This window comes from Pseudophryne corroboree, unplaced genomic scaffold (assembly GCF_028390025.1).
Source record: "Pseudophryne corroboree isolate aPseCor3 unplaced genomic scaffold, aPseCor3.hap2 scaffold_480, whole genome shotgun sequence".
Taxonomy (NCBI): domain Eukaryota; kingdom Metazoa; phylum Chordata; class Amphibia; order Anura; family Myobatrachidae; genus Pseudophryne; species Pseudophryne corroboree.
In genome coordinates this window covers 381,221-501,231 of record NW_026970092.1, presented here as the reverse complement: position 1 = coordinate 501,231, position 120,011 = coordinate 381,221, and the positions used below count along the sequence as shown (strand labels likewise).

General features: G+C 44.9%; 68 non-coding genes and 7 pseudogenes across 68 annotated transcripts; 4 read left to right on the top strand and 71 right to left on the bottom strand.

Moving 5' to 3' along the window:
- Positions 1-58,147: 58,147 nt before the first annotated feature.
- On the bottom strand, positions 58,148-58,311 carry LOC135028596 (U1 spliceosomal RNA). The gene has a single exon (XR_010224853.1). It is a non-coding gene; the product is annotated as a U1 spliceosomal RNA (small nuclear RNA).
- A 674-nt stretch (positions 58,312-58,985) lies between these two features.
- On the bottom strand, positions 58,986-59,148 carry LOC135028645 (U1 spliceosomal RNA). Its single transcript, XR_010224895.1, has one exon. It is a non-coding gene; the product is annotated as a U1 spliceosomal RNA (small nuclear RNA).
- A 152-nt stretch (positions 59,149-59,300) lies between these two features.
- Positions 59,301-59,464, bottom strand: LOC135028604 (U1 spliceosomal RNA). Its single transcript, XR_010224861.1, has one exon. It is a non-coding gene; the product is annotated as a U1 spliceosomal RNA (small nuclear RNA).
- A 695-nt stretch (positions 59,465-60,159) lies between these two features.
- On the bottom strand, positions 60,160-60,301 carry LOC135028680 (U1 spliceosomal RNA; annotated as a pseudogene).
- A 152-nt stretch (positions 60,302-60,453) lies between these two features.
- On the bottom strand, positions 60,454-60,617 carry LOC135028561 (U1 spliceosomal RNA). The gene has a single exon (XR_010224821.1). It is a non-coding gene; the product is annotated as a U1 spliceosomal RNA (small nuclear RNA).
- Positions 60,618-61,288: 671 nt separating this feature from the next.
- On the bottom strand, positions 61,289-61,452 carry LOC135028686 (U1 spliceosomal RNA). The gene has a single exon (XR_010224928.1). It is a non-coding gene; the product is annotated as a U1 spliceosomal RNA (small nuclear RNA).
- Positions 61,453-61,604: 152 nt separating this feature from the next.
- Positions 61,605-61,768, bottom strand: LOC135028782 (U1 spliceosomal RNA). The gene has a single exon (XR_010225013.1). It is a non-coding gene; the product is annotated as a U1 spliceosomal RNA (small nuclear RNA).
- A 671-nt stretch (positions 61,769-62,439) lies between these two features.
- On the bottom strand, positions 62,440-62,602 carry LOC135028665 (U1 spliceosomal RNA). Its single transcript, XR_010224914.1, has one exon. It is a non-coding gene; the product is annotated as a U1 spliceosomal RNA (small nuclear RNA).
- A 153-nt stretch (positions 62,603-62,755) lies between these two features.
- On the bottom strand, positions 62,756-62,919 carry LOC135028602 (U1 spliceosomal RNA). The gene has a single exon (XR_010224859.1). It is a non-coding gene; the product is annotated as a U1 spliceosomal RNA (small nuclear RNA).
- Positions 62,920-63,591: 672 nt separating this feature from the next.
- LOC135028697 (U1 spliceosomal RNA) lies at positions 63,592-63,754 on the bottom strand. Its single transcript, XR_010224938.1, has one exon. It is a non-coding gene; the product is annotated as a U1 spliceosomal RNA (small nuclear RNA).
- Positions 63,755-63,906: 152 nt separating this feature from the next.
- LOC135028768 (U1 spliceosomal RNA) lies at positions 63,907-64,070 on the bottom strand. The gene has a single exon (XR_010225001.1). It is a non-coding gene; the product is annotated as a U1 spliceosomal RNA (small nuclear RNA).
- Positions 64,071-64,741: 671 nt separating this feature from the next.
- LOC135028705 (U1 spliceosomal RNA) lies at positions 64,742-64,904 on the bottom strand. The gene has a single exon (XR_010224946.1). It is a non-coding gene; the product is annotated as a U1 spliceosomal RNA (small nuclear RNA).
- A 152-nt stretch (positions 64,905-65,056) lies between these two features.
- Positions 65,057-65,220, bottom strand: LOC135028760 (U1 spliceosomal RNA). The gene has a single exon (XR_010224993.1). It is a non-coding gene; the product is annotated as a U1 spliceosomal RNA (small nuclear RNA).
- Positions 65,221-65,835: 615 nt separating this feature from the next.
- LOC135028664 (U1 spliceosomal RNA) lies at positions 65,836-65,998 on the bottom strand. Its single transcript, XR_010224913.1, has one exon. It is a non-coding gene; the product is annotated as a U1 spliceosomal RNA (small nuclear RNA).
- A 152-nt stretch (positions 65,999-66,150) lies between these two features.
- Positions 66,151-66,314, bottom strand: LOC135028601 (U1 spliceosomal RNA). Its single transcript, XR_010224858.1, has one exon. It is a non-coding gene; the product is annotated as a U1 spliceosomal RNA (small nuclear RNA).
- A 672-nt stretch (positions 66,315-66,986) lies between these two features.
- LOC135028694 (U1 spliceosomal RNA) lies at positions 66,987-67,149 on the bottom strand. Its single transcript, XR_010224935.1, has one exon. It is a non-coding gene; the product is annotated as a U1 spliceosomal RNA (small nuclear RNA).
- A 152-nt stretch (positions 67,150-67,301) lies between these two features.
- LOC135028767 (U1 spliceosomal RNA) lies at positions 67,302-67,465 on the bottom strand. The gene has a single exon (XR_010225000.1). It is a non-coding gene; the product is annotated as a U1 spliceosomal RNA (small nuclear RNA).
- A 671-nt stretch (positions 67,466-68,136) lies between these two features.
- On the bottom strand, positions 68,137-68,299 carry LOC135028676 (U1 spliceosomal RNA). Its single transcript, XR_010224924.1, has one exon. It is a non-coding gene; the product is annotated as a U1 spliceosomal RNA (small nuclear RNA).
- Positions 68,300-68,451: 152 nt separating this feature from the next.
- On the bottom strand, positions 68,452-68,615 carry LOC135028754 (U1 spliceosomal RNA). The gene has a single exon (XR_010224987.1). It is a non-coding gene; the product is annotated as a U1 spliceosomal RNA (small nuclear RNA).
- Positions 68,616-69,230: 615 nt separating this feature from the next.
- On the bottom strand, positions 69,231-69,393 carry LOC135028663 (U1 spliceosomal RNA). Its single transcript, XR_010224912.1, has one exon. It is a non-coding gene; the product is annotated as a U1 spliceosomal RNA (small nuclear RNA).
- A 152-nt stretch (positions 69,394-69,545) lies between these two features.
- On the bottom strand, positions 69,546-69,709 carry LOC135028600 (U1 spliceosomal RNA). Its single transcript, XR_010224857.1, has one exon. It is a non-coding gene; the product is annotated as a U1 spliceosomal RNA (small nuclear RNA).
- A 672-nt stretch (positions 69,710-70,381) lies between these two features.
- LOC135028693 (U1 spliceosomal RNA) lies at positions 70,382-70,544 on the bottom strand. Its single transcript, XR_010224934.1, has one exon. It is a non-coding gene; the product is annotated as a U1 spliceosomal RNA (small nuclear RNA).
- Positions 70,545-70,696: 152 nt separating this feature from the next.
- LOC135028560 (U1 spliceosomal RNA) lies at positions 70,697-70,860 on the bottom strand. The gene has a single exon (XR_010224820.1). It is a non-coding gene; the product is annotated as a U1 spliceosomal RNA (small nuclear RNA).
- Positions 70,861-71,531: 671 nt separating this feature from the next.
- Positions 71,532-71,694, bottom strand: LOC135028675 (U1 spliceosomal RNA). Its single transcript, XR_010224923.1, has one exon. It is a non-coding gene; the product is annotated as a U1 spliceosomal RNA (small nuclear RNA).
- Positions 71,695-71,846: 152 nt separating this feature from the next.
- LOC135028788 (U1 spliceosomal RNA) lies at positions 71,847-72,010 on the bottom strand. The gene has a single exon (XR_010225019.1). It is a non-coding gene; the product is annotated as a U1 spliceosomal RNA (small nuclear RNA).
- Positions 72,011-72,684: 674 nt separating this feature from the next.
- Positions 72,685-72,847, bottom strand: LOC135028616 (U1 spliceosomal RNA). Its single transcript, XR_010224873.1, has one exon. It is a non-coding gene; the product is annotated as a U1 spliceosomal RNA (small nuclear RNA).
- A 152-nt stretch (positions 72,848-72,999) lies between these two features.
- Positions 73,000-73,163, bottom strand: LOC135028587 (U1 spliceosomal RNA). The gene has a single exon (XR_010224845.1). It is a non-coding gene; the product is annotated as a U1 spliceosomal RNA (small nuclear RNA).
- A 674-nt stretch (positions 73,164-73,837) lies between these two features.
- Positions 73,838-74,000, bottom strand: LOC135028644 (U1 spliceosomal RNA). The gene has a single exon (XR_010224894.1). It is a non-coding gene; the product is annotated as a U1 spliceosomal RNA (small nuclear RNA).
- Positions 74,001-74,152: 152 nt separating this feature from the next.
- LOC135028597 (U1 spliceosomal RNA) lies at positions 74,153-74,316 on the bottom strand. The gene has a single exon (XR_010224854.1). It is a non-coding gene; the product is annotated as a U1 spliceosomal RNA (small nuclear RNA).
- Positions 74,317-74,990: 674 nt separating this feature from the next.
- Positions 74,991-75,153, bottom strand: LOC135028625 (U1 spliceosomal RNA). The gene has a single exon (XR_010224880.1). It is a non-coding gene; the product is annotated as a U1 spliceosomal RNA (small nuclear RNA).
- Positions 75,154-75,305: 152 nt separating this feature from the next.
- LOC135028595 (U1 spliceosomal RNA) lies at positions 75,306-75,469 on the bottom strand. The gene has a single exon (XR_010224852.1). It is a non-coding gene; the product is annotated as a U1 spliceosomal RNA (small nuclear RNA).
- A 674-nt stretch (positions 75,470-76,143) lies between these two features.
- Positions 76,144-76,306, bottom strand: LOC135028643 (U1 spliceosomal RNA). Its single transcript, XR_010224893.1, has one exon. It is a non-coding gene; the product is annotated as a U1 spliceosomal RNA (small nuclear RNA).
- Positions 76,307-76,458: 152 nt separating this feature from the next.
- Positions 76,459-76,622, bottom strand: LOC135028606 (U1 spliceosomal RNA). Its single transcript, XR_010224863.1, has one exon. It is a non-coding gene; the product is annotated as a U1 spliceosomal RNA (small nuclear RNA).
- Positions 76,623-77,293: 671 nt separating this feature from the next.
- On the bottom strand, positions 77,294-77,456 carry LOC135028656 (U1 spliceosomal RNA). The gene has a single exon (XR_010224905.1). It is a non-coding gene; the product is annotated as a U1 spliceosomal RNA (small nuclear RNA).
- Positions 77,457-77,608: 152 nt separating this feature from the next.
- On the bottom strand, positions 77,609-77,772 carry LOC135028708 (U1 spliceosomal RNA). Its single transcript, XR_010224948.1, has one exon. It is a non-coding gene; the product is annotated as a U1 spliceosomal RNA (small nuclear RNA).
- A 671-nt stretch (positions 77,773-78,443) lies between these two features.
- On the bottom strand, positions 78,444-78,606 carry LOC135028655 (U1 spliceosomal RNA). Its single transcript, XR_010224904.1, has one exon. It is a non-coding gene; the product is annotated as a U1 spliceosomal RNA (small nuclear RNA).
- Positions 78,607-78,758: 152 nt separating this feature from the next.
- On the bottom strand, positions 78,759-78,922 carry LOC135028603 (U1 spliceosomal RNA). Its single transcript, XR_010224860.1, has one exon. It is a non-coding gene; the product is annotated as a U1 spliceosomal RNA (small nuclear RNA).
- Positions 78,923-79,616: 694 nt separating this feature from the next.
- LOC135028678 (U1 spliceosomal RNA) lies at positions 79,617-79,758 on the bottom strand (annotated as a pseudogene).
- Positions 79,759-79,910: 152 nt separating this feature from the next.
- On the bottom strand, positions 79,911-80,074 carry LOC135028672 (U1 spliceosomal RNA). Its single transcript, XR_010224920.1, has one exon. It is a non-coding gene; the product is annotated as a U1 spliceosomal RNA (small nuclear RNA).
- Positions 80,075-80,757: 683 nt separating this feature from the next.
- Positions 80,758-80,909, bottom strand: LOC135028647 (U1 spliceosomal RNA; annotated as a pseudogene).
- Positions 80,910-81,061: 152 nt separating this feature from the next.
- Positions 81,062-81,224, bottom strand: LOC135028614 (U1 spliceosomal RNA). The gene has a single exon (XR_010224871.1). It is a non-coding gene; the product is annotated as a U1 spliceosomal RNA (small nuclear RNA).
- Positions 81,225-81,895: 671 nt separating this feature from the next.
- Positions 81,896-82,058, bottom strand: LOC135028635 (U1 spliceosomal RNA). Its single transcript, XR_010224890.1, has one exon. It is a non-coding gene; the product is annotated as a U1 spliceosomal RNA (small nuclear RNA).
- A 152-nt stretch (positions 82,059-82,210) lies between these two features.
- Positions 82,211-82,374, bottom strand: LOC135028555 (U1 spliceosomal RNA). The gene has a single exon (XR_010224815.1). It is a non-coding gene; the product is annotated as a U1 spliceosomal RNA (small nuclear RNA).
- Positions 82,375-83,045: 671 nt separating this feature from the next.
- LOC135028662 (U1 spliceosomal RNA) lies at positions 83,046-83,208 on the bottom strand. Its single transcript, XR_010224911.1, has one exon. It is a non-coding gene; the product is annotated as a U1 spliceosomal RNA (small nuclear RNA).
- Positions 83,209-83,361: 153 nt separating this feature from the next.
- LOC135028610 (U1 spliceosomal RNA) lies at positions 83,362-83,525 on the bottom strand. The gene has a single exon (XR_010224867.1). It is a non-coding gene; the product is annotated as a U1 spliceosomal RNA (small nuclear RNA).
- A 671-nt stretch (positions 83,526-84,196) lies between these two features.
- Positions 84,197-84,359, bottom strand: LOC135028654 (U1 spliceosomal RNA). Its single transcript, XR_010224903.1, has one exon. It is a non-coding gene; the product is annotated as a U1 spliceosomal RNA (small nuclear RNA).
- A 152-nt stretch (positions 84,360-84,511) lies between these two features.
- LOC135028696 (U1 spliceosomal RNA) lies at positions 84,512-84,675 on the bottom strand. The gene has a single exon (XR_010224937.1). It is a non-coding gene; the product is annotated as a U1 spliceosomal RNA (small nuclear RNA).
- A 671-nt stretch (positions 84,676-85,346) lies between these two features.
- On the bottom strand, positions 85,347-85,509 carry LOC135028653 (U1 spliceosomal RNA). Its single transcript, XR_010224902.1, has one exon. It is a non-coding gene; the product is annotated as a U1 spliceosomal RNA (small nuclear RNA).
- Positions 85,510-85,661: 152 nt separating this feature from the next.
- Positions 85,662-85,825, bottom strand: LOC135028585 (U1 spliceosomal RNA). Its single transcript, XR_010224844.1, has one exon. It is a non-coding gene; the product is annotated as a U1 spliceosomal RNA (small nuclear RNA).
- Positions 85,826-86,519: 694 nt separating this feature from the next.
- On the bottom strand, positions 86,520-86,661 carry LOC135028677 (U1 spliceosomal RNA; annotated as a pseudogene).
- A 152-nt stretch (positions 86,662-86,813) lies between these two features.
- On the bottom strand, positions 86,814-86,977 carry LOC135028660 (U1 spliceosomal RNA). Its single transcript, XR_010224909.1, has one exon. It is a non-coding gene; the product is annotated as a U1 spliceosomal RNA (small nuclear RNA).
- Positions 86,978-87,660: 683 nt separating this feature from the next.
- Positions 87,661-87,812, bottom strand: LOC135028683 (U1 spliceosomal RNA; annotated as a pseudogene).
- Positions 87,813-87,964: 152 nt separating this feature from the next.
- Positions 87,965-88,127, bottom strand: LOC135028779 (U1 spliceosomal RNA). The gene has a single exon (XR_010225011.1). It is a non-coding gene; the product is annotated as a U1 spliceosomal RNA (small nuclear RNA).
- A 671-nt stretch (positions 88,128-88,798) lies between these two features.
- Positions 88,799-88,961, bottom strand: LOC135028634 (U1 spliceosomal RNA). The gene has a single exon (XR_010224889.1). It is a non-coding gene; the product is annotated as a U1 spliceosomal RNA (small nuclear RNA).
- A 152-nt stretch (positions 88,962-89,113) lies between these two features.
- LOC135028581 (U1 spliceosomal RNA) lies at positions 89,114-89,277 on the bottom strand. Its single transcript, XR_010224840.1, has one exon. It is a non-coding gene; the product is annotated as a U1 spliceosomal RNA (small nuclear RNA).
- Positions 89,278-89,948: 671 nt separating this feature from the next.
- Positions 89,949-90,111, bottom strand: LOC135028661 (U1 spliceosomal RNA). Its single transcript, XR_010224910.1, has one exon. It is a non-coding gene; the product is annotated as a U1 spliceosomal RNA (small nuclear RNA).
- Positions 90,112-90,264: 153 nt separating this feature from the next.
- On the bottom strand, positions 90,265-90,428 carry LOC135028609 (U1 spliceosomal RNA). The gene has a single exon (XR_010224866.1). It is a non-coding gene; the product is annotated as a U1 spliceosomal RNA (small nuclear RNA).
- A 672-nt stretch (positions 90,429-91,100) lies between these two features.
- Positions 91,101-91,263, bottom strand: LOC135028692 (U1 spliceosomal RNA). The gene has a single exon (XR_010224933.1). It is a non-coding gene; the product is annotated as a U1 spliceosomal RNA (small nuclear RNA).
- Positions 91,264-91,415: 152 nt separating this feature from the next.
- LOC135028766 (U1 spliceosomal RNA) lies at positions 91,416-91,579 on the bottom strand. Its single transcript, XR_010224999.1, has one exon. It is a non-coding gene; the product is annotated as a U1 spliceosomal RNA (small nuclear RNA).
- A 698-nt stretch (positions 91,580-92,277) lies between these two features.
- LOC135028682 (U1 spliceosomal RNA) lies at positions 92,278-92,413 on the bottom strand (annotated as a pseudogene).
- A 152-nt stretch (positions 92,414-92,565) lies between these two features.
- LOC135028553 (U1 spliceosomal RNA) lies at positions 92,566-92,729 on the bottom strand. Its single transcript, XR_010224814.1, has one exon. It is a non-coding gene; the product is annotated as a U1 spliceosomal RNA (small nuclear RNA).
- A 615-nt stretch (positions 92,730-93,344) lies between these two features.
- Positions 93,345-93,507, bottom strand: LOC135028691 (U1 spliceosomal RNA). The gene has a single exon (XR_010224932.1). It is a non-coding gene; the product is annotated as a U1 spliceosomal RNA (small nuclear RNA).
- A 152-nt stretch (positions 93,508-93,659) lies between these two features.
- On the bottom strand, positions 93,660-93,823 carry LOC135028765 (U1 spliceosomal RNA). The gene has a single exon (XR_010224998.1). It is a non-coding gene; the product is annotated as a U1 spliceosomal RNA (small nuclear RNA).
- A 688-nt stretch (positions 93,824-94,511) lies between these two features.
- LOC135028681 (U1 spliceosomal RNA) lies at positions 94,512-94,647 on the bottom strand (annotated as a pseudogene).
- A 152-nt stretch (positions 94,648-94,799) lies between these two features.
- On the bottom strand, positions 94,800-94,963 carry LOC135028552 (U1 spliceosomal RNA). Its single transcript, XR_010224813.1, has one exon. It is a non-coding gene; the product is annotated as a U1 spliceosomal RNA (small nuclear RNA).
- Positions 94,964-95,578: 615 nt separating this feature from the next.
- On the bottom strand, positions 95,579-95,741 carry LOC135028689 (U1 spliceosomal RNA). The gene has a single exon (XR_010224931.1). It is a non-coding gene; the product is annotated as a U1 spliceosomal RNA (small nuclear RNA).
- Positions 95,742-95,893: 152 nt separating this feature from the next.
- LOC135028764 (U1 spliceosomal RNA) lies at positions 95,894-96,057 on the bottom strand. Its single transcript, XR_010224997.1, has one exon. It is a non-coding gene; the product is annotated as a U1 spliceosomal RNA (small nuclear RNA).
- Positions 96,058-96,718: 661 nt separating this feature from the next.
- Positions 96,719-96,881, bottom strand: LOC135028707 (U1 spliceosomal RNA). The gene has a single exon (XR_010224947.1). It is a non-coding gene; the product is annotated as a U1 spliceosomal RNA (small nuclear RNA).
- A 152-nt stretch (positions 96,882-97,033) lies between these two features.
- Positions 97,034-97,197, bottom strand: LOC135028551 (U1 spliceosomal RNA). Its single transcript, XR_010224812.1, has one exon. It is a non-coding gene; the product is annotated as a U1 spliceosomal RNA (small nuclear RNA).
- Positions 97,198-97,868: 671 nt separating this feature from the next.
- LOC135028703 (U1 spliceosomal RNA) lies at positions 97,869-98,031 on the bottom strand. Its single transcript, XR_010224944.1, has one exon. It is a non-coding gene; the product is annotated as a U1 spliceosomal RNA (small nuclear RNA).
- Positions 98,032-98,175: 144 nt separating this feature from the next.
- Positions 98,176-98,291, top strand: LOC135028727 (U5 spliceosomal RNA). Its single transcript, XR_010224961.1, has one exon. It is a non-coding gene; the product is annotated as a U5 spliceosomal RNA (small nuclear RNA).
- A 270-nt stretch (positions 98,292-98,561) lies between these two features.
- On the top strand, positions 98,562-98,677 carry LOC135028726 (U5 spliceosomal RNA). Its single transcript, XR_010224960.1, has one exon. It is a non-coding gene; the product is annotated as a U5 spliceosomal RNA (small nuclear RNA).
- A 286-nt stretch (positions 98,678-98,963) lies between these two features.
- LOC135028730 (U5 spliceosomal RNA) lies at positions 98,964-99,079 on the top strand. The gene has a single exon (XR_010224963.1). It is a non-coding gene; the product is annotated as a U5 spliceosomal RNA (small nuclear RNA).
- A 274-nt stretch (positions 99,080-99,353) lies between these two features.
- Positions 99,354-99,469, top strand: LOC135028739 (U5 spliceosomal RNA). The gene has a single exon (XR_010224972.1). It is a non-coding gene; the product is annotated as a U5 spliceosomal RNA (small nuclear RNA).
- Positions 99,470-118,037: 18,568 nt separating this feature from the next.
- Positions 118,038-118,111, bottom strand: TRNAN-AUU (transfer RNA asparagine (anticodon AUU)). The gene has a single exon. It is a non-coding gene; the product is annotated as a tRNA-Asn (tRNA).
- Positions 118,112-120,011: the final 1,900 nt, after the last annotated feature.

The following is a 120,011-nucleotide window of genomic DNA, read 5'->3' as shown; positions in this document are numbered from 1 at the left end:
AAACGAAGGACACTAGAAAGAAAATTTTAAAGCCTCCTGTTAGGCCATCATCTACACGACATAGCCCTGAATTTTCCAATGCGCAGCTCTTTGCAAAAGAGAGATATTTGCAAGGAAAAGCTGTCTTGTACCATTGCATTTTTCTCCCAAACGAAGGACACTAGAAAGAACATTTTAAAGCCTCCTGTTAGGCCATCATCTACACGACATAGCCCTGAATTTTCCAATGCGCAGCTCTTTGCAAAAGAGAGATATTGGCAAGGAAAAGCTGTCTTGTACCTTTGCATTTTTCTCCCAAACGAAGGTCACTAGAAAGAAAATTTTAAAGCCTCCTGTTAGGCCATCAACTACACGACATAGCCCTGAATTTTCCAATGCGCAGCTCTTTGCAAAAGAGAGATATTGGCAAGGAAAAGCTGTCTTGTACCATTGCATTTTTCTCCCAAACGAAGGACACTAGAAAGAACATTTTAAAGCCTCCTGTTAGGCCATCATCTACACGACATAGCCCTGAATTTTCCAATGCGCAGCTCTTTGCAAAAGAGAGATATTGGCAAGGAAAAGCTGTCTTGTACCTTTGCATTTTTCTCCCAAACGAAGGTCACTAGAAAGAAAATTTTAAAGCCTCCTGTTAGGCCATCATCTACACGACATAGCCCTGAATTTTCCAATGCGTAGCTCTTTGCAAAAGAGAGATATTGGCAAGGAAAAGCTGTCTTGTACCTTTGCATTTTTCTCCCAAACGAAGGCCACTAGAAAGAAAATTTTAAAGCCTCCTGTTAGGCCATCATCTACACGACATAGCCCTGAATTTTCCAATGCGTAGCTCTTTGCAAAAGAGAGATATTGGCAAGGAAAAGCTGTCTTGTACCTTTGCATTTTTCTCCCAAACGAAGGACACTAGAAAGAAAATTTTAAAGCCTCCTGTTAGGCCATCATCTACACGACATAGCCCTGAATTTTCCAATGCGCAGCTCTTTGCAAAAGAGAGATATTGGCAAGGAAAAGCTGTCTTGTACCATTGCATTTTTCTCCCAAACGAAGGACACTAGAAAGAAAATTTTAAAGCCTCCTGTTAGGCCATCATCTACACGACATAGCCCTGAATTTTCCAATGCGTAGCTCTTTGCAAAAGAGAGATATTGGCAAGGAAAAGCTGTCTTGTACCTTTGCATTTTTCTCCCAAACGAAGGACACTAGAAAGAAAATTTTAAAGCCTCCTGTTAGGACATCATCTACACGACATAGCCCTGAATTTTCCAACCCGTAGCTCTTTGCAAAAGAGAGATATTGGCAAGGAAAAGCTGTCTTGTACCTTTGCATTTTTCTCCCAAACGAAGGACACTAGAAAGAAAATTTTAAAGCCTCCTGTTAGGCCATCATCTACACGACATAGCCCTGAATTTTCCAATGCGCAGCTCTTGGCAAGGAAAAGCTGTCTTGTACCATTGCATTTTTCTCCCAAACGAAGGACACTAGAAAGAAAATTTTAAAGCCTCCTGTTAGTGCTTCATCTACACGTTATAGCCCAGAATTTTCCAATGCCTATCTCTTTGCAAAAGAGAGATATCGGCAAGGAAAAGCTGTATTGTACCTTTGCATTTTTCTCCTAAAAGAAGGACACTAGAATGAAAATTTTAAAGCCTCCTATTAGTGCTTCATCTACACGTTATAGCCCTGAATTTTCCAATGCCTATCTCTTTGCAAAAGAGAGATATCGGCAAGGAAAAGCTGTATTGTACCTTTGCATTTTTCTCCCAAACGAAGGACACTAGAATGAAAATTTTAAAGCCTCCTGTTAGTGCTTCATCTACACGTTATAGCCCAGAATTTTCCAATGCCTATCTCTTTGCAAAAGAGAGATATCGGCAAGGAAAAGCTATATTGTACCTTTGCATTTTTCTCCCAAACGAAAGACACTAGAATGAAAATTTTAAAGCCTCCTGTTAGTGCTTCATCTACACGTTATAGCCCTGAATTTTTCAATGCCTATCTCTTTGCAAAAGAGAGATATTGGCAAGGAAAAGCTGTATTGTACCTTTGCATTTTTCTCCCAAACGAAGGACACTAGAATGAAAATTTTAAAGCCTCCTGTTAGTGCTTCATCTACACGTTATAGCCCTGAATTTTTCAATGCCTATCTCTTTGCAAAAGAGAGATATTGGCAAGGAAAAGCTGTATTGTACCTTTGCATTTTTCTCCCAAACGAAGGACACTAGAATGAAAAATTTTAAGCCTCCTGTTAGTGCTTCATCTACACGTTATAGCCCTGAATTTTCCAATGCCTATCTCTTTGCAAAAGAGAGATATCGGCAAGGAAAAGCTGTATTGTACCTTTGCATTTTTCTCCCGAACGAAAGACACTAGAATGAAAATTGTAAAGCCTCCTGTTAGTGCTTCATCTACACGTTATAGCCCTGCATTTTCCAATGCCTAGCTCTTTGCAAAAGAGAGATATTGGCAAGGAAAAGCTGTATTGTACCTTTGCATTTTTCTCCCAAACGAAAGACACTAGAATGAAAATTTTAAAGCCTCCTGTTAGTGCTTCATCTACACGTTATAGCCCTGAATTTTCCAATGCTTATCTCTTTGCAAAAGAGAGATATCGGCAAGGAAAAGCTGTCTTGTACCATTGCATTTTTCTCCCAAACGAAGGACACTAGAAAGAACATTTTAAAGCCTCCTGTTAGGCCATCATCTACACGACATAGCCCTGAATTTTCCAATGCGCAGCTCTTTGCAAAAGAGAGATATTGGCAAGGAAAAGCTGTCTTGTACCTTTGCATTTTTCTCCCAAACGAAGGTCACTAGAAAGAAAATTTTAAAGCCTCCTGTTAGGCCATCATCTACACGACATAGCCCTGAATTTTCCAATGCGCAGCTCTTTGCAAAAGAGAGATATTGGCAAGGAAAAGCTGTCTTGTACCTTTGCATTTTTCTCCCAAACGAAGGACACTAGAAAGAAAATTTTAAAGCCTCCTGTTAGGCCATCATCTACACGACATAACCCTGAATTTTCCAATGCGCAGCTCTTTGCAAAAGAGAGATATTGGCAAGGAAAAGCTGTCTTGTTCCATTGCATTTTTCTCCCAAACGAAGGACACTAGAAAGAACATTTTAAAGCCTCCTGTTAGGCCATCATCTACACGACATAGCCCTGAATTTTCCAATGCGCAGCTCTTTGCAAAAGAGAGATATTGGCAAGGAAAAGCTGTCTTGTACCTTTGCATTTTTCTCCCAAACGAAGGTCACTAGAAAGAAAATTTTAAAGCCTCCTGTTAGGCCATCATCTACACGACATAGCCCTGAATTTTCCAATGCGCAGCTCTTTGCAAAAGAGAGATATTGGCAAGGAAAAGCTGTCTTGTACCTTTGCATTTTTCTACCAAACGAAGGTCACTAGAAAGAAAATTTTAAAGCCTCCTGTTAGGCCATCATCTACACGACATAGCCCTGAATTTTCCAATGCGTAGCTCTTTGCAAAAGAGAGATATTGGCAAGGAAAAGCTGTCTTGTACCTTTGCATTTTTCTCCCAAACGAAGGACACTAGAAAGAAAATTTTAAAGCCTCCTGTTAGGCCATCATCTACACGACATAGCCCTGAATTTTCCAATGCGCAGCTCTTTGCAAAAGAGAGATATTGGCAAGGAAAAGCTGTCTTGTACCATTGCATTTTTCTCCCAAACGAAGGGCACTAGAAAGAAAATTTTAAAGCCTCCTGTTAGGCCATCATCTACACGACATAGCCCTGAATTTTCCAATGCGCAGCTCTTTGCAAAAGAGAGATATTGGCAAGGAAAAGCTGTCTTGTACCATTGCATTTTTCTCCCAAACGAAGGGCACTAGAACGAAAATTTTAAAGCCTCCTGTTAGGCCATCATCTACACGACATAGCCCTGAATTTTCCAATGCGCAGCTCTTTGCAAAAGAGAGATATTGGCAAGGAAAAGCTGTCTTGTACCTTTGCATTTTTCTCCCAAACGAAGGTCACTAGAAAGAAAATTTTAAAGCCTCCTGTTAGGCCATCATCTACACGACATAGCCCTGAATTTTCCAATGCGCAGCTCTTTGCAAAAGAGAGATATTGGCAAGGAAAAGCTGTCTTGTACCATTGCATTTTTCTCCCAAACGAAGGACACTAGAAAGAAAATTTTAAAGCCTCCTGTTAGGCCATCATCTACACGACATAGCCATGAATTTTCCAATGCGCAGCTCTTTGCAAAAGAGAGATATTGGCAAGGAAAAGCTGTCTTGTACCTTTGCATTTTTCTCCCAAACGAAGGACACTAGAAAGAAAATTTTAAAGCCTCCTGTTAGGCCATCATCTACACGACATAGCCCTGAATTTTCCAATGCGCAGCTCTTTGCAAAAGAGAGATATTGGCAAGGAAAAGCTGTCTTGTACCATTGCATTTTTCTCCCAAACGAAGGACACTAGAAAGAAAATTTTAAAGCCTCCTTTTAGGCCATCATCTACACGACATAGCCCTGAATTTTCCAATGCGCAGCTCTTTGCAAAAGAGAGATATTGGCAAGGAAAAGCTGTCTTGTACCATTGCATTTTTCTCCCAAACGAAGGACACTAGAAAGAAAATTTTAAAGCCTCCTGTTAGGCCATCATCTACACGACATAGCCCTGAATTTTCCAATGCGCAGCTCTTTGCAAAAGAGAGATATTGGCAAGGAAAAGCTGTCTTGTACCATTGCATTTTTCTCCCAAACGAAGGACACTAGAAAGAACATTTTAAAGCCTCCTGTTAGGCCATCATCTACACGACATAGCCCTGAATTTTCCAATGCGCAGCTCTTTGCAAAAGAGAGATATTGGCAAGGAAAAGCTGTCTTGTACCTTTGCATTTTTCTCCCAAACGAAGGACACTAGAAAGAAAATTTTAAAGCCTACTGTTAGGCCATCATCTACACGATATAGCCCTGAATTTTCCAATGCGCAGCTCTTTGCAAAAGAGAGATATTGGCAAGGAAAAGCTGTCTTGTACCTTTGCATTTTTCTCCCAAACGAAGGTCACTAGAAAGAAAATTTTAAAGCCTCCTGTTAGGCCATCATCTACACGACATAGCCCTGAATTTTCCAATGCGCAGCTCTTTGCAAAAGAGAGATATTGGCAAGGAAAAGCTGTCTTGTACCATTGCATTTTTCTCCCAAACGAAGGACACTAGAAAGAATATTTTAAAGCCTCCTGTTAGGCCATCATCTACACGACATAGCCCTGAATTTTCCAATGCGCAGCTCTTTGCAAAAGAGAGATATTGGCAAGGAAAAGCTGTCTTGTACCTTTGCATTTTTCTACCAAACGAAGGTCACTAGAAAGAAAATTTTAAAGCCTCCTGTTAGGCCATCATCTACACGACATAGCCCTGAATTTTCCAATGCGTAGCTCTTTGCAAAAGAGAGATATTGGCAAGGAAAAGCTGTCTTGTACCTTTGCATTTTTCTCCCAAACGAAGGACACTAGAAAGATAATGTTAAAGCCTCCTTTAGGCCATCATCTACACGACATAGCCCTGAATTTTCCAATGCGCAGCTCTTTGCAAAAGAGAGATATTGGCAAGGAAAAGCTGTCTTGTACCATTGCATTTTTCTCCCAAACGAAGGGCACTAGAAAGAAAATTTTAAAGCCTCCTGTTAGGCCATCATCTACACGACATAGCCCTGAATTTTCCAATGCGCAGCTCTTTGCAAAAGAGAGATATTGGCAAGGAAAAGCTGTCTTGTACCTTTGCATTTTTCTCCCAAACGAAGGTCACTAGAAAGAAAATTTTAAAGCCTCCTGTTAGGTCATCATCTACACGACATAGCCCTGAATTTTCCAATGCGCAGCTCTTTGCAAAAGAGAGATATTGGCAAGGAAAAGCTGTCTTGTACCTTTGCATTTTTCTCCCAAACGAAGGTCACTAGAAAGAAAATTTTAAAGCCTCCTGTTAGGCCATCATCTACACGACATAGCCCTGAATTTTCCAATGCGCAGCTCTTTGCAAAAGAGAGATATTGGCAAGGAAAAGCTGTCTTGTACCATTGCATTTTTCTCCCAAACGAAGGACACTAGAAAGAAAATTTTAAAGCCTCCTGTTAGGCCATCATCTACACGACATAGCCCTAAATTTTCCAATGCGCAGCTCTTTGCAAAAGAGAGATATTGGCAAGGAAAAGCTGTCTTGTACCTTTGCATTTTTCTCCCAAACGAAGGTCACTAGAAAGAAAATTTTAAAGCCTCCTGTTAGGCCATCATCTACACGACATAGCCCTGAATTTTCCAATGCGCAGCTCTTTGCAAAAGAGAGATATTGGCAAGGAAAAGCTGTCTTGTACCATTGCATTTTTCTCCCAAACGAAGGGCACTAGAAAGAAAATTTTAAAGCCTCCTGTTAGGCCATCATCTACACGACATAGCCCTGAATTTTCCAATGCGCAGCTCTTTGCAAAAGAGAGATATTGGCAAGGAAAAGCTGTCTTGTACCTTTGCATTTTTCTCCCAAACGAAGGACACTAGAAAGAAAATTTTAAAGCCTCCTGTTAGGCCATCATCTACACGACATAGCCCTGAATTTTCCAATGCGCAGCTCTTTGCAAAAGAGAGATATTGGCAAGGAAAAGCTGTCTTGTACCATAGCATTTTTCTCCCAAACGAAGGACACTAGAAAGAAAATTTTAAAGCCTCCTTTTAGGCCATCATCTACACGACATAGCCCTGAATTTTCCAATGCGCAGCTCTTTGCAAAAGAGAGATATTGGCAAGGAAAAGCTGTCTTGTACCATTGCATTTTTCTCCCAAACGAAGGACACTAGAAAGAAAATTTTAAAGCCTCCTGTTAGGCCATCATCTACACGACATAGCCCTGAATTTTCCAATGCGCAGCTCTTTGCAAAAGAGAGATATTGGCAAGGAAAAGCTGTCTTGTACCATTGCATTTTTCTCCCAAACGAAGGACACTAGAAAGAACATTTTAAAGCCTCCTGTTAGGCCATCATCTACACGACATAGCCCTGAATTTTCCAATGCGCAGCTCTTTGCAAAAGAGAGATATTGGCAAGGAAAAGCTGTCTTGTACCTTTGCATTTTTCTCCCAAACGAAGGACACTAGAAAGAAAATTTTAAAGCCTACTGTTAGGCCATCATCTACACGACATAGCCCTGAATTTTCCAATGCGCAGCTCTTTGCAAAAGAGAGATATTGGCAAGGAAAAGCTGTCTTGTACCTTTGCATTTTTCTCCCAAACGAAGGTCACTAGAAAGAAAATTTTAAAGCCTCCTGTTAGGCCATCATCTACACGACATAGCCCTGAATTTTCCAATGCGCAGCTCTTTGCAAAAGAGAGATATTGGCAAGGAAAAGCTGTCTTGTACCATTGCATTTTTCTCCCAAACGAAGGACACTAGAAAGAATATTTTAAAGCCTCCTGTTAGGCCATCATCTACACGACATAGCCCTGAATTTTCCAATGCGCAGCTCTTTGCAAAAGAGAGATATTGGCAAGGAAAAGCTGTCTTGTACCTTTGCATTTTTCTACCAAACGAAGGTCACTAGAAAGAAAATTTTAAAGCCTCCTGTTAGGCCATCATCTACACGACATAGCCCTGAATTTTCCAATGCGTAGCTCTTTGCAAAAGAGAGATATTGGCAAGGAAAAGCTGTCTTGTACCTTTGCATTTTTCTCCCAAACGAAGGACACTAGAAAGAAAATTTTAAAGCCTCCTGTTAGGCCATCATCTACACGACATAGCCCTGAATTTTCCAATGCGCAGCTCTTTGCAAAAGAGAGATATTGGCAAGGAAAAGCTGTCTTGTACCATTGCATTTTTCTCCCAAACGAAGGGCACTAGAAAGAAAATTTTAAAGCCTCCTGTTAGGCCATCATCTACACGACATAGCCCTGAATTTTCCAATGCGTAGCTCTTTGCAAAAGAGAGATATTGGCAAGGAAAAGCTGTCTTGTACCTTTGCATTTTTCTCCCAAACGAAGGTCACTAGAAAGAAAATTTTAAAGCCTCCTGTTAGGCCATCATCTACACGACATAGCCCTGAATTTTCCAATGCGCAGCTCTTTGCAAAAGAGAGATATTGGCAAGGAAAAGCTGTCTTGTACCTTTGCATTTTTCTCCCAAACGAAGGTCACTAGAAAGAAAATTTTAAAGCCTCCTGTTAGGCCATCATCTACACGACATAGCCCTGAATTTTCCAATGCGCAGCTCTTTGCAAAAGAGAGATATTGGCAAGGAAAAGCTGTCTTGTACCTTTGCATTTTTCTCCCAAACGAAGGACACTAGAAAGAAAATTTTAAAGCCTCCTGTTAGGCCATCATCTACACGACATAGCCCTAAATTTTCCAATGCGCAGCTCTTTGCAAAAGAGAGATATTGGCAAGGAAAAGCTGTCTTGTACCTTTGCATTTTTCTCCCAAACGAAGGTCACTAGAAAGAAAATTTTAAAGCCTCCTGTTAGGCCATCATCTACACGACATAGCCCTGAATTTTCCAATGCGCAGCTCTTTGCAAAAGAGAGATATTGGCAAGGAAAAGCTGTCTTGTACCATTGCATTTTTCTCCCAAACGAAGGGCACTAGAAAGAAAATTTTAAAGCCTCCTGTTAGGCCATCATCTACACGACATAGCCCTGAATTTTCCAATGCGCAGCTCTTTGCAAAAGAGAGATATTGGCAAGGAAAAGCTGTCTTGTACCTTTGCATTTTTCTCCCAAACGAAGGTCACTAGAAAGAAAATTTTAAAGCCTCCTGTTAGGCCATCATCTACACGACATAGCCCTGAATTTTCCAATGCGCAGCTCTTTGCAAAAGAGAGATATTGGCAAGGAAAAGCTGTCTTGTACCATTGCATTTTTCTCCCAAACGAAGGACACTAGAAAGAAAATTTTAAAGCCTCCTGTTAGGCCATCATCTACACGACATAGCCCTGAATTTTCCAATGCGCAGCTCTTTGCAAAAGAGAGATATTGGCAAGGAAAAGCTGTCTTGTACCATTGCATTTTTCTCCCAAACGAAGGACACTAGAAAGAACATTTTAAAGCCTCCTGTTAGGCCATCATCTACACGACATAGCCCTGAATTTTCCAATGCGCAGCTCTTTGCAAAAGAGAGATATTGGCAAGGAAAAGCTGTCTTGTACCTTTGCATTTTTCTCCCAAACGAAGGTCACTAGAAAGAAAATTTTAAAGCCTCCTGTTAGGCCATCATCTACACGACATAGCCCTGAATTTTCCAATGCGTAGCTCTTTGCAAAAGAGAGATATTGGCAAGGAAAAGCTGTCTTGTACCTTTGCATTTTTCTCCCAAACGAAGGACACTAGAAAGAAAATTTTAAAGCCTCCTGTTAGGCCATCATCTACACGACATAGCCCTGAATTTTCCAATGCGCAGCTCTTTGCAAAAGAGAGATATTGGCAAGGAAAAGCTGTCTTGTACCATTGCATTTTTCTCCCAAACGAAGGACACTAGAAAGAAAATTTTAAAGCCTCCTGTTAGGCCATCATCTACACGACATAGCCCTGAATTTTCCAATGCGCAGCTCTTTGCAAAAGAGAGATATTGGCAAGGAAAAGCTGTCTTGTACCATTGCATTTTTCTCCCAAACGAAGGGCACTAGAACGAAAATTTTAAAGCCTCCTGTTAGGCCATCATCTACACGACATAGCCCTGAATTTTCCAATGCGCAGCTCTTTGCAAAAGAGAGATATTGGCAAGGAAAAGCTGTCTTGTACCTTTGCATTTTTCTCCCAAACGAAGGTCACTAGAAAGAAAATTTTAAAGCCTCCTGTTAGGCCATCATCTACACGACATAGCCCTGAATTTTCCAATGCGCAGCTCTTTGCAAAAGAGAGATATTGGCAAGGAAAAGCTGTCTTGTACCATTGCATTTTTCTCCCAAACAAAGGACACTAGAAAGAAAATTTTAAAGCCTCCTGTTAGGCCATCATCTACACGACATAGCCCTGAATTTTCCAATGCGCAGCTCTTTGCAAAAGAGAGATATTGGCAAGGAAAAGCTGTCTTGTACCTTTGCATTTTTCTCCCAAACGAAGGACACTAGAAAGAAAATTTTAAAGCCTCCTGTTAGGCCATCATCTACACGACATAGCCCTGAATTTTCCAATGCGCAGCTCTTTGCAAAAGAGAGATATTGGCAAGGAAAAGCTGTCTTGTACCATTGCATTTTTCTCCCAAACGAAGGACACTAGAAAGAAAATTTTAAAGCCTCCTTTTAGGCCATCATCTACACGACATAGCCCTGAATTTTCCAATGCGCAGCTCTTTGCAAAAGAGAGATATTGGCAAGGAAAAGCTGTCTTGTACCATTGCATTTTTCTCCCAAACGAAGGACACTAGAAAGAAAATTTTAAAGCCTCCTGTTAGGCCATCATCTACACGACATAGCCCTGAATTTTCCAATGCGCAGCTCTTTGCAAAAGAGAGATATTGGCAAGGAAAAGCTGTCTTGTACCATTGCATTTTTCTCCCAAACGAAGGACACTAGAAAGAACATTTTAAAGCCTTCTGTTAGGCCATCATCTACACGACATAGCCCTGAATTTTCCAATGCGCAGCTCTTTGCAAAAGAGAGATATTGGCAAGGAAAAGCTGTCTTGTACCTTTGCATTTTTCTCCCAAACGAAGGACACTAGAAAGAAAATTTTAAAGCCTACTGTTAGGCCATCATCTACACGACATAGCCCTGAATTTTCCAATGCGCAGCTCTTTGCAAAAGAGAGATATTGGCAAGGAAAAGCTGTCTTGTACCATTGCATTTTTCTCCCAAACGAAGGGCACTAGAAAGAAAATTTTAAAGCCTCCTGTTAGGCCATCATCTACACGACATAGCCCTGAATTTTCCAATGCGCAGCTCTTTGCAAAAGAGAGATATTGGCAAGGAAAAGCTGTCTTGTACCATTGCATTTTTCTCCCAAACGAAGGACACTAGAAAGAATATTTTAAAGCCTCCTGTTAGGCCATCATCTACACGACATAGCCCTGAATTTTCCAATGCGCAGCTCTTTGCAAAAGAGAGATATTGGCAAGGAAAAGCTGTCTTGTACCTTTGCATTTTTCTACCAAACGAAGGTCACTAGAAAGAAAATTTTAAAGCCTCCTGTTAGGCCATCATCTATACGACATAGCCCTGAATTTTCCAATGCGTAGCTCTTTGCAAAAGAGAGATATTGGCAAGGAAAAGCTGTCTTGTACCTTTGCATTTTTCTCCCAAACGAAGGACACTAGAAAGAAAATTTTAAAGCCTCCTGTTAGGCCATCATCTACACGACATAGCCCTGAATTTTCCAATGCGCAGCTCTTTGCAAAAGAGAGATATTGGCAAGGAAAAGCTGTCTTGTACCATTGCATTTTTCTCCCAAACGAAGGGCACTAGAAAGAAAATTTTAAAGCCTCCTGTTAGGCCATCATCTACACGACATAGCCCTGAATTTTCCAATGCGCAGCTCTTTGCAAAAGAGAGATATTGGCAAGGAAAAGCTGTCTTGTACCATTGCATTTTTCTCCCAAACGAAGGGCACTAGAACGAAAATTTTAAAGCCTCCTGTTAGGCCATCATCTACACGACATAGCCCTGAATTTTCCAATGCGCAGCTCTTTGCAAAAGAGAGATATTGGCAAGGAAAAGCTGTCTTGTACCTTTGCATTTTTCTCCCAAACGAAGGTCACTAGAAAGAAAATTTTAAAGCCTCCTGTTAGGCCATCATCTACACGACATAGCCCTGAATTTTCCAATGCGCAGCTCTTTGCAAAAGAGAGATATTGGCAAGGAAAAGCTGTCTTGTACCATTGCATTTTTCTCCCAAACGAAGGACACTAGAAAGAAAATTTTAAAGCCTCCTGTTAGGCCATCATCTACACGACATAGCCCTGAATTTTCCAATGCGCAGCTCTTTGCAAAAGAGAGATATTGGCAAGGAAAAGCTGTCTTGTACCTTTGCATTTTTCTCCCAAACGAAGGACACTAGAAAGAAAATTTTAAAGCCTCCTGTTAGGCCATCATCTACACGACATAGCCCTGAATTTTCCAATGCGCAGCTCTTTGCAAAAGAGAGATATTGGCAAGGAAAAGCTGTCTTGTACCATTGCATTTTTCTCCCAAACGAAGGACACTAGAAAGAAAATTTTAAAGCCTCCTTTTAGGCCATCATCTACACGACATAGCCCTGAATTTTCCAATGCGCAGCTCTTTGCAAAAGAGAGATATTGGCAAGGAAAAGCTGTTTTGTACCATTGCATTTTTCTCCCAAACGAAGGACACTAGAAAGAAAATTTTAAAGCCTCCTGTTAGGCCATCATCTACACGACATAGCCCTGAATTTTCCAATGCGCAGCTCTTTGCAAAAGAGAGATATTGGCAAGGAAAAGCTGTCTTGTACCATTGCATTTTTCTCCCAAACGAAGGACACTAGAAAGAACATTTTAAAGCTTTCTGTTAGGCCATCATCTACACGACATAGCCCTGAATTTTCCAATGCGCAGCTCTTTGCAAAAGAGAGATATTGGCAAGGAAAAGCTGTCTTGTACCTTTGCATTTTTCTCCCAAACGAAGGACACTAGAAAGAAAATTTTAAAGCCTACTGTGAGGCCATCATCTACACGACATAGCCCTGAATTTTCCAATGCGCAGCTCTTTGCAAAAGAGAGATATTGGCAAGGAAAAGCTGTCTTGTACCTTTGCATTTTTCTCCCAAACGAAGGTCACTAGAAAGAAAATTTTAAAGCCTCCTGTTAGGCCATCATCTACACGACATAGCCCTGAATTTTCCAATGCGCAGCTCTTTGCAAAAGAGAGATATTGGCAAGGAAAAGCTGTCTTGTACCATTGCATTTTTCTCCCAAACGAAGGACACTAGAAAGAATATTTTAAAGCCTCCTGTTAGGCCATCATCTACACGACATAGCCCTGAATTTTCCAATGCGCAGCTCTTTGCAAAAGAGAGATATTGGCAAGGAAAAGCTGTCTTGTACCTTTGCATTTTTCTACCAAACGAAGGTCACTAGAAAGAAAATTTTAAAGCATCCTGTTAGGCCATCATCTACACGACATAGCCCTGAATTTTCCAATGCGTAGCTCTTTGCAAAAGAGAGATATTGGCAAGGAAAAGCTGTCTTGTACCTTTGCATTTTTCTCCCAAACGAAGGACACTAGAAAGAAAATTTTAAAGCCTCCTGTTAGGCCATCATCTACACGACATAGCCCTGAATTTTCCAATGCGCAGCTCTTTGCAAAAGAGAGATATTGGCAAGGAAAAGCTGTCTTGTACCATTGCATTTTTCTCCCAAACGAAGGGCACTAGAAAGAAAATTTTAAAGCCTCCTGTTAGGCCATCATCTACACGACATAGCCCTGAATTTTCCAATGCGCAGCTCTTTGCAAAAGAGAGATATTGGCAAGGAAAAGCTGTCTTGTACCTTTGCATTTTTCTCCCAAACGAAGGTCACTAGAAAGAAAATTTTAAAGCCTTCTGTTAGGCCATCATCTACACGACATAGCCCTGAATTTTCCAATGCGCAGCTCTTTGCAAAAGAGAGATATTGGCAAGGAAAAGCTGTCTTGTACCATTGCATTTTTCTCCCAAACGAAGGACACTAGAAAGAAAATTTTAAAGCCTCCTGTTAGGCCATCATCTACACGACATAGCCCTAAATTTTCCAATGCGCAGCTCTTTGCAAAAGAGAGATATTGGCAAGGAAAAGCTGTCTTGTACCTTTGCATTTTTCTCCCAAACGAAGGTCACTAGAAAGAAAATTTTAAAGCCTCCTGTTAGGCCATCATCTACACGACATAGCCCTGAATTTTCCAATGCGCAGCTCTTTGCAAAAGAGAGATATTGGCAAGGAAAAGCTGTCTTGTACCATTGCATTTTTCTCCCAAACGAAGGGCACTAGAAAGAAAATTTTAAAGCCTCCTGTTAGGCCATCATCTACACGACATAGCCCTGAATTTTCCAATGCGCAGCTCTTTGCAAAAGAGAGATATTGGCAAGGAAAAGCTGTCTTGTACCTTTGCATTTTTCTCCCAAACGAAGGACACTAGAAAGAAAATTTTAAAGCCTCCTGTTAGGCCATCATCTACACGACATAGCCCTGAATTTTCCAATGCGCAGCTCTTTGCAAAAGAGAGATATTGGCAAGGAAAAGCTGTCTTGTACCATTGCATTTTTCTCCCAAACGAAGGACACTAGAAAGAAAATTTTAAAGCCTCCTTTTAGGCCATCATCTACACGACATAGCCCTGAATTTTCCAATGCGCAGCTCTTTGCAAAAGAGAGATATTGGCAAGGAAAAGCTGTCTTGTACCATTGCATTTTTCTCCCAAACGAAGGACACTAGAAAGAAAATTTTAAAGCCTCCTGTTAGGCCATCATCTACACGACATAGCCCTGAATTTTCCAATGCGCAGCTCTTTGCAAAAGAGAGATATTGGCAAGGAAAAGCTGTCTTGTACCATTGCATTTTTCTCCCAAACGAAGGACACTAGAAAGAACATTTTAAAGCCTCCTGTTAGGCCATCATCTACACGACATAGCCCTGAATTTTCCAATGCGCAGCTCTTTGCAAAAGAGAGATATTGGCAAGGAAAAGCTGTCTTGTACCTTTGCATTTTTCTCCCAAACGAAGGACACTAGAAAGAAAATTATAAAGCCTACTGTTAGGCCATCATCTACACGACATAGCCCTGAATTTTCCAATGCGCAGCTCTTTGCAAAAGAGAGATATTGGCAAGGAAAAGCTGTCTTGTACCATTGCATTTTTCTCCCAAACGAAGGACACTAGAAAGAACATTTTAAAGCCTCCTGTTAGGCCATCATCTACACGACATAGCCCTGAATTTTCCAATGCGCAGCTCTTTGCAAAAGAGAGATATTGGCAAGGAAAAGCTGTCTTGTACCTTTGCATTTTTCTACCAAACGAAGGTCACTAGAAAGAAAATTTTAAAGCCTCCTGTTAGGCCATCATCTACACGACATAGCCCTGAATTTTCCAATGCGTAGCTCTTTGCAAAAGAGAGATATTGGCAAGGAAAAGCTGTCTTGTACCTTTGCATTTTTCTCCCAAACGAAGGACACTAGAAAGAAAATTTTAAAGCCTCCTGTTAGGCCATCATCTACACGACATAGCCCTGAATTTTCCAATGCGCAGCTCTTTGCAAAAGAGAGATATTGGCAAGGAAAAGCTGTCTTGTACCATTGCATTTTTCTCCCAAACGAAGGGCACTAGAAAGAAAATTTTAAAGCCTCCTGTTAGGCCATCATCTACACGACATAGCCCTGAATTTTCCAATGCGCAGCTCTTTGCAAAAGAGAGATATTGGCAAGGAAAAGCTGTCTTGTACCTTTGCATTTTTCTCCCAAACGAAGGTCACTAGAAAGAAAATTTTAAAGCCTCCTGTTAGGCCATCATCTACACGACATAGCCCTGAATTTTCCAATGCGCAGCTCTTTGCAAAAGAGAGATATTGGCAAGGAAAAGCTGTCTTGTACCTTTGCATTTTTCTCCCAAACGAAGGTCACTAGAAAGAAAATTTTAAAGCCTCCTGTTAGGCCATCATCTACACGACATAGCCCTGAATTTTCCAATGCGCAGCTCTTTGCAAAAGAGAGATATTGGCAAGGAAAAGCTGTCTTGTACCATTGCATTTTTCTCCCAAACGAAGGACACTAGAAAGAAAATTTTAAAGCCTCCTGTTAGGCCATCATCTACACGACATAGCCCTAAATTTTCCAATGCGCAGCTCTTTGCAAAAGAGAGATATTGGCAAGGAAAAGCTGTCTTGTACCTTTGCATTTTTCTCCCAAACGAAGGTCACTAGAAAGAAAATTTTAAAGCCTCCTGTTAGGCCATCATCTACACGACATAGCCCTGAATTTTCCAATGCGCAGCTCTTTGCAAAAGAGAGATATTGGCAAGGAAAAGCTGTCTTGTACCATTGCATTTTTCTCCCAAACGAAGGGCACTAGAAAGAAAATTTTAAAGCCTCCTGTTAGGCCATCATCTACACGACATAGCCCTGAATTTTCCAATGCGTAGCTCTTTGCAAAAGAGAGATATTGGCAAGGAAAAGCTGTCTTGTATCTTTGCATTTTTCTCCCAAACGAAGGACACTAGAAAGAAAATTATAAAGCCTACTGTTAGGCCATCATCTACACGACATAGCCCTGAATTTTCCAATGCGCAGCTCTTTGCAAAAGAGAGATATTGGCAAGGAAAAGCTGTCTTGTACCATTGCATTTTTCTCCCAAACGAAGGACACTAGAAAGAACATTTTAAAGCCTCCTGTTAGGCCATCATCTACACGACATAGCCCTGAATTTTCCAATGCGCAGCTCTTTGCAAAAGAGAGATATTGGCAAGGAAAAGCTGTCTTGTACCTTTGCATTTTTCTACCAAACGAAGGTCACTAGAAAGAAAATTTTAAAGCCTCCTGTTAGGCCATCATCTACACGACATAGCCCTGAATTTTCCAATGCGTAGCTCTTTGCAAAAGAGAGATATTGGCAAGGAAAAGCTGTCTTGTACCTTTGCATTTTTCTCCCAAACGAAGGACACTAGAAAGAAAATTTTAAAGCCTCCTGTTAGGCCATCATCTACACGACATAGCCCTGAATTTTCCAATGCGCAGCTCTTTGCAAAAGAGAGATATTGGCAAGGAAAAGCTGTCTTGTACCATTGCATTTTTCTCCCAAACGAAGGGCACTAGAAAGAAAATTTTAAAGCCTCCTGTTAGGCCATCATCTACACGACATAGCCCTGAATTTTCCAATGCGCAGCTCTTTGCAAAAGAGAGATATTGGCAAGGAAAAGCTGTCTTGTACCTTTGCATTTTTCTCCCAAACGAAGGTCACTAGAAAGAAAATTTTAAAGCCTCCTGTTAGGCCATCATCTACACGACATAGCCCTGAATTTTCCAATGCGCAGCTCTTTGCAAAAGAGAGATATTGGCAAGGAAAAGCTGTCTTGTACCTTTGCATTTTTCTCCCAAACGAAGGTCACTAGAAAGAAAATTTTAAAGCCTCCTGTTAGGCCATCATCTACACGACATAGCCCTGAATTTTCCAATGCGCAGCTCTTTGCAAAAGAGAGATATTGGCAAGGAAAAGCTGTCTTGTACCATTGCATTTTTCTCCCAAACGAAGGACACTAGAAAGAAAATTTTAAAGCCTCCTGTTAGGCCATCATCTACACGACATAGCCCTAAATTTTCCAATGCGCAGCTCTTTGCAAAAGAGAGATATTGGCAAGGAAAAGCTGTCTTGTACCTTTGCATTTTTCTCCCAAACGAAGGTCACTAGAAAGAAAATTTTAAAGCCTCCTGTTAGGCCATCATCTACACGACATAGCCCTGAATTTTCCAATGCGCAGCTCTTTGCAAAAGAGAGATATTGGCAAGGAAAAGCTGTCTTGTACCATTGCATTTTTCTCCCAAACGAAGGGCACTAGAAAGAAAATTTTAAAGCCTCCTGTTAGGCCATCATCTACACGACATAGCCCTGAATTTTCCAATGCGCAGCTCTTTGCAAAAGAGAGATATTGGCAAGGAAAAGCTGTCTTGTACCATTGCATTTTTCTCCCAAACGAAGGACACTAGAAAGAACATTTTAAAGCCTCCTGTTAGGCCATCATCTACACGACATAGCCCTGAATTTTCCAATGCGCAGCTCTTTGCAAAAGAGAGATATTGGCAAGGAAAAGCTGTCTTGTACCTTTGCATTTTTCTCCCAAACGAAGGACACTAGAAAGAAAATTTTAAAGCCTACTGTTAGGCCATCATCTACACGACATAGCCCTGAATTTTCCAATGCGCAGCTCTTTGCAAAAGAGAGATATTGGCAAGGAAAAGCGGTCTTGTACCTTTGCATTTTTCTCCCAAACGAAGGTCACTAGAAAGAAAATTTTAAAGCCTCCTGTTAGGCCATCATCTACACGACATAGCCCTGAATTTTCCAATGCGCAGCTCTTTGCAAAAGAGAGATATTGGCAAGGAAAAGCTGTCTTGTACCATTGCATTTTTCTCCCAAACGAAGGGCACTAGAAAGAAAATTTTAAAGCCTCCTGTTAGGCCATCATCTACACGACATAGCCCTGAATTTTCCAATGCGCAGCTCTTTGCAAAAGAGAGATATTGGCAAGGAAAAGCTGTCTTGTACCTTTGCATTTTTCTCCCAAACGAAGGTCACTAGAAAGAAAATTTTAAAGCCTCCTGTTAGGCCATCATCTACACGACATAGCCCTGAATTTTCCAATGCGCAGCTCTTTGCAAAAGAGAGATATTGGCAAGGAAAAGCTGTCTTGTACCTTTGCATTTTTCTCCCAAACGAAGGTCACTAGAAAGAAAATTTTAAAGCCTCCTGTTAGGCCATCATCTACACGACATAGCCCTGAATTTTCCAATGCGCAGCTCTTTGCAAAAGAGAAATATTGGCAAGGAAAAGCTGTCTTGTACCATTGCATTTTTCTCCCAAACGAAGGACACTAGAAAGAAAATTTTAAAGCCTCCTGTTAGGCCATCATCTACACGACATAGCCCTAAATTTTCCAATGCGCAGCTCTTTGCAAAAGAGAGATATTGGCAAGGAAAAGCTGTCTTGTACCTTTGCATTTTTCTCCCAAACGAAGGTCACTAGAAAGAAAATTTTAAAGCCTCCTGTTAGGCCATCATCTACACGACATAGCCCTGAATTTTCCAATGCGCAGCTCTTTGCAAAAGAGAGATATTGGCAAGGAAAAGCTGTCTTGTACCATTGCGTTTTTCTCCCAAACGATGGACACTAGAAAGAAAATTTTAAAGCCTCCTGTTAGGCCATCATCTACACGACATAGCCCTGAATTTTCCAATGCGCAGCTCTTTGCAAAAGAGAGATATTGGCAAGGAAAAGCTGTCTTGTACCTTTGCATTTTTCTCCCAAACGAAGGTCACTAGAAAGAAAATTTTAAAGCCTCCTGTTAGGCCATCATCTACACGACATAGCCCTGAATTTTCCAATGCGCAGCTCTTTGCAAAAGAGAGATATTGGCAAGGAAAAGCTGTCTTGTACCTTTGCATTTTTCTCCCAAACGAAGGTCACTAGAAAGAAAATTTTAAAGCCTCCTGTTAGGCCATCATCTACACGACATAGCCCTGAATTTTCCAATGCGCAGCTCTTTGCAAAAGAGAGATATTGGCAAGGAAAAGCTGTCTTGTACCATTGCATTTTTCTCCCAAACGAAGGACACTAGAAAGAAAATTTTAAAGCCTCCTGTTAGGCCATCATCTACACGACATAGCCCTAAATTTTCCAATGCGCAGCTCTTTGCAAAAGAGAGATATTGGCAAGGAAAAGCTGTCTTGTACCTTTGCATTTTTCTCCCAAACGAAGGTCACTAGAAAGAAAATTTTAAAGCCTCCTGTTAGGCCATCATCTACACGACATAGCCCTGAATTTTCCAATGCGCAGCTCTTTGCAAAAGAGAGATATTGGCAAGGAAAAGCTGTCTTGTACCTTTGCATTTTTCTCCCAAACGAAGGTCACTAGAAAGAAAATTTTAAAGCCTCCTGTTAGGCCATCATCTACACGACATAGCCCTGAATTTTCCAATGCGCAGCTCTTTGCAAAAGAGAGATATTGGCAAGGAAAAGCTGTCTTGTACCATTGCATTTTTCTCCCAAACGAAGGGCACTAGAAAGAAAATTTTAAAGCCTCCTGTTAGGCCATCATCTACACGACATAGCCCTGAATTTTCCAATGCGCAGCTCTTTGCAAAAGAGAGATATTGGCAAGGAAAAGCTGTCTTGTACCTTTGCATTTTTCTCCCAAACGAAGGTCACTAGAAAGAAAATTTTAAAGCCTCCTGTTAGGCCATCATCTACACGACATAGCCCTGAATTTTCCAATGCGCAGCTCTTTGCAAAAGAGAGATATTGGCAAGGAAAAGCTGTCTTGTACCATTGCATTTTTCTCCCAAACGAAGGACACTAGAAAGAAAATTTTAAAGCCTCCTGTTAGGCCATCATCTACACGACATAGCCCTGAATTTTCCAATGCGCAGCTCTTTGCAAAAGAGAGATATTGGCAAGGAAAAGCTGTCTTGTACCATTGCATTTTTCTCCCAAACGAAGGACACTAGAAAGAACATTTTAAAGCCTCCTGTTAGGCCATCATCTACACGACATAGCCCTGAATTTTCCAATGCGCAGCTCTTTGCAAAAGAGAGATATTGGCAAGGAAAAGCTGTCTTGTACCTTTGCATTTTTCTCCCAAACGAAGGTCACTAGAAAGAAAATTTTAAAGCCTCCTGTTAGGCCATCATCTACACGACATAGCCCTGAATTTTCCAATGCGCAGCTCTTTGCAAAAGAGAGATATTGGCAAGGAAAAGCTGTCTTGTACCATTGCATTTTTCTCCCAAACGAAGGACACTAGAAAGAAAATTTTAAAGCCTCCTGTTAGGCCATCATCTACACGACATAGCCCTGAATTTTCCAATGCGCAGCTCTTTGCAAAAGAGAGATATTGGCAAGGAAAAGCTGTCTTGTACCTTTGCATTTTTCTCCCAAACGAAGGACACTAGAAAGAAAATTTTAAAGCCTACTGTTAGGCCATCATCTACACGACATAGCCCTGAATTTTCCAATGCGCAGCTCTTTGCAAAAGAGAGATATTGGCAAGGAAAAGCTGTCTTGTACCTTTGCATTTTTCTCCCAAACGAAGGACACTAGAAAGAAAATTTTAAAGCCTACTGTTAGGCCATCATCTACACGACATAGCCCTGAATTTTCCAATGCGCAGCTCTTTGCAAAAGAGAGATATTGGCAAGGAAAAGCTGTCTTGTACCTTTGCATTTTTCTCCCAAACGAAGGTCACTAGAAAGAAAATTTTAAAGCCTCCTGTTAGGCCATCATCTACACGACATAGCCCTGAATTTTCCAATGCGCAGCTCTTTGCAAAAGAGAGATATTGGCAAGGAAAAGCTGTCTTGTACCATTGCATTTTTCTCCCAAACGAAGGACACTAGAAAGAATATTTTAAAGCCTCCTGTTAGGCCATCATCTACACGACATAGCCCTGAATTTTCCAATGCGCAGCTCTTTGCAAAAGAGAGATATTGGCAAGGAAAAGCTGTCTTGTACCTTTGCATTTTTCTACCAAACGAAGGTCACTAGAAAGAAAATTTTAAAGCCTCCTGTTAGGCCATCATCTACACGACATAGCCCTGAATTTTCCAATGCGTAGCTCTTTGCAAAAGAGAGATATTGGCAAGGAAAAGCTGTCTTGTACCTTTGCATTTTTCTCCCAAACGAAGGACACTAGAAAGAAAATTTTAAAGCCTCCTGTTAGGCCATCATCTACACGACATAGCCCTGAATTTTCCAATGCGCAGCTCTTTGCAAAAGAGAGATATTGGCAAGGAAAAGCTGTCTTGTACCATTGCATTTTTCTCCCAAACGAAGGGCACTAGAAAGAAAATTTTAAAGCCTCCTGTTAGGCCATCATCTACACGACATAGCCCTGAATTTTCCAATGCGCAGCTCTTTGCAAAAGAGAGATATTGGCAAGGAAAAGCTGTCTTGTACCTTTGCATTTTTCTCCCAAACGAAGGTCACTAGAAAGAAAATTTTAAAGCCTCCTGTTAGGCCATCATCTACACGACATAGCCCTGAATTTTCCAATGCGCAGCTCTTTGCAAAAGAGAGATATTGGCAAGGAAAAGCTGTCTTGTACCTTTGCATTTTTCTCCCAAACGAAGGTCACTAGAAAGAAAATTTTAAAGCCTCCTGTTAGGCCATCATCTACACGACATAGCCCTGAATTTTCCAATGCGCAGCTCTTTGCAAAAGAGAAATATTGGCAAGGAAAAGCTGTCTTGTACCATTGCATTTTTCTCCCAAACGAAGGACACTAGAAAGAAAATTTTAAAGCCTCCTGTTAGGCCATCATCTACACGACATAGCCCTAAATTTTCCAATGCGCAGCTCTTTGCAAAAGAGAGATATTGGCAAGGAAAAGCTGTCTTGTACCTTTGCATTTTTCTCCCAAACGAAGGTCACTAGAAAGAAAATTTTAAAGCCTCCTGTTAGGCCATCATCTACACGACATAGCCCTGAATTTTCCAATGCGCAGCTCTTTGCAAAAGAGAGATATTGGCAAGGAAAAGCTGTCTTGTACCATTGCGTTTTTCTCCCAAACGATGGACACTAGAAAGAAAATTTTAAAGCCTCCTGTTAGGCCATCATCTACACGACATAGCCCTGAATTTTCCAATGCGCAGCTCTTTGCAAAAGAGAGATATTGGCAAGGAAAAGCTGTCTTGTACCATTGCATTTTTCTCCCAAACGAAGGACACTAGAAAGAACATTTTAAAGCCTCCTGTTAGGCCATCATCTACACGACATAGCCCTGAATTTTCCAATGCGCAGCTCTTTGCAAAAGAGAGATATTGGCAAGGAAAAGCTGTCTTGTACCATTGCATTTTTCTCCCAAACGAAGGGCACTAGAAAGAAAATTTTAAAGCCTCCTGTTAGGCCATCATCTACACGACATAGCCCTGAATTTTCCAATGCGCAGCTCTTTGCAAAAGAGAGATATTGGCAAGGAAAAGCTGTCTTGTACCTTTGCATTTTTCTCCCAAACGAAGGTCACTAGAAAGAAAATTTTAAAGCCTCCTGTTAGGCCATCATCTACACGACATAGCCCTGAATTTTCCAATGCGCAGCTCTTTGCAAAAGAGAGATATTGGCAAGGAAAAGCTGTCTTGTACCATTGCGTTTTTCTCCCAAACGATGGACACTAGAAAGAAAATTTTAAAGCCTCCTGTTAGGCCATCATCTACACGACATAGCCCTGAATTTTCCAATGCGCAGCTCTTTGCAAAAGAGAGATATTGGCAAGGAAAAGCTGTCTTGTACCATTGCATTTTTCTCCCAAACGAAGGACACTAGAAAGAACATTTTAAAGCCTCCTGTTAGGCCATCATCTACACGACATAGCCCTGAATTTTCCAATGCGCAGCTCTTTGCAAAAGAGAGATATTGGCAAGGAAAAGCTGTCTTGTACCATTGCATTTTTCTCCCAAACGAAGGGCACTAGAAAGAAAATTTTAAAGCCTCCTGATAGGCCATCATCTACACGACATAGCCCTGAATTTTCCAATGCGCAGCTCTTTGCAAAAGAGAGATATTGGCAAGGAAAAGCTGTCTTGTACCTTTGCATTTTTCTCCCAAACGAAGGTCACTAGAAAGAAAATTTTAAAGCCTCCTGTTAGGCCATCATCTACACGACATAGCCCTGAATTTTCCAATGCGCAGCTCTTTGCAAAAGAGAGATATTGGCAAGGAAAAGCTGTCTTGTACCTTTGCATTTTTCTCCCAAACGAAGGTCACTAGAAAGAAAATTTTAAAGCCTCCTGTTAGGCCATCATCTACACGACATAGCCCTGAATTTTCCAATGCGCAGCTCTTTGCAAAAGAGAGATATTGGCAAGGAAAAGCTGTCTTGTACCATTGCATTTTTCTCCCAAACGAAGGACACTAGAAAGAAAATTTTAAAGCCTCCTGTTAGGCCATCATCTACACGACATAGCCCTAAATTTTCCAATGCGCAGCTCTTTGCAAAAGAGAGATATTGGCAAGGAAAAGCTGTCTTGTACCTTTGCATTTTTCTCCCAAACGAAGGTCACTAGAAAGAAAATTTTAAAGCCTCCTGTTAGGCCATCATCTACACGACATAGCCCTGAATTTTCCAATGCGCAGCTCTTTGCAAAAGAGAGATATTGGCAAGGAAAAGCTGTCTTGTACCATTGCATTTTTCTCCCAAACGAAGGGCACTAGAAAGAAAATTTTAAAGCCTCCTGTTAGGCCATCATCTACACGACATAGCCCTGAATTTTCCAATGCGCAGCTCTTTGCAAAAGAGAGATATTGGCAAGGAAAAGCTGTCTTGTACCTTTGCATTTTTCTCCCAAACGAAGGTCACTAGAAAGAAAATTTTAAAGCCTCCTGTTAGGCCATCATCTACACGACATAGCCCTGAATTTTCCAATGCGCAGCTCTTTGCAAAAGAGAGATATTGGCAAGGAAAAGCTGTCTTGTACCATTGCATTTTTCTCCCAAACGAAGGACACTAGAAAGAAAATTTTAAAGCCTCCTGTTAGGCCATCATCTACACGACATAGCCCTGAATTTTCCAATGCGCAGCTCTTTGCAAAAGAGAGATATTGGCAAGGAAAAGCTGTCTTGTACCATTGCATTTTTCTCCCAAACGAAGGACACTAGAAAGAACATTTTAAAGCCTCCTGTTAGGCCATCATCTACACGACATAGCCCTGAATTTTCCAATGCGCAGCTCTTTGCAAAAGAGAGATATTGGCAAGGAAAAGCTGTCTTGTACCTTTGCATTTTTCTCCGAAACGAAGGTCACTAGAAAGAAAATTTTAAAGCCTCCTGTTAGGCCATCATCTACACGACATAGCCCTGAATTTTCCAATGCGCAGCTCTTTGCAAAAGAGAGATATTGGCAAGGAAAAGCTGTCTTGTACCATTGCATTTTTCTCCCAAACGAAGGACACTAGAAAGAAAATTTTAAAGCCTCCTGTTAGGCCATCATCTACACGACATAGCCCTGAATTTTCCAATGCGCAGCTCTTTGCAAAAGAGAGATATTGGCAAGGAAAAGCTGTCTTGTACCATTGCATTTTTCTCCCAAACGAAGGACACTAGAAAGAACATTTTAAAGCCTCCTGTTAGGCCATCATCTACACGACATAGCCCTGAATTTTCCAATGCGCAGCTCTTTGCAAAAGAGAGATATTGGCAAGGAAAAGCTGTCTTGTACCTTTGCATTTTTCTCCCAAACGAAGGACACTAGAAAGAAAATTTTAAAGCCTACTGTTAGGCCATCATCTACACGACATAGCCCTGAATTTTCCAATGCGCAGCTCTTTGCAAAAGAGAGATATTGGCAAGGAAAAGCTGTCTTGTACCTTTGCATTTTTCTCCCAAACGAAGGTCACTAGAAAGAAAATTTTAAAGCCTCCTGTTAGGCCATCATCTACACGACATAGCCCTGAATTTTCCAATGCGCAGCTCTTTGCAAAAGAGAGATATTGGCAAGGAAAAGCTGTCTTGTACCATTGCATTTTTCTCCCAAACGAAGGACACTAGAAAGAATATTTTAAAGCCTCCTGTTAGGCCATCATCTACACGACATAGCCCTGAATTTTCCAATGCGCAGCTCTTTGCAAAAGAGAGATATTGGCAAGGAAAAGCTGTCTTGTACCTTTGCATTTTTCTCCCAAACGAAGGTCACTAGAAAGAAAATTTTAAAGCCTCCTGTTAGGCCATCATCTACACGACATAGCCCTGAATTTTCCAATGCGTAGCTCTTTGCAAAAGAGAGATATTGGCAAGGAAAAGCTGTCTTGTACCTTTGCATTTTTCTCCCAAACGAAGGACACTAGAAAGAAAATTTTAAAGCCTCCTGTTAGGCCATCATCTACACGACATAGCCCTGAATTTTCCAATGCGCAGCTCTTTGCAAAAGAGAGATATTGGCAAGGAAAAGCTGTCTTGTACCATTGCATTTTTCTCCCAAACGAAGGGCACTAGAAAGAAAATTTTAAAGCCTCCTGTTAGGCCATCATCTACACGACATAGCCCTGAATTTTCCAATGCGCAGCTCTTTGCAAAAGAGAGATATTGGCAAGGAAAAGCTGTCTTGTACCATTGCATTTTTCTCCCAAACGAAGGGCACTAGAAAGAAAATTTTAAAGCCTCCTGATAGGCCATCATCTACACGACATAGCCCTGAATTTTCCAATGCGCAGCTCTTTGCAAAAGAGAGATATTGGCAAGGAAAAGCTGTCTTGTACCTTTGCATTTTTCTCCCAAACGAAGGTCACTAGAAAGAAAATTTTAAAGCCTCCTGTTAGGCCATCATCTACACGACATAGCCCTGAATTTTCCAATGCGCAGCTCTTTGCAAAAGAGAGATATTGGCAAGGAAAAGCTGTCTTGTACCTTTGCATTTTTCTCCCAAACGAAGGTCACTAGAAAGAAAATTTTAAAGCCTCCTGTTAGGCCATCATCTACACGACATAGCCCTGAATTTTCCAATGCGCAGCTCTTTGCAAAAGAGAGATATTGGCAAGGAAAAGCTGTCTTGTACCATTGCATTTTTCTCCCAAACGAAGGACACTAGAAAGAAAATTTTAAAGCCTCCTGTTAGGCCATCATCTACACGACATAGCCCTAAATTTTCCAATGCGCAGCTCTTTGCAAAAGAGAGATATTGGCAAGGAAAAGCTGTCTTGTACCTTTGCATTTTTCTCCCAAACGAAGGTCACTAGAAAGAAAATTTTAAAGCCTCCTGTTAGGCCATCATCTACACGACATAGCCCTGAATTTTCCAATGCGCAGCTCTTTGCAAAAGAGAGATATTGGCAAGGAAAAGCTGTCTTGTACCATTGCATTTTTCTCCCAAACGAAGGGCACTAGAAAGAAAATTTTAAAGCCTCCTGTTAGGCCATCATCTACACGACATAGCCCTGAATTTTCCAATGCGCAGCTCTTTGCAAAAGAGAGATATTGGCAAGGAAAAGCTGTCTTGTACCTTTGCATTTTTCTCCCAAACGAAGGTCACTAGAAAGAAAATTTTAAAGCCTCCTGTTAGGCCATCATCTACACGACATAGCCCTGAATTTTCCAATGCGCAGCTCTTTGCAAAAGAGAGATATTGGCAAGGAAAAGCTGTCTTGTACCATTGCATTTTTCTCCCAAACGAAGGACACTAGAAAGAAAATTTTAAAGCCTCCTGTTAGGCCATCATCTACACGACATAGCCCTGAATTTTCCAATGCGCAGCTCTTTGCAAAAGAGAGATATTGGCAAGGAAAAGCTGTCTTGTACCATTGCATTTTTCTCCCAAACGAAGGACACTAGAAAGAACATTTTAAAGCCTCCTGTTAGGCCATCATCTACACGACATAGCCCTGAATTTTCCAATGCGCAGCTCTTTGCAAAAGAGAGATATTGGCAAGGAAAAGCTGTCTTGTACCTTTGCATTTTTCTCCGAAACGAAGGTCACTAGAAAGAAAATTTTAAAGCCTCCTGTTAGGCCATCATCTACACGACATAGCCCTGAATTTTCCAATGCGCAGCTCTTTGCAAAAGAGAGATATTGGCAAGGAAAAGCTGTCTTGTACCATTGCATTTTTCTCCCAAACGAAGGACACTAGAAAGAAAATTTTAAAGCCTCCTGTTAGGCCATCATCTACACGACATAGCCCTGAATTTTCCAATGCGCAGCTCTTTGCAAAAGAGAGATATTGGCAAGGAAAAGCTGTCTTGTACCATTGCATTTTTCTCCCAAACGAAGGACACTAGAAAGAACATTTTAAAGCCTCCTGTTAGGCCATCATCTACACGACATAGCCCTGAATTTTCCAATGCGCAGCTCTTTGCAAAAGAGAGATATTGGCAAGGAAAAGCTGTCTTGTACCTTTGCATTTTTCTCCCAAACGAAGGACACTAGAAAGAAAATTTTAAAGCCTACTGTTAGGCCATCATCTACACGACATAGCCCTGAATTTTCCAATGCGCAGCTCTTTGCAAAAGAGAGATATTGGCAAGGAAAAGCTGTCTTGTACCTTTGCATTTTTCTCCCAAACGAAGGTCACTAGAAAGAAAATTTTAAAGCCTCCTGTTAGGCCATCATCTACACGACATAGCCCTGAATTTTCCAATGCGCAGCTCTTTGCAAAAGAGAGATATTGGCAAGGAAAAGCTGTCTTGTACCATTGCATTTTTCTCCCAAACGAAGGACACTAGAAAGAATATTTTAAAGCCTCCTGTTAGGCCATCATCTACACGACATAGCCCTGAATTTTCCAATGCGCAGCTCTTTGCAAAAGAGAGATATTGGCAAGGAAAAGCTGTCTTGTACCTTTGCATTTTTCTCCCAAACGAAGGTCACTAGAAAGAAAATTTTAAAGCCTCCTGTTAGGCCATCATCTACACGACATAGCCCTGAATTTTCCAATGCGTAGCTCTTTGCAAAAGAGAGATATTGGCAAGGAAAAGCTGTCTTGTACCTTTGCATTTTTCTCCCAAACGAAGGACACTAGAAAGAAAATTTTAAAGCCTCCTGTTAGGCCATCATCTACACGACATAGCCCTGAATTTTCCAATGCGCAGCTCTTTGCAAAAGAGAGATATTGGCAAGGAAAAGCTGTCTTGTACCATTGCATTTTTCTCCCAAACGAAGGGCACTAGAAAGAAAATTTTAAAGCCTCCTGTTAGGCCATCATCTACACGACATAGCCCTGAATTTTCCAATGCGCAGCTCTTTGCAAAAGAGAGATATTGGCAAGGAAAAGCTGTCTTGTACCTTTGCATTTTTCTCCCAAACGAAGGTCACTAGAAAGAAAATTTTAAAGCCTCCTGTTAGGCCATCATCTACACGACATAGCCCTGAATTTTCCAATGCGCAGCTCTTTGCAAAAGAGAGATATTGGCAAGAAAAAGCTGTCTTGTACCTTTGCATTTTTCTCCCAAACGAAGGTCACTAGAAAGAAAATTTTAAAGCCTCCTGTTAGGCCATCATCTACACGACATAGCCCTGAATTTTCCAATGCGCAGCTCTTTGCAAAAGAGAGATATTGGCAAGGAAAAGCTGTCTTGTACCATTGCGTTTTTCTCCCAAACGATGGACACTAGAAAGAAAATTTTAAAGCCTCCTGTTAGGCCATCATCTACACGACATAGCCCTGAATTTTCCAATGCGCAGCTCTTTGCAAAAGAGAGATATTGGCAAGGAAAAGCTGTCTTGTACCATTGCATTTTTCTCCCAAACGAAGGACACTAGAAAGAACATTTTAAAGCCTCCTGTTAGGCCATCATCTACACGACATAGCCCTGAATTTTCCAATGCGCAGCTCTTTGCAAAAGAGAGATATTGGCAAGGAAAAGCTGTCTTGTACCATTGCATTTTTCTCCCAAACGAAGGGCACTAGAAAGAAAATTTTAAAGCCTCCTGTTAGGCCATCATCTACACGACATAGCCCTGAATTTTCCAATGCGCAGCTCTTTGCAAAAGAGAGATATTGGCAAGGAAAAGCTGTCTTGTACCTTTGCATTTTTCTCCCAAACGAAGGTCACTAGAAAGAAAATTTTAAAGCCTCCTGTTAGGCCATCATCTACACGACATAGCCCTGAATTTTCCAATGCGCAGCTCTTTGCAAAAGAGAGATATTGGCAAGGAAAAGCTGTCTTGTACCATTGCATTTTTCTCCCAAACGAAGGACACTAGAAAGAAAATTTTAAAGCCTCCTGTTAGGCCATCATCTACACGACATAGCCCTAAATTTTCCAATGCGCAGCTCTTTGCAAAAGAGAGATATTGGCAAGGAAAAGCTGTCTTGTACCTTTGCATTTTTCTCCCAAACGAAGGTCACTAGAAAGAAAATTTTAAAGCCTCCTGTTAGGCCATCATCTACACGACATAGCCCTGAATTTTCCAATGCGCAGCTCTTTGCAAAAGAGAGATATTGGCAAGGAAAAGCTGTCTTGTACCATTGCGTTTTTCTCCCAAACGATGGACACTAGAAAGAAAATTTTAAAGCCTCCTGTTAGGCCATCATCTACACGACATAGCCCTGAATTTTCCAATGCGCAGCTCTTTGCAAAAGAGAGATATTGGCAAGGAAAAGCTGTCTTGTACCATTGCATTTTTCTCCCAAACGAAGGACACTAGAAAGAACATATTAAAGCCTCCTGTTAGGCCATCATCTACACGACATAGCCCTGAATTTTCCAATGCGCAGCTCTTTGCAAAAGAGAGATATTGGCAAGGAAAAGCTGTCTTGTACCATTGCATTTTTCTCCCAAACGAAGGGCACTAGAAAGAAAATTTTAAAGCCTCCTGTTAGGCCATCATCTACACGACATAGCCCTGAATTTTCCAATGCGCAGCTCTTTGCAAAAGAGAGATATTGGCAAGGAAAAGCTGTCTTGTACCTTTGCATTTTTCTCCCAAACGAAGGTCACTAGAAAGAAAATTTTAAAGCCTCCTGTTAGGCCATCATCTACACGACATAGCCCTGAATTTTCCAATGCGCAGCTCTTTGCAAAAGAGAGATATTGGCAAGGAAAAGCTGTCTTGTACCATTGCATTTTTCTCCCAAACGAAGGACACTAGAAAGAAAATTTTAAAGCCTCCTGTTAGGCCATCATCTACACGACATAGCCCTGAATTTTCCAATGCGCAGCTCTTTGCAAAAGAGAGATATTGGCAAGGAAAAGCTGTCTTGTACCATTGCATTTTTCTCCCAAACGAAGGGCACTAGAAAGAAAATTTTAAAGCCTCCTGTTAGGCCATCATCTACACGACATAGCCCTGAATTTTCCAATGCGCAGCTCTTTGCAAAAGAGAGATATTGGCAAGGAAAAGCTGTCTTGTACCTTTGCATTTTTCTCCCAAACGAAGGACACTAGAAAGAAAATTTTAAAGCCTCCTGTTAGGCCATCATCTACACGACATAGCCCTGAATTTTCCAATGCGCAGCTCTTTGCAAAAGAGAGATATTGGCAAGGAAAAGCTGTCTTGTACCATAGCATTTTTCTCCCAAACGAAGGACACTAGAAAGAAAATTTTAAAGCCTCCTTTTAGGCCATCATCTACACGACATAGCCCTGAATTTTCCAATGCGCAGCTCTTTGCAAAAGAGAGATATTGGCAAGGAAAAGCTGTCTTGTACCATTGCATTTTTCTCCCAAACGAAGGACACTAGAAAGAAAATTTTAAAGCCTCCTGTTAGGCCATCATCTACACGACATAGCCCTGAATTTTCCAATGCGCAGCTCTTTGCAAAAGAGAGATATTGGCAAGGAAAAGCTGTCTTGTACCATTGCATTTTTCTCCCAAACGAAGGACACTAGAAAGAACATTTTAAAGCCTCCTGTTAGGCCATCATCTACACGACATAGCCCTGAATTTTCCAATGCGCAGCTCTTTGCAAAAGAGAGATATTGGCAAGGAAAAGCTGTCTTGTACCTTTGCATTTTTCTCCCAAACGAAGGACACTAGAAAGAAAATTTTAAAGCCTACTGTTAGGCCATCATCTACACGACATAGCCCTGAATTTTCCAATGCGCAGCTCTTTGCAAAAGAGAGATATTGGCAAGGAAAAGCTGTCTTGTACCTTTGCATTTTTCTCCCAAACGAAGGTCACTAGAAAGAAAATTTTAAAGCCTCCTGTTAGGCTATCATCTACACGACATAGCCCTGAATTTTCCAATGCGCAGCTCTTTGCAAAAGAGAGATATTGGCAAGGAAAAGCTGTCTTGTACCATTGCATTTTTCTCCCAAACGAAGGACACTAGAAAGAATATTTTAAAGCCTCCTGTTAGGCCATCATCTACACGACATAGCCCTGAATTTTCCAATGCGCAGCTCTTTGCAAAAGAGAGATATTGGCAAGGAAAAGCTGTCTTGTACCTTTGCATTTTTCTACCAAACGAAGGTCACTAGAAAGAAAATTTTAAAGCCTCCTGTTAGGCCATCATCTACACGACATAGCCCTGAATTTTCCAATGCGTAGCTCTTTGCAAAAGAGAGATATTGGCAAGGAAAAGCTGTCTTGTACCTTTGCATTTTTCTCCCAAACGAAGGACACTAGAAAGAAAATTTTAAAGCCTCCTGTTAGGCCATCATCTACACGACATAGCCCTGAATTTTCCAATGCGCAGCTCTTTGCAAAAGAGAGATATTGGCAAGGAAAAGCTGTCTTGTACCATTGCATTTTTCTCCCAAACGAAGGGCACTAGAAAGAAAATTTTAAAGCCTCCTGTTAGGCCATCATCTACACGACATAGCCCTGAATTTTCCAATGCGTAGCTCTTTGCAAAAGAGAGATATTGGCAAGGAAAAGCTGTCTTGTACCTTTGCATTTTTCTCCCAAACGAAGGTCACTAGAAAGAAAATTTTAAAGCCTCCTGTTAGGCCATCATCTACACGACATAGCCCTGAATTTTCCAATGCGCAGCTCTTTGCAAAAGAGAGATATTGGCAAGGAAAAGCTGTCTTGTACCTTTGCATTTTTCTCCCAAACGAAGGTCACTAGAAAGAAAATTTTAAAGCCTCCTGTTAGGCCATCATCTACACGACATAGCCCTGAATTTTCCAATGCGCAGCTCTTTGCAAAAGAGAGATATTGGCAAGGAAAAGCTGTCTTGTACCATTGCATTTTTCTCCCAAACGAAGGACACTAGAAAGAAAATTTTAAAGCCTCCTGTTAGGCCATCATCTACACGACATAGCCCTAAATTTTCCAATGCGCAGCTCTTTGCAAAAGAGAGATATTGGCAAGGAAAAGCTGTCTTGTACCTTTGCATTTTTCTCCCAAACGAAGGTCACTAGAAAGAAAATTTTAAAGCCTCCTGTTAGGCCATCATCTACACGACATAGCCCTGAATTTTCCAATGCGCAGCTCTTTGCAAAAGAGAGATATTGGCAAGGAAAAGCTGTCTTGTACCATTGCATTTTTCTCCCAAACGAAGGGCACTAGAAAGAAAATTTTAAAGCCTCCTGTTAGGCCATCATCTACACGACATAGCCCTGAATTTTCCAATGCGTAGCTCTTTGCAAAAGAGAGATATTGGCAAGGAAAAGCTGTCTTGTATCTTTGCATTTTTCTCCCAAACGAAGGACACTAGAAAGAAAATTATAAAGCCTACTGTTAGGCCATCATCTACACGACATAGCCCTGAATTTTCCAATGCGCAGCTCTTTGCAAAAGAGAGATATTGGCAAGGAAAAGCTGTCTTGTACCATTGCATTTTTCTCCCAAACGAAGGACACTAGAAAGAACATTTTAAAGCCTCCTGTTAGGCCATCATCTACACGACATAGCCCTGAATTTTCCAATGCGCAGCTCTTTGCAAAAGAGAGATATTGGCAAGGAAAAGCTGTCTTGTACCTTTGCATTTTTCTACCAAACGAAGGTCACTAGAAAGAAAATTTTAAAGCCTCCTGTTAGGCCATCATCTACACGACATAGCAAAGGTACAAGACAGCTTTTCCTTGCCAATATCTCTCTTTTGCAAAGAGCTACGCATTGGAAAATTCAGGGCTATGTCGTGTAGATGATGGCCTAACAGGAGGCTTTAAAATTTTCTTTCTAGTGTCCTTCGTTTGGGAGAAAAATGCAAAGGTACAAGACAGCTTTTCCTTGCCAATATCTCTCTTTTGCAAAGAGCTGCGCATTGGAAAATTCAGGGCTATGTCGTGTAGATGATGGCCTAACAGGAGGCTTTAAAATTTTCTTTCTAGTGTCCTTCGTTTGGGAGAAAAATGCAATGGTACAAGACAGCTTTTCCTTGCCAATATCTCTCTTTTGCAAAGAGCTGCGCATTGGAAAATTCAGGGCTATGTCGTGTAGATGATGGCCTAACAGGAGGCTTTAAAATTTTCTTTCTAGTGACCTTCGTTTGGGAGAAAAATGCAAAGGTACAAGACAGCTTTTCCTTGCCAATATCTCTCTTTTGCAAAGAGCTACGCATTGGAAAATTCAGGGCTATGTCGTGTAGATGATGGCCTAACAGGAGGCTTTAAAATGTTCTTTCTAGTGTCCTTCGTTTGGGAGAAAAATGCAATGGTACAAGACAGCTTTTCCTTGCCAATATCTCTCTTTTGCAAAGAGCTGCGCATTGGAAAATTTAGGGCTATGTCGTGTAGATGATGGCCTAACAGGAGGCTTTAAAATTTTCTTTCTAGTGTCCTTCGTTTGGGAGAAAAATGCAATGGTACAAGACAGCTTTTCCTTGCCAATATCTCTCTTTTGCAAAGAGCTGCGCATTGGAAAATTCAGGGCTATGTCGTGTAGATGATGGCCTAACAGGAGGCTTTAAAATTTTCTTTCTAGTGTCCTTCGTTTGGGAGAAAAATGCAAAGGTACAAGACAGCTTTTCCTTGCCAATATCTCTCTTTTGCAAAGAGCTACGCATTGGAAAATTCAGGGCTATGTCGTGTAGATGATGGCCTAACAGGAGTCTTTAAAATTTTCTTTCTAGTGACCTTCGTTTGGGAGAAAAATGCAATGGTACAAGACAGCTTTTCCTTGCCAAAATCTCTCTTTTGCAAAGAGCTGCGCATTGGAAAATTCAGGGCTATGTCGTGTAGATGATGGCCTAACAGGAGGCTTTAAAATGTTCTTTCTAGTGTCCTTCGTTTGGGAGAAAAATGCAATGGTACAAGACAGCTTTTCCTTGCCAATATCTCTCTTTTGCAAAGAGCTGCGCATTGGAAAATTCAGGGCTATGTCGTGTAGATGATGGCCTAACAGGAGGCTTTAAAATGTTCTTTCTAGTGTCCTTCGTTTGGGAGAAAAATGCAATGGTACAAGACAGCTTTTCCTTGCCAATATCTCTCTTTTGCAAAGAGCTGCGCATTGGAAAATTCAGGGCTATGTCGTGTAGATGATGGCCTAACAGGAGGCTTTAAAATTTTCTTTCTAGTGTCCTTCATTTGGGAGAAAAATGCAAAGGTACAAGACAGCTTTTCCTTGCCAATATCTCTCTTTTGCAAAGAGCTACGCATTGGAAAATTCAGGGCTATGTCGTGTAGATGATGGCCTAACAGGAGGCTTTAAAATTTTCTTTCTAGTGACCTTCGTTTGGGAGAAAAATGCAATGGTACAAGACAGCTTTTCCTTGCCAATATCTCTCTTTTGCAAAGAGCTGCGCATTGGAAAATCCAGGGCTATGTCGTGTAGATGATGGCCTAACAGGAGGCTTTAAAATTTTCTTTCTAGTGTCCTTCGTTTGGGAGAAAAATGCAAAGGTACAAGACAGCTTTTCCTTGCCAATATCTCTCTTTTGCAAAGAGCTACGCATTGGAAAATTCAGGGCTATGTCGTGTAGATGATGGCCTAACAGGAGGCTTTAAAATTTTCTTTCTAGTGTCCTTCGTTTGGGAGAAAAATGCAAAGGTACAAGACAACTTTTCCTTGCCAATATCTCTCTTTTGCAAAGAGCTGCGCATTGGAAAATTCAGGGCTATGTCGTGTAGATGATGGCCTAACAGGAGGCTTTAAAATTTTCTTTCTAGTGTCCTTCGTTTGGGAGAAAAATGCAATGGTACAAGACAGCTTTTCCTTGCCAATATCTCTCTTTTGCAAAGAGCTGCGCATTGGAAAATTCAGGGCTATGTCGTGTAGATGATGGCCTAACAGGAGGCTTTAAAATTTTCTTTCTAGTGTCCTTCGTTTGGGAGAAAAATGCAAAGGTACAAGACAGCTTTTCCTTGCCAATATCTCTCTTTTGCAAAGAGCTACGCATTGGAAAATTCAGGGCTATGTCGTGTAGATGATGGCCTAACAGGAGTCTTTAAAATTTTCTTTCTAGTGACCTTCGTTTGGGAGAAAAATGCAATGGTACAAGACAGCTTTTCCTTGCCAATATCTCTCTTTTGCAAAGAGCTGCGCATTGGAAAATTCAGGGCTATGTCGTGTAGATGATGGCCTAACAGGAGGCTTTAAAATGTTCTTTCTAGTGTCCTTCGTTTGGGAGAAAAATGCAATGGTACAAGACAGCTTTTCCTTGCCAATATCTCTCTTTTGCAAAGAGCTGCGCATTGGAAAATTCAGGGCTATGTCGTGTAGATGATGGCCTAACAGGAGGCTTTAAAATGTTCTTTCTAGTGTCCTTCGTTTGGGAGAAAAATGCAATGGTACAAGACAGCTTTTCCTTGCCAATATCTCTCTTTTGCAAAGAGCTGCGCATTGGAAAATTCAGGGCTATGTCGTGTAGATGATGGCCTAACAGGAGGCTTTAAAATTTTCTTTCTAGTGTCCTTCATTTGGGAGAAAAATGCAAAGGTACAAGACAGCTTTTCCTTGCCAATATCTCTCTTTTGCAAAGAGCTACGCATTGGAAAATTCAGGGCTATGTCGTGTAGATGATGGCCTAACAGGAGGCTTTAAAATTTTCTTTCTAGTGACCTTCGTTTGGGAGAAAAATGCAATGGTACAAGACAGCTTTTCCTTGCCAATATCTCTCTTTTGCAAAGAGCTGCGCATTGGAAAATCCAGGGCTATGTCGTGTAGATGATGGCCTAACAGGAGGCTTTAAAATTTTCTTTCTAGTGTCCTTCGTTTGGGAGAAAAATGCAAAGGTACAAGACAGCTTTTCCTTGCCAATATCTCTCTTTTGCAAAGAGCTACGCATTGGAAAATTCAGGGCTATGTCGTGTAGATGATGGCCTAACAGGAGGCTTTAAAATTTTCTTTCTAGTGTCCTTCGTTTGGGAGAAAAATGCAAAGGTACAAGACAGCTTTTCCTTGCCAATATCTCTCTTTTGCAAAGAGCTGCGCATTGGAAAATTCAGGGCTATGTCGTGTAGATGATGGCCTAACAGGAGGCTTTAAAATTTTCTTTCTAGTGTCCTTCGTTTGGGAGAAAAATGCAATGGTACAAGACAGCTTTTCCTTGCCAATATCTCTCTTTTGCAAAGAGCTGCGCATTGGAAAATTCAGGGCTATGTCGTGTAGATGATGGCCTAACAGGAGGCTTTAAAATTTTCTTTCTAGTGACCTTCGTTTGGGAGAAAAATGCAAAGGTACAAGACAGCTTTTCCTTGCCAATATCTCTCTTTTGCAAAGAGCTACGCATTGGAAAATTCAGGGCTATGTCGTGTAGATGATGGCCTAACAGGAGGCTTTAAAATTTTCTTTCTAGTGACCTTCGTTTGGTAGAAAAATGCAAAGGTACAAGACAGCTTTTCCTTGCCAATATCTCTCTTTTGCAAAGAGCTGCGCATTGGAAAATTCAGGGCTATGTCGTGTAGATGATGGCCTAACAGGAGGCTTTAAAATGTTCTTTCTAGTGTCCTTCGTTTGGGAGAAAAATGCAATGGTACAAGACAGCTTTTCCTTGCCAATATCTCTCTTTTGCAAAGAGCTGCGCATTGGAAAATTTAGGGCTATGTCGTGTAGATGATGGCCTAACAGGAGGCTTTAAAATTTTCTTTCTAGTGTCCTTCGTTTGGGAGAAAAATGCAATGGTACAAGACAGCTTTTCCTTGCCAATATCTCTCTTTTGCAAAGAGCTGCGCATTGGAAAATTCAGGGCTATGTCGTGTAGATGATGGCCTAACAGGAGGCTTTAAAATTTTCTTTCTAGTGTCCTTCGTTTGGGAGAAAAATGCAAAGGTACAAGACAGCTTTTCCTTGCCAATATCTCTCTTTTGCAAAGAGCTACGCATTGGAAAATTCAGGGCTATGTCGTGTAGATGATGGCCTAACAGGAGTCTTTAAAATTTTCTTTCTAGTGACCTTCGTTTGGGAGAAAAATGCAATGGTACAAGACAGCTTTTCCTTGCCAAAATCTCTCTTTTGCAAAGAGCTGCGCATTGGAAAATTCAGGGCTATGTCGTGTAGATGATGGCCTAACAGGAGGCTTTAAAATGTTCTTTCTAGTGTCCTTCGTTTGGGAGAAAAATGCAATGGTACAAGACAGCTTTTCCTTGCCAATATCTCTCTTTTGCAAAGAGCTGCGCATTGGAAAATTCAGGGCTATGTCGTGTAGATGATGGCCTAACAGGAGGCTTTAAAATTTTCTTTCTAGTGTCCTTCGTTTGGGAGAAAAATGCAAAGGTACAAGACAGCTTTTCCTTGCCAATATCTCTCTCTTGCAAAGAGCTGCGCATTGGAAAATTCAGGGCTATGTCGTGTAGATGATGGCCTAACAGGAGGCTTTAAAATTTTCTTTCTAGTGTCCTTCGTTTGGGAGAAAAATGCAATGGTACAAGACAGCTTTTCCTTGCCAATATCTCTCTTTTGCAAAGAGCTGCGCATTGGAAAATTCAGGGCTATGTCGTGTAGATGATGGCCTAACAGGAGGCTTTAAAATTTTCTTTCTAGTGACCTTCGTTTGGGAGAAAAATGCAAAGGTACAAGACAGCTTTTCCTTGCCAATATCTCTCTTTTGCAAAGAGCTGCGCATTGGAAAATTCAGGGCTATGTCGTGTAGATGATGGCCTAACAGGAGGCTTTAAAATTTTCTTTCTAGTGACCTTCGTTTGGGAGAAAAATGCAAAGGTACAAGACAGCTTTTCCTTGCCAATATCTCTCTTTTGCAAAGAGCTGCGCATTGGAAAATTCAGGGCTATGTCGTGTAGATGATGGCCTAACAGGAGGCTTTAACATTTTCTTTCTAGTGCCCTTCGTTTGGGAGAAAAATGCAATGGTACAAGACAGCTTTTCCTTGCCAATATCTCTCTTTTGCAAAGAGCTGCGCATTGGAAAATTCAGGGCTATGTCGTGTAGATGATGGCCTAACAGGAGGCTTTAAAATTTTCTTTCTAGTGTCCTTCGTTTGGGAGAAAAATGCAATGGAACAAGACAGCTTTTCCTTGCCAATATCTCTCTTTTGCAAAGAGCTGCGCATTGGAAAATTCAGGGTTATGTCGTGTAGATGATGGCCTAACAGGAGGCTTTAAAATTTTCTTTCTAGTGCCCTTCGTTTGGGAGAAAAATGCAAAGGTACAAGACAGCTTTTCCTTGCCAATATCTCTCTTTTGCAAAGAGCTGCGCATTGGAAAATTCAGGGCTATGTCGTGTAGATGATGGCCTAACAGGAGGCTTTAAAATATTCTTTCTAGTGTCCTTCGTTTGGGAGAAAAATGCAATGGTACAAGACAGCTTTTCCTTGCCAATATCTCTCTTTTGCAAAGAGCTGCGCATTGGAAAATTCAGGGCTATGTCGTGTAGATGATGGCCTAACAGGAGGCTTTAAAATTTTCTTTCTAGTGACCTTCGTTTGGGAGAAAAATGCAAAGGTACAAGACAGCTTTTCCTTGCCAATATCTCTCTTTTGCAAAGAGCTGCGCATTGGAAAATTCAGGGCTATGTCGTGTAGATGATGGCCTAACAGGAGGCTTTAAAATTTTCTTTCTAGTGTCCTTCGTTTGGGAGAAAAATGCAATGGTACAAGACAGCTTTTCCTTGCCAATATCTCTCTTTTGCAAAGAGCTGCGCATTGGAAAATTCAGGGCTATGTCGTGTAGATGATGGCCTAAAAGGAGGCTTTAAAATTTTCTTTCTAGTGTCCTTCGTTTGGGAGAAAAATGCAATGGTACAAGACAGCTTTTCCTTGCCAATATCTCTCTTTTGCAAAGAGCTGCGCATTGGAAAATTCAGGGCTATGTCGTGTAGATGATGGCCTAACAGGAGGCTTTAAAATTTTCTTTCTAGTGTCCTTCGTTTGGGAGAAAAATGCAAAGGTACAAGACAGCTTTTCCTTGCCAATATCTCTCTTTTGCAAAGAGCTGCGCATTGGAAAATTAAGGGCTATGTCGTGTAGATGATGGCCTAACAGGAGGCTTTAAAATTTTCTTTCTAGTGTCCTTCGTTTGGGAGAAAAACGCAATGGTACAAGACAGCTTTTCCTTGCCAATATCTCTCTTTTGCAAAGAGCTGCGCATTGGAAAATTCAGGGCTATGTCGTGTAGATGATGGCCTAACAGGAGGCTTTAAAATTTTCTTTCTAGTGACCTTCGTTTGGGAGAAAAATGCAAAGGTACAAGACAGCTTTTCCTTGCCAATATCTCTCTTTTGCAAAGAGCTGCGCATTGGAAAATTTAGGGCTATGTCGTGTAGATGATGGCCTAACAGGAGGCTTTAAAATTTTCTTTCTAGTGTCCTTCGTTTGGGAGAAAAATGCAATGGTACAAGACAGCTTTTCCTTGCCAATATTTCTCTTTTGCAAAGAGCTGCGCATTGGAAAATTCAGGGCTATGTCGTGTAGATGATGGCCTAACAGGAGGCTTTAAAATTTTCTTTCTAGTGACCTTCGTTTGGGAGAAAAATGCAAAGGTACAAGACAGCTTTTCCTTGCAAATATCTCTCTTTTGCAAAGAGCTGCGCATTGGAAAATTCAGGGCTATGTCGTGTAGATGATGGCCTAACAGGAGGCTTTAAAATTTTCTTTCTAGTGACCTTCGTTTGGGAGAAAAATGCAAAGGTACAAGACAGCTTTTCCTTGCCAATATCTCTCTTTTGCAAAGAGCTGCGCATTGGAAAATTCAGGGCTATGTCGTGTAGATGATGGCCTAACAGGAGGCTTTAAAATTTTCTTTCTAGTGCCCTTCGTTTGGGAGAAAAATGCAATGGTACAAGACAGCTTTTCCTTGCCAATATCTCTCTTTTGCAAAGAGCTGCGCATTGGAAAATTCAGGGCTATGTCGTGTAGATGATGGCCTAACAGGAGGCTTTAAAATTTTCTTTCTAGTGTCCTTCGTTTGGGAGAAAAATGCAAAGGTACAAGACAGCTTTTCCTTGCCAATATCTCTCTTTTGCAAAGAGCTACGCATTGGAAAATTCAGGGCTATGTCGTGTAGATGATGGCCTAACAGGAGGCTTTAAAATTTTCTTTCTAGTGACCTTCGTTTGGTAGAAAAATGCAAAGGTACAAGACAGCTTTTCCTTGCCAATATCTCTCTTTTGCAAAGAGCTGCGCATTGGAAAATTCAGGGCTATGTCGTGTAGATGATGGCCTAACAGGAGGCTTTAAAATGTTCTTTCTAGTGTCCTTCGTTTGGGAGAAAAATGCAATGGTACAAGACAGCTTTTCCTTGCCAATATCTCTCTTTTGCAAAGAGCTGCGCATTGGAAAATTTAGGGCTATGTCGTGTAGATGATGGCCTAACAGGAGGCTTTAAAATTTTCTTTCTAGTGTCCTTCGTTTGGGAGAAAAATGCAATGGTACAAGACAGCTTTTCCTTGCCAATATCTCTCTTTTGCAAAGAGCTGCGCATTGGAAAATTCAGGGCTATGTCGTGTAGATGATGGCCTAACAGGAGGCTTTAAAATTTTCTTTCTAGTGTCCTTCGTTTGGGAGAAAAATGCAAAGGTACAAGACAGCTTTTCCTTGCCAATATCTCTCTTTTGCAAAGAGCTACGCATTGGAAAATTCAGGGCTATGTCGTGTAGATGATGGCCTAACAGGAGTCTTTAAAATTTTCTTTCTAGTGACCTTCGTTTGGGAGAAAAATGCAATGGTACAAGACAGCTTTTCCTTGCCAATATCTCTCTTTTGCAAAGAGCTGCGCATTGGAAAATTCAGGGCTATGTCGTGTAGATGATGGCCTAACAGGAGGCTTTAAAATGTTCTTTCTAGTGTCCTTCGTTTGGGAGAAAAATGCAATGGTACAAGACAGCTTTTCCTTGCCAATATCTCTCTTTTGCAAAGAGCTGCGCATTGGAAAATTCAGGGCTATGTCGTGTAGATGATGGCCTAACAGGAGGCTTTAAAATGTTCTTTCTAGTGTCCTTCGTTTGGGAGAAAAATGCAATGGTACAAGACAGCTTTTCCTTGCCAATATCTCTCTTTTGCAAAGAGCTGCGCATTGGAAAATTCAGGGCTATGTCGTGTAGATGATGGCCTAACAGGAGGCTTTAAAATTTTCTTTCTAGTGTCCTTCATTTGGGAGAAAAATGCAAAGGTACAAGACAGCTTTTCCTTGCCAATATCTCTCTTTTGCAAAGAGCTACGCATTGGAAAATTCAGGGCTATGTCGTGTAGATGATGGCCTAACAGGAGGCTTTAAAATTTTCTTTCTAGTGACCTTCGTTTGGGAGAAAAATGCAATGGTACAAGACAGCTTTTCCTTGCCAATATCTCTCTTTTGCAAAGAGCTGCGCATTGGAAAATCCAGGGCTATGTCGTGTAGATGATGGCCTAACAGGAGGCTTTAAAATTTTCTTTCTAGTGTCCTTCGTTTGGGAGAAAAATGCAAAGGTACAAGACAGCTTTTCCTTGCCAATATCTCTCTTTTGCAAAGAGCTACGCATTGGAAAATTCAGGGCTATGTCGTGTAGATGATGGCCTAACAGGAGGCTTTAAAATTTTCTTTCTAGTGTCCTTCGTTTGGGAGAAAAATGCAAAGGTACAAGACAGCTTTTCCTTGCCAATATCTCTCTTTTGCAAAGAGCTGCGCATTGGAAAATTCAGGGCTATGTCGTGTAGATGATGGCCTAACAGGAGGCTTTAAAATTTTCTTTCTAGTGTCCTTCGTTTGGGAGAAAAATGCAATGGTACAAGACAGCTTTTCCTTGCCAATATCTCTCTTTTGCAAAGAGCTGCGCATTGGAAAATTCAGGGCTATGTCGTGTAGATGATGGCCTAACAGGAGGCTTTAAAATTTTCTTTCTAGTGACCTTCGTTTGGGAGAAAAATGCAAAGGTACAAGACAGCTTTTCCTTGCCAATATCTCTCTTTTGCAAAGAGCTACGCATTGGAAAATTCAGGGCTATGTCGTGTAGATGATGGCCTAACAGGAGGCTTTAAAATTTTCTTTCTAGTGACCTTCGTTTGGTAGAAAAATGCAAAGGTACAAGACAGCTTTTCCTTGCCAATATCTCTCTTTTGCAAAGAGCTGCGCATTGGAAAATTCAGGGCTATGTCGTGTAGATGATGGCCTAACAGGAGGCTTTAAAATGTTCTTTCTAGTGTCCTTCGTTTGGGAGAAAAATGCAATGGTACAAGACAGCTTTTCCTTGCCAATATCTCTCTTTTGCAAAGAGCTGCGCATTGGAAAATTTAGGGCTATGTCGTGTAGATGATGGCCTAACAGGAGGCTTTAAAATTTTCTTTCTAGTGTCCTTCGTTTGGGAGAAAAATGCAATGGTACAAGACAGCTTTTCCTTGCCAATATCTCTCTTTTGCAAAGAGCTGCGCATTGGAAAATTCAGGGCTATGTCGTGTAGATGATGGCCTAACAGGAGGCTTTAAAATTTTCTTTCTAGTGTCCTTCGTTTGGGAGAAAAATGCAAAGGTACAAGACAGCTTTTCCTTGCCAATATCTCTCTTTTGCAAAGAGCTACGCATTGGAAAATTCAGGGCTATGTCGTGTAGATGATGGCCTAACAGGAGTCTTTAAAATTTTCTTTCTAGTGACCTTCGTTTGGGAGAAAAATGCAATGGTACAAGACAGCTTTTCCTTGCCAAAATCTCTCTTTTGCAAAGAGCTGCGCATTGGAAAATTCAGGGCTATGTCGTGTAGATGATGGCCTAACAGGAGGCTTTAAAATGTTCTTTCTAGTGTCCTTCGTTTGGGAGAAAAATGCAATGGTACAAGACAGCTTTTCCTTGCCAATATCTCTCTTTTGCAAAGAGCTGCGCATTGGAAAATTCAGGGCTATGTCGTGTAGATGATGGCCTAACAGGAGGCTTTAAAATGTTCTTTCTAGTGTCCTTCGTTTGGGAGAAAAATGCAATGGTACAAGACAGCTTTTCCTTGCCAATATCTCTCTTTTGCAAAGAGCTGCGCATTGGAAAATTCAGGGCTATGTCGTGTAGATGATGGCCTAACAGGAGGCTTTAAAATTTTCTTTCTAGTGTCCTTCATTTGGGAGAAAAATGCAAAGGTACAAGACAGCTTTTCCTTGCCAATATCTCTCTTTTGCAAAGAGCTACGCATTGGAAAATTCAGGGCTATGTCGTGTAGATGATGGCCTAACAGGAGGCTTTAAAATTTTCTTTCTAGTGACCTTCGTTTGGGAGAAAAATGCAATGGTACAAGACAGCTTTTCCTTGCCAATATCTCTCTTTTGCAAAGAGCTGCGCATTGGAAAATCCAGGGCTATGTCGTGTAGATGATGGCCTAACAGGAGGCTTTAAAATTTTCTTTCTAGTGTCCTTCGTTTGGGAGAAAAATGCAAAGGTACAAGACAGCTTTTCCTTGCCAATATCTCTCTTTTGCAAAGAGCTACGCATTGGAAAATTCAGGGCTATGTCGTGTAGATGATGGCCTAACAGGAGGCTTTAAAATTTTCTTTCTAGTGTCCTTCGTTTGGGAGAAAAATGCAAAGGTACAAGACAACTTTTCCTTGCCAATATCTCTCTTTTGCAAAGAGCTGCGCATTGGAAAATTCAGGGCTATGTCGTGTAGATGATGGCCTAACAGGAGGCTTTAAAATTTTCTTTCTAGTGTCCTTCGTTTGGGAGAAAAATGCAATGGTACAAGACAGCTTTTCCTTGCCAATATCTCTCTTTTGCAAAGAGCTGCGCATTGGAAAATTCAGGGCTATGTCGTGTAGATGATGGCCTAACAGGAGGCTTTAAAATTTTCTTTCTAGTGACCTTCGTTTGGGAGAAAAATGCAAAGGTACAAGACAGCTTTTCCTTGCCAATATCTCTCTTTTGCAAAGAGCTGCGTATTGGAAAATTCAGGGCTATGTCGTGTAGATGATGGCCTAACAGGAGGCTTTAAAATTTTCTTTCTAGTGACCTTCGTTTGGGAGAAAAATGCAAAGGTACAAGACAGCTTTTCCTTGCCAATATCTCTCTTTTGCAAAGAGCTGCGCATTGGAAAATTCAGGGCTATGTCGTGTAGATGATGGCCTAACAGGAGGCTTTAAAATTTTCTTTCTAGTGCCCTTCGTTTGGGAGAAAAATGCAATGGTACAAGACAGCTTTTCCTTGCCAATATCTCTCTTTTGCAAAGAGCTGCGCATTGGAAAATTCAGGGCTATGTCGTGTAGATGATGGCCTAACAGGAGGCTTTAAAATTTTCTTTCTAGTGTCCTTCGTTTGGGAGAAAAATGCAAAGGTACAAGACAGCTTTTCCTTTCCAATATCTCTCTTTTGCAAAGAGCTACGCATTGGAAAATTCAGGGCTATGTCGTGTAGATGATGGCCTAACAGGAGGCTTTAAAATTTTCTTTCTAGTGACCTTCGTTTGGTAGAAAAATGCAAAGGTACAAGACAGCTTTTCCTTGCCAATATCTCTCTTTTGCAAAGAGCTGCGCATTGGAAAATTCAGGGCTATGTCGTGTAGATGATGGCCTAACAGGAGGCTTTAAAATTTTCTTTCTAGTGTCCTTCGTTTGGGAGAAAAATGCAATGGAACAAGACAGCTTTTCCTTGCCAATATCTCTCTTTTGCAAAGAGCTGCGCATTGGAAAATTCAGGGTTATGTCGTGTAGATGATGGCCTAACAGGAGGCTTTAAAATTTTCTTTCTAGTGCCCTTCGTTTGGGAGAAAAATGCAATGGTACAAGACAGCTTTTCCTTGCCAATATCTCTCTTTTGCAAAGAGCTGCGCATTGGAAAATTCAGGGCTATGTCGTGTAGATGATGGCCTAACAGGAGGCTTTAAAATTTTCTTTCTAGTGTCCTTCGTTTGGGAGAAAAATGCAAAGGTACAAGACAGCTTTTCCTTGCCAATATCTCTCTTTTGCAAAGAGCTACGCATTGGAAAATTCAGGGCTATGTCGTGTAGATGATGGCCTAACAGGAGGCTTTAAAATTTTCTTTCTAGTGACCTTCGTTTGGTAGAAAAATGCAAAGGTACAAGACAGCTTTTCCTTGCCAATATCTCTCTTTTGCAAAGAGCTGCGCATTGGAAAATTCAGGGCTATGTCGTGTAGATGATGGCCTAACAGGAGGCTTTAAAATATTCTTTCTAGTGTCCTTCGTTTGGGAGAAAAATGCAATGGTACAAGACAGCTTTTCCTTGCCAATATCTCTCTTTTGCAAAGAGCTGCGCATTGGAAAATTCAGGGCTATGTCGTGTAGATGATGGCCTAACAGGAGGCTTTAAAATTTTCTTTCTAGTGACCTTCGTTTGGGAGAAAAATGCAAAGGTACAAGACAGCTTTTCCTTGCCAATATCTCTCTTTTGCAAAGAGCTGCGCATTGGAAAATTCAGGGCTATGTCGTGTAGATGATGGCCTAACAGGAGGCTTTAAAATTTTCTTTCTAGTGTCCTTCGTTTGGGAGAAAAATGCAATGGTACAAGACAGCTTTTCCTTGCCAATATCTCTCTTTTGCAAAGAGCTGCGCATTGGAAAATTCAGGGCTATGTCGTGTAGATGATGGCCTAAAAGGAAGCTTTAAAATTTTCTTTCTAGTGTCCTTCGTTTGGGAGAAAAATGCCATGGTACAAGACAGCTTTTCCTTGCCAATATCTCTCTTTTGCAAAGAGCTGCGCATTGGAAAATTCAGGGCTATGTCGTGTAGATGATGGCCTAACAGGAGGCTTTAAAATTTTCTTTCTAGTGTCCTTCGTTTGGGAGAAAAATGCAAAGGTACAAGACAACTTTTCCTTGCCAATATCTCTCTTTTGCAAAGAGCTGCGCATTGGAAAATTAAGGGCTATGTCGTGTAGATGATGGCCTAACAGGAGGCTTTAAAATTTTCTTTCTAGTGTCCTTCGTTTGGGAGAAAAACGCAATGGTACAAGACAGCTTTTCCTTGCCAATATCTCTCTTTTGCAAAGAGCTGCGCATTGGAAAATTCAGGGCTATGTCGTGTAGATGATGGCCTAACAGGAGGCTTTAAAATTTTCTTTCTAGTGACCTTCGTTTGGGAGAAAAATGCAAAGGTACAAGACAGCTTTTCCTTGCCAATATCTCTCTTTTGCAAAGAGCTGCGCATTGGAAAATTTAGGGCTATGTCGTGTAGATGATGGCCTAACAGGAGGCTTTAAAATTTTCTTTCTAGTGTCCTTCGTTTGGGAGAAAAATGCAATGGTACAAGACAGCTTTTCCTTGCCAATATTTCTCTTTTGCAAAGAGCTGCGCATTGGAAAATTCAGGGCTATGTCGTGTAGATGATGGCCTAACAGGAGGCTTTAAAATTTTCTTTCTAGTGACCTTCGTTTGGGAGAAAAATGCAAAGGTACAAGACAGCTTTTCCTTGCCAATATCTCTCTTTTGCAAAGAGCTGCGCATTGGAAAATTCAGGGCTATGTCGTGTAGATGATGGCCTAACAGGAGGCTTTAAAATTTTCTTTCTAGTGACCTTCGTTTGGGAGAAAAATGCAAAGGTACAAGACAGCTTTTCCTTGCCAATATCTCTCTTTTGCAAAGAGCTGCGCATTGGAAAATTCAGGGCTATGTCGTGTAGATGATGGCCTAACAGGAGGCTTTAAAATTTTCTTTCTAGTGCCCTTCGTTTGGGAGAAAAATGCAATGGTACAAGACAGCTTTTCCTTGCCAATATCTCTCTTTTGCAAAGAGCTGCGCATTGGAAAATTCAGGGCTATGTCGTGTAGATGATGGCCTAACAGGAGGCTTTAAAATTTTCTTTCTAGTGTCCTTCGTTTGGGAGAAAAATGCAAAGGTACAAGACAGCTTTTCCTTGCCAATATCTCTCTTTTGCAAAGAGCTACGCATTGGAAAATTCAGGGCTATGTCGTGTAGATGATGGCCTAACAGGAGGCTTTAAAATTTTCTTTCTAGTGACCTTCGTTTGGTAGAAAAATGCAAAGGTACAAGACAGCTTTTCCGTGCCAATATCTCTCTTTTGCAAAGAGCTGCGCATTGGAAAATTCAGGGCTATGTCGTGTAGATGATGGCCTAACAGGAGGCTTTAAAATATTCTTTCTAGTGTCCTTCGTTTGGGAGAAAAATGCAATGGTACAAGACAGCTTTTCCTTGCCAATATCTCTCTTTTGCAAAGAGCTGCGCATTGGAAAATTCAGGGCTATGTCGTGTAGATGATGGCCTAACAGGAGGCTTTAAAATTTTCTTTCTAGTGGCCTTCGTTTGGGAGAAAAATGCAAAGGTACAAGACAGCTTTTCCTTGCCAATATCTCTCTTTTGCAAAGAGCTGCGCATTGGAAAATTCAGGGCTATGTCGTGTAGATGATGGCCTAACAGTAGGCTTTAAAATTATCTTTCTAGTGTCCTTCGTTTGGGAGAAAAATGCAAAGGTACAAGACAGCTTTTCCTTGCCAATATCTCTCTTTTGCAAAGAGCTGCGCATTGGAAAATTCAGGGCTATGTCGTGTAGATGATGGCCTAACAGGAGGCTTTAAAATGTTCTTTCTAGTGTCCTTCGTTTGGGAGAAAAATGCAATGGTACAAGACAGCTTTTCCTTGCCAATATCTCTCTTTTGCAAAGAGCTGCGCATTGGAAAATTCAGGGCTATGTCGTGTAGATGATGGCCTAACAGGAGGCTTTAAAATTTTCTTTCTAGTGACCTTCGTTTGGGAGAAAAATGCAAAGGTACAAGACAGCTTTTCCTTGCCAATATCTCTCTTTTGCAAAGAGCTGCGCATTGGAAAATTCAGGGCTATGTCGTGTAGATGATGGCCTAACAGGAGGCTTTAAAATGTTCTTTCTAGTGTCCTTCGTTTGGGAGAAAAATGCAATGGTACAAGACAGCTTTTCCTTGCCAATATCTCTCTTTTGCAAAGAGCTGCGCATTGGAAAATTCAGGGCTATGTCGTGTAGATGATGGCCTAACAGGAGGCTTTAAAATTTTCTTTCTAGTGACCTTCGTTTGGGAGAAAAATGCAAAGGTACAAGACAGCTTTTCCTTGCCAATATCTCTCTTTTGCAAAGAGCTGCGCATTGGAAAATTCAGGGCTATGTCGTGTAGATGATGGCCTAACAGGAGGCTTTAAAATTTTCTTTCTAGTGACCTTCGTTTGGGAGAAAAATGCAAAGGTACAAGACAGCTTTTCCTTGCCAATATCTCTCTTTTGCAAAGAGCTGCGCATTGGAAAATTCAGGGCTATGTCGTGTAGATGATGGCCTAACAGGAGGCTTTAAAATTTTCTTTCTAGTGCCCTTCGTTTGGGAGAAAAATGCAATGGTACAAGACAGCTTTTCCTTGCCAATATCTCTCTTTTGCAAAGAGCTGCGCATTGGAAAATTCAGGGCTATGTCGTGTAGATGATGGCCTAACAGGAGGCTTTAAAATTTTCTTTCTAGTGTCCTTCGTTTGGGAGAAAAATGCAAAGGTACAAGACAGCTTTTCCTTTCCAATATCTCTCTTTTGCAAAGAGCTACGCATTGGAAAATTCAGGGCTATGTCGTGTAGATGATGGCCTAACAGGAGGCTTTAAAATTTTCTTTCTAGTGACCTTCGTTTGGTAGAAAAATGCAAAGGTACAAGACAGCTTTTCCTTGCCAATATCTCTCTTTTGCAAAGAGCTGCGCATTGGAAAATTCAGGGCTATGTCGTGTAGATGATGGCCTAACAGGAGGCTTTAAAATTTTCTTTCTAGTGTCCTTCGTTTGGGAGAAAAATGCAATGGAACAAGACAGCTTTTCCTTGCCAATATCTCTCTTTTGCAAAGAGCTGCGCATTGGAAAATTCAGGGTTATGTCGTGTAGATGATGGCCTAACAGGAGGCTTTAAAATTTTCTTTCTAGTGCCCTTCGTTTGGGAGAAAAATGCAATGGTACAAGACAGCTTTTCCTTGCCAATATCTCTCTTTTGCAAAGAGCTGCGCATTGGAAAATTTAGGGCTATGTCGTGTAGATGATGGCCTAACAGGAGGCTTTAAAATTTTCTTTCTAGTGTCCTTCGTTTGGGAGAAAAATGCAATGGTACAAGACAGCTTTTCCTTGCCAATATTTCTCTTTTGCAAAGAGCTGCGCATTGGAAAATTCAGGGCTATGTCGTGTAGATGATGGCCTAACAGGAGGCTTTAAAATTTTCTTTCTAGTGACCTTCGTTTGGGAGAAAAATGCAAAGGTACAAGACAGCTTTTCCTTGCCAATATCTCTCTTTTGCAAAGAGCTGCGCATTGGAAAATTCAGGGCTATGTCGTGTAGATGATGGCCTAACAGGAGGCTTTAAAATTTTCTTTCTAGTGACCTTCGTTTGGGAGAAAAATGCAAAGGTACAAGACAGCTTTTCCTTGCCAATATCTCTCTTTTGCAAAGAGCTGCGCATTGGAAAATTCAGGGCTATGTCGTGTAGATGATGGCCTAACAGGAGGCTTTAAAATTTTCTTTCTAGTGCCCTTCGTTTGGGAGAAAAATGCAATGGTACAAGACAGCTTTTCCTTGCCAATATCTCTCTTTTGCAAAGAGCTGCGCATTGGAAAATTCAGGGCTATGTCGTGTAGATGATGGCCTAACAGGAGGCTTTAAAATTTTCTTTCTAGTGTCCTTCGTTTGGGAGAAAAATGCAAAGGTACAAGACAGCTTTTCCTTGCCAATATCTCTCTTTTGCAAAGAGCTACGCATTGGAAAATTCAGGGCTATGTCGTGTAGATGATGGCCTAACAGGAGGCTTTAAAATTTTCTTTCTAGTGACCTTCGTTTGGTAGAAAAATGCAAAGGTACAAGACAGCTTTTCCTTGCCAATATCTCTCTTTTGCAAAGAGCTGCGCATTGGAAAATTCAGGGCTATGTCGTGTAGATGATGGCCTAACAGGAGGCTTTAAAATATTCTTTCTAGTGTCCTTCGTTTGGGAGAAAAATGCAATGGTACAAGACAGCTTTTCCTTGCCAATATCTCTCTTTTGCAAAGAGCTGCGCATTGGAAAATTCAGGGCTATGTCGTGTAGATGATGGCCTAACAGGAGGCTTTAAAATTTTCTTTCTAGTGGCCTTCGTTTGGGAGAAAAATGCAAAGGTACAAGACAGCTTTTCCTTGCCAATATCTCTCTTTTGCAAAGAGCTGCGCATTGGAAAATTCAGGGCTATGTCGTGTAGATGATGGCCTAACAGTAGGCTTTAAAATTTTCTTTCTAGTGTCCTTCGTTTGGGAGAAAAATGCAAAGGTACAAGACAGCTTTTCCTTGCCAATATCTCTCTTTTGCAAAGAGCTGCGCATTGGAAAATTCAGGGCTATGTCGTGTAGATGATGGCCTAACAGGAGGCTTTAAAATGTTCTTTCTAGTGTCCTTCGTTTGGGAGAAAAATGCAATGGTACAAGACAGCTTTTCCTTGCCAATATCTCTCTTTTGCAAAGAGCTGCGCATTGGAAAATTCAGGGCTATGTCGTGTAGATGATGGCCTAACAGGAGGCTTTAAAATTTTCTTTCTAGTGTCCTTCGTTTGGGAGAAAAATGCAATGGTACAAGACAGCTTTTCCTTGCCAATATCTCTCTTTTGCAAAGAGCTGCGCATTGGAAAATTCAGGGCTATGTCGTGTAGATGATGGCCTAACAGGAGGCTTTAAAATTTTCTTTCTAGTGACCTTCGTTTGGGAGAAAAATGCAAAGGTACAAGACAGCTTTTCCTTGCCAATATCTCTCTTTTGCAAAGAGCTGCGCATTGGAAAATTCAGGGCTATGTCGTGTAGATGATGGCCTAACAGGAGGCTTTAAAATGTTCTTTCTAGTGTCCTTCGTTTGGGAGAAAAATGCAATGGTACAAGACAGCTTTTCCTTGCCAATATCTCTCTTTTGCAAAGAGCTGCGCATTGGAAAATTCAGGGCTATGTCGTGTAGATGATGGCCTAACAGGAGGCTTTAAAATTTTCTTTCTAGTGACCTTCGTTTGGGAGAAAAATGCAAAGGTACAAGACAGCTTTTCCTTGCCAATATCTCTCTTTTGCAAAGAGCTGCGCATTGGAAAATTCAGGGCTATGTCGTGTAGATGATGGCCTAACAGGAGGCTTTAAAATTTTCTTTCTAGTGACCTTCGTTTGGGAGAAAAATGCAAAGGTACAAGACAGCTTTTCCTTGCCAATATCTCTCTTTTGCAAAGAGCTGCGCATTGGAAAATTCAGGGCTATGTCGTGTAGATGATGGCCTAACAGGAGGCTTTAAAATTTTCTTTCTAGTGCCCTTCGTTTGGGAGAAAAATGCAATGGTACAAGACAGCTTTTCCTTGCCAATATCTCTCTTTTGCAAAGAGCTGCGCATTGGAAAATTCAGGGCTATGTCGTGTAGATGATGGCCTAACAGGAGGCTTTAAAATTTTCTTTCTAGTGTCCTTCGTTTGGGAGAAAAATGCAAAGGTACAAGACAGCTTTTCCTTTCCAATATCTCTCTTTTGCAAAGAGCTACGCATTGGAAAATTCAGGGCTATGTCGTGTAGATGATGGCCTAACAGGAGGCTTTAAAATTTTCTTTCTAGTGACCTTCGTTTGGTAGAAAAATGCAAAGGTACAAGACAGCTTTTCCTTGCCAATATCTCTCTTTTGCAAAGAGCTGCGCATTGGAAAATTCAGGGCTATGTCGTGTAGATGATGGCCTAACAGGAGGCTTTAAAATTTTCTTTCTAGTGTCCTTCGTTTGGGAGAAAAATGCAATGGAACAAGACAGCTTTTCCTTGCCAATATCTCTCTTTTGCAAAGAGCTGCGCATTGGAAAATTCAGGGTTATGTCGTGTAGATGATGGCCTAACAGGAGGCTTTAAAATTTTCTTTCTAGTGCCCTTCGTTTGGGAGAAAAATGCAATGGTACAAGACAGCTTTTCCTTGCCAATATCTCTCTTTTGCAAAGAGCTGCGCATTGGAAAATTCAGGGCTATGTCGTGTAGATGATGGCCTAACAGGAGGCTTTAAAATTTTCTTTCTAGTGTCCTTCGTTTGGGAGAAAAATGCAAAGGTACAAGACAGCTTTTCCTTGCCAATATCTCTCTTTTGCAAAGAGCTACGCATTGGAAAATTCAGGGCTATGTCGTGTAGATGATGGCCTAACAGGAGGCTTTAAAATTTTCTTTCTAGTGACCTTCGTTTGGTAGAAAAATGCAAAGGTACAAGACAGCTTTTCCTTGCCAATATCTCTCTTTTGCAAAGAGCTGCGCATTGGAAAATTCAGGGCTATGTCGTGTAGATGATGGCCTAACAGGAGGCTTTAAAATATTCTTTCTAGTGTCCTTCGTTTGGGAGAAAAATGCAATGGTACAAGACAGCTTTTCCTTGCCAATATCTCTCTTTTGCAAAGAGCTGCGCATTGGAAAATTCAGGGCTATGTCGTGTAGATGATGGCCTAACAGGAGGCTTTAAAATTTTCTTTCTAGTGACCTTCGTTTGGGAGAAAAATGCAAAGGTACAAGACAGCTTTTCCTTGCCAATATCTCTCTTTTGCAAAGAGCTGCGCATTGGAAAATTCAGGGCTATGTCGTGTAGATGATGGCCTAACAGGAGGCTTTAAAATTTTCTTTCTAGTGTACTTCGTTTGGGAGAAAAATGCAATGGTACAAGACAGCTTTTCCTTGCCAATATCTCTCTTTTGCAAAGAGCTGCGCATTGGAAAATTCAGGGCTATGTCGTGTAGATGATGGCCTAAAAGGAGGCTTTAAAATTTTCTTTCTAGTGTCCTTCGTTTGGGAGAAAAATGCAATGGTACAAGACAGCTTTTCCTTGCCAATATCTCTCTTTTGCAAAGAGCTGCGCATTGGAAAATTCAGGGCTATGTCGTGTAGATGATGGCCTAACAGGAGGCTTTAAAATTTTCTTTCTAGTGTCCTTCGTTTGGGAGAAAAATGCCAAGGTACAAGACAGCTTTTCCTTGCCAATATCTCTCTTTTGCAAAGAGCTGCGCATTGGAAAATTAAGGGCTATGTCGTGTAGATGATGGCCTAACAGGAGGCTTTAAAATTTTCTTTCTAGTGTCCTTCGTTTGGGAGAAAAACGCAATGGTACAAGACAGCTTTTCCTTGCCAATATCTCTCTTTTGCAAAGAGCTGCGCATTGGAAAATTCAGGGCTATGTCGTGTAGATGATGGCCTAACAGGAGGCTTTAAAATTTTCTTTCTAGTGACCTTCGTTTGGGAGAAAAATGCAAAGGTACAAGACAGCTTTTCCTTGCCAATATCTCTCTTTTGCAAAGAGCTGCGCATTGGAAAATTCAGGGCTATGTCGTGTAGATGATGGCCTAACAGGAGGCTTTAAAATTTTCTTTCTAGTGTCCTTCGTTTGGGAGAAAAATGCAATGGTACAAGACAGCTTTTCCTTGCCAATATTTCTCTTTTGCAAAGAGCTGCGCATTGGAAAATTCAGGGCTATGTCGTGTAGATGATGGCCTAACAGGAGGCTTTAAAATTTTCTTTCTAGTGACCTTCGTTTGGGAGAAAAATGCAAAGGTACAAGACAGCTTTTCCTTGCCAATATCTCTCTTTTGCAAAGAGCTGCGCATTGGAAAATTCAGGGCTATGTCGTGTAGATGATGGCCTAACAGGAGGCTTTAAAATTTTCTTTCTAGTGACCTTCGTTTGGGAGAAAAATGCAAAGGTACAAGACAGCTTTTCCTTGCCAATATCTCTCTTTTGCAAAGAGCTGCGCATTGGAAAATTCAGGGCTATGTCGTGTAGATGATGGCCTAACAGGAGGCTTTAAAATTTTCTTTCTAGTGCCCTTCGTTTGGGAGAAAAATGCAATGGTACAAGACAGCTTTTCCTTGCCAATATCTCTCTTTTGCAAAGAGCTGCGCATTGGAAAATTCAGGGCTATGTCGTGTAGATGATGGCCTAACAGGAGGCTTTAAAATTTTCTTTCTAGTGTCCTTCGTTTGGGAGAAAAATGCAAAGGTACAAGACAGCTTTTCCTTGCCAATATCTCTCTTTTGCAAAGAGCTACGCATTGGAAAATTCAGGGCTATGTCGTGTAGATGATGGCCTAACAGGAGGCTTTAAAATTTTCTTTCTAGTGACCTTCGTTTGGTAGAAAAATGCAAAGGTACAAGACAGCTTTTCCTTGCCAATATCTCTCTATTGCAAAGAGCTGCGCATTGGAAAATTCAGGGCTATGTCGTGTAGATGATGGCCTAACAGGAGGCTTTAAAATATTCTTTCTAGTGTCCTTCGTTTGGGAGAAAAATGCAATGGTACAAGACAGCTTTTCCTTGCCAATATCTCTCTTTTGCAAAGAGCTGCGCATTGGAAAATTCAGGGCTATGTCGTGTAGATGATGGCCTAACAGGAGGCTTTAAAATTTTCTTTCTAGTGGCCTTCGTTTGGGAGAAAAATGCAAAGGTACAAGACAGCTTTTCCTTGCCAATATCTCTCTTTTGCAAAGAGCTGCGCATTGGAAAATTCAGGGCTATGTCGTGTAGATGATGGCCTAACAGTAGGCTTTAAAATTTTCTTTCTAGTGTCCTTCGTTTGGGAGAAAAATGCAAAGGTACAAGACAGCTTTTCCTTGCCAATATCTCTCTTTTGCAAAGAGCTGCGCATTGGAAAATTCAGGGCTATGTCGTGTAGATGATGGCCTAACAGGAGGCTTTAAAATGTTCTTTCTAGTGTCCTTCGTTTGGGAGAAAAATGCAATGGTACAAGACAGCTTTTCCTTGCCAATATCTCTCTTTTGCAAAGAGCTGCGCATTGGAAAATTCAGGGCTATGTCGTGTAGATGATGGCCTAACAGGAGGCTTTAAAATTTTCTTTCTAGTGTCCTTCGTTTGGGAGAAAAATGCAATGGTACAAGACAGCTTTTCCTTGCCAATATCTCTCTTTTGCAAAGAGCTGCGCATTGGAAAATTCAGGGCTATGTCGTGTAGATGATGGCCTAACAGGAGGCTTTAAAATTTTCTTTCTAGTGACCTTCGTTTGGGAGAAAAATGCAAAGGTACAAGACAGCTTTTCCTTGCCAATATCTCTCTTTTGCAAAGAGCTGCGCATTGGAAAATTCAGGGCTATGTCGTGTAGATGATGGCCTAACAGGAGGCTTTAAAATGTTCTTTCTAGTGTCCTTCGTTTGGGAGAAAAATGCAATGGTACAAGACAGCTTTTCCTTGCCAATATCTCTCTTTTGCAAAGAGCTGCGCATTGGAAAATTCAGGGCTATGTCGTGTAGATGATGGCCTAACAGGAGGCTTTAAAATTTTCTTTCTAGTGTCCTTCGTTTGGGAGAAAAATGCAATGGTACAAGACAGCTTTTCCTTGCCAATATCTCTCTTTTGCAAAGAGCTGCGCATTGGAAAATTCAGGGCTATGTCGTGTAGATGATGGCCTAACAGGAGGCTTTAAAATTTTCTTTCTAGTGACCTTCGTTTGGGAGAAAAATGCAAAGGTACAAGACAGCTTTTCCTTGCCAATATCTCTCTTTTGCAAAGAGCTGCGCATTGGAAAATTCAGGGCTATGTCGTGTAGATGATGGCCTAACAGGAGGCTTTAAAATTTTCTTTCTAGTGCCCTTCGTTTGGGAGAAAAATGCAATGGTACAAGACAGCTTTTCCTTGCCAATATCTCTCTTTTGCAAAGAGCTGCGCATTGGAAAATTCAGGGCTATGTCGTGTAGATGATGGCCTAACAGGAGGCTTTAAAATTTTCTTTCTAGTGACCTTCGTTTGGGAGAAAAATGCAAAGGTACAAGACAGCTTTTCCTTGCCAATATCTCTCTTTTGCAAAGAGCTGCGCATTGGAAAATTTAGGGCTATGTCGTGTAGATGATGGCCTAACAGGAGGCTTTAAAATTTTCTTTCTAGTGACCTTCGTTTGGGAGAAAAATGCAAAGGTACAAGACAGCTTTTCCTTGCCAATATCTCTCTTTTGCAAAGAGCTGCGCATTGGAAAATTCAGGGCTATGTCGTGTAGATGATGGCCTAACAGGAGGCTTTAAAATTTTCTTTCTAGTGCCCTTCGTTTGGGAGAAAAATGCAATGGTACAAGACAGCTTTTCCTTGCCAATATCTCTCTTTTGCAAAGAGCTACGCATTGGAAAATTCAGGGCTATGTCGTGTAGATGATGGCCTAACGAGGCTTTAAAATTTTCTTTCTAGTGACCTTCGTTTGGTAGAAAAATGCAAAGGTACAAGACAGCTTTTCCTTGCCAATATCTCTCTTTTGCAAAGAGCTGCGCATTGGAAAATTCAGGGCTATGTCGTGTAGATGATGGCCTAACAGGAGGCTTTAAAATATTCTTTCTAGTGTCCTTCGTTTGGGAGAAAAATGCAATGGTACAAGACAGCTTTTCCTTGCCAATATCTCTCTTTTGCAAAGAGCTGCGCATTGGAAAATTCAGGGCTATGTCGTGTAGATGATGGCCTAACAGGAGGCTTTAAAATTTTCTTTCTAGTGACCTTCGTTTGGGAGAAAAATGCAAAGGTACAAGACAGCTTTTCCTTGCCAATATCTCTCTTTTGCAAAGAGCTGCGCATTGGAAAATTCAGGGCTATGTCGTGTAGATGATGGCCTAACAGTAGGCTTTAAAATTTTCTTTCTAGTGTCCTTCGTTTGGGAGAAAAATGCAAAGGTACAAGACAGCTTTTCCTTGCCAATATCTCTCTTTTGCAAAGAGCTGCGCATTGGAAAATTCAGGGCTATGTCGTGTAGATGATGGCCTAACAGGAGGCTTTAAAATTTTCTTTCTAGTGTCCTTCGTTTGGGAGAAAAATGCAATGGTACAAGACAGCTTTTCCTTGCCAATATCTCTCTTTTGCAAAGAGCTGCGCATTGGAAAATTCAGGGCTATGTCGTGTAGATGATGGCCTAAAAGGAGGCTTTAAAATTTTCTTTCTAGTGTCCTTCGTTTGGGAGAAAAATGCAATGGTACAAGACAGCTTTTCCTTGCCAGTATCTCTCTTCTGCAAAGAGCTGCGCATTGGAAAATTCAGGGCTATGTCGTGTAGATGATGGCCTAACAGGAGGCTTTAAAATTTTCTTTCTAGTGACCTTCGTTTGGGAGAAAAATGCAAAGGTACAAGACAGCTTTTCCTTGCCAATATCTCTCTTTTGCAAAGAGCTGCGCATTGGAAAATTCAGGGCTATGTCGTGTAGATGATGGCCTAACAGGAGGCTTTAAAATTTTCGTTCTAGTGCCCTTCGTTTGGGAGAAAAATGCAATGGTACAAGACAGCTTTTCCTTGCCAATATCTCTCTTTTGCAAAGAGCTGCGCATTGGAAAATTCAGGGCTATGTCGTGTAGATGATGGCCTAACAGGAGGCTTTAAAATTTTCTTTCTAGTGACCTTCGTTTGGGAGAAAAATGCAAAGGTACAAGACAGCTTTTCCTTGCCAATATCTCTCTTTTGCAAAGAGCTGCGCATTGGAAAATTCAGGGCTATGTCGTGTAGATGATGGCCTAACAGGAGGCTTTAAAATTTTCTTTCTAGTGACCTTCGTTTGGGAGAAAAATGCAAAGGTACAAGACAGCTTTTCCTTGCCAATATCTCTCTTTTGCAAAGAGCTGCGCATTGGAAAATTCAGGGCTATGTCGTGTAGATGATGGCCTAACAGGAGGCTTTAAAATTTTCTTTCTAGTGCCCTTCGTTTGGGAGAAAAATGCAATGGTACAAGACAGCTTTTCCTTGCCAATATCTCTCTTTTGCAAAGAGCTGCGCATTGGAAAATTCAGGGCTATGTCGTGTAGATGAGGCTAGAGCTGGGGAGGGTCTCTGCTCGGGCACCCCCCTGGCAAGTGAAGGAGATCCAACTGAGGCAGCACAAGGGAACTCTCGAAAGAAGAACAAGGCTAGAGGAAGATCTGAAACAAAGAAATCTGACTTTTACCAGAGCTGACCAGAGGAAAACACAAACACAGTCCCCCACTACCACAAATAAAGCAGTCAAGTTTCCCACATTAAGGGAAATCACAGGGGTCAGCATACCCAGAATGCAATGAATGAACCTCACCCTGGGAGAATAATCTTCATGACCATGGTATCTCCTATGCAAAATAAGTATGATTTGGGATAGAGCTGGGGAGGGCCGCTGCTCAGGCATATCTCTGTCAAGTTAAGGAGATTCAACTGAGGCAGCACAAGGGAACTCTCATCTGGGGACAACAACTGCAGGGAGAACACATATTTTCAGATAAACATGGGAGGGCAGAAGGCTGCCTAATACTGAAGCACCCCCAAACAACAAACCAAATGCAACAACTAGTGCAAGCATTCCTGGGGGAAGGCCTGCCGCAGATGGATTTGCATATGGTGATGTCATCCAAGCAGTGGGTCAAAGTTGGCTTCAACCCTCGTCTGCATATGAAAACAGAAAAGGGGCGTGCAGGGCATGGTGGCCTTTTGCGGCGCTTGTCTGACCCCTAGTTTGCATTAAACACCTCCACCCTCCTTCGGTGTGGGGCTCATGTTGGCTATGCCCCAGCCCCTGAAGCATTCAAGCTGATTTCTTGCAGCAGCTGGGCACTGTAACAGCTCCAGAGCTGATCTGTAAGGCAAGTAAAAGGGTGTGGGCCCTGCAGCACTACCTGTAGTTTGCATTGTGCATTGGAAGGCACAAAGTAAGCAGACGGGAGGAGAAGTCAGGATAGTGCACAAGGGTATAGAAGGGAGCGGCTGAAGAAAAGAGAAGTGGAAACAGACAGCAAACTAGTCTGGAGAGAGACCTGAGACAAAGAGATCTGAATTATACGAGAGCCGACCAGGGGAAACACAAATTATGCAGTCAAGTTTCCCACATTTGGGGAAATCGCAGGAGCAGCACACCCAGAGTACAATGGGTGAGCCTTGCCCTGGGAGAAGCACCTTCATGATCATAGTATCTCACCTGGCAGGTAAGTAGGAGTTGGGCTAGAGCTGGGGAGGGTCGCTGCTCGTGTACCCCCCTGTAAAGTGAAGGAGATCAAACTGAGGCAGCACAAGGGAACTCTCGAAAGAAGAATAAGGCTAAAGGAAAATCTGAGACAAAGAAATCTGACTTTTACCAGAGCTGACCAGAGGAAAGCACAAACACAGTCTCCCACTACCACAAATAATGCAGTCAAGTTTCCCACATTTGGGGAAATCACAGCGGTCAGCATACCCAAAATGCAATGAATGAACCTCACCCTGGGAGAAAAATCTTCATGACCATGGTATCTCCTATGCAAAATAAGTATGATTTGGAATAGGGCTGGGGAGGGCCGCTGCTCATGCACATCTCTGTCAAGTAAAGGAGATTCAACTGAGGCAGCACAAGGGAACTCTCATCTTGGGACAACAACTGCAGGGAGAACATATATTTTCAGATGAACATGGGAGGGCAGAAGGCTGCCTAATACTGAAGCACCCCCAAACAACAAACCAAATGCAACAACTAGTGCAAGCATTCCTGGGGGAAGGCCTGCCACAGATGGATTTGCATATGGTGATGTCATCCAAGCAGTGGGTCAAAGTTGGCTTCAACCCTCGTCTGCATATGAAAATAAAAAAGGGGTGTGCAGGGCATGGCGGCCTTTTGCGGTGCTTGGATGACCCCTAGTTCGCATTAAACACCTCCACCCTCCTTCGGTGTGGGGCTCATGTTGGCTATGCCCCAGCCCCTGAAGCATTCAAGCTGATTTCTTGCAGCAGCTGGGCACTGTAACAGCTCCAGAGCTGCTCTGTAAAGCAAGTAAAAGGGTGTGGGCCCTGCAGCACTACCTGTAGTTTGCATTGTGCGTTGGAAGGCACAAAGTAAGCAGACAGGAGGAGAAGTCAGGAGAGTCCACAAGGGTATAGAAGGGAGGGGCTCAAGAAAAAAGAAGTGGAAACAGACAGCAAACTAGGCTGGAGAGAGACCTGAGACAAAGAGATCTGAATTATATGAGAGCCGACCAGGGGAAACACAAATTATGCAGTCAAGTTTCCCACATTTGGGGAAATCGCAGGGGCAGCACACCCAGAGTGCAATGGGTGAGCCTTGCCCTGGGAGAAGCACCTACATGATCATAGTATCTCACCTGGCAGGTAAGTAGGAGTTGGGCTAGAGCTGGGGAGGGTCGCTGCTCGGGCACCCCCCTGTCAAGTGAAGGAGATCCAACTGAGGCAGCACAAGGGAACTCTCGAAAGAAGAACAAGGCTAGAGGAAGATCTGAGACAAAGAAATCTGACTTTTACCAGAGCTGACCAGAGGAAAGCACAAACACAGTCCCCCACTACCACAAATAATGCAGTTGAGTTTCCCACATTTGGGGAAATCACAGGGGTCAGCATACCCAGAATGCAATGAATGAACCTAACCCTGGGAGAACAATCTTCATGACCATGGTATCTCTTATGCAAAATAAGTATGATTTGGGATAGGGCTGGGGAGGGCCGCTGCTCAGGCACATCTCTGTCAAGTAAAGGAGATTCAACTGAGGCAGCACAAGGGAACTCTCATCTGGGGACAACAACTGCAGGGAGAACACATATTTTCAGATGAACATGGGAGGGCAGAAGGCTGCCTAATACTGAAGCACCCCCAAACAACAAACCAAATGCAACAACTAGTAAAAGCATTCCTGGGAGAAGGTCTGCAGAAGACGGATTTGCATACGGTGATGTCATCCAAGCAGTGGGCCAAAGTTGGCTGGAACCCTCATCTGCATATGAAAAGAGAAAAGGGTTATGCAGGGCATGGCGGCCTTTTGCGGTGCTTGGATGACCCCTAGTTCGCATTAAACACCTCCATTCTCCTTCGGTGTGGGGCTCATGTTGGCTATGCCCCAGCCCCTGAAGTATTCAAGCTGATTTCTTGCAGCAGCTGGGCACTGTAACAGCTCCAGAGCTGCTCTGTAAGGCAAGTAAAAGGGTGTGGGCCCTGCAGCACTACCTGTAGTTCGCATTGTGCGTTGGAAGGCACAAAGTAAGCAGACAGGAGAAGTCAGGAGAGTGCACAAGGGCATAGAAGGCAGGGGCTCAAGAAAAGAGAAGTGGAAACAGACAGCAAACTAGGCTGGAGAGAGACCTGAGACAAAGAGATCTGAATTATACGAGTAGCCGACTAGAGGAAACACAAATTATGCAGTCAAGTGTCCCACATTTGGGGAAATCGTAGGAGCAGCACACCCAGAGTGCAATGGGTGAGCCTTGCCCTGGGAGAAGCACCTTCCTGATCATAGTATCTCACCTGGCAGGTAAGTAGGAGTTGGGCTAGAGCTGGGGAGGGTCGCTGCTCGGGCACCCCCCTGTCAAGTGAAGGAGATCCAACTGAGGCAGCACAAGGAAACTCTCGAAAAAAGAACAAGGCTAGAGGAAGATCTGAGACAAAGAAATCTGTATTTTACCAGAGCTGACCAGAGGAAAGCACAAACACAGTCCCCCACTACCACAAATAATGCAGTCGAGTTTCCCACATTTGGGGAAATCACAGGGGTCAGCATACCCAGAATGCAATGAATGAACCTCACCCTGAGAGAACAATCTTCATGACCATGGTATCTCCTATGCAAAATAAGTATGATTTGGGATAGGGCTGGGGAGGGCCGCTGCTCACGCACATCTCTGTCAAGTAAAGGAGATTCAACTGAGGCAGCACAAGGGAACTCTCATCAGGGGACAACAACTGCAGGGAGAACACATATTTTCAGATGAACATGGGAGGGCAGAAGGCTGCCTAATACTGAAGCACCCCCAAACAACAAACCAAATGTAACAACTAGTAAAAGCATTCCTGGGAGAAGGTCTGCAGAAGACGGATTTGCATACGGTGATGTCATCCAAGCAGTGGGCCAAAGTTGGCTGGAACCCTCATCTGCATATGAAAAGAGAAAAGGGTTATGCAGGGCATGGCGGCCTTTTGCGGTGCTTGGATGACCCCTAGTTCGCATTAAATACCTCCACCCTCCTTCGGTGTGGGGCTCATGTTGGCTATGCCCCAGCCCCTGAAGCATTCAAGCTGATTTCTTGCAGCAGCTGGGCACTGTAACAGCTCCAGAGCTGCTCTGTACGGCAAGTAAAAGGGTGTGGGCCCTGCAGCACTACCTGTAGTTCGCATTGTGCGTTGGAATGCACAAAGTAAGCAGACGGGAGAAGTCAGGATAGTGCGCAAGGGCATAGAAGGGAGCGGCTCAAGAAAACAGAAGTGGAAACAGACAGCAAACTAGGCTGGAGAGAGACCTGAGACAAAGAGATCTGAATTATACGAGAGCCGACCAGGGGAAACACAAATTATGCAGTCAAGTTTCCCACATTTGGGGAAATCGCAGGAGCAGCACACCCAGAGTGCAATGGGTGAGCCTTGCCCTGGGAGAAGCACCTACGTGATCATAGTATCTCACCTGGCAGGTAAGTAGGAGTTGGGCTAGAGCTGGGGAGGGTCGCTGCTCGGGTACCCCCCCTGTCAAGTGAAGGAGATCCAACTGAGGCAGCACAAGGGAATTCTCGAAAGAAGAACAAGGCTAGAGGAAGATCTGAGACAAAGAAATCTGACTTTTACCAGAGCTGACCAGAGGAAAACACAAACACAGTCCCCCACTACCACAAATAATGCTGTCGAGTTTCCCACATTTGGGGAAATCACAGGGGTCAGCATACCCAGAATGCAATGAATGAACCTCACACTGGGAGAATAATCTTCATGACCATGGTCTCTCCTATGCAAAATAAGTATGATTTGGGATAGGGCTGGGGAGGGCCGCTGCTCAGGCACATCTCTGTCAAGTAAAGGAGATTCAACTGAGGCAGCATAAGGGAACTCTCATCTGGGGACAACAACTGCAGGGAGAACACATATTTTCAGATGAACATGGGAGGGCAGAAGGCTGCCTAATACTGAAGCACCCCCAAACAACAAACCAAATGCAACAACTAGTGCAAGCATTCCTGGGGGAAGGCCTGCAGCAGATGGATTTGCATATGGTGATGTCATCCAAAGCAGTGGGTCAAAGTTTGCTTCAACCCTCGTCTGCATATGAAAAGAGAAAAGGGGCGTGCAGGGCATGGCGGCCTTTTGCGGCGCTTGGATGACCCCTAGTTCGCATTAAACACCTCCACCCTCCTTCGGTGTGGGGCTCATGTTGGCTATGCCCCAGCCCCTGAAGCATTCAAGCTGATTTCTTGCAGTAGCTGGGCACTGTAACTGCTCCAGAGCTGCTCTGTACGGCAAGTAAAAGGGTGTGGGCCCTGCAGCACTACCTGTAGTTTGCATTGTGCATTGGAAGGCACAAAGTAAGCAGACGGGAGAAGTAAGGATAGTGCGCAAGGCCATAGAATGGAGCGGCTTAAGAAAAGAGAAGTGGAAACAGACAGCAAACTAGGCTGGAGAGAGACCTGAGACAAAGAGATCTGAATTATACGAGAGCCGACCAGGGGAAACACAAATTATGCAGTCAAGTTTCCCACATTAGGGGAAATCGCAGGGGCAGCACATCCAGAGTGCAATGGGTGAGCCTTGCCCTGGGAGAAGCACCTTCATGATTATAGTATCTCACCTGGCAGGTAAGTAGAAGTTGGGCTAGAGCTGGGGAGAGTCGCTGCACGGGCACCCCCCTGTCAAGTGAAGGAGATCCAACTGAGGCAGCACAAGGGAACTCTCGAAAGAAGGACAAGGCTAGAGGAAGATCTGAAACAAAGAAATCTGACTTTTACCAGAGCTGACCAGAGGAAAGCACAAACACAGTCCCCCACTACCACAAATAATGCAGTTGAGTTTCCCACATTTGGGGAAATCACAGGGGTCAGCATACCCAGAATGCAATGAATGAACCTCACCCTGGGAGAACAATCTTCAAGACCATGGTCTCTCCTATGCAAAATAAGTATGATTTGGGATAGGGCTGGGGAGGGCCGCTGCTCAGGCACATCTCTGTCAAGTAAAGGAGATTCAACTGAGGCAGCACAAGGGAACTCTCATCTGGGGACAACAACTGCAGGGAGAACACATATTTTCAGATGAACATGGGAGGGCAGAAGGCTGCCTAATACTGAAGCACCCCCAAACAACAAACCAAATGCAACAACTAGTGCAAGCATTCCTGGGGGAAGGCCTGCAGCAGATGGATTTGCATATGGTGATGCCATCCAAGCAGTGGGTCAAAGTTGGCTTCAACCCTCGTCTGCATATGAAAAGAGAAAAGGGGCGTGCAGGGCATGGCGGCCTTTTGCGGCGCTTGGATGACCCCTAGTTCGCATTACACACCTCCACCCTCCTTCGGTGTGGGGCTCATGTTGGCTATGCCCCAGCCCCTGAAGCATTCAAGCTGATTTCTTTCAGCAGCTGGGCACTGTAACTGCTCCAGAGCTGCTCTGTAAGGCAAGTAAAAGGGTGTGGGCCCTGCAGCACTACCTGTAGTTTGCATTGTGCGTTGGAAGGCACGAAGTAAGCAGACGGGAGAAGTCAGGATAGTGCGCAAGGGCATAGAAGGGAGCGGCTCAAGAAAAGAGAAGTGGAAACAGACAGCAAACTAGGCTGGAGAGAGACCTGAGACAAAGAGATCTGAATTATACGAGAGATGACCAAGGGAAACACAAATTATGCAGTCAAGTTTCCCACATTTGGGGAAATCGCAGGGGCAGCACAACCAGAGTGCAATGGGTGAGCCTTGCCCTGGGAGAAGCACCTTCATGATCAAAGTATCTCACCTGGCAGGTAAGTAGGAGTTGGGCTAGAGCTGGGGAGGGTCGCTGCTCGGGCACCCCCCTCTCAAGTGAAAGAGATCCAACTGAGGCAGCACAAGGGAACTCTCGAAAGAAGAACAAGGCTAGAGGAAGATCTGATATAAAGAAATCTGATTTTTACCAGAGCTGACCAGAGGAAAGCACAAACACAGTCCCCCACTACCACAAATAATGCAGTCGAGTTTCCCACATTTGGGGAAATCACAGGGGTCAGCATACCCAAAATGCAATGAATGAACCTCACCCTCGGAGAACAATCTTCATGACCATGGTATCTCCTATGCAAAATAAGTATGATTTGGGATAGGGCTGGGGAGGGCCGCTGCTCAGGCACATCTCTGTCAAGTAAAGGAGATTCAACTGAGGCAGCACAAGGGAACTCCCATCTGGGGACAACAACTGCAGGGAGAACACATATTTTCAGATGAACATGGGAGGGCAGAAGGCTGCCTAATACTGAAGCACCCGCAAACAACAAACCAAATGCAACAACTAGTACAAGCATTCCTGGGGGAAGTTCTGCAGAAGACGGATTTGCATACGGTGATGTCATCCAAGCAGTGGGCCAAAGTTGGCTGGAACCCTCATCTGCATATGAAAAGAGAAAAGGGGTATGCAGGGCATGGCGGCCTTTTGCGGCGCTTGGATGACCCTTAGTTCGCATTAAACACCCCCACCCTCCTTCGGTGTGGGGCTCATGTTTGCTATGCCCCAGCCCCTGAAGCATTCAAGCTGATTTCTTGCAGCAGCTGGGCACTGTAACAGCTCCAGAGCTGCTCTGTACGGCAAGTAAAAGGGTGTGGGCCCTGCAGCACTACCTGTAGTTTGCATTGTGCATTGGAAGGCACTTAAGAAAAGAGAAGTGGAAACAGACAGCAAACTAGGCTGGAGAGAGACCTGAGACAAAGAGATCTGAATTATACGAGAGCCGACCAGGGGAAACACAAATTATGCAGTCAAGTTTCCCACATTTGGGGAAATCGCAGGAGCAGCACACCCAGAGTGCAATGGGTGAGCCTTGCCCTGGGAGAAGCACCTACGTGATCATAGTATCTCACCTGGCAGGTAAGTAGGAGTTGGGCTAGAGCTGGGGAGGGTCGCTGCTCGGGTACCCCCCTGTCAAGTGAAGGAGATCCAACTGAGGCAGCACAAGGGAATTCTCAAAAGAAGAACAAGGCTAGAGGAAGATCTGAGACAAAGAAATCTGACTTTTACCAGAGCTGACCAGAGGAAAACACAAACACAGTCCCCCACTACCACAAATAATGCTGTCGAGTTTCCCACATTTGGGGAAATCACAGGGGTCAGCATACCCAGAATGCAATGAATGAACCTCACACTGGGAGAATAATCTTCATGACCATGGTCTCTCCTATGCAAAATAAGTATGATTTGGGATAGGGCTGGGGAGGGCCGCTGCTCAGGCACATCTCTTTCAAGTAAAGGAGATTCAACTGAGGCAGCATAAGGGAACTCTCATCTGGGGACAACAACTGCAGGGAGAACACATATTTTCAGATGAACATGGGAGGGCAGAAGGCTGCCTAATACTGAAGCACCCCCAAACAACAAACCAAATGCAACAACTAGTGCAAGCATTCCTGGGGGAAGGCCTGCAGCAGATGGATTTGCATATGGTGATGTCATCCAAAGCAGTGGGTCAAAGTTGGCTTCAACCCTCGTCTGCATATGAAAAGAGAAAAGGGGCGTGCAGGGCTTGGCGGTCTTTTGCGGCGCTTGGATGACCCCTAGTTCGCATTAAACACCTCCACCCTCCTTCGGTGTGGGGCTCATGTTGGCTATGCCCCAGCCCCTGAAGCATTCAAGCTGATTTCTTGCAGTAGCTGGGCACTGTAACTGCTCCAGAGCTGCTCTGTACGGCAAGTAAAAGGGTGTGGGCCCTGCAGCACTACCTGTAGTTTGCATTGTGCATTGGAAGGCACAAAGTAAGCAGACGGGAGAAGTCAGGATAGTGCGCAAGGCCATAGAATGGAGCGGCTTAAGAAAAGAGAAGTGGAAACAGACAGCAAACTAGGCTGGAGAGAGACCTGAGACAAAGAGATCTGAATTATACGAGAGCCGACCAGGGGAAACACAAATTATGCAGTCAAGTTTCCCACATTTGGGGAAATCGCAGGGGCAGCACATCCAGAGTGCAATGGGTGAGCCTTGCCCTGGGAGAAGCACCTTCATGATTATAGTATCTCACCTGGCAGGTAAGTAGAAGTTGGGCTAGAGCTGGGGAGAGTCGCTGCACGGGCACCCCCCTGTCAAGTGAAGGAGATCCAACTGAGGCAGCACAAGGGAACTCTCGAAAGAAGAACAAGGCTAGAGGAAGATCTGAAACAAAGAAATCTGACTTTTACCAGAGCTGACCAGAGGAAAGCACAAACACAGTCCCCCACTACCACAAATAATGCAGTTGAGTTTCCCACATTTGGGGAAATCACAGGGGTCAGCATACCCAGAATGCAATGAATGAACCTCACCCTGGGAGAACAATCTTCAAGACCATGGTCTCTCCTATGCAAAATAAGTATGATTTGGGATAGGGCTGGGGAGGGCCGCTGCTCAGGCACATCTCTTTCAAGTAAAGGAGATTCAACTGAGGCAGCACAAGGGAACTCTCATCTGGGGACAACAACTGCAGGGAGAACACATATTTTCAGATGAACATGGGAGGGCAGAAGGCTGCCTAATACTGAAGCACCCCCAAACAACAAACCAAATGCAACAACTAGTGCAAGCATTCCTGGGGGAAGGCCTGCAGCAGATGGATTTGCATATGGTGATGCCATCCAAGCAGTGGGTCAAAGTTGGCTTCAACCCTCGTCTGCATATGAAAAGAGAAAAGGGGCGTGCAGGGCATGGCGGCCTTTTGCGGCGCTTGGATGACCCCTAGTTCGCATTACACACCTCCACCCTCCTTCGGTGTGGGGCTCATGTTGGCTATGCCCCAGCCCCTGAAGCATTCAAGCTGATTTCTTGCAGCAGCTGGGCACTGTAACTGCTCCAGAGCTGCTCTGTAAGGCAAGTAAAAGGGTGTGGGCCCTGCAGCACTACCTGTAGTTTGCATTGTGCGTTGGAAGGCACGAAGTAAGCAGACGGGAGAAGTCAGGATAGTGCGCAAGGGCATAGAAGGGAGCGGCTCAAGAAAAGAGAAGTGGAAACAGACAGCAAACTAGGCTGGAGAGAGACCTGAGACAAAGAGATCTGAATTATACGAGAGATGACCAAGGGAAACACAAATTATGCAGTCAAGTTTCCCACATTTGGGGAAATCGCAGGGGCAGCACAACCAGAGTGCAATGGGTGAGCCTTGCCCTGGGAGAAGCACCTTCATGATCATAGTATCTCACCTGGCAGGTAAGTAGGAGTTGGGCTAGAGCTGGGGAGGGTCGCTGCTCGGGCACCCCCCTCTCAAGTGAAAGAGATCCAACTGAGGCAGCACAAGGGAACTCTCGAAAGAAGAACAAGGCTAGAGGAAGATCTGATATAAAGAAATCTGATTTTTACCAGAGCTGACCAGAGGAAAGCACAAACACAGTCCCCCACTACCACAAATAATGCAGTCGAGTTTCCCACATTTGGGGAAATCACAGGGGTCAGCATACCCAAAATGCAATGAATGAACCTCACCCTCGGAGAACAATCTTCATGACCATGGTATCTCCTATGCAAAATAAGTATGATTTGGGATAGGGCTGGGGAGGGCCGCTGCTCAGGCACATCTCTGTCAAGTAAAGGAGATTCAACTGAGGCAGCACAAGGGAACTCCCATCTGGGGACAACAACTGCAGGGAGAACACATATTTTCAGATGAACATGGGAGGGCAGAAGGCTGCCTAATACTGAAGCACCCCCAAACAACAAACCAAATGCAACAACTAGTACAAGCATTCCTGGGGGAAGTTCTGCAGAAGACGGATTTGCATACGGTGATGTCATCCAAGCAGTGGGCCAAAGTTGGCTGGAACCCTCATCTGCATATGAAAAGAGAAAAGGGGTATGCAGGGCATGGCGGCCTTTTGCGGCGCTTGGATGACCCTTAGTTCGCATTAAACACCCCCACCCTCCTTCGGTGTGGGGCTCATGTTTGCTATGCCCCAGCCCCTGAAGCATTCAAGCTGATTTCTTGCAGCAGCTGGGCACTGTAACAGCTCCAGAGCTGCTCTGTACGGCAAGTAAAAGGGTGTGGGCCCTGCAGCACTACCTGTAGTTTGCATTGTGCATTGGAAGGCACTTAAGAAAAGAGAAGTGGAAACAGACAGCAAACTAGGCTGGAGAGAGACCTGAGACAAAGAGATCTGAATTATACGAGAGCCGACCAGGGGAAACACAAATTATGCAGTCAAGTTTCCCACATTTGGGGAAATCGCAGGAGCAGCACACCCAGAGTGCAATGGGTGAGCCTTGCCCTGGGAGAAGCACCTACGTGATCATAGTATCTCACCTGGCAGGTAAGTAGGAGTTGGGCTAGAGCTGGGGAGGGTCGCTGCTCGGGTACCCCCCTGTCAAGTGAAGGAGATCCAACTGAGGCAGCACAAGGGAATTCTCAAAAGAAGAACAAGGCTAGAGGAAGATCTGAGACAAAGAAATCTGACTTTTACCAGAGCTGACCAGAGGAAAACACAAACACAGTCCCCCACTACCACAAATAATGCTGTCGAGTTTCCCACATTTGGGGAAATCACAGGGGTCAGCATACCCAGAATGCAATGAATGAACCTCACACTGGGAGAATAATCTTCATGACCATGGTCTCTCCTATGCAAAATAAGTATGATTTGGGATAGGGCTGGGGAGGGCCGCTGCTCAGGCACATCTCTGTCAAGTAAAGGAGATTCAACTGAGGCAGCATAAGGGAACTCTCATCTGGGGACAACAACTGCAGGGAGAACACATATTTTCAGATGAACATGGGAGGGCAGAAGGCTGCCTAATACTGAAGCACCCCCAAACAACAAACCAAATGCAACAACTAGTGCAAGCATTCCTGGGGGAAGGCCTGCAGCAGATGGATTTGCATATGGTGATGTCATCCAAAGCAGTGGGTCAAAGTTGGCTTCAACCCTCGTCTGCATATGAAAAGAGAAAAGGGGCGTGCAGGGCTTGGCGGCCTTTTGCGGCGCTTGGATGACCCCTAGTTCGCATTAAACACCTCCACCCTCCTTCGGTGTGGGGCTCATGTTGGCTATGCCCCAGCCCCTGAAGCATTCAAGCTGATTTCTTGCAGTAGCTGGGCACTGTAACTGCTCCAGAGCTGCTCTGTACGGCAAGTAAAAGGGTGTGGGCCCTGCAGCACTACCTGTAGTTTGCATTGTGCATTGGAAGGCACAAAGTAAGCAGACGGGAGAAGTAAGGATAGTGCGCAAGGCCATAGAATGGAGCGGCTTAAGAAAAGAGAAGTGGAAACAGACAGCAAACTAGGCTGGAGAGAGACCTGAGACAAAGAGATCTGAATTATACGAGAGCCGACCAGGGGAAACACAAATTATGCAGTCAAGTTTCCCACATTTGGGGAAATCGCAGGGGCAGCACATCCAGAGTGCAATGGGTGAGCCTTGCCCTGGGAGAAGCACCTTCATGATTATAGTATCTCACCTGGCAGGTAAGTAGAAGTTGGGCTAGAGCTGGGGAGAGTCGCTGCACGGGCACCCCCCTGTCAAGTGAAGGAGATCCAACTGAGGCAGCACAAGGGAACTCTCGAAAGAAGAACAAGGCTAGAGGAAGATCTGAAACAAAGAAATCTGACTTTTACCAGAGCTGACCAGAGGAAAGCACAAACACAGTCCCCCACTACCACAAATAATGCAGTTGAGTTTCCCACATTTGGGGAAATCACAGGGGTCAGCATACCCAGAAAGCAATGAATGAACCTCACCCTGGGAGAACAATCTTCAAGACCATGGTCTCTCCTATGCAAAATAAGTATGATTTGGGATAGGGCTGGGGAGGGCCGCTGCTCAGGCACATCTCTTTCAAGTAAAGGAGATTCAACTGAGGCAGCACAAGGGAACTCTCATCTGGGGACAACAACTGCAGGGAGAACACATATTTTCAGATGAACATGGGAGGGCAGAAGGCTGCCTAATACTGAAGCACCCCCAAACAACAAACCAAATGCAACAACTAGTGCAAGCATTCCTGGGGGAAGGCCTGCAGCAGATGGATTTGCATATGGTGATGCCATCCAAGCAGTGGGTCAAAGTTGGCTTCAACCCTCGTCTGCATATGAAAAGAGAAAAGGGGCGTGCAGGGCATGGCGGCCTTTTGCGGCACTTGGATGACCCCTAGTTCGCATTACACACCTCCACCCTCCTTCGGTGTGGGGCTCATGTTGGCTATGCCCCAGCCCCTGAAGCATTCAAGCTGATTTCTTGCAGCAGCTGGGCACTGTAACTGCTCCAGAGCTGCTCTGTAAGGCAAGTAAAAGGGTGTGGGCCCTGCAGCACTACCTGTAGTTTGCATTGTGCGTTGGAAGGCACGAAGTAAGCAGACGGGAGAAGTCAGGATAGTGCGCAAGGGCATAGAAGGGAGCGGCTCAAGAAAAGAGAAGTGGAAACAGACAGCAAACTAGGCTGGAGAGAGACCTGAGACAAAGAGATCTGAATTATACGAGAGATGACCAAGGGAAACACAAATTATGCAGTCAAGTTTCCCACATTTGGGGAAATCGCAGGGGCAGCACAACCAGAGTGCAATGGGTGAGCCTTGCCCTGGGAGAAGCACCTTCATGATCATAGTATCTCACCTGGCAGGTAAGTAGGAGTTGGGCTAGAGCTGGGGAGGGTCGCTGCTCGGGCACCCCCCTCTCAAGTGAAAGAGATCCAACTGAGGCAGCACAAGGGAACTCTCGAAAGAAGAACAAGGCTAGAGGAAGATCTGATATAAAGAAATCTGATTTTTACCAGAGCTGACCAGAGGAAAGCACAAACACAGTCCCCTACTACCACAAATAATGCAGTCGAGTTTCCCACATTTGGGGAAATCACAGGGGTCAGCATACCCAGAATGCAATGAATGAACCTCACCCTGGGAGAACAATCTTCATGACCATGGTATCGCCTATGCAAAATAAGTATGATTTGGGATAGGGCTGGGGAGGGCCGCTGCTCAGGCACATCTCTGTCAAGTAAAGGAGATTCAACTGAGGCAGCACAAGGGAACTTTCATCTGGGGACAACAACTGCAGGGAGAACACATATTTTCAGATGAACATGGGAGGGCAGAAGGCTGCCTAATACTGAAGCACCCCCAAACAACAAACCAAATGCAACAACTAGTGCAAGCATTCCTGGGGGAAGGCCTGCAGCAGATGGATTTGCATATGGTGATGTCATCCAAACAGTGGGTCAAAGTTGGCTTCAACCCTCGTCTGCATATGAAAAGAGACAAGGGGCGTGCAGGGCATGGCGGCCTTTTGCGGCGCTTGGATGACCCCTAGTTCGCATTACACACCTCCACCCTCCTTCGGTGTGGGGCTCATGTTGGCTATGCCCCAGCCCCTGAAGCATTCAAGCTGATTTCTTGCAGCAGCTGGGCACTGTAACAGCTCCAGAGCTGCTCTGTAAGGCAAGTAAAAGGGTGTGGGCCCTGCAGTACTACCTGTAGTTTGCATTGTGCATTGGAAGGCACAAAGTAAGCAGACGGGAGGAGAAGTCAGGATAGTGCACAAGGGTATAGAAGGGAGCGGCTGAAGAAAAGAGAAGTGGAAACAGACAGCAAACTAGGCTGTAGAGAGATCTGAGACAAAGAGATCTGAATTATACGAGAACCGACCAGGGGAAACACAAATTATGCAGTCAAGTTTCCCACATTTGGGGAAATCGCAGGGGCAGCACACCCAGAGTGCAATGGGTAAACCTTGCCCTGGGAGAAGCACCTTCATGATCATAGTATCTCACCTGGCAGGTAAGTAGGAGTTGGGCTAGAACTGGGGAGGGTCGCTGCTCGGGCACCCCCCTGTTAAGAGAAGGAGATCCAACTGAGGCAGCACAAGGGAACTCTCAAAAGAAGAACAAGGCTAGAGGAAGATCTGAAACAAAGAAATCTGACTTTTACCAGAGCTGACCAGAAGAAAACACAAACACAGTCCCCCACTACCACAAATAAAGCAGTCGAGTTTCCCACATTTGGGGAAATCACAGGGGTCAGCATACCCAGAATGCAATGAATGAACCTCACCCTGGGAGAATAATCTTCATGACCATGGTATCTCCTATGCAAAATAAGTATGATTTGGGATAGAGCTGGGGAGGGCCGCTGCTCAGGCACATCTCTGTCAAGTTAAGGAGATTCAACTGAGGCAGCACAAGGGAACTCTCATCTGGGGACAACAACTGCAGGGAGAACACATATTTTCAGATGAACATGGGAGGGCAGAAGGCTGCCTAATACTGAAGCACCCCCAAACAACAAACCAAATGCAAAAACTAGTGCAAGCATTCCTGGGGGAAGGCCTGCCGCAGATGGATTTGCATATGGTGATGTCATCCAAGCAGTGGGTCAAAGTTGGCTTCAACCCTCGTCTGCATATGAAAACAGAAAAGGGGCGTGCAGGGCATGGTGGCCTTTTGCGGCGCTTGACTGACCCCTAGTTTGCATTAAACACCTCCACCCTCCTTCGGTGTGGGGCTCATGTTGGCTATGCCCCAGCCCCTGAAGCATTCAAGCTGATTTCTTGCAGCAGCTGGGCACTGTAACAGCTCCAGAGCTGCTCTGTAAGGCAAGTAAAAGGGTGTGGGCCCTGCAGCACTACCTGTAGTTTGCATTGTGCATTGGAAGGCATAAAGTAAGCAGACGGGAGGAGAAGTCAGGATAGTGCACAAGGGTATAGAAGGGAGCGGCTGAAGAAAAGAGAAGTGGAAACAGACAGCAAACTAGGCTGGAGAGAGACCTGAGACAAAGAGATCTGAATTATACGAGAGCCGACCAGGGGAAACACAAATTATGCAGTCAAGTTTCCCACATTTGGGGAAATCGCAGGAGCAGCACACCCAGAGTACAATGGGTGAGCCTTGCCCTGGGAGAAGCACCTTCATGATCATAGTATCTCACCTGGCAGGTAAGTAGGAGTTGGTCTAGAGCTGGGCAGGGTCGCTGCTCGGGTACCCCCCTGTAAAGTGAAGGAGATCCAACTGAGGCAGCACAAGGGAACTCTCGAAAGAAGAACAAGGCTAAAGGAAAATCTGAGACAAAGAAATCTGACTTTTACCAGAGCTGACCAGAAGAAATCACAAACACAGCCTCCCACTACCACAAATAATGCAGTCAAGTTTCCCACATTTGGGGAAATCACAGGGGTCAGCATACCCAAAATGCAATGAATGAACCTCACCCTGGGAGAAAAATCTTCATGACCATGGTATCTCCTATGCAAAATAAGTATGATTTGGAATAGGGCTGGGGAGGGCCGCTGCTCATGCACATCTCTATCAAGTAAAGGAGATTCAACTGAGGCAGCACAAGGGAACTCTCATCTGGGGACAACAACTGCAGGGAGAACATATATTTTCAGATGAACATGGGAGGGCAGAAGGCTGCCTAATACTGAAGCACCCCCAAACAACAAACCAAATGCAACAACTAGTGCAAGCATTCCTGGGGGAAGGCCTGCCGCAGATGGATTTGCATATGGTGATGTCATCCAAGCAGTGGGTCAAAGTTGGCTTCAACCCTCGTCTGCATATGAAAAGAGAAAAGGGGCGTGCAGGGCATGGTGGCCTTTTGCGGCGCTTGGCTGACCCCTAGTTTGCATTAAACACCTCCACCCTCCTTTGGTGTGGGGCTCATGTTGGCTATGCCCCAGCCCCTGAAGCATTCAAGCTGATTTCTTGCAGCAGCTGGGCACTGTAACAGCTCCAGAGCTGCTCTGTAAGGCAAGTAAAAGGGTGTGGGCCCTGCAGCACTACCTGTAGTTCGCATTGTGCGTTGGAAGGCACAAAGTAAGCAGACAGGAGGAGAAGTCAGGATAGTGCGCAAGGGCATAGAAGGGAGCGGCTCAAGAAAAGAGAAGTGGAAACAGACAGCAAACTAGGCTGGAGAGAGACCTGAGACAAAGAGATCTGAATTATACGAGAGCCGACCAGGGGAAACACAAATTATGCAGTCAAGTTTCCCACATTTGGGGAAATCGCAGGGGCAGCACACCCAGAGTGCAATGGGTGAGCCTTGCCCTGGGAGAAGCACCTTCATGATCATAGTATCTCACCTGGCAGGTAAGTAGGAGTTGGGCTAGAGCTGGGGAGGGTCTCTGCTCGGGCACCCCCCTGTCAAGTGAAGGAGATCCAACTGAGGCAGCACAAGGGAACTCTCGAAAGAAGAACAAGGCTAGAGGAAGATCTGAAACAAAGAAATCTGACTTTTACCAGAGCTGACCAGAGGAAAACACAAACACAGTCCCCCACTACCACAAATAAAGCAGTCAAGTTTCCCACATTAAGGGAAATCACAGGGGTCAGCATACCCAGAATGCAATGAATGAACCTCACCCTGGGAGAATAATCTTCATGACCATGGTATCTCCTATGCAAAATAAGTATGATTTGGGATAGAGCTGGGGAGGGCCGCTGCTCAGGCACATCTCTGTCAAGTTAAGGAGATTCAACTGAGGCAGCACAAGGGAACTCTCATCTGGGGACAACAACTGCAGGGAGAACACATATTTTCAGATAAACATGGGAGGGCAGAAGGCTGCCTAATACTGAAACACCCCCAAACAACAAACCAAATGCAACAACTAGTGCAAGCATTCCTGGGGGAAGGCCTGCCGCAGATGGATTTGCATATGGTGATGTCATCCAAGCAGTGGGTCAAAGTTGGCTTCAACCCTCGTCTGCATATGAAAACAGAAAAGGGGCGTGCAGGGCATGGTGGCCTTTTGCGGCGCTTGTCTGACCCCTAGTTTGCATTAAACACCTCCACCCTCCTTCGGTGTGGGGCTCATGTTGGCTATGCCCCAGCCCCTGAAGCATTCAAGCTGATTTCTTGCAGCAGCTGGGCACTGTAACAGCTCCAGAGCTGCTCTGTAAGGCAAGTAAAAGGGTGTGGGCCCTGCAGCACTACCTGTAGTTTGCATTGTGCATTGGAAGGCACAAAGTAAGCAGACGGGAGGAGAAGTCAGGATAGTGCACAAGGGTATAGAAGGGAGCGGCTGAAGAAAAGAGAAGTGGAAACAGACAGCAAACTAGGCTGGAGAGAGACCTGAGACAAAGAGATCTGAATTATACGAGAGCCGACCAGGGGAAACACAAATTATGCAGTCAAGTTTCCCACATTTGGGGAAATCGCAGGAGCAGCACACCCAGAGTACAATGGGTGAGCCTTGCCCTGGGAGAAGCACCTTCATGATCATAGTATCTCACCTGGCAGGTAAGTAGGAGTTGGGCTAGAGCTGGGGAGGGTCGCTGCTCGTGTACCCCCCTGTAAAGTGAAGGAGATCAAACTGAGGCAGCACAAGGGAACTCTCGAAAGAAGAATAAGGCTAAAGGAAAATCTGAGACAAAGAAATCTGACTTTTACCAGAGCTGACCAGAGGAAAGCACAAACACAGTCTCCCACTAACACAAATAATGCAGTCAAGTTTCCCACATTTGGGGAAATCACAGCGGTCAGCATACCCAAAATGCAATGAATGAACCTCACCCTGGGAGAAAAATCTTCATGACCATGGTATCTCCTATGCAAAATAAGTATGATTTGGAATAGGGCTGGGGAGGGCCGCTGCTCATGCACATCTCTGTCAAGTAAAGGAGATTCAACTGAGGCAGCACAAGGGAACTCTCATCTTGGGACAACAACTGCAGGGAGAACATATATTTTCAGATGAACATGGGAGGGCAGAAGGCTGCCTAATACTGAAGCACCCCCAAACAACAAACCAAATGCAACAACTAGTGCAAGCATTCCTGGGGGAAGGCCTGCCACAGATGGATTTGCATATGGTGATGTCATCCAAGCAGTGGGTCAAAGTTGGCTTCAACCCTCGTCTGCATATGAAAATAAAAAAGGGGTGTGCAGGGCATGGCGGCCTTTTGCGGTGCTTGGATGACCCCTAGTTCGCATTAAACACCTCCACCCTCCTTCGGTGTGGGGCTCATGTTGGCTATGCCCCAGCCCCTGAAGCATTCAAGCTGATTTCTTGCAGCAGCTGGGCACTGTAACAGCTCCAGAGCTGCTCTGTAAGGCAAGTAAAAGGGTGTGGGCCCTGCAGCACTACCTGTAGTTTGCATTGTGCGTTGGAAGGCACGAAGTAAGCAGACGGGAGAAGTCAGGATAGTGCGCAAGGGCATAGAAGGGAGCGGCTCAAGAAAAGAGAAGTGGAAACAGACAGCAAACTAGGCTGGAGAGAGACCTGAGACAAAGAGATCTGAATTATACGAGAGATGACCAAGGGAAACACAAATTATGCAGTCAAGTTTCCCACATTTGGGGAAATCGTAGGAGCAGCACACCCAGAGTGCAATGGGTGAGCCTTGCCCTGGGAGAAGCACCTTCCTGATCATAGTATCTCACCTGGCAGGTAAGTAGGAGTTGGGCTAGAGCTGGGGAGGGTCGCTGTTCGGGCACCCCCCTGCCAAGTGAAGGAGATCCAACTGAGGCAGCACAAGGAAACTCTCGAAAAAAGAACAAGGCTAGAGGAAGATCTGAGACAAAGAAATCTGACTTTTACCAGAGCTGACCAGAGGAAAGCACAAACACAGTCCCCCACTACCACAAATAATGCAGTCGAGTTTCCCACATTTGGGGAAATCACAGGGGTCAGCATACCCAGAATGCAATGAATGAACCTCACCCTGGGAGAACAATCTTCATGATAATGGTATCTCCTATGCAAAATAAGTATGATTTGTGATAGGGCTGGGGAGGGCCGCTGCTCAGGCACATCTCTGTCAAGTAAAGGAGATTCAACTGAGGCAGCACAAGGGAACTCTCATCTGGGGACAACAACTGCAGGGAGAACACATATTTTCAGATGAACATGGGAGGGCAGAAGGCTGCCTAATACTGAAGCACCCCCAAACAACAAACCAAATGCAACAACTAGTGCAAGCATTCCTGGGAGAAGGCATGCAGCAGATGGATTTGCATATGGTGATGCCATCCAAGCAGTGGGTCAAAGTTGGCTTCAACCCTCGTCTGCATCTGAAAAGAGAAAAGGGGCGTGCAGGGCATGGCGGCCTTTTGCGGCGCTTGGATGACCCCTAGTTCGCATTACACACCTCCACCCTCCTTCGGTGTGGGGCTCATGTTGGCTATGCCCCAGCCCCTGAAGCATTCAAGCTGATTTCTTGCAGCAGCTGGGCACTGTAACTGCTCCAGAGCTGTTCTGTAAGGCAAGTAAAAGGGTGTGGGCCCTGCAGCACTACCTGTAGTTTGCATTGTGCGTTGGAAGGCACGAAGTAAGCAGACGGGAGAAGTCAGGATAGTGCGCAAGGGCATAGAAGGGAGCGGCTCAAGAACAGAGAAGTGGAAACAGACAGCAAACTAGGCTGGAGAGAGACCTGAGACAAAGAGATCTGAATTATACGAGAGATGACCAAGGGAAACACAAATTATGCAGTCAAGTTTCCCACATTTGGGGAAATCGTAGGAGCAGCACACCCAGAGTGCAATGGGTGAGCCTTGCCCTGGGAGAAGCACCTTCCTGATCATAGTATCTCACCTGGCAGGTAAGTAGGAGTTGGGCTTGAGCTGGGGAGGGTCGCTGCTCGGGCACCCCCCTGTCAAGTGAAGGAGATTCAACTGAGGCAGCACAAGGAAACTCTCAAAAAAAGAACAAGGCTAGAGGAAGATCTGAGACAAAGAAATCTGACTTTTACCAGAGCTGACCAGAGGAAAGCACAAACACAGTCCCCCACTACCACAAATAATGCAGTCGAGTTTCCCACATTTGGGGAAATCACAGGGGTCAGCATACCCAGAATGCAATGAATGAACCTCACCCTGGGAGAACAATCTTCATGACCATGGTATCTCCTATGCAAAATAAGTATGATTTGGGATAGGGCTGGGGAGGGCCGCTGCTCAGGCACATCTCTGTCAAGTAAAGGAGATTCAACTGAGGCAGCACAAGGGAACTCTCATCTGGGGACAACAACTGCAGGGAGAACACATATTTTCAGATAAACATGGGAGAGCAGAAGGCTGCCTAATACTGAAGCACCCCAAACAACAAACCAAATGCAACAACTAGTACAAGCATTCCTGGGGGAAGGTCTGCAGACGACGGATTTGCATACGGTGATGTCATCCAAGCAGTGGGCCAAAGTTGGCTGGAACCCTCATCTGCATATGAAAAGAGAAAAGGGGTATGCAGGGCATGGCGGCCTTTTGCGGCGCTTGGATGACCCTTAGTTCGCATTAAACACCTCCACCCTCCGTCGGTGTGGGGCTCATGTTGGCTATGCCCCAGCCCCTGAAGCATTCAAGCTGATTTCTTGCAGCAGCTGGGCACTGTAACAGCTCCAGAGCTGCTCTGAAAGGCAAGTAAAAGGGTGTGGGCCCTGCAGCACTACCTGTAGTTTGCATTGTGCGTTGGAAGGCACAAAGTAAGCAGACAGGAGGAGAAGTCAGGAGAGTCCACAAGGGTATAGAAGGGAGGGGCTCAAGAAAAAAGAAGTGGAAACAGACAGCAAACTAGGCTGGAGAGAGACCTGAGACAAAGAGATCTGAATTATATGAGAGCCGACCAGGGGAAACACAAATTATGCAGTCAAGTTTCCCACATTTGGGGAAATCGCAGGGGCAGCACACCCAGAGTGCAATGGGTGAGCCTTGCCCTGGGAGAAGCACCTACATGATCATAGTATCTCACCTGGCAGGTAAGTAGGAGTTGGGCTAGAGCTGGGGAGGGTCGCTGCTCGGGCACCCCCCTGTCAAGTGAAGGAGATCCAACTGAGGCAGCACAAGGGAACTCTCGAAAGAAGAACAAGGCTAGAGGAAGATCTGAGACAAAGAAATCTGACTTTTACCAGAGCTGACCAGAGGAAAGCACAAACACAGTCCCCCACTACCACAAATAATGCAGTTGAGTTTCCCACATTTGGGGAAATCACAGGGGTCAGCATACCCAGAATGCAATGAATGAACCTAACCCTGGGAGAACAATCTTCATGACCATGGTATCTCCTATGCAAAATAAGTATGATTTGGGATAGGGCTGGGGAGGGCCGCTGCTCAGGCACATCTCTGTCAAGTAAAGGAGATTCAACTGAGGCAGCACAAGGGAACTCTCATCTGGGGACAACAACTGCAGGGAGAACACATATTTTCAGATGAACATGGGAGGGCAGAAGGCTGCCTAATACTGAAGCACCCCCAAACAACAAACCAAATGCAACAACTAGTAAAAGCATTCCTGGGAGAAGGTCTGCAGAAGACGGATTTGCATACGGTGATGTCATCCAAGCAGTGGGCCAAAGTTGGCTGGAACCCTCATCTGCATATGAAAAGAGAAAAGGGTTATGCAGGGCATGGCGGCCTTTTGCGGTGCTTGGATGACCCCTAGTTCGCATTAAACACCTCCATTCTCCTTCGGTGTGGGGCTCATGTTGGCTATGCCCCAGCCCCTGAAGTATTCAAGCTGATTTCTTGCAGCAGCTGGGCACTGTAACAGCTCCAGAGCTGCTCTGTAAGGCAAGTAAAAGGGTGTGGGCCCTGCAGCACTACCTGTAGTTCGCATTGTGCGTTGGAAGGCACAAAGTAAGCAGACAGGAGAAGTCAGGAGAGTGCACAAGGGCATAGAAGGCAGGGGCTCAAGAAAAGAGAAGTGGAAACAGACAGCAAACTAGGCTGGAGAGAGACCTGAGACAAAGAGATCTGAATTATACGAGTAGCCAACTAGAGGAAACACAAATTATGCAGTCAAGTGTCCCACATTTGGGGAAATCGTAGGAGCAGCACACCCAGAGTGCAATGGGTGAGCCTTGCCCTGGGAGAAGCACCTTCCTGATCATAGTATCTCACCTGGCAGGTAAGTAGGAGTTGGGCTAGAGCTGGGGAGGGTCGCTGCTCGGGCACCCCCCTGTCAAGTGAAGGAGATCCAACTGAGGCAGCACAAGGAAACTCTCGAAAAAAGAACAAGGCTAGAGGAAGATCTGAGACAAAGAAATCTGTATTTTACCAGAGCTGACCAGAGGAAAGCACAAACACAGTCCCCCACTACCACAAATAATGCAGTCGAGTTTCCCAATTTGGGGAAATCACAGGGGTCAGCATACCCAGAATGCAATGAATGAACCTCACCCTGGGAGAACAATCTTCATGACCATGGTATCTCCTATGCAAAATAAGTATGATTTGGGATAGGGCTGGGGAGGGCCGCTGCTCAGGCACATCTCTGTCAAGTAAAGGAGATTCAACTGAGGCAGCACAAGGGAACTCTCATCTGGGGACAACAACTGCAGGGAGAACACATATTTTCAGATGAACATGGGAGGGCAGAAGGCTGCCTAATACTGAAGCACCCCCAAACAACAAACCAAATGTAACAACTAGTGCAAGCATTCCTGGGAGAAGGTCTGCAGAAGACGGATTTGCATACGGTGATGTCATCCAAGCAGTGGGCCAAAGTTGGCTGGAACCCTCATCTGCATATGAAAAGAGAAAAGGGTTATGCAGGGCATGGCGGCCTTTTGCGGTGCTTGGATGACCCCTAGTTCGCATTAAATACCTCCACCCTCCTTCGGTGTGGGGCTCATGTTGGCTATGCCCCAGCCCCTGAAGCATTCAAGCTGATTTCTTGCAGCAGCTGGGCACTGTAACAGCTCCAGAGCTGCTCTGTACGGCAAGTAAAAGGGTGTGGGCCCTGCAGCACTACCTGTAGTTCGCATTGTGCGTTGGAAGGCACAAAGTAAGCAGACGGGAGAAGTCAGGATAGTGCGCAAGGGCATAGAAGGGAGCGGCTCAAGAAAACAGAAGTGGAAACAGACAGCAAACTAGGCTGGAGAGAGACCTGAGACAAAGAGATCTGAATTATACGAGCGCCGACCAGGGGAAACACAAATTATGCAGTCAAGTTTCCCACATTTGGGGAAATCGCAGGAGCAGCACACCCAGAGTGCAATGGGTGAGCCTTGCCCTGGGAGAAGCACCTTCATGATCATAGTATCTCACCTGGCAGGTATGTAGGAGTTGGGCTAGAGCTGGGGAGGGTCGCTGCTCGGGTACCACCCTGTCAAGTGAAGGAGATCAAACTGAGGCAGCACAATGGAACTCTCGAAAGAAGAACAAGGCTAGAGTAAGATCTGAGACAAAGAAATCTGACTTTTACCAGAGCTGACCAGAGGAAAACACAAAAACAGTCCCCCACTACCACAAATAATGCAGTTGAGTTTCCCACATTTGGGGAAATCACAGGGGTCAGCATACCCAGAATGCAATGAATGAACCTCACCCTGGGAGAACAATCTTTATGACCATGGTATCTCCTATGCAAAATAAGTATGATTTGGGATAGGGCTGGGGAGGGCCGCTGCTCAGGCACATCTCTGTCAAGTAAAGGAGATTCAACTGAGGCAGCACAAGGGAACTCTCATCTTGGGACAACAACTGCAGGGAGAACACATATTTTCAGATGAACATGGGAGGGCAGAAGGCTGCCTAATACTGAAGCATGCCCAAACAACAAACCAAATGCAACAACTAGTACAAGCATTCCTGGGGGAAGGTCTGCAGAAGACGGATTTGCATACGGTGATGTCATCCAAGCAGTGGGCCAAAGTTGGCTGGAACCCTCATCTGCATATGAAAAGAGAAAAGGGGTATGCAGGGCATGGCGGCCTTTTGCGGCGCTTGGATGACCCTTAGTTCGCATTAAACACCCCCACCCTCCTTCGGTGTGGGGCTCATGTTGGCCATGCCCCAGCCCCTGAAGCATTCAAGCTGATTTCTTGCAGCAGCTTGGCACTGTAACAGCTCCAGAGCTGCTCTGTACGGCAAGTAAAAGGGTGTGGGCCCTGCAGCACTACCTGTAGTTTGCATTGTGCATTGGAAGGCACAAAGTAAGCAGACGGGAGAAGTAAGGATAGTGCGCAAGGCCATAGAATGGAGCGGCTTAAGAAAAGAGAAGTGGAAACAGACAGCAAACTAGGCTGGAGAGAGACCTGAGACAAAGAGATCTGAATTATACGAGAGCCGACCAGGGGAAACACAAATTATGCAGTCAAGTTTCCCACATTTGGGGAAATCGCAGGAGCAGCACACCCAGAGTGCAATGGGTGAGCCTTGCCCTGGGAGAAGCACCTACGTGATCATAGTATCTCACCTGGCAGGTAAGTAGGAGTTGGGCTAGAGCTGGGGAGGGTCGCTGCTCGGGTACCCCCCCTGTCAAGTGAAGGAGATCCAACTGAGGCAGCACAAGGGAATTCTCGAAAGAAGAACAAGGCTAGAGGAAGATCTGAGACAAAGAAATCTGACTTTTACCAGAGCTGACCAGAGGAAAACACAAACACAGTCCCCCACTACCACAATTAATGCTGTCGAGTTTCCCACATTTGGGGAAATCACAGGGGTCAGCATACCCAGAATGCAATGAATGAACCTCACACTGGGAGAATAATCTTCATGACCATGGTCTCTCCTATGCAAAATAAGTATGATTTGGGATAGGGCTGGGGAGGGCCGCTGCTCAGGCACATCTCTGTCAAGTAAAGGAGATTCAACTGAGGCAGCATAAGGGAACTCTCATCTGGGGACAACAACTGCAGGGAGAACACATATTTTCAGATGAACATGGGAGGGCAGAAGGCTGCCTAATACTGAAGCACCCCCAAACAACAAACCAAATGCAACAACTAGTGCAAGCATTCCTGGGGGAAGGCCTGCCACAGATGGATTTGCATATGGTGATGTCATCCAAGCAGTGGGTCAAAGTTGGCTTCAACCCTCGTCTGCATATGAAAATAAAAAAGGGGTGTGCAGGGCATGGCGGCCTTTTGCGGTGCTTGGATGACCCCTAGTTCGCATTAAACACCTCCACCCTCCTTCGGTGTGGGGCTCATGTTGGCTATGCCCCAGCCACTGAAGCATTCAAGCTGATTTCTTGCAGCAGCTGGGCACTGTAACAGCTCCAGAGCTGCTCTGTAAGGCAAGTAAAAGGGTGTGGGCCCTGCAGCACTACCTGTAGTTTGCATTGTGCGTTGGAAGGCACGAAGTAAGCAGACGGGAGAAGTCAGGATAGTGCGCAAGGGCATAGAAGGGAGCGGCTCAAGAAAAGAGAAGTGGAAACAGACAGCAAACTAGGCTGGAGAGAGACCTGAGACAAAGAGATCTGAATTATACGAGAGATGACCAAGGGAAACACAAATTATGCAGTCAAGTTTCCCACATTTGGGGAAATCGTAGGAGCAGCACACCCAGAGTGCAATGGGTGAGCCTTGCCCTGGGAGAAGCACCTTCCTGATCATAGTATCTCACCTGGCAGGTAAGTAGGAGTTGGGCTAGAGCTGGGGAGGGTCGCTGTTCGGGCACCCCCCTGCCAAGTGAAGGAGATCCAACTGAGGCAGCACAAGGAAACTCTCGAAAAAAGAACAAGGCTAGAGGAAGATCTGAGACAAAGAAATCTGACTTTTACCAGAGCTGACCAGAGGAAAGCACAAACACAGTCCCCCACTACCACAAATAATGCAGTCGAGTTTCCCACATTTGGGGAAATCACAGGGGTCAGCATACCCAGAATGCAATGAATGAACCTCACCCTGGGAGAACAATCTTCATGATAATGGTATCTCCTATGCAAAATAAGTATGATTTGTGATAGGGCTGGGGAGGGCCGCTGCTCAGGCACATCTCTGTCAAGTAAAGGAGATTCAACTGAGGCAGCACAAGGGAACTCTCATCTGGGGACAACAACTGCAGGGAGAACACATATTTTCAGATGAACATGGGAGGGCAGAAGGCTGCCTAATACTGAAGCACCCCCAAACAACAAACCAAATGCAACAACTAGTGCAAGCATTCCTGGGAGAAGGCATGCAGCAGATGGATTTGCATATGGTGATGCCATCCAAGCAGTGGGTCAAAGTTGGCTTCAACCCTCGTCTGCATATGAAAAGAGAAAAGGGGCGTGCAGGGCATGGCGGCCTTTTGCGGCGCTAGGATGACCCCTAGTTCGCATTACACACCTCCACCCTCCTTCGGTGTGGGGCTCATGTTGGCTATGCCCCAGCCCCTGAAGCATTCAAGCTGATTTCTTGCAGCAGCTGGGCACTGTAACTGCTCCAGAGCTGCTCTGTAAGGCAAGTAAAAGGGTGTGGGCCCTGCAGCACTACCTGTAGTTTGCATTGTGCGTTGGAAGGCACGAAGTAAGCAGACGGGAGAAGTCAGGATAGTGCGCAAGGGCATAGAAGGGAGCGGCTCAAGAAAAGAGAAGTGGAAACAGACAGCAAACTAGGCTGGAGAGAGACCTGAGACAAAGAGATCTGAATTATACGAGAGATGACCAAGGGAAACACAAATTATGCAGTCAAGTTTCCCACATTTGGGGAAATCGTAGGAGCAGCACACCCAGAGTGCAATGGGTGAGCCTTGCCCTGGGAGAAGCACCTTCCTGATCATAGTATCTCACCTGGCAGGTAAGTAGGAGTTGGGCTTGAGCTGGGGAGGGTCGCTGCTCGGGCACCCCCCTGTCAAGTGAAGGAGATTCAACTGAGGCAGCACAAGGAAACTCTCAAAAAAAGAACAAGGCAAGAGGAAGATCTGAGACAAAGAAATCTGACTTTTACCAGAGCTGACCAGAGGAAAGCACAAACACAGTCCCCCACTACCACAAATAATGCAGTCGAGTTTCCCACATTTGGGGAAATCACAGGGGTCAGCATACCCAGAATGCAATGAATGAACCTCACATTGGGAGAACAATCTTCATGACCATGGTATCTCCTATGCAAAATAAGTATGATTTGGGATAGGGCTGGGGAGGGCCGCTGCTCAGGCACATCTCTGTCAAGTAAAGGAGATTCAACTGAGGCAGCACAAGGGAACTCTCATCTGGGGACAACAACTGCAGGGAGAACACATATTTTCAGATAAACATGGGAGAGCAGAAGGCTGCCTAATACTGAAGCACCCCAAACAACAAACCAAATGCAACAACTAGTACAAGCATTCCTGGGGGAAGGTCTGCAGAAGACGGATTTGCATACGGTGATGTCATCCAAGCAGTGGGCCAAAGTTGGCTGGAACCCTCATCTGCATATGAAAAGAGAAAAGGGGTATGCAGGGCATGGTGGCCTTTTGCGGTGCTTGGATGACCCTTAGTTCGCATTAAACACCTCCACCCTCCGTCGGTGTGGGGCTCATGTTGGCTATGCCCCAGCCCCTGAAGCATTCAAGCTGATTTCTTGCAGCAGCTGGGCACTGTAACAGCTCCAGAGCTGCTCTGAAAGGCAAGTAAAAGGGTGTGGGCCCTGCAGCACTACCTGTAGTTTGCATTGTGCGTTGGAAGGCACAAAGTAAGCAGACAGGAGGAGAAGTCAGGAGAGTCCACAAGGGTATAGAAGGGAGGGGCTCAAGAAAAAAGAAGTGGAAACAGACAGCAAACTAGGCTGGAGAGAGACCTGAGACAAAGAGATCTGAATTATATGAGAGCCGACCAGGGGAAACACAAATTATGCAGTCAAGTTTCCCACATTTGGGGAAATCGCAGGGGCAGCACACCCAGAGTGCAATGGGTGAGCCTTGCCCTGGGAGAAGCACCTACATGATCATAGTATCTCACCTGGCAGGTAAGTAGGAGTTGGGCTAGAGCTGGGGAGGGTCGCTGCTCGGGCACCCCCCTGTCAAGTGAAGGAGATCCAACTGAGGCAGCACAAGGGAACTCTCGAAAGAAGAACAAGGCTAGAGGAAGATCTGAGACAAAGAAATCTGACTTTTACCAGAGCTGACCAGAGGAAAGCACAAACACAGTCCCCCACTACCACAAATAATGCAGTTGAGTTTCCCACATTTGGGGAAATCACAGGGGTCAGCATACCCAGAATGCAATGAATGAACCTAACCCTGGGAGAACAATCTTCATGACCATGGTATCTCCTATGCAAAATAAGTATGATTTGGGATAGGGCTGGGGAGGGCCGCTGCTCAGGCACATCTCTGTCAAGTAAAGGAGATTCAACTGAGGCAGCACAAGGGAACTCTCATCTGGGGACAACAACTGCAGGGAGAACACATATTTTCAGATGAACATGGGAGGGCAGAAGGCTGCCTAATACTGAAGCACCCCCAAACAACAAACCAAATGCAACAACTAGTAAAAGCATTCCTGGGAGAAGGTCTGCAGAAGACGGATTTGCATACGGTGATGTCATCCAAGCAGTGGGCCAAAGTTGGCTGGAACCCTCATCTGCATATGAAAAGAGAAAAGGGTTATGCAGGGCATGGCGGCCTTTTGCGGTGCTTGGATGACCCCTAGTTCGCATTAAACACCTCCATTCTCCTTCGGTGTGGGGCTCATGTTGGCTATGCCCCAGCCCCTGAAGTATTCAAGCTGATTTCTTGCAGCAGCTGGGCACTGTAACAGCTCCAGAGCTGCTCTGTAAGGCAAGTAAAAGGGTGTGGGCCCTGCAGCACTACCTGTAGTTCGCATTGTGCGTTGGAAGGCACAAAGTAAGCAGACAGGAGAAGTCAGGAGAGTGCACAAGGGCATAGAAGGCAGGGGCTCAAGAAAAGAGAAGTGGAAACAGACAGCAAACTAGGCTGGAGAGAGACCTGAGACAAAGAGATCTGAATTATACGAGTAGCCAACTAGAGGAAACACAAATTGTGCAGTCAAGTGTCCCACATTTGGGGAAATCGTAGGAGCAGCACACCCAGAGTGCAATGGGTGAGCCTTGCCCTGGGAGAAGCACCTTCCTGATCATAGTATCTCACCTGGCAGGTAAGTAGGAGTTGGGCTAGAGCTGGGGAGGGTCGCTGCTCGGGCACCCCCCTGTCAAGTGAAGGAGATCCAACTGAGGCAGCACAAGGAAACTCTCGAAAAAAGAACAAGGCTAGAGGAAGATCTGAGACAAAGAAATCTGTATTTTACCAGAGCTGACCAGAGGAAAGCACAAACACAGTCCCCCACTACCACAAATAATGCAGTCGAGTTTCCCAATTTGGGGAAATCACAGGGGTCAGCATACCCAGAATGCAATGAATGAACCTCACCCTGGGAGAACAATCTTAATGACCATGGTATCTCCTATGCAAAATAAGTATGATTTGGGATAGGGCTGGGGAGGGCCGCTGCTCAGGCACATCTCTGTCAAGTAAAGGAGATTCAACTGAGGCAGCACAAGGGAACTCTCATCTGGGGACAACAACTGCAGGGAGAACACATATTTTCAGATGAACATGGGAGGGCAGAAGGCTGCCTAATACTGAAGCACCCCCAAACAACAAACCAAATGTAACAACTAGTGCAAGCATTCCTGGGAGAAGGTCTGCAGAAGACGGATTTGCATACGGTGATGTCATCCAAGCAGTGGGCCAAAGTTGGCTGGAACCCTCATCTGCATATGAAAAGAGAAAAGGGTTATGCAGGGCATGGCGGCCTTTTGCGGTGCTTGGATGACCCCTAGTTCGCATTAAATACCTCCACCCTCCTTCGGTGTGGGGCTCATGTTGGCTATGCCCCAGCCCCTGAAGCATTCAAGCTGATTTCTTGCAGCAGCTGGGCACTGTAACAGCTCCAGAGCTGCTCTGTACGGCAAGTAAAAGGGTGTGGGCCCTGCAGCACTACCTGTAGTTCGCATTGTGCGTTGGAAGGCACAAAGTAAGCAGACGGGAGAAGTCAGGATAGTGCGCAAGGGCATAGAAGGGAGCGGCTCAAGAAAACAGAAGTGGAAACAGACAGCAAACTAGGCTGGAGAGAGACCTGAGACAAAGAGATCTGAATTATACGAGCGCCGACCAGGGGAAACACAAATTATGCAGTCAAGTTTCCCACATTTGGGGAAATCGCAGGAGCAGCACACCCAGAGTGCAATGGGTGAGCCTTGCCCTGGGAGAAGCACCTTCATGATCATAGTATCTCACCTGGCAGGTATGTAGGAGTTGGGCTAGAGCTGGGGAGGGTCGCTGCTCGGGTACCACCCTGTCAAGTGAAGGAGATCAAACTGAGGCAGCACAATGGAACTCTCGAAAGAAGAACAAGGCTAGAGTAAGATCTGAGACAAAGAAATCTGACTTTTACCAGAGCTGACCAGAGGAAAACACAAAAACAGTCCCCCACTACCACAAATAATGCAGTTGAGTTTCCCACATTTGGGGAAATCACAGGGGTCAGCATACCCAGAATGCAATGAATGAACCTCACCCTGGGAGAACAATCTTTATGACCATGGTATCTTCTATGCAAAATAAGTATGATTTGGGATAGGGCTGGGGAGGGCCGCTGCTCAGGCACATCTCTGTCAAGTAAAGGAGATTCAACTGAGGCAGCACAAGGGAACTCTCATCTGGGGACAACAACTGCAGGGAGAACACATATTTTCAGATGAACATGGGAGGGCAGAAGGCTGCCTAATACTGAAGCACGCCCAAACAACAAACCAAATGCAACAACTAGTACAAGCATTCCTGGGGGAAGGTCTGCAGAAGACGGATTTGCATACGGTGATGTCATCCAAGCAGTGGGCCAAAGTTGGCTGGAACCCTCATCTGCATATGAAAAGAGAAAAGGGGTATGCAGGGCATGGCGGCCTTTTGCGGCGCTTGGATGACCCTTAGTTCGCATTAAACACCCCCACCCTCCTTCGGTGTGGGGCTCATGTTGGCCATGCCCCAGCCCCTGAAGCATTCAAGCTGATTTCTTGCAGCAGCTTGGCACTGTAACAGCTCCAGAGCTGCTCTGTACGGCAAGTAAAAGGGTGTGGGCCCTGCAGCACTACCTGTAGTTTGCATTGTGCATTGGAAGGCACAAAGTAAGCAGACGGGAGAAGTAAGGATAGTGCGCAAGGCCATAGAATGGAGCGGCTTAAGAAAAGAGAAGTGGAAACAGACAGCAAACTAGGCTGGAGAGAGACCTGAGACAAAGAGATCTGAATTATACGAGAGCCGACCAGGGGAAACACAAATTATGCAGTCAAGTTTCCCACATTTGGGGAAATCGCAGGAGCAGCACACCCAGAGTGCAATGGGTGAGCCTTGCCCTGGGAGAAGCACCTACGTGATCATAGTATCTCACCTGGCAGGTAAGTAGGAGTTGGGCTAGAGCTGGGGAGGGTCGCTGCTCGGGTACCCCCCCTGTCAAGTGAAGGAGATCCAACTGAGGCAGCACAAGGGAATTCTCGAAAGAAGAACAAGGCTAGAGGAAGATCTGAGACAAAGAAATCTGACTTTTACCAGAGCTGACCAGAGGAAAACACAAACACAGTCCCCCACTACCACAATTAATGCTGTCGAGTTTCCCACATTTGGGGAAATCACAGGGGTCAGCATACCCAGAATGCAATGAATGAACCTCACACTGGGAGAATAATCTTCATGACCATGGTCTCTCCTATGCAAAATAAGTATGATTTGGGATAGGGCTGGGGAGGGCCGCTGCTCAGGCACATCTCTGTCAAGTAAAGGAGATTCAACTGAGGCAGCATAAGGGAACTCTCATCTGGGGACAACAACTGCAGGGAGAACACATATTTTCAGATGAACATGGGAGGGCAGAAGGCTGCCTAATACTGAAGCACCCCCAAACAACAAACCAAATGCAACAACTAGTGCAAGCATTCCTGGGGGAAGGCCTGCAGCAGATGGATTTGCATATGGTGATGTCATCCAAAGCAGTGGGTCAAAGTTGGCTTCAACCCTCGTCTGCATATGAAAAGAGAAAAGGGGCGTGCAGGGCATGGCGGCCTTTTGCGGCACTTGGATGACCCCTAGTTCGCATTAAACACCTCCACCCTCCTTCGGTGTGGGGCTCATGTTGGCTATGCCCCAGCCCCTGAAGCATTCAAGCTGATTTCTTGCAGTAGCTGGGCACTGTAACTGCTCCAGAGCTGCTCTGTACGGCAAGTAAAAGGGTGTGGGCCCTGCAGCACTACCTGTAGTTTGCATTGTGCATTGGAAGGCACAAAGTAAGCAGACGGGAGAAGTAAGGATAGTGCGCAAGGCCATAGAATGGAGCGGCTTAAGAAAAGAGAAGTGGAAACAGACAGCAAACTAGGCTGGAGAGAGACCTGAGACAAAGAGATCTGAATTATACGAGAGCCGACCAGGGGAAACACAAATTATGCAGTCAAGTTTCCCACATTTGGGGAAATCGCAGGGGCAGCACATCCAGAGTGCAATGGGTGAGCCTTGCCCTGGGAGAAGCACCTTCATGATTATAGTATCTCACCTGGCAGGTAAGTAGAAGTTGGGCTAGAGCTGGGGAGAGTCGCTGCACGGGCATCCCCCTGTCAAGTGAAGGAGATCCAACTGAGGCAGCACAAGGGAACTCTCGAAAGAAGAACAAGGCTAGAGGAAGATCTGAAACAAAGAAATCTGACTTTTACCAGAGCTGACCAGAGGAAAGCACAAACACAGTCCCCCACTACCACAAATAATGCAGTTGAGTTTCCCACATTTGGGGAAATCACAGGGGTCAGCATACCCAGAATGCAATGAATGAACCTCACCCTGGGAGAACAATCTTCAAGACCATGGTCTCTCCTATGCAAAATAAGTATGATTTGGGATAGGGCTGGGGAGGGCCGCTGCTCAGGCACATCTCTGTCAAGTAAAGGAGATTCAGCTGAGGCAGCACAAGGGAACTCTCATCTGGGGACAACAACTGCAGGGAGAACACATATTTTCAGATGAACATGGGAGGGCAGAAGGCTGCCTAATACTGAAGCACCCCCAAACAACAAACCAAATGCAACAACTAGTGCAAGCATTCCTGGGGGAAGGCCTGCAGCAGATGGATTTGCATATGGTGATGCCATCCAAGCAGTGGGTCAAAGTTGGCTTCAACCCTCGTCTGCATATGAAAAGAGAAAAGGGGCGTGCAGGGCATGGCGGCCTTTTGCGGCGCTTGGATGACCCCTAGTTCGCATTACACACCTCCACCCTCCTTCGGTGTGGGGCTCATGTTGGCTATGCCCCAGCCCCTGAAGCATTCAAGCTGATTTCTTGCAGCAGCTCGGCACTGTAACTGCTCCAGAGCTGCTCTGTAAGGCAAGTAAAAGGGTGTGGGCCCTGCAGCACTACCTGTAGTTTGCATTGTGCGTTGGAAGGCACGAAGTAAGCAGACGGGAGAAGTCAGGATAGTGCGCAAGGGCATAGAAGGGAGCGGCTCAAGAAAAGAGAAGTGGAAACAGACAGCAAACTAGGCTGGAGAGAGACCTGAGACAAAGAGTTCTGAATTATACGAGAGATGACCAAGGGAAACACAAATTATGCAGTCAAGTTTCCCACATTTGGGGAAATCGCAGGGGCAGCACAACCAGAGTGCAATGGGTGAGCCTTGCCCTGGGAGAAGCACCTTCATGATCATAGTATCTCACCTGGCAGGTAAGTAGGAGTTGGGCTAGAGCTGGGGAGGGTCGCTGCTCGGGCACCCCCCTCTCAAGTGAAAGAGATCCAACTGAGGCAGCACAAGGGAACTCTCGAAAGAAGAACAAGGCTAGAGGAAGATCTGATATAAAGAAATCTGATTTTTACCAGAGCTGACCAGAGGAAAGCACAAACACAGTCCCCCACTACCACAAATAATGCAGTCGAGTTTCCCACATTTGGGGAAATCACAGGGGTCAGCATACCCAAAATGCAATGAATGAACCTCACCCTCGGAGAACAATCTTCATGTCCATGGTATCTCCTATGCAAAATAAGTATGATTTGGGATAGGGCTGGGGAGGGCCGCTGCTCAGGCACATCTCTGTCAAGTAAAGGAGATTCAACTGAGGCAGCACAAGGGAACTCCCATCTGGGGACAACAACTGCAGGGAGAACACATATTTTCAGATGAACATGGGAGGGCAGAAGGCTGCCTAATACTGAAGCACCCCCAAACAACAAACCAAATGCAACAACTAGTACAAGCATTCCTGGGGGAAGTTCTGCAGAAGACGGATTTGCATACGGTGATGTCATCCAAGCAGTGGGCCAAAGTTGGCTGGAACCCTCATCTGCATATGAAAAAAGAAAAGGGGTATGCAGGGCATGGCGGCCTTTTGCGGCGCTTGGATGACCCTTAGTTCGCATTAAACACCCCCACCCTCCTTCGGTGTGGGGCTCATGTTTGCTATGCCCCAGCCCCTGAAGCATTCAAGCTGATTTCTTGCAGCAGCTGGGCACTGTAACAGCTCCAGAGCTGCTCTGTACGGCAAGTAAAAGGGTGTGGGCCCTGCAGCACTACCTGTAGTTTGCATTGTGCATTGGAAGGCACTTAAGAAAAGAGAAGTGGAAACAGACAGCAAACTAGGCTGGAGAGAGACCTGAGACAAAGAGATCTGAATTATACGAGAGCCGACCAGGGGAAACACAAATTATGCAGTCAAGTTTCCCACATTTGGGGAAATCGCAGGGGCAGCACATCCAGAGTGCAATGGGTGAGCCTTGCCCTGGGAGAAGCACCTTCATGATTATAGTATCTCACCTGGCAGGTAAGTAGAAGTTGGGCTAGAGCTGGGGAGAGTCGCTGCACGGGCACCCCCCTGTCAAGTGAAGGAGATCCAACTGAGGCAGCACAAGGGAACTCTCGAAAGAAGAACAAGGCTATAGGAAGATCTGAAACAAAGAAATCTGACTTTTACCAGAGCTGACCAGAGGAAAGCACAAACACAGTCCCCCACTACCACAAATAATGCAGTTGAGTTTCCCACATTTGGGGAAATCACAGGGGTCAGCATACCCAGAATGCAATGAATGAACCTCACCCTGGGAGAACAATCTTCAAGACCATGGTCTCTCCTATGCAAAATAAGTATGATTTGGGATAGGGCTTGGGAGGGCCGCTGCTCAGGCACATCTCTTTCAAGTAAAGGAGATTCAACTGAGGCAGCACAAGGGAACTCTCATCTGGGGACAACAACTGCAGGGAGAACACATATTTTCAGATGAACATGGGAGGGCCTAATACTGAAGCACCCCCAAACAACAAACCAAATGCAACAACTAGTGCAAGCATTCCTGGGGGAAGGCCTGCAGCAGATGGATTTGCATATGGTGATGCCATCCAAGCAGTGGGTCAAAGTTGGCTTCAACCCTCGTCTGCATATGAAAAGAGAAAAGGGGCGTGCAGGGCATGGCGGCCTTTTGCGGCGCTTGGATGACCCCTAGTTCGCATTACACACCTCCACCCTCCTTCGGTGTGGGGCTCATGTTGGCTATGCCCCAGCCCCTGAAGCATTCAAGCTGATTTCTTGCAGCAGCTGGGCACTGTAACTGCTCCAGAGCTGCTCTGTAAGGCAAGTAAAAGGGTGTGGGCCCTGCAGCACTACCTGTAGTTTGCATTGTGCGTTGGAAGGCACGAAGTAAGCAGACGGGAGAAGTCAGGATAGTGCGCAAGGGCATAGAAGGGAGCGGCTCAAGAAAAGAGAAGTGGAAACAGACAGCAAACTAGGCTGGAGAGAGACCTGAGACAAAGAGTTCTGAATTATACGAGAGATGACCAAGGGAAACACAAATTATGCAGTCAAGTTTCCCACATTTGGGGAAATCGCAGGGGCAGCACAACCAGAGTGCAATGGGTGAGCCTTGCCCTGGGAGAAGCACCTTCATGATCATAGTATCTCACCTGGCAGGTAAGTAGGAGTTGGGCTAGAGCTGGGGAGGGTCGCTGCTCGGGCACCCCCCTCTCAAGTGAAAGAGATCCAACTGAGGCAGCACAAGGGAACTCTCGAAAGAAGAACAAGGCTAGAGGAAGATCTGATATAAAGAAATCTGATTTTTACCAGAGCTGACCAGAGGAAAGCACAAACACAGTCCCCCACTACCACAAATAATGCAGTCGAGTTTCCCACATTTGGGGAAATCACAGGGGTCAGCATACCCAAAATGCAATGAATGAACCTCACCCTCGGAGAACAATCTTCATGTCCATGGTATCTCCTATGCAAAATAAGTATGATTTGGGATAGGGCTGGGGAGGGCCGCTGCTCAGGCACATCTCTGTCAAGTAAAGGAGATTCAACTGAGGCAGCACAAGGGAACTCCCATCTGGGGACAACAACTGCAGGGAGAACACATATTTTCAGATGAACATGGGAGGGCAGAAGGCTGCCTAATACTGAAGCACCCCCAAACAACAAACCAAATGCAACAACTAGTACAAGCATTCCTGGGGGAAGTTCTGCAGAAGACGGATTTGCATACGGTGATGTCATCCAAGCAGTGGGCCAAAGTTGGCTGGAACCCTTATCTGCATATGAAAAAAGAAAAGGGGTATGCAGGGCATGGCGGCCTTTTGCGGCGCTTGGATGACCCTTAGTTCGCATTAAACACCCCCACCCTCCTTCGGTGTGGGGCTCATGTTTGCTATGCCCCAGCCCCTGAAGCATTCAAGCTGATTTCTTGCAGCAGCTGGGCACTGTAACAGCTCCAGAGCTGCTCTGTACGGCAAGTAAAAGGGTGTGGGCCCTGCAGCACTACCTGTAGTTTGCATTGTGCATTGGAAGGCACTTAAGAAAAGAGAAGTGGAAACAGACAGCAAACTAGGCTGGAGAGAGACCTGAGACAAAGAGATCTGAATTATACGAGAGCCGACCAGGGGAAACACAAATTATGCAGTCAAGTTTCCCACATTTGGGGAAATCGCAGGGGCAGCACATCCAGAGTGCAATGGGTGAGCCTTGCCCTGGGAGAAGCACCTTCATGATTATAGTATCTCACCTGGCAGGTAAGTAGAAGTTGGGCTAGAGCTGGGGAGAGTCGCTGCACGGGCACCCCCCTGTCAAGTGAAGGAGATCCAACTGAGGCAGCACAAGGGAACTCTCGAAAGAAGAACAAGGCTAGAGGAAGATCTGAAACAAAGAAATCTGACTTTTACCAGAGCTGACCAGAGGAAAGCACAAACACAGTCCCCCACTACCACAAATAATGCAGTTGAGTTTCCCACATTTGGGGAAATCACAGGGGTCAGCATACCCAGAATGCAATGAATGAACCTCACCCTGGGAGAACAATCTTCAAGACCATGGTCTCTCCTATGCAAAATAAGTATGATTTGGGATAGGGCTTGGGAGGGCCGCTGCTCAGGCACATCTCTTTCAAGTAAAGGAGATTCAACTGAGGCAGCACAAGGGAACTCTCATCTGGGGACAACAACTGCAGGGAGAACACATATTTTCAGATGAACATGGGAGGGCCTAATACTGAAGCACCCCCAAACAACAAACCAAATGCAACAACTAGTGCAAGCATTCCTGGGGGAAGGCCTGCAGCAGATGGATTTGCATATGGTGATGCCATCCAAGCAGTGGGTCAAAGTTGGCTTCAACCCTCGTCTGCATATGAAAAGAGAAAAGGGGCGTGCAGGGCATGGCGGCCTTTTGCGGCGCTTGGATGACCCCTAGTTCGCATTACACACCTCCACCCTCCTTCGGTGTGGGGCTCATGTTGGCTATGCCCCAGCCCCTGAAGCATTCAAGCTGATTTCTTGCAGCAGCTGGGCACTGTAACTGCTCCAGAGCTGCTCTGTAAGGCAAGTAAAAGGGTGTGGGCCCTGCAGCACTACCTGTAGTTTGCATTGTGCATTGGAAGGCACGAAGTAAGCAGACGGGAGAAGTCAGGATAGTGCGCAAGGGCATAGAAGGGAGCGGCTCAAGAAAAGAGAAGTGGAAACAGACAGCAAACTAGGCTGGAGAGAGACCTGAGACAAAGAGATCTGAATTATACGAGAGATGACCAAGGGAAACACAAATTATGCAGTCAAGTTTCCCACATTTGGGGAAATCGCAGGGGCAGCACAACCAGAGTGCAATGGGTGAGCCTTGCCCTGGGAGAAGCACCTCCATGATCATAGTATCTCACCTGGCAGGTAAGTAGGAGTTGGGCTAGAGCTGGGGAGGGTCGCTGCTCGGGCACCCCCCTCTCAAGTGAAAGAGATCCAACTGAGGCAGCACAAGGGAACTCTCGAAAGAAGAACAAGGCTAGAGGAAGATCTGATATAAAGAAATCTGATTTTTACCAGAGCTGACCAGAGGAAAGCACAAACACAGTCCCCCACTACCACAAATAATGCAGTCGAGTTTCCCACATTTGGGGAAATCACAGGGGTCAGCATACCCAGAATGCAATGAATGAACCTCACCCTGGGAGAACAATCTTCATGACCATGGTATCGCCTATGCAAAATAAGTATGATTTGGGATAGGGCTGGGGAGGGCCGCTGCTCAGGCACATCTCTGTCAAGTAAAGGAGATTCAACTGAGGCAGCACAAGGGAACTCTCATCTGGGGACAACAACTGCAGGGAGATCACATATTTTCAGATGAACATGGGAGGGCAGAAGGCTGCCTAATACTGAAGCACCCCCAAACAACAAACCAAATGCAACAACTAGTGCAAGCATTCCTGGGGGAAGGCCTGCAGCAGATGGATTTGCATATGGTGATGTCATCCAAACAGTGGGTCAAAGTTGGCTTCAACCCTCGTCTGCATATGAAAAGAGACAAGGGGCGTGCAGGGCATGGCGGCCTTTTGCGGCGCTTGGATGACCCCTAGTTCGCATTACACACCTCCACCCTCCTTCGGTGTGGGGCTCATGTTGGCTATGCCCCAGCCCCTGAAGCATTCAAGCTGATTTCTTGCAGCAGCTGGGCACTGTAACTGCTCCAGAGACGCTCTGTAAGGCAAGTAAAAGGGTGTGGGCCCTGCAGCACTACCTGTAGTTTGCATTGTGCGTTGGAAGGCACGAAGTAAGCAGACGGGAGAAGTCAGGATAGTGCGCAAGGGCATAGAAGGGAGCGGCTCAAGAAAAGAGAAGTGGAAACAGACAGCAAACTAGGCTGGAGAGAGACCTGAGACAAAGAGATCTGAATTATACGAGAGCCGACCAGGGGAAACACAAATTATGCAGTCAAGTTTCCCACATTTGGGGAAAACGCAGAAGCAGCACACCCAGAGTGCAATGGGTGAGCCTTGCCCTGGGAGAAGCACCTTCATGATCATAGTATCTCACCTGGCAGGTAAGTAGGAGTTGGGCTAGAGCTGGGGAGGGTCGCTGCTCGAGCATCCCCCTGTCAAGTAAAGGAGATTCAACTGAGGCAGCACAAGGGAACTCTCATCTGGGGACAACAACTGCAGGGAGAACACATATTTTCAGATAAAAATCTTGGTCATGCTCTGGTTTCTCTTCAGAACGAACAAATCTTTCGCCTTTTACTAAAGATTTCCGTGGAGAGGAGCAAAACCGAGTTTTATCTCAATTTTTGCATGCCCCATCTTTTTGGGGTTTCTTTTATCGGTTTAAAGATAGAATGAGTGTGCTTTAATGTAAGCTCATTTGCATAGAAATGACAGTAAATGTTTGTTTCTTTTCAAACAGAACTTTCTTGACCATGCTACTTGCTTGAAAGATCTGGGAGCACATGGAATACAGTACAAACCATGCTTATAGCAAGGAGAAGACAGGTGAGAAATCTGCTTTCTTTCAAATTGGGCGCTCACTTTGATCTGAATGAGGACTGCTGGCACGGCACTCAGGCGACAGGTGGAATCTTGGTCATGCTCTGGTTTCTCTTCAGAACGAACAAATCTTTCGCCTTTTACTAAAGATTTCCGTGGAGAGGAGCAAAACTGAGTTTTATCTCAATTTTTGCATGCCCCATATTATTGGGGTTTCTTTTATCGGATTAAAGACAGAACGAGTGTGCTTTCTTGTTAGCTTTAATGTAAGTTTATTTGCATAACAATGACAATAAATGCCTGTTTCTTTTCAAGCAGAACTTTCTTGACCATACTAATTGCTTGAAAGATCTGGGAGCACATGGAAAAGAGTACAAACCATGCTTATAGCAAGGGGAAGCCTGGTGAGAAATCTGCTTTCTTTCTTTCAAATTGGGTGCTCACTTTGAGCTGAATGAGGACTGCTGGCATGGCACTCAGGCGACAGGTGGAATCTTGGTCATGCTCTGGTTTCTCTTCAGAACGAACAAATCTTTCGCCTTTTACTAAAGATTTCCGTGGAGAGGAGCAAAACTGAGTTTTATCTCAATTTTTGCATGCCCCGTCTTATTGGGGTTTCTTTTATCAGTTTAAAGATAGAACGAGTGTGCTTTAATGTAAGCTCATTTGCATAGAAATGACAGTAAATGTTTGTTTCTTTTCAAACAGAACTTTCTTGACTATACTAATTGCTTGAAAGATCTGGGAGCACATGGAAAAGAGTACAAACCATGTTTATAGCAAGGGGAAGCCTGGTGAGAAATCTGCTTTCTTTCTTTCAAAGTTGGTGCTCACTTTGAGCTGAATGAGGACTGCTGGCATGGCACTCAGGCGACAGGTAGAATCTTGGTCATGCTGTGGTTTCTCTTCAGAACGAACAAATCTTTCGCCTTTTACTAAAGATTTCCGTGGAGAGGAGCAAAACTGAGTTTTATCTCAATTTTTGCATGCCCCATCTTATTGGGGTTTTATTTTATCGGTTTAAAGATAGAACGAGTGTGCTTTAATGTAAGCTCATTTGCATAGAAATGACAGTAAATGTTTGTTTCTTTTCAAACAGAACTTTCTTGACCACACTAATTGTTTGAAAGATCTGGGAGCACATGGAAAAGAGTACAAACCATGTTTATAGCAAGGGGAAGCTGTCACAACTGAGGGCCTGAGCTGACGGGAGGCAGCCTCAGTTGTAGGGGCTGAGATGTACCGGAACCTGGGAGGTTGTATCAGACCCCTGGACATGTAAGTAACATAAATAATAAATGCCCGAAGGCGTGACCACGACAACTTGGATAAAAGTCAATGATGTTTATTATGACAACTCCGCAACACAGCAGCAGTAAAAGAAAACGTAAAAGTCAGCAAAGAATAAATACAGTTCCTGGGTACTACAGGATGGCAGGAGCCACAGGGCACTGGTAGTGTGAGATAGTTCTTATGATCTTCTAGATGGAAAGTCCTTACCAGGCCCGACTGTAGCAATGGAGATAACCCAGGATTGTGCCAGCTGGTGTTCCAGGAAAAGCTGGGTTGCTGAAGATAAAACAGCTGCTGTGGATACTGGCTGGAACCTGACTGTTGTTAGCACGTAGTGGATACTGGCTGGAACCAGTTAAATAATAAATGAACTTGGGAGCGATGAAATATGAACTGAAATGTAGAACTTGAGAGCGGAGAAATAATAATACCGGTGGAGAGTGGTAAAGTGTAGAAAGGACTAGAGATGAGCGGGTTCGGTTTCTCTGAATCCGAACCCGCACGAACTTCATGTTTTTTTCACGGGTCCGAGCAGACTCGGATCCTCCCGCCTTGCTCGGTTAACCCGAGCGCGCCCGAACGTCATCATGACGCTGTCGGATTCTCGCGAGACTCGGATTCTATATAAGGAGCCGCGCGTCGCCGCCATTTTCACACGTGCATTGAGATTGATAGGGAGAGGACGTGGCTGGCGTCCTCTCCATTTAGATTAGGGTTGAGAGAGAGAGAGAGAGATTGACCCGAGGCTGTGATACTGTAGAAGAGAGTGCAGAGTTTAGTGACTGACGACCACAGTGACCACCAGACAGTGCAGTTGTTTGTTTTATTTAATATATCCGTTCTCTGCCTGAAAAAAACGATACACACAGTGACTCAGTCACATACCATATCTGTGTGCACTGCTCAGCCCAGTGTGCTGCATCAATGTATATATATATATCTGACTGTGCTCAGCTCACACAGCTTATAATTGTGGGGGAGACTGGGGAGCACTGCAGTGCCAGTTATAGGTTATAGCAGGAGCCAGGAGTACATAATATTATATTAAAATTAAACAGTGCACACTTTTGCTGCAGGAGTGCCACTGCCAGTGTGACTAGTGACCAGTGACCTGACCACCAGTATATATAATATTAGTAGTATACTATCTCTTTATCAACCAGTCTATATTAGCAGCAGACACAGTACAGTGCGGTAGTTCACGGCTGTGGCTACCTCTGTGTCGGCACTCGGCAGCCCGTCCATAATTGTATATACCACCTAACCGTGGTTTTTTTTTTCTTTCTTTATAGTCATACTAGTTACGAGTATACTATCTCTTTATCAACCAGTCTATATTAGCAGCAGACACAGTACAGTGCGGCAGTTCACGGCTGTGGCTACCTCTGTGTCGGCACTCGGCAGCCCGTCCATAATTGTATATACCACCTAACCGTGGTTTTTTTTCCTTTCTTTATACATACATACTAGTTACGAGTATACTATCTCTTTATCAACCAGTCTATATTAGCAGCAGACACAGTACAGTGCGGTAGTTCACGGCTGTGGCTACCTCTGTGTCGGCACTCGGCAGCCCGTCCATAATTGTATATACCACCTAACCGTGGTTTTTTTTTCTTTCTTTATACATACATACTAGTTACGAGTATACTATCTCTTTATCAACCAGTCTATATATTAGCAGCAGACACAGTACAGTGCGGTAGTTCACGGCTGTGGCTACCTCTGTGTCGGCACTCGGCAGCCCGTCCATAATTGTATATACCACCTAACCGTGGTTTTTTTTTCTTTCTTTATACATACATACTAGTTACGAGTATACTATCTCTTTATCAACCAGTCTATATATTAGCAGCAGACACAGTACAGTGCGGTAGTTCACGGCTGTGGCTACCTCTGTGTCGGCACTCGGCAGCCCGTCCATAATTGTATATACCACCTAACCGTGGTTTTTTTTTCTTTCTTTATACATACATACTAGTTACGAGTATACTATCTCTTTATCAACCAGTCTATATTAGCAGCAGACACAGTACAGTGCGGTAGTTCACGGCTGTGGCTACCTCTGTGTCGGCACTCGGCAGCCCGTCCATAATTGTATATACCACCTAACCGTGGTTTTTTTTTCTTTCTTTATACATACATACTAGTTACGAGTATACTATCTCTTTATCAACCAGTCTATATATTAGCAGCAGACACAGTACAGTGCGGTAGTTCACGGCTGTGGCTACCTCTGTGTCGGCACTCGGCAGCCCGTCCATAATTGTATATACCACCTAACCGTGGTTTTTTTTTCTTTCTTTATACATACATACTAGTTATGAGTATACTATCTCTTTATCAACCAGTCTATATATTAGCAGCAGACACAGTACAGTGCGGTAGTTCACGGCTGTGGCTACCTCTGTGTCGGCACTCGGCAGCCCGTCCATAATTGTATATACCACCTAACCGTGGTTTTTTTTTTCTTTCTTTATACATACATACTAGTTACGAGTATACTATCTCTTTATCAACCAGTCTATATATTAGCAGCAGACACAGTACAGTGCGGTAGTTCACGGCTGTGGCTACCTCTGTGTCGGCACTCGGCAGCCCGTCCATAATTGTATATACCACCTAACCGTGGTTTTTTTTTCTTTCTTTATAGTCATACTAGTTACGAGTATACTATCTCTTTATCAACCAGTCTATATTAGCAGCAGACACAGTACAGTGCGGTAGTTCACGGCTGTGGCTACCTCTGTGTCGGCACTCGGCAGCCCGTCCATAATTGTATATACCACCTAACCGTGGTTTTTTTTTCTTTCTTTATACATACATACTAGTTACGAGTATACTATCTCTTTATCAACCAGTCTATATATTAGCAGCAGACACAGTACAGTGCGGTAGTTCACGGCTGTGGCTACCTCTGTGTCGGCACTCGGCAGCCCGTCCATAATTGTATATACCACCTAACCGTGGTTTTTTTTTCTTTCTTTATACATACATACTAGTTACGAGTATACTATCTCTTTATCAACCAGTCTATATATTAGCAGCAGACACAGTACAGTGCGGTAGTTCACGGCTGTGGCTACCTCTGTGTCGGCACTCGGCAGCCCGTCCATAATTGTATATACCACCTAACTGTGGTTTTTTTTTCTTTCTTTATACATACATACTAGTTACGAGTATACTATCTCTTTATCAACCAGTGTATATATTAGCAGCAGACACAGTACAGTGCGGTAGTTCACGGCTGTGGCTACCTCTGTGTCGGCACTCGGCAGCCCGTCCATAATTGTATACTAGTATCCAATCCATCCATCTCCATTGTTTACCTGAGGTGCCTTTTAGTTGTGCCTATTAAAATATGGAGAACAAAAATGTTGAGGTTCCAAAATTAGGGAAAGATCAAGATCCACTTCCACCTCGTGCTGAAGCTGCTGCCACTAGTCATGGCCGAGACGATGAAATGCCAGCAACGTCGTCTGCCAAGGCCGATGCCCAATGTCATAGTACAGAGCATGTCAAATCCAAAACACCAAATATCAGTAAAAAAAGGACTCCAAAACCTAAAATAAAATTGTCGGAGGAGAAGCGTAAACTTGCCAATATGCCATTTACCACACGGAGTGGCAAGGAACGGCTGAGGCCCTGGCCTATGTTCATGGCTAGTGGTTCAGCTTCACATGAGGATGGAAGCACTCAGCCTCTCGCTAGAAAAATGAAAAGACTAAAGCTGGCAAAAGCAGTAGCACCGCAAAGAACTGTGCGTTCTTCGAAATCCCAAATCCACAAGGAGAGTCCGACTCCAATTGTGTCGGTTGCGATGCCTGACCTTCCCAACACTGGACGTGAAGAGCATGCGCCTTCCACCATTTGCACGCCCCCTGCAAGTGATGGAAGGAGCACCCGCAGTCCAGTTCCTGATAGTCAGATTGAAGATGTCAGTGTTGAAGTACACCAGGATGAGGAGGATATGGGTGTTGCTGGCGCTGGGGAGGAAATTGACCAGGAGGATTCTGATGGTGAGGTGGTTTGTTTAAGTCAGGCACCCGGGGAGACACCTGTTGTCCGTGGTAGGAATATGGCCGTTGACATGCCTGGTGAAAATACCAAAAAAATCAGCTCTTCGGTGTGGAAGTATTTCACCAGAAATGCGGACAACAGGTGTCAAGCCGTGTGTTCCCTTTGTCAAGCTGTAATAAGTAGGGGTAAGGACGTTAACCACCTCGGAACATCCTCCCTTATACGTCACCTGCAGCGCATTCATAATAAGTCAGTGACAAGTTCAAAAACTTTGGGTGACAGCGGAAGCAGTCCACTGACCAGTAAATCCCTTCCTCTTGTAACCAAGCTCACGCAAACCACCCCACCAACTCCCTCAGTGTCAATTTCCTCCTTCCCCAGGAATGCCAATAGTCCTGCAGGCAATGTCACTGGCAATTCTGACGAGTCCTCTCCTGCCTGGGATTCCTCCGATGCATCCTTGCGTGTAACGCCTACTGCTGCTGGCGCTGCTGGCGCTGCTGTTGTTGCTGCTGGGAGTCGATGGTCATCCCAGAAGGGAAGTCGTAAGCACACTTTTACTACTTCCACCAAGCAATTGACTGTCCAACAGTCCTTTGCGAGGAAGATGAAATATCACAGCAGTCATCCTGTTGCAAAGCGGATAACTGAGGCCTTGACAACTATGTTGGTGTTAGACGTGCGTCCGGTATCCGCCGTTAGTTCACAGGGAACTAGACAATTTCTTGAGGTAGTGTGCCCCCGTTACCAAATACCATCTAGGTTCCACTTCTCTAGGCAGGCGATACCGAGAATGTACACGGACGTCAGAAAAAGACTCACCAGTGTCCTAAAAAATGCAGTTGTACCCAATGTCCACTTAACCACGGACATGTGGACAAGTGGAGCAGGGCAGGGTCAGGACTATATGACTGTGACAGCCCACTGGGTAGATGTATGGACTCCCGCCGCAAGAACAGCAGCGGCGGCACCAGTAGCAGCATCTCGCAAACGCCAACTCTTTCCTAGGCAGGCTACGCTTTGTATCACCGGTTTCCAGAATACGCACACAGCTGAAAACCTCTTACGGCAACTGAGGAAGATCATCGCGGAATGGCTTACCCCAATTGGACTCTCCTGTGGATTTGTGGCATCGGACAACGCCAGCAATATTGTGTGTGCATTAAATCTGGGCCAATTCCAGCACGTCCCATGTTTTGCACATACCTTGAATTTGGTGGTGCAGAATTTTTTAAAAAACGACAGGGGCGTGCAAGAGATGCTGTCGGTGGCCAGAAGAATTGCGGGACACTTTCGGCGTACAGGCACCACGTACAGAAAACTGGAGCACCACCAAAAACTACTGAACCTGCCCTGCCATCATCTGAAGCAAGAAGTGGTAACGAGGTGGAATTCAACCCTGTATATGCTTCAGAGGTTGGAGGAGCAGCAAAAGGCCATTCAAGCCTATACAATTGAGCACGATATAGGAGGTGGGATGCACCTGTCTCAAGCGCAGTGGAGAATGATTTCAACGTTGTGCAAGGTTCTGATGCCCTTTGAACTTGCCACACGTGAAGTCAGTTCAGACACTGCCAGCCTGAGTCAGGTCATTCCCCTCATCAGGCTTTTGCAGAAGAAGCTGGAGACATTGAAGGAGGAGCTAACACGGAGCGATTCCGCTAGGCATGTGGGACTTGTGGATGTAGCCCTTAATTCGCTTAGCAAGGATTCACGGGTGGTCAATCTGTTGAAATCAGAGCACTACATTTTGGCCACCGTGCTCGATCCTAGATTTAAAGCCTACCTTGGATCTCTCTTTCCGGCAGACACAAGTCTGCTGGGGTTCAAACACCTGCTGGTGAGTAAATTGTCAAGTCAAGCGGAACGCGACCTGTCAACAACATCTCCTCCTTCACATTCTCCCGCAACTGGGGGTGCGAGGAAAAGGCTCAGAATTCCGAGCCCACCCGCTGGCGGTGATGCAGGGCAGTCTGGAGCGACTGCTGATGCTGACATCTGGTCCGGACTGAAGGACCTGACAACGATTACGGACATGTCGTCTACTGTCACTGCATATGATTCTCTCCCCATTGAAAGAATGGTGGAGGATTATATGAGTGACCGCATCCAAGTAGGCACGTCACACAGTCCGTACTTATACTGGCAGGAAAAAGAGGCAATTTGGAGGCCCTTGCACAAACTGGCTTTATTCTACCTAAGTTGCCCTCCCACAAGTGTGTACTCCGAAAGAGTGTTTAGTGCCGCCGCTCACCTTGTCAGCAATCGGCGTACGAGGTTACATCCAGAAAATGTGGAGAAGATGATGTTCATTAAAATGAATTATAATCAATTCCTCCGTGGAGACATTGACCAGCAGCAATTGCCTCCACAAAGTACACAGGGAGCTGAGATGGTGGATTCCAGTGGGGACGAATTGATAATCTGTGAGGAGGGGGATGTACACGGTGATATATCGGAGGATGATGATGAGGTGGACATCTTGCCTCTGTAGAGCCAGTTTGTGCAAGGAGAGATTAATTGCTTCTTTTTTGGTGGGGGTCCAAACCAACCCGTCATATCAGTCACAGTCGTGTGGCAGACCCTGTCACTGAAATGATGGGTTGGTTAAAGTGTGCATGTCCTGTTTATACAACATAAGGGTGGGTGGGAGGGCCCAAGGACAATTCCATCTTGCACCTCTTTTTTCTTTTCTTTTTCTTTGCGTCATGTGCTGTTTGGGGAGGGTTTTTTGGAAGGGACATCCTGCGTGACACTGCAGTGCCACTCCTAGATGGGCCCGGTGTTTGTGTCGGCCACTAGGGTCGCTTATCTTACTCACACAGCTACCTCATTGCGCCTCTTTTTTTCTTTGCGTCATGTGCTGTTTGGGGAGGGTTTTTTGGAAGGGACATCCTGCGTGACACTGCAGTGACACTCCTAGATGGGCCCGGTGTTTGTGTCGGCCACTAGGGTCGCTTATCTTACTCACACAGCTACCTCATTGCGCCTCTTTTTTTCTTTGCGTCATGTGCTGTTTGGGGAGGGTTTTTTGGAAGGGACATCCTGCGTGACACTGCAGTGCCACTCCTAGATGGGCCCGGTGTTTGTGTCGGCCACTAGGGTCGCTAATCTTACTCACACAGCTACCTCATTGCGCCTCTTTTTTTCTTTGCGTCATGTGCTGTTTGGGGAGGGTTTTTTGGAAGGGCCATCCTGCGTGACACTGCAGTGCCACTCCTAGATGGGCCCGGTGTTTGTGTCGGCCACTAGGGTCGCTTATCTTACTCACACAGCGACCTCGGTGCAAATTTTAGGACTAAAAATAATATTGTGAGGTGTGAGGTATTCAGAATAGACTGAAATGAGTGGAAATTATGGTTTTTGAGGTTAATAATACTTTGGGATCAAAATGACCGCCAAATTCTATGATTTAAGCTGTTTTTTAGGTTTTTTGGAAAAAAACACCCGAATCCAAAACACACCCGAATCCGACAAAAAAAATTCGGTGAGGTTTTGCCAAAACGCGGTCGAACCCAAAACACGGCCGCGGAACCGAACCCAAAACCAAAACACAAAACCCGAAAAATTTCCGGCGCTCATCTCTAGAAAGGACACCGGCCCTTTAAGGGAAGCTGTACTCTGCTGGAAGCTGAGCTGGAAGCAGGTAATGTTGTAGCTGGAAACAGATGAATCCACAATGGATTGGAGAGTCAGGCTACACCGCAGGTGGAATGCTGGTGCGGGTCTCTATGGTGGAAGTCTTGAGACAGGAGCTGGAACCTGGAAGACAATCACAGGAGAGAGACAAACAGGAACTAGGTTTGACAACCAAAGCACTGACGCCTTCCTTACTCAGGCACAGTGTATTTATACCTGCAGCAAGGAAGGGATTGGCTAGGCAATTGTGCAGATTATCAATACTGAGAACAGATTGGTGGAAATGATCAGCTGACAGAATCCAAGATGGCTGCGCCCATGCAGACACTTGGAGGGAAGTTTTGGTTTGTAATCCATGTGGTAATGAAAACAGTAATGGCGGCGCCGGCCACCGGAGACAGGAGGCGCCAGGCTGACAGATGCACATCCAACCACGCGGACACGGCGGAGGCCGCGGGAGACGCCATGCCAGGTGTAATATGGCGTTTACTGTGACAGCGTCCCAGAGTGACAGGAGAGAATACAGGAATGTACACATCAGGATAACAGATGGGATCCGGTCCTGGAGCGCTGAGCCAGCCTTAGGAGGCATCTGATGGGTAAGAAATGGCGTCCAGATACCCGGATCGTGACAGCACCCCCCCCTTTAGGAGTGGCCCCAGGACACTTCTTTGGCTTTTGAGGAAACTTGGAATGGAATCTCCGGACCAAGGCAGGAGCATGGACATCAGAAGCATTGGTCCATGAACGTTCCTCAGGACCATAACCCTTCCAGTCAATAAGATATTGTAGTTGACCGTAACGGTGACGTGAGTCCAGGATCTTGGCCACTTCATACTCAACGCCTCATTGAGTTTGGACTTTCGGAGTTGGAGGAAGTGAGGAATGAAACCGATTCAAGATCAGCGGTTTCAACAGGGAAACATGGAATGTCCTGGGTATTTTTAAGAAGGGAGGCAACTGGAGTCTGTAAGCAACAGGATTGATGACTTGTTCAATCTTGAAAGGACCGATATAGCGAGGTGCAAACTTCATACTGGGAACTCTTAACCTCAAATTCTTCGTGGATAACCATACCCGATCACCCACCTTGAGAGCAGGAACTGCTCGACGCTTCTTATCCGCAAACTTCTTGTACCTGAACGATGCCTTGAGCAGAGCTGATCGTACGCTCTTCCAGATATTGGCAAACTGATGCAAGGTGATATCCACTGCGGGAACAGAAGTTGCTGGAAGCGGTTGGAACTCAGGGACTTTAGGGTGGAATCCAAAGTTAGTGAAGAATGGTGTTGAAGCAGATGAAGAATGATACTGGTTGTTATGACAGAACTCGGCCCAGGGAAGTAATTGAACCCAGTCATCTTGAGAGGAGGACACATAGATGCGGAGGAAGGCCTCCAAGTCCTGATTCACCCTCTCGGTTTGACCATTGGTCTGAGGATGGTAAGCCGTGGAAAACTTTAGCTTGACTTGGAGGACTTGACATAAACTTCGCCAGAATTTGGCTGTGAATTGAACTCCTCGATCTGAGATAATTTCTTCAGGAAGACCGTGGAGTCGGAAGATCTCTTGTATGAATACTTGAGCCAACTTGGAAGCTGACGGAAGACCGGTGAGAGGAATGAAGTGTGCCATCTTGGTGAACCGGTCAACTACCACCCAGATGGTATTGAACTTGTTGCACATGGGTAAGTCTGTAATGAAATCCATCGACAAGTGGGTCCATGGTCGACGGGGAACGGATAGTGGAACCAGTTGCCCCGCAGGCGACTGGCGGGATACTTTATGTTGGGCACACTTTGGGCAAGATGCAATAAACTCCAAGACGTCCTTTTTCAGAGTTGGCCACCAATAGGACCTAGAGATAAACTCCAGGGTTTTTTGGATACCTGTATGTCCGGCAAAACGGGAAGCATGGGCCCAATGCATGAGCTTCTTCCTTAGCATCGGCTTCACAAAACTTTTCCCTGATGGGGGCGTAGAGTCCATCCCTACCGTGGAGAATGCCAACGGACTTATAATAGGATGCTTGTCTGAAGACTCTGACTCATTTTCTTGCTCCCATGAGCGGGAAAGGGCATCGGCCTTGCGATTCTGAGAGCCCGGACAGAACTGGAGTTTAAAGTCGAACCTGGAAAAGAAAAGTGCCCATCTGGCCTGACGAGGGTTGAGACATTGTGCGCCTTTCAAATATAGAACGTTCTTGTGGTCTGTAAGGATGGTGATTGAATGAGAAGCTCCCTCCAACAGATATCTCCACTCCTCTAGAGCGAGCTTGATGGCTAGCAACTCCTGGTCGCCAATGGCATAGTTGCGCTCCGCTGGGGAGAACTTCCGTGAAAAGAAACTGCAAGGATGTAAATGGCCATCTTTAGCCCTCTGAGATAACACCGCTCCTACTCCAACGGAGGAGGCATCCACCTCTAGGATGAAAGGAGAGTCGATGTCAGGCTGTTTCAGGACAGGCGCAGAGATGAACCTCTGTTTTAAAAGATGAAAAGCTTGCATGGCTTCTTCAGACCACTTGGACGGGTTAGCACCCTTCTTGGTGAAAGCAGTAATAGGCGCCACAATGGTGGGAAAGTCTCGTATAAACTTTCGGTAATAATTGGCGAACCCTAAGAACCTCTGGACCCCTTTGAGGGTTAAGGGTACTGGCCAATTCTGAATTGCTTGTAGTTTCTCAGGATCCATCTCTAGTCCGAAACCGGACACAATGTACCCTAGAAACGGAATGGACTTGACTTCAAAGACGCATTTCTCTAATTTGCAATAGAGATGATTGACACGGAGACGGGACAGAACCTCCTTTACCCAAAAACGATGTTCCTCTAAATTGTTGGCAAAAATGAGGATATCATCTAGATAGACCACGACATGACGGTATAGAATGTCTCTGAAGATCTCATTGACGAAATGCTGGAAGACAGCTGGAGCATTGCTCAATCCGAAGGGCATGACGAGGTACTCATAATGTCCGTCACGGGTGTTAAATGCGGTCTTCCACTCGTCACCCTCACGGATCCGGATGAGATTGTATGCACCTCGCAAGTCCAGCTTTGTAAAGATGGTAGCTCCGCTAACTCTGTCAAAGAGCTCAGTAATCAGGGGTAAAGGATAACGGTTCTTGATGGTAATGTCGTTCAAACCTCTGTAGTCGATGCACGGCCGCAGACCACCATCTTTCTTTTTTACAAAAAAGAAGCCTGCGCCGGCTGGAGAAGAAGAAGGTCGAATGAACCCCTTTGCTAGGTTCTCTTTAATATATTCCTCCATAGAATGCGTCTCAGGCAGAGACAACGGATAAGTTCGGCCTCGAGGTGGAACCTTCCCTGGAACGAGATCAATCGGACAGTCCCATTCTCTATGAGGAGGAAGGATATCAGCAGAAGCTTTACTGAACACATCCGTGAAATCTTGATATGGAGGAGGTGGAACATCAGACGACCTGGGGGAGGAAGAACAGACAGGCAATACTTTAAACAAACATGTCTCAGCACAGGAGGAACCCCATGCCAGGATTTGCGTAGTCGTCCAATCAATTGTAGGATTGTGAAGACGGAGCCATGGAAGGCCCAGGACCACAGGATGTGTGGCTCTTGGAATCACTAAAAAAGAAATAAGTTCGGAATGAAGAACTCCCACTCTCAGACGAACTGGTAGAGTCCTTAAAGAAATAACTGCATCAAAAATTTTGCTGCCATCCACGGCAGTTAAAGAAATGGACGAAGGAAGTCTCTCGGTGGGTAGGGACCACCGTTTAACATAGGCTTCGGTAATAAAGTTCCCAGCTGCTCCGGAATCAAGGAGGGCAATGACGTTCCGATAACGTTGAGCAACTTGAAGCGAGACTGGGAGATTACAATCTTGAGAAGATGGAGAGGAGATCATTACTCCTAGCCGGCCCTCTCCTTGGCGAGCTAGGATTTGAAGTTTCCCAGACGTTTGGGACAGGCATTAATGGTGTGAGACGGAGCTGCACAATAGAGACAGAGAAACTCGGAGAGACGTCTTCGGCGCTCAGCAGGGGTTAAACGGGAACGGCCAAGTTGCATGGGCTCATCTTTAGATGGTGACAGTTGACGAGGAGGAGGAGCAGAAGATTTTGGAGCAGATGATCTTCCACGCTCAGTTGCTCTCTCTCTGAAACGTAAATCAACTTTCGTGCAGAGTGAGATTAGCTCATCTAACTTAGAAGGTAAGTCTCTGGTAGCTAACTCATCTTTAATACGCTCAGATAAGCCATGCCAGAATGCAGCATACAGGGCCTCGTCGTTCCATGCCAGTTCGGATGCCAGGATCTGGAACTGTATCAGATATTGTCCTACAGTACGTGACCCCTGGCGTAAACGGAGAATCTCGGATGAAGCTGAGGTTACCCGGCCTGGCTCGTCGAAGATGCGCCTGAATGTTGACACGAAGGCAGTGTAGGAAGATAGCAGGGTGTCGGACCTCTCCCATAACGGTGATGCCCAATCAAGGGCTGAGCCACTGAGAAGAGAAATAATGTAGGCAATTTTTGTACGGTCACTGGGAAAATTGCCAGGTTGTAGCTCAAACTGAATCTCACACTAGTTGAGAAATCCCCTGCAGAATCTTGGAGATCCGTCAAATTTTGCTGGCGTTGGAAGATGAAGACGTGGAGCAGAAATGGGTAAGGTGGGTGGGGTTATAGCTGGAGTCACTGTGGTTGACGCACCAGACGCGCCTGATCCACGGAGAGTTGTCTGAATCCCATCCAGCCGAGTAGAGAGATCCTGGAGACAGCGGATGATGTGGCCCTGTGCAGCCTCCTGATGTTCTAGTCGGGCTGCCAGTTCTTGCATCGGCCTGGCCGCTTGATCCTGGTCTCCGGCTGGATTCATTTGGTCAGTGCTTACTGTCACAACTGAGGGCCTGAGCTGACGGGAGGCAGCCTCAGTTGTAGGGGCTGAGATGTACCGGAACCTGGGAGGTTGTATCAGACCCCTGGACATGTAAGTAACATAAATAATAAATGCCCGAAGGCGTGACCACGACAACTTGGATAAAAGTCAATGATGTTTATTATGACAACTCTGCAACACAGCAGCAGTAAAAGAAAACGTAAAAGTCAGCAAAGAATAAATACAGTTCCTGGGTACTACAGGATGGCAGGAGCCACAGGGCACTGGTAGTGTGAGATAGCTCTTATGATCTTCTAGATGGAAAGTCCTTACCAGGCCCGACTGTAGCAATGGAGATAACCCAGGATTGTGCCAGCTGGTGTTCCAGGAAAAGCTGGGTTGCTGAAGATAAAACAGCTGCTGTGGATACTGGCTGGAACCAGACTGTTGTTAGCACGGAGTGGATACTGGCTGGAACCAGTTAAATAATAAATGAACTTGGGAGCGATGAAATATGAACTGAAATGTAGAACTTGAGAGCGGAGAAATAATAATACCGGTGGAGAGTGGTAAAGTGTAGAAAGGACACCGGCCCTTTAAGGGAAGCTGTACTCTGCTGGAAGCTGAGCTGGAAGCAGGTAATGTTGTAGCTGGAAACAGATGAATCCACAATGGATTGGAGAGTCAGGCTACACCGCAGGTGGAATGCTGGTGCGGGTCTCTATGGTGGAAGTCTTGAGACAGGAGCTGGAACCTGGAAGACAATCACAGGAGAGAGACAAACAGGAACTAGGTTTGACAACCAAAGCACTGACGCCTTCCTTACTCAGGCACAGTGTATTTATACCTGCAGCAAGGAAGGGATTGGCTAGGCAATTATGCAGATTATCAATACTGAGAACAGATTGGTGGAAATGATCAGCTGACAGAATCCAAGATGGCTGCGCCCATGCAGACACTTGGAGGGAAGTTTTGGTTTGTAATCCATGTGGTAATGAAAACAGTAATGGCGGCGCCGGCCACCGGAGACAGGAGGCGCCAGGCTGACAGATGCACATCCAACCACGCGGACACGAGCTTTGGTATAACCCCATGGTTCTTAATGTGACCCCAGCATCCTCTAGGTCCTCTAGGTCGTATGAGAAAATAGGATTTTAATACCTACCGGTAAATCCTTTTCTCTTAGTACGTAGAGGATGCTGGGCACCCGTCCCAGTCCATACTGTGTCTGCAGTTATTACTTGTGGTTATACACATGTTGTGTTACGGTTCTGGTCAGCTTTTTGCTGCAATTGTTCATGCCGTTGGCTTGTGTTCTGTTGAATGCCACGTTCTGCGGCATGCTTAAGGTGTGAGCTGGTAAGATGCTCACCTTAGTTTAACAATAAATCCTTTCCTCGAAATGTCAGTCTCCCTGGGCACAGTTCCTATAACTGGAGTCTGGAGGAGGGGCATAGAGGGAGGAGCCAGTCCACACCCTTTGAAAGTCTTAAAGTGCCCATGTCTCTTGCGGATCCCGTCTATACCCCATGGTTCTTAATGTGACCCCAGCATCCTTTACGGACTAAGAGAAAAGGATGCCCTTGTGTACTATCCTGACTTCTCCTCCCGTCTGCTTACTTTGTGCCTTCCAACGCACAATGCGAACTACAGGTGGTGCTGCAGGGCCCACACCCTTTTACTTGCCTTACAGAGCAGCTCTGGAGCTGTTACAGTGCCCAGCTGCTGCAAGAAATCAGCATGAATGCTTCAGGGGATTGGGCATGGCCAACATGAGCCCCACACCAAAGGAGGGTGGGGGTGTTTAATGCGAACTAGGGGTCATCCAAGCACTGCAAAAGGCCGCCATGCCCTGCATGCCCCTTTTCTCTTTTTATATGCAGATGAGGGTTCCAGCCAACTTTGGCCCACTGCTTGGATGACATCACCGTATGCAAATCCGTCTGCTGCAGACCTTCCCCCAGGAATGCTTGTACTAGTTGTTGGATATGGTTTGATATTTGATGGTGCTTCAGTATTAGGCAGCCTTCCGCCCTCCCATGTTCATCTGAAAAGATGTGGTCTCCCTGCAGTTGTTGTCCCCAGACGAGAGTTCCCTTGTGCTTCCTCAGTTGAATCTCCTTAACTTGACGGGGGAGGGGCTGCCCGAGCTGCCACCCTCCCCAGCCCTATCCCAACTCATACTTATTTTACATATTAGATCTCTTGATCATGAAGATTGTTCTCACAGGGTTAGGTTCATCCATTATATTTTAAAATAGGAAGGTACAAATTACATATTTGAATTGCATCTATGTGCTGGATTCAAATGCCCCCCCCCCCCCCTTCCTTTCTCAATTGTGCCCGTCAGCAGCTATTCTAAGGTTGCTGCCAATGGGTGTGACACATTAATTTCTTCTGTGGGGTACACTGGACTCCACAAGGATTCACATTGGGGTGTAGAGTAGGATCTTGATCTGAGGCACCAACCGGCTCAAAGCTTTTGACTGTTCCCAAGATGCTCAGCGCATCCTCCTCTATAACCCCGCTTCCATGAACAGGGAGCTCAGTTTGTAGTTGGTGCCTTCAGTAGCAGGCCACTTAACAGGGGCCTGCCTCAGGCAGCCTATTCTTAGCTATTAATTTTGACAAGAAAAGAAGAACTTGTTTTATGAGAATCTACAAGGGCTGCAGCAGGCTAGGTCTAATAGACATCTTTACTGCAGCTTCATCACTCCCAGCGGCGCTGTATACTCCCGTGCCCTGGTTGCTGGGTCACTGCAGCGGAGGCTCCGGTTTCTTCCTAAGGTCAGTCACACACACACCGCCCTTCCGGATCACGAGGCCGCTGATTAAGGGGAGCGTGGCCGTAGGGGGTGGGCCGTGTGCGCACTGGGGTGGACACTGATTACTGGGCAGCCGCTCCACTAGCCACCAGGTACAGTTAAGGAGCACAGGTCTGGGGGTTTTTCTCCTATATTAACCCAATTTTGTACTGCCCGCAGCGCATTGTGATAGGTAATAGGGCCTGATTCAGGTTGGATTGCAATCACAATAAGCGATCCAACTGCAAAAATTGCTAAGAGCATACGCATGTGCCTGCATGCGATCGCCTCTGCCTGTCAATCGGGGCAGGGGGGGAGAGTGGGGTCAGCAACACTCCATTTCCAAGTCAGGGATGGAGCAGTGCGGGGGCAAGGCTTCAAAATGGGGTCTGCAATGGAGGAGACACAGGGGGCGTGGTCACAGCGGCTGTATGACATCACATTCAGCCGCTGTAATCACAAAAATGGTGGCGGCTTCCTGCGCGCACATACAGTCTGCACCAGCAGGAGGCTACACCATTGTTTATGATCACGCTGAACTGCAGTGCGACTGCAATTACAGCATGGTCAAGAAGGGAGGTGTCATACTGGGTGGCCATGCCCTGTCACTGTGCAGGAGCCAGCACCGCTTACACACTAGTCCCCGGGTGCAGCCCCCAACCCCCGGGACACCCGGAGCAACAAAATGTAGATTCAGGCCACCAGGCCACGCCCCTACCTATGAAATAATGCCTCCTTTTTACCATTGCGCTGCTTATTTGCACGCACTGCATTACAATCTCCCTCGCCACCTCTCTGGGTGTCACCAGTGATAGTGACACCTCTGAAATGCTTGTAGCAGCTGGTCCAAAGATCTATGCCTCAAGCCCTGAGTGTTTGCCCTTGTGACTTGTTGATCATCATAGCGAAGCAGATGCTTACAGAAAACTGCAGGGGCTTAGATTGAAAATAAAAAAAATTGATGGGTATAAGGTAGAGAGGAGCGGGTTCGGTTCTCCGAGAACCGAATTCCCCACGAACTCCACGTGGTTTACACTGGTCTGAGGCAGGCTCGGTTGTTCCCGCCTGACTCGGAAAACCTGAACAAGGGAAAATGTCATCATCCCGCTGTCGGATTCTCGCGAGATTCGGATATTATATATAGAGCTGCGCGTTGCCGCCATTTTTACTCGTGCATTGAAGAGAGAGCGGAGAGGACGTGGCTATGTTCTCTCAGTGGAAATCTCAATATCAGTGCTCAGTATCAGTGGTTACTTATTGCTGCTCAGTAATACTAGTAGTGTGTCTCTCCTGCTCAGTGTCAGTTCTCAGTAGTATCCTCATCAGTGCTCAGTATCACTGTTCATTGTCTTGTGCTGCATTGTGTTGCTCAGCATACTACAGTACATTACTAATAGTCCAGTGCTGCATCTTGCTGCTCAGTGTCAGTTCTAGTATCCTCATCAGTGCTCACTATCACTGCTCATTGCATTGTGGTGTTCTGTATACTACAGTAATATAGTAACATATAGTAACATAGTTTTTGAGGTTGAATAGAGGCAAATTGCCCATCGTGTTCAACCTGTTTTAAGTTGTGATGATTCTACATACTTGCTGAATAATGTTTTATGACTAGTTAGCTACTATAACTCATGTTACCCCCGGATTAACCATGTTGATATTTTAAGTATTATAACCTTGGATAGCTTTTTCATTCAGAAATGTATCCATTCCTTTTTTAAATCCAATTACAGAGTCCGCCATTACCACCTTCCCTGGCAGGGAATTCCACATCCTGATTGCCCTAACAGTGAAGAACCCTTTCCTCCATTGCATTCTGAACTTTCCTCCAGTCGCAGCGAGTGACCACGTGTTCTTTTAATAAATAATTCCTCTGATAACTCTTTGTTATGTATCTTTACATATTTGAAGATATTAATAATATCTCCTCTTAGGCACCTCTTTTCTAGTGTATACATATTCAGCCTAGTAAGTCTTTCCTTATAGTCCAGTACTTTTAGGCCTTTAATCAATTTAGTCTTCAGGATCTCTCGGACTTCCATGAGCAGCAGAGTAGTGCAATGGAAGGATGCTGGGCCCATAACCCAGAGGTCGATTAATCGAAACTATCCTCTGCTATGTGCATTTTTTTTTATAATTAAAGTAATCAAAAACTGGGATTGATATTTTGGCTCTTCTATTTTTACTTAAAGTACAATAACTTTTATCATTTTAATTTGTTTTAATAGTATATTGACAGCATTGTTTTCTTTAAAAAATCCACTTAATTTTCTTTACCCTATTACTGAAATGGTAATTGACAAAAACAAACTACATTGTCACCAGAAGAGCAATGCAAAATGTACAAGTGATATATTAAAATCATCTTCCATCTTGAATTTCAATGATGCATTGGGACAACAATTTTGTGAGAAACATCTTCACCCATAAAGAAAGATTTTCTTAATTCCTTATCTGTGTGCTGATTAGATATTACCTTGTTTTCACATTAAACAGACTTCCACATGAGAAAGCAGCAAGGATGCAGTAACGTTTATGTGTCCTGGTGTAAACCTGTATTTTTTCAGTAGACATTGAAATGAGGATGCATCTTGCTGCCTTTCCAATGTAGCAAGTTTAATTCAGTAATAGGTGAAAAAACATTCCTACAAAGGTGTTAATCAGAGACTTGGCTTTGTGGACACTTTTCAGAGAGCAAATTTGTTAGCATAAAAATAAAGTCAGAAAATGAAGAGCTGTTTAATCACTCAATTGGACTTTTCTGCCAGCATAGTTTTTTTTTCTCTGCAACCCACTGCTAAATTGTGCTTCCTAGCTGTTTTTTATAAAATCACTTAATCAAATCTAACTCTGATTACATCAGAGAAGGCCAGGTACCCTACACCATAAGAGGGGGTTTGAAATTTTGACTTGTCTACTTAAAGATCACCAAAATCTGATCACAAGGTCAATTACATCCCTGGGTGGGATTGAACCACCAACCTTTTGGTTAATAGCCAAACATGCTAACCGATTGCACCACAGAGACACCTCGTAAAAGTCCATTCTGACAAAGGCTAATAAGCATTCATCTAGAACGTTTCCTAGAAAAACTTTAAAAAGTCAATAATCTGGAGAGTTTTTGTAAGAAACACATTGCTACTTTCCCATGATGAGTGAGTGCTTCAGGATCTCTTGCACTTACATGAGCAGCAGAGTACTGCAACGGAAGCATGCTGGGCCCATAACCCAGATGTAGGCAGATTGAAACTATCTTCTGCTATATGCATTGTTTTTTGTTAATTAAAGTAATCCAAAACTGGGATTGATATTTTGGCTCTTTTATTTTTACTTAAAGTACAATAACTTTTACCATTTTAATTTGTTTTAATAGTAAATTGACAGTATTGTTTTCTTTCAAAAATCCACTTAATTTTCTTTACCCTATTATTAAAATGGTAATTGACAAAAACAAACTACATTGTCACCAGAAGAGCAGTACAAAATGTACAAGTGATATATTAAAATCATCATTCCAGCTTGAATTTCAATGATGCTTTGGTGCAACAATTTTGTGAGAAACATCTTCACCCATAAAGAAAGATTTTCTTAATTCCTTACCTGTGTGCTGATTAGATATCACCTTGTTTTCACATTAAACAGACTTCCCCATGAGGAAGCAGCAAGGATGCAGTGACGTTTATGTTTCCTGGTGTCAACCTGTATTATTTCAGTAGACATTGAAATGAGGATGCATCTTGCTGCCTTTCCAATGAAGCAAGTTTAATTCAGTAATAGGTGAAAAACCATTCCTACAAAGGTGTTAACCAGAGACTTTACTTTGTGGACACTTTTCAGAGAGCAAATTTGTTAGCATAAACATAAAATCAGAAAATGAAGAGCTGTTTAATCACTCAATTGGACTTTTCTGCCAGCATAGTTTTTTTTCTCTGCAACCCACTGCTAAATTGTGCTTCCGAGCTGTTTTTTTATAAAATCACTTAATCAAATCTAACTCTGATTACATCAGAGAAGGCCAGGTACCCTACACCATAAGAGGGAGTTTGACATTTTGACTTGTCTACTTAAAGGTTACCAAAATCTAATCACAAGGTCAATTACATCCATGGGTGGGATTGAACCACCAACCTTTTGGTTAATAGCCAAACATGCTAACCGATTGCACCACAGAGACACCTCGTAAAAGTATATACTGACAAAGGCTAATAAGCATTCATCTAGAACGTTTCCTAGAAAAACTTTAAAAAGTCAATAATCTGGAGAGTTTTTGTAAGAAACACATTGGTACTTTCCCATGATGAGTGAGTGCTTCAGGATCTCTTGCACTTACATGAGCAGCAGAGTACTGCAACGGAAGCATGCTGGGCCCATAACCCAGAGGTAGGCAGATTGAAACTATCCTCTGCTATATGCATTGTTTTTTGTTAATTAAAGTAATCCAAAACTGGGATTGATATTTTGTCTCTTTTATTTTTACTTAAAGTACAATAACTTTTACCATTTTAATTTGTTTTAATAGTATATTGACAGTATTGTTTTCTTTCAAAAATCCACTTAATTTTCTTTACCCTATTATTAAAATGGTAATTGACAAAAACAAACTACATTGTCACCAGAAGAGCAGTACAAAATGTACAAGTGATATATTAAAATCATCTTTCCAGCTTGAATTTCAATGATGCTTCGGTGCAACAATTTTGTGAGAAACATCTTCATCCATAAAGAAAGATTTTCTTAATTCCTTACCTGTGTGCTGATTAGATATCACCTTGTTTTCACATTAAACAGACTTCCCCATGAGGAAGCAGCAAGGATGCAGTGACGTTTATGTTTCCTGGTGTCAACCTGTATTATTTCAGTAGACATTGAAATGAGGATGCATCTTGCTGCCTTTCCAATGAAGCAAGTTTAATTCAGTAATAGGTGAA